Genomic DNA, 118110 nt, shown 5'->3' with positions numbered 1-118110 from the left:
ACTTCCATTTTTATTTACATCAAGTAAATAAATTGTTGAAACCTAGAAACAATAAATGTAAATTTGTACCTATAAATCAATTGCACTGAGTTAATTTTGGGGCCGGAGGTGAGGTGAGCTAAAATGTTTTTTTTGTTTTAATATCGCGTTCAAGTTATTTCAGTTATTTTGAGACGTGCTTGCACATGTGTGTCTGAGTGCTCTTGCTAGTCCGGACTCATGTCGATTTTTGGTACTAGTTTACTGAGATACCTTGCCGCAGTTTAACATGAATACCCCACTCAGACACAGTTTTCTGACTCCGAGCCGACCAGTCCTTGTTTTAGCCCCTTAATGCCGCGCACCAGGCACACTAACAACAAGTACCATATTTTAACGTCTTTTGGTATGTCGTGGCCGGGAATCGAACCCTGCACCTTCCGCTCTCCGGGTGGACGCTCTACCACTAGACCACGGAGACGGTCATTTTGAACTGGAGTCTTTATAGTGAATAAAATGGTTTAACATATAAAGGGTAGGCCGGATAAAGTAAATGGATAAAAACAATATCCCTTGGGGTCTTATGCGGATAGAGATGCAAATCACGTATCAATGGCGAAGTAGTGTTTCAATCATGGTGTCGCTCGTGTCATTCGCCGATCGAGTCAGAATTAACCATCGGGAATCTGGAAAAACTACTGGGATAATTGTTGTCATCATCAAAAGAATAGTCTACTGTGCTGAACATCTAACTGTGACGTAGCTGAAGCATTTTACAAGTTTTGGCAACTTTGGAGATATAAATTGTGAAAGAATTTAGTGAGGACACTCGAAATGCGGGATCAGTTTCCAACTTGTCGTTGTTATGATAACCTCTATTTATTACCCACGTGGTGAAGATACAGGTGGTAAGATACTAAATCCGTACGTCACACGTGCGTCGTACAAGGTTGACCTTGCTTTATTCGTTTTGATTGGATAACCGTGACCTCTGTCACACCGGGACTACTTTTTTCATTCATAAAAAATCGCGAGACGTCATTCATTTTGCGATTACAAGGCAGAACTGAAGAAATTCATGAGAACGAGAGATATTTACAAACACTTTATTAAACCAAACAAGATAGTCACACGCATCAAATTCGGTTTGCATTCTATATAAGTTATGCATAGAGCTCCTACAGACATATAATCGAGCTAGATCTATAAATCGATTTACAATGTACGACTGCCGATCGAGCGCGTCCCTTGAGCGTGACGCACCCGACCATTTTCGCAACTTTCAATTTGATTTAACGTAAAAGGATAAGCGTGGTGAAATGAAGTCTGTTTAAACTATCTGGACAGATATCTAGACTTACTTGGGATGAGCCGGTTGTGCCATCAGTGTCCCCTTTGAAGCGTATTTTATGGCGCTGTTTCGGGAGGTGTTGTTCATGAATGAACGAACACGGCAGCACGACCAGATCACTTACAGTTCACAGTTCCGATACAAATCACTGGAAAACTCCGTGGAAGTGTGCTTGACTTCAAATTTTGTGGCCCCAAACATCCCAAATGTGAACAGTAACATTCCCTATCTCTAGCGTAAAACGCTGTGAGTGGATCGCGGTTGTCTTTTCTTATTCCGCTGGCGACCTTGCCCTTCGATCGTTCGAAGCTGTCACTGACATGCAAGCAGATTTGAGTTTGTTGATTTTCACGTCTTCAGTATATAGGGTGGTACAGTTAACATGAATGACATGAACAGTCTGATTTCCCTCTTCCAAAATGGTACGGACATGAGATAAATTCAGCTGATAGATCAAGGAAACCGAACCATTTTGAATGCACAGACGGGACCCAGGCAGTGTGATGCGTGTGACTGTTGATCCGATATTCAAAGCGCGGCGCTAATGTTACATTTCAAATTTTCTTTTCGGTGTCCTGCGTTCTAACAACATGGCGCTTGAATTACCATAAGTTGAAGACTTTCTTCCAAAAGGATCATGAGCGTCGGTGCTGGTTTGTTTGCAAACAGAACAGCAGGCGCATGTTGTTAATGCGTATGCATAAACATGTCAACAATGCCCATATTTGGTCATATATCAATATTCATGCGCAACCAGATTTTGCAACCGGTTTCAGTTTGGTCTGTCAATGAACGAAAGTTGTTATGTATTTACACTTAAATATATATTTAACGTGGGTAATAAATAAAATACCACACTCATTCTCGTTAGATACCATTTTTACGAAACTCGTGAACTTTCTATGGTATCTGACCTCGCTTTCGCTCGGTCAGATACCATAGAAAGTCCACTCGTTTCGTAAAAATGGTATCTAACGAGAATGAGTGTAGTATTCTCTATATATCTGTTTGTTTACAGCCCCTACTTGGTCTTCTCAAGGTGTGCGAAAACATAACATTATATATCATAACAAAGAAGCATTGTGACGTCATTATAACACTTGTCACGTGCACATAGTCCCGACAAAATGAATCTGCTTGTATATCATCTAAATCTTTCACTCACTGGAAGATATACAGAGCAGTAAACTACGGTTATAACGAACTCAAAGGTACCACCAACGTTAGTTCGTTATAACCGTAGTTCGTAATAAGCGTATATACAATATTCAATGTATATACAATATTTGGCTGGGACAAAAAGCATTTCGTTATATCCGTCAGTTCGTTATAAGCGTGTTCGTTATAAACGAAGCTTACTGTATTAAAAAAATCACCTTTTTATTATTTACAATTTTCTTTTCAAACTCACAAGTCACGTAAATCTTATGGAACTACTCCCGGTGTGATTCCGGGTGATATAGGTCCCCCAGTCACCCCGTCTGTCGTAAGAGGCGAGGCTGATACATGTCATAGTATGCCATCGTATTCGTGTCAATCACTGGATTGTTTGGTCCAGACTCGGTTATATACAGACCGTCTTCAACCAGCTGCAGTATTGTTGAGTGTGGCGTTAAACAACTTACATACAAATTGAACATATGTGCAATAACAACCTTTAATTTGAATAGACGGTTACCGTCCCGGAACGCTCGGACACACACACACACACACACACACACACACGTACACACATACACGCACGCACGCACGCACGCGCAAAGATACACACACAAAGGCACACAGGCAAACAGACACAGACACAAACACGCAGACACACACACACACATAGAAAGACATGGTCACACACACGCAGACACACACATACACACACGCAAACACACTCACACATAGAAAGACATGGTCACACACACACGCACACACACACACATAGAAAGACATGGTCACACACACATACACACACACATAGAAAGACATGGTCACACACACACACACACACATAGAAAGACATGGTCACACACACGCAGACACACTCACATAGAGAAGACATGGTCACACACACACATAGAAAGACATGTTCACACACACACATACACACACACATAGAAAGACATGGTCACACACACACGCAGACACACACACACACATAGAAAGACATGGTCACACACACGCAGACACACACCCATAGAGAAGACATGGTCACACACACACACACACACACATAGAAAGACATGGTCACATGGTCACACACACACACACGCAGACACACACACACACACACATGCAGACACACACACATAGAAAGACATGGTCACACACACACACGCGCAGACACACACACATAGAAAGACATGGTCACACACACGCAGACACACACACATAGAGAAGACATGGTCACACACACACGCACGCACACACACACGTAGACACACACACACATAGAAAGACATTGTCACACACACATAGAAAGACATTGTCACACACACACACACACACACACTATACGAGTGCAATAACCTTGAACCCGACATTAAATCATATCGCACCTCACCTCATCTCACCTCACCTCACCTCACCTCACCTCACCTCACCTCACATCACCTCACCTCACCTCACCACACGTCATCTCGTCTGTATGTACTTGTAACGCTCATGAAAAACACTCGACACAGCGGCTCATAACACGTGTAACGGGACCCTGCGGTATATGTCACGTCGTCTCACGACCAATTTAATTATTTTCTATGATTACCTACCAAAACAGATAACATTTTACATTTGAAACAAGAATATACAACTAGAATTTCAACTTTTGTTCTGAAACCTTCAGAGAAAAATTTATAATGCATCCGAGGGATGGAGAATATTCTAATTTCTAGTTTTCTAGTACACCTGAACATGTTTAACTGCACGAGCCAATCCCGGACACATCGCTGAGTCTTTTGTAACCAGTTAATACTAAACAGCGTCACATGGGTTTATGAATACAGACGTGTTTTTTCCTCAATTGTCTATCAGGGAAGTCCTTCGTGTACTTGTATTCGCGCAGACAAGCTTGTCAACGGCTCACCCATTGCTATTCATGCTGAGAGCGTCACGACCATTAACACACAGAGACGGTGCAAGTTTGAAGTAATTTTTTATCCCAAGTAGGTTATGTATGCATGTTCTCTTGTATTGTCACGGATTAAACATGTTGCCAGTCTCTTCTGAAGGACATTTAGGAGTATGACAGGTGTTAGCTCACCTGGCCAGATTGCGAGTCCCTTAACTGATTTAATTCTCTGAACTGAGTGAGTGAATATGGTTTTATGCCGCTTTGAGCATTGTTCCAGTAATATCACAGTGTGGAACACCCTATATGAGCTTCACACATTGTACCCATTTTGGTATCCGAACCTGGGTCTTCGGCGTGACGAGCGAACGCTTGAACCACTAGACTACCCTACCACTCCCTTCTCTGAACTGAATGAAGGAATGGGCCTGGATCTTTATGCGTTTCAACACCACAGCTGTGCCCGTGGATTTCAACACCACATCTGTGCCTGTGGGATTCAACACCACAGCTGTGCCTGTAGGATTCAACACCACAGCTGTGCCTGTGGATTTCAACACCACATCTGTGCCTGTGGTTTTCAAGACAACAACTGTGCCTGTGGATTTCAGCACCACATCTGCCTGTGGATTTCAACACCACAGCTGTGCCTGTGGATTTCAACACCACATCTGTGCCTGTGGATTTCAACACCACATCTGTGCCTGTGGATTTCAACACCACATTTGTGCCTGTGGATTTCAACACCACATATGTGCGTGTGGGATTCAACACCACAGCTGTGCCTATGGATTTCAACACCACATCTGAGCCTGTGGTTTTCAAGACAATAACTGTGCCTGTGAGTTTCAACACCACATCTGTGCCTGTGGATTTCAACACCACATTTGTGCCTTCGGGTTTCAATACTATAGCTGTGGCTGTGGGTTCGAACACTATAGCTGTGCCTGTGGGTTTCAACACCACAGCTGTTCCTGTGGGATTCAACACCACAACTGTGCCTGTGGGTTTCAACACCACTGCTGTGCCTGTGGGATTCAACACCACATTTGTGCCTGTGGGTTTCAACACTATAGCTTTGCCTGTGGGTTTCAACACCACATCTTCGCCTGTGGATTTCAACACCACATTTGTGCCTGTGGGTTTCAACACTATAGCTGTGCCTGTTGATTTCAACACCACAGCTGTGCCTGTGGGTTTCAACACCACAGCTGTTCCTGTGGATTTCAACACCACATTTGTGCCTTTGGGTTTCAACACTATAGCTGTGCCTGTGGGTTTCAACACTATAGCTGTGCCTGTGGATTTCAACACCACATCTGTGCCTGTGGATTTCAACACCACAGCTGTGTCTGTGGGTTTCAACACTATAGCTGTGCCTGTGGGTTTCAACACCACAGCTGTGCGTGTGGGATTCAACACCACAGCTGTGCCTGTGGATTTCAACACCACAGCTGTGCCTGTGGATTTCAACACCACATCTGTGCCTGTGGATTTCAACACCACATCTATGCCTGTTGATTTCAACACCACAGCTGTCACTGTGGGATTCAACACTATAGCTTTGCAAGTGGATTTCAACACAATATCTGTGTTTCAGCAAAATGGTAAACGATTCAGACCTGCATTACTTTTCATCCTCTTCAGGATGACACACCGTGATGTAACAGAAGTACTTTTTAAAATGTGAAAACATTCACTCACTCACTCACTCACTCACACACCCACATATCCACTCAGTGAAAGGGCATTGATCTCAATAACTGTAGTCAGTGGAAAGTCTGGTCCATTATTGACAGACCGACGTCACAGAGCTGGAATATTGATGAGTGCGGTGATGAACAAACAAACAAACCAACAAACAATATACAATGAACCATTTACATCACTCCGAGCAGCAAATTTATGTGACAGATATATCCTGTTGATGTTGCAAGTTGACAATAGCACTAAGAGAAGATGAATAAGATATGTGACACTTCAGTTTTCTCAAGCGGATACCCCCGAGACAAGAGTCGGACTGCCCACTGCCCACTCATACACCGAGAGGCATTAATCACCAGCGAAGGGAATCACAACATCTGACGGATTTGAGAGCGATATTTTAATAACGGGATTAACAAAGGGGGATAACTGTCTCCCCAACAACAGGATGATGGATGGAGTTCCGTTTTATCATCGTGTCCAGTAATCTGTTAACGGCGACAGGTCACAGTGACATTGACGTTTGTTGCTCTCATATCTCTCTGCAAATATAACATACACACGTTGCACACCCAGCTCTCGTTCCAGTCATTGTGATAGGTCAGTTTGATATAATAATTTCAAGTACGCCGTCAGTACGTTGGGTATCTTGTATCTCATGAGTTGATAAAAGTGGAAAAACTCCGAGGCTTGCCGCGTCATACCAAAAGACGTTAAAAGATGGTACTTGTTGTCACTCTGTCTGTCGCTCGGCATTAAGGGGCTAAAACAAGGAGTGGTCGGCTCGGAGTCAGTATACTGTGTCTGAGTGAGGTATTCATGTTAAACTGCGGCATGGTATCTCAGTGGGCTAGCACTATACATCGGCATCAGTCCGGACTAGTACAAGCAGCCACACACACAGACACACACATGCATGCACGTCGCTATATAAATGTAATAATCTTGAACGCGACGTCTACCCCATTTCACCTCACCTCACTTAAAGAGTCAAACCAGCTCTAGTGCGTTATAAGCGAGGGCACAACCCAGCGGGCTACTTGTCATCAGCTGTGGTCACCTCCCTCTTAATACGTGACGTTGTGAAACACTGTACCCCGGCGTGACCAGTGGCTTAATCACCAGGGCATGTCAATGATGACAGACGAAACAACAGTTTAGCTTCCGGTAAATCCAATATGTTTGAATCTAACCGTATTGCCGTCTGGGAAAACATGTTTGCTTTACGCTTTACAAAAGTTAACAAATGCTTGTTGTTGCTCCTAGCATGAATTGAGCGATATATTTAAGTCGGAGAGATAGAGAGAGAGAGAGAGAGAGAGAGAGAGAGAGAGAGAGAGAGAGAGAGAGAGAGAGAGAGAGAGCAAAGGCTAGAGACAGAATGAGAGACAGATAGGGAGAGAAACAAAGATACAGAGTGAGAGACACGGAGAGACAGAGAGAGAGTGAGAGAAACGGGGAGAAACAGAGAGATTGAGAGACACGAAACCGGAGAGAGAGAGAGTGAGAGACGCGGAGAGGGAAAATGTTTGTATGCTGGAAACTGGACGATAATAACTCTCTGGTCTGTATGACAACGCCGTATGTTCAAGCAACACTGTGTTGCTCCTTGAATGAGTTGAGTGGAGATATATTCGAGTCGGTAAGAGAGAGAAAAAGAGAGACAGAGATAGAGACACAAAGTGAGAGACATACTGACTCAGAGAGACACGGTGAGAAACACAGGAGAGAAACAGAGACACACACAGAGAGAGTGATATAGAGTGAGAGACACACAGAGAGAGAGACACAAAGTGAGAGACACACTCACTCAGAGAGACACAGTGAGAAACACAGGGGAGAAACAGAGACACACACAGAGTGATATAGAGTGAGAGACAGAGAGATATTAAGTGAGTGACAGAAAGACAGAAGAGATAGTCAGAGACAGAACGTGAGACACACAGAGAGACAAAGAGAGTGAGAGATACGGAGAGACAGAGAGAGTGAGACACACACACACAGAGAGTGAGAGACAAGGAGAGAGACACGGGGAGAGAGTGAGACACAGAGACACAGAGACAGTAAGAACGAGAGAGAGGACCGAGGGGTGAAGGGTGAAGAAGACGTTGAGCGGCATAAGATTCCTATGAGAGATAACGGCACATTTGTGCAAGATGATAACATTCCCAGTGGGGGAATGCGTGAGACAAGGTGACTGTGAGAGTAAAGGAGGAATACCTGCGATTGTCTTACGGCAATAACATTAAATTTTAAAGGCGGGGGACAAAGAGCGATAAAAAGGAAACAAAAATCCATGACAACTATTTAGTATACAGAGAGAAAGAGGAATGCGTGGTGCACACAGAGAGAGGGGAATGCGAGGTGCACTGAGAAGAGGAATACGAGATGCACAGAGAGGAAGAGGAATGCGAGGAGCACAGTGAGGAAGAGGAATGCTTGGTGCACTGAGAGGAAGAGGAATGCGAGGAGCAGAGAGGAAGAGGAATGCGAGTACCTCAAAGAGGGAGAGGAATGCGAGAATCACAAAGAGGAAATGGAATGCAGGTGCACTGAGGAGAAGAGGAATGCGAGGTGCACAGAGAGGAAGGGGAATGCGAAGAGCACAGAAAGGAAGAGGAATGCGAGGTGCACTGAGAAGAAGAGGAATGCGTGGTTTAATTGAGAAGAAGAGGAATGCGTGGTACACATAAAGGAAGAGGAATGCGAGAATCACAAGGGGGAAGAGGAATGCGAGAGCACAGTGAGGAAGAAGAATGCGAGGAGCACTGAGTAGAAAAGGATTACTGGTGCACAGTGAGGAAGAGGAATGCGAGGTGCACAGAGAGGAAGAGGAATGCGAGGTGCACAGAGAGGAAGAGGATTGCCTTGTGCACTGAGAAGAAAAGGAATGCGTGGTATACTGAGAAGAAGAGGAATGCGTAGTACACAGGAAGGAAGAGGAATGCGAGAATCACAAGGAGGAAGGGGAATGCGAGAGCACAGAGAGGAAGAAGAATGCGAGAGGTACTGAGGAGAAGAGGAATGCGTGGTGCACAGTGAGGAAGAAGAATGCGAGGTGCACAGAAAGGAAGAGGAATGCGAGATGGAGACAGAGGAAGAGGAATGCGAGGAGCACTGAGAAGAAGAATGCGTTGTGCACAGAGCGGAAGAGGAATGCGAGGAGCACAGAGAGGAAGAGGCTGCAATCCCCGGCAAGTGGTTGGGATCGTGCTGAGGAGGGCGATATGGCAGAACGAGGTCTGCACACTTTCATATTAACCCCTCCGCGCATCGTTTCTCGCTAAATTTTCCAAATTGAGTGAATAATTTGTTTCGCATGTTCCCGTCAGGACTCCGGGGGTCACCGCGGGCTGTCCGGCCTCCTGGGGGTGTCATGTGACATGCGACCTCGCCGCGCTACACCTGGCTGACGGCTCCCAGGTGAGCATTCACCAGTTGTCTCACAGCGAGACGGATCATCTCCCAAAGCACGTCCTGGATGACTCGTTAACTCTCGCTGCCCCGCGACTGTCATAAACAAGCACTAACATCTTTAACACCTGTACGGAGGAACAGAGACGCGCTTTGGAACTAAGTGGTAATAGTGCGAAGTGAGGGCGTTACTGATCGCCCGTCCATTGCGAGAAGTGTAACGGTACCATGGCGAATGGGGTAGAACGCATGGACTTTTCTGACATGCAAAAGTACAACAGTGAAACCAATTTGACAAATGGAAAGAAAAACAAAAGCGGAGGATGTTACGTCAGCACGGCAGTTGGGTTTTTGATGGTGCTGTTGGTCATCGCGATCGCCGTAGGAGTGGGGTTGATTGTTCATTTTGCGGGGGGTCAGAAGACAGTTGTGTGTAGCTGCCCCGCCTCTAACGGGGGACAGCAGGGACAGCAGGGACAACAGGGGAACAAGGGGACGACGACCCCCAGCCCGGATTATGTGAAGACCCAGTGCAAGAAGATGGCCATGGATGGGGACATGGAAATATGTAAGTATCATATTCATAAAATATAGGTATTGATAATTAATAAATAATAATTAATCAGCGGAATTACTGGGTTACGGTGTAAAAGATTTGTCGTCAAAGGAAAATTCCCCAGTGTAATATAAGTAAATTTTGATTAATGTAGGGGCGTGGCGTCCTCGTGGAATATACGTATATATCCCGTACGTCCAACACGCATTGCAAAGAGCAGTTAAAGAAAGTATTGAAGTTCACTTTGTCAAACATATGGACTTGTATGCGTTTTGTTGCACTGGAGGTCTAGGGACTACGGTTACAGATTGTCATACCAGACGCTGCGTGTTGAATGAGGCCCCTCTGGGCCGACAATTGTCGCCTTCTGTACTCACGAATATTCACAATGGTTGTTTAACGTCCTTAGCCATGTTCCGAATAGCATGTACGTCATGTTTTCATTTAAAGCGAACGATCGTGTATAAAGCATGTGTATTGAGCGTAGATGTGCTCAAGCATTGTCAGTGTCAGTTTTGTTTGTAGCGAACTCAAGGGGAAAGATGAAATCATTTCGTTATAACGTAATGATGCTGCCGTATATAGGTCACTGTTACAAATGCTCATGTGTGTCTTCCGAAAATATGTTTCAAAATGTGTTCTTATTTTGACCTGTTTGTTGTTTGACGGGGGCGGTTGGGTAGCCTAGTGGTTAAAGCGTTCCGTCGTCAGGCTGAAGACCCACAATGGTATGATGTGTGAAGCCTTCTAGTGTCCCCCATTGTGATAATGCTGGAATATTGCTAAAAGCGGCATAAAACCATACTCACTCACTCAATTATTGTTTAACGCCACACTCAGCAATATTCCAGCTACATGACGGCTGTCTGTAAATAATTAAGTTTGGACCTGACAATCCTGTGATTGTGAACCTTCCAGCGCCTCACAGGCAGCTTGGATTGTATACTCCCCAGGGAGCTGAGAATGAAAATCACTGATCCATTGACCGGGGTAATAATAGTGTAGCGCTATGAGCATCCACTTGTTGAATGGAATCTGACGCATTATAAATGCACTTTATTATTATTATTATTATTATTAAACAACGTCCCCCAATGCTGAGGTAAGCTTACACACAATCAACCAAGTCACCGAGGCTGACCAGCTTCTGGGTCTCTGTTCTGACCAGCAATACCCACGTTTTGTTTTCTCGTTAAGAATGGAATCATCCTGTTTATTTTAAAAACAGAAATATTAACTGGAAACGACCACAACATTTTGCCGCGGAGTGCTGTTGTGCCATTTCCTACATTCCTGGGTGTCCGCGTGTGTGCTCGTTCCGGGCAACTTCTGTGTGCTTACTGTCAACACCCTTCCAGTCACCAGACCTTGCTCAGCGCTAGCTGTGTTGGTTTGATCTGGCTGGATTTCCTCACGATATCAACCACTGGTTGCACGCGGCCCTGTGTATAACGCGCAGGTCACAAAACACGTGAAGTTCAGAAACGTCGGTCGCGGAAAGTAGTTGGTGGGTACCCGGTAGGATGAGATGGTGATGTTACTGTCAACATTCGAGCGCCTCACAGGCTATTGGAGATCTTTACGTATTTTCTCAGTATTTCACACGAACTTGATGGTTCTTCGAGGGCAACAACAACTAGAACCTGTTGCCCCCGACCCGTCATTCTTTACAACGAAATTGCTTAAGGGATGCATGTATTTTATCTTGTACAATGTACAATATTCCACATGCATGTACATAACCACCTTAGCCTACCTGCGTATACTTACACTTTATGCGTTCGTCCTAAGGCTAATGCTTCTATTTTCTGAATATTTGATTCAATTATCTCTCACCCAATCAGACAAAAATTGAGGTTGTTAGAGCGCGTACTGTGTGAACTTTCACCAGAAGGTGCTTCATGGTTGTAGTTGGGCAACGCACTGCAGGTCACATTTGGATAGTACAATGTGGATGGAGCCACAACCCAGGGCAGCAAGGATTAGGAAGGGGTGCGTGGGGTTGGTTTCAGGTGGTGGGGGTGCGGATACGGGTGGGTTTGTGTTAGGCGGGATGAGTTTGTATGAGGCGGGATGAGTTGGTGTGAGGCCGGGTGAGTTGTTGTGAGGCGGGGTGAGTTGGTGTGAGGCGGGTGAGTTGGTGTGAGGCGGGGTGAGTTGGTGTGAGGCGGGTGAGTTGGTGTGAGGCTGGATGAGTTGGTGTTAGGCGGGGTGAGTTGGTGTTAGGCGGGGTGAGTTGGTGTGAGGCCGGGTGAGTTGTTGTGAGGCGGTGTGAGGTGGTTTGAGGCGGGATGAGTTGGTGTTAGGCGGGGTGAGTTGGTGTTAGGCGGGGTGAGTTGGTGTGAGGCCGGGTGAGTTGTTGTGAGGCGGTGTGAGGTGGTTTGAGGCGGGATGAGTTGGTGTTAGGCGGGGCGAGTTGGTGTGAGGCGGGATGAGTTGGTGTGAGGTGGTGAGTTTGTGTGTGGCGGGGTGAGTTGGTGTGTGGCGGGGTGAGTTGGTGTTAGGCGGGGTGAGTTGGTGTTAGGCGGGGTGAGTTGGTGTGAGGCGGGGTGAGTTGGTGTGAGGTGGGTGAGTTGGTTTGAGGCGGGGTGAGTTGGTGTTAGGCGGGGTGAGTTGGTGTGAGGCGGGGTGAGTTGGTGTGTGGCGGAGTGAGTTGGTGTGAGGAGGAGTGAGTTGGTTTGAGGCGGGGTGAGTTGGTGTGAGGCGGGGTGAGTTGGTGTGTGGCGGAGTGAGTTGGTGTGAGGAGGAGTGAGTTGGTGTGAGGCGGGGTGAGTGGGTGTGAGGCGGGGTGAGTTGGTGTGAGGCGGGGTGAGTTGGTGTGAGGCCGGGTGAGTTGGTGTGAGGTGGGTGAGTTGGTGTGAGGTGGGAGAGTTGGTGTGAGGCGGGGTGAGTTGGTGTGTGGCGGGGTGAGTTGGTGTGAGGCGGGGTGAGTTGGTGTGAGGCAACCTATTCTACCCTCGGGATGAGGTGATGAGTGGGTGGGTTAGTGTGAGGTGGGGGTTTATATTTTCCGCTCTTTTCTTGGTTTGTGTTACACGAAACTTAAGGAATGAAGTATTTTTATCCTAAGCGACCTGATGAAAGGTGCATTGCATTATCGCTCATTGCAACCACACCCCTGATGTCACTTGAAAGTAAGACAGACAGCTTGTTATATCAAGTGGTTCAGGACACAGGTGTAGACGTCAGCACCACGTCAACACGTGGTGAAAGTAACAGGATATATAAGTTTTTTCATAGTTATTACGTACGTGTGCTTGGAGTGAGTGAGTGAGTGAGTTGGGTTTCACAGGTCGCCCCGATTATGTTTCTAGGTTTGTCAGCACCATACCCGTGCTCATGGGTTTCACCGAAGTGGTAAACGTCTGAGACCTGCATCACTTCGGGCTGTCCTCCCACATTAAGTTGACACGCCGTGATATTACTTATATACTGTTCAAAGCGGCGTTAAACTATGTTCACTCGCTCATTTATTTGACTTATTTTAAGTATATATACCTTTGCGGCATGTCGTAAAAAAGCGTGATATTTTTACCTATCTCAACTATAAACTTATGCCAACAAGTGAATGCCCTATCGCCTGGTTATAGCCATAAGACAGTAGACATAAAAGTCATCAATAATTTCCAAAAATGCCGAAAATGAAATCCAAGTTCTTTTTCGGGTTGTCGTAAAGGGGAATCGCGGTTACGAAATGGCACTTATCAGAGACCATATATCGGTATATGGTCTCTGCACATATGTTTCAGATTTACGATCAGACATTACCGAAACGGATCTTCAACTACAAACACTGCGACTCTAACGAGGTGTTGAGATTCACGGCTCGATGCATACAATCTGCAGTAGCCAGAGTTTCCCCAACGACGAAGACAGCCCGCTTTGATCGTCCGCTCAGGCGGCGGATTTACTCCTGTTAATAACACATAGTAGCAGATCTGCACGCGGTTAACATCAGTTCCTGTTAACGTGGGGAATATGTTTACACCAACCACGTGTGCCTCCTTTGACGTCATGTGGAAGACATGGGGAAGTACAGCAATTTGGAACGGGTCAAATATATATAGGCACTGAGTCGGAATAAATTGACCTTAAGTAAATACGTTTAATTAGCAGTGAGCTCGTTAGTCGTGCTCTAACGCTAGAATTGCCAATTTGTATATACGAATATGACTGTTTTTGTTTGACGTTTCAAACGGTTATGAGGTAACTGCGGCTTATGCAACCTGTAACCCCACTTCTGTTGAAAATGTGTTCACGGCGTTTATACGTCAGTGTATATTGGGTTAAAGCTAGGTAGCTCCAGTGTCGGTTGTCTACCATGGAGATGTTAGGGTACTCTTTTCAATTTCTTACATGGAGTGTAGTTGCCATGGAGACCGCTAACAGTCCCAGGAAGAGAGTTATCTTGTTTAAAAATATATATTTAAAAATAAAGTTTAAAAATCCAATGGAGACCAAAAGAATGCCTAATTTCAGGGACTTTCAGAGCTGAGCCACTTTAGACTTGCCAAATATTATTAGATTTGAGTTGGATTCGTGTTTTAATTTATTCTTTAGGTCTTTGAGACAGACTAGTTGGCTTTGAAATCATGTAGATGTTTAAGTGTACACTTCTTCAGCAACTCATGCTTGTCGTAAAAGGCGACTAACGGGATCGGGTGGTCAGGCTCGCTGACTTGGTTGATGCATGTCATCGTATCCAAATTGCGTGGATAAATGCTCGTGATGTCAATCACTGGATTGTCTTGTCCAGACTCGATTATTTACAGTTCGCCGTCATATAGCTGGAATATTGCTGAGTGCGGCGTTAAACAACAAACAAAACAAAACTTTTTACCTATCTTTCACCTAAAAATTGGGGATGTGGGTGTGACGCGTTGCACGTGGAGTTCATGTTCCACGTCATATCGTCACCTCTGCATTTGGAATTATGCATATCTGCGGGGTCAATTGTCAGATTATGATGTAGAGGGAGAGGCTCATTATTTTTAAGGAATGGAGAATCGAGAATTACGAGGATATCTCCCTACTTCAACATATCCCTACAAAACATTCTCTTGTGCGAAATATTTGAAAAATATACCAGAACTCTTTGTAGAGTGTATTTATGCTGCGTGAGTCGCCCCTGCGTGATGCACGAGGAATACGTTTTCTGCCGCTGTTGCACGTGCACAAAGCTCCGTCGCCAGCTGATATTTACAATGCACGGTACAAGTCTCTTTTCATGACAATCCGCCATATACGATTCAAATTCACGTCTTTTCGTTATTCACAGGTGGCAACTAAGTCTCTTTGTTAATTCAGACCGATTCCTTGCAAGCTCAGTCAATAGTGTTCACAACAGTCGACAACCGGTGACACACTGGAATTGAAGATGGCGCAATTCCGAGGTCACCTTGAACTTCGGTCGTTTTGTTATGACGAGCGTTTGATTGTCGGCTCACAATGAAGTATGAATATCATTGCTTATGCACGGAAGCCGTTTACTTGAAATTTCAAGATAAAGATCTTGAACTTAAGTTGATAATAAGTTAAAATATATTAAAATTTCAACTTATTATCTTGAAATTTAAACTTACTAAGTATCTTGAAATTTCAAGAAAAAGAAAAGAAAAAAGAAATGGCCCTAAAAGGATTCCGTACTTGTTAGAGGGCTTAACCAGATGGTAGGGAATCTTTTCATGATCTTCCTGCCTGATTGTTCACGTTATACGGGTGCCTATTGGTGTTTTGACGTGTATAATAGATTCCGCTCGTGTCAACAGGGTTTGAATTGTGTACGCCATTCAGGCACACACAGATAACCAACTTTAGAAAATAAAGTTTGTCCATGGCTTGTGAAATGTTTCTGTGAAGCTCAGTATTTCATAGTGAGACAGATCCGTGAAGATTCCGGGGTAGAATAGGTCTTAAGCAACCCATGCTTGCCGTAAAAGACGACTGCTTGTCGTAAGAGGCGACTAACGGGATCCTGTGGTCGGGCTCGCTGACTTGGTTGATGCGTCATCGTATCCGAATTGCGCGGATTGATGCTCATGATGTCAATCACTGGATTGTCTGGTCCAGACTCGATTATCTACAGACCGCGTCTTATAACTGGAATATTGCAGAGTGCGGCGTTAAACAACGAACAAACATAGTGGACAAAACTACATCGGCTGTTTGGGGCGAAGGGTAGCCAAGTGGTTAAAGCGTTAGCTCGTCACGCCGTTGGTCCCTGTTCTATTCTCCACATTGTTATAATGTGTGAAGTAGTTTTTTGTGTTGTGTCCCGTGATAGTGAGTGAGTGAGCGAGTTGGGTTTAACGCCGCTTTTAACAGCATTCCAGTTATATCGCGGCGTGTCAGCTTAATGTGGGAGGAAATCCCGAAGTGATCCAGGTCTCGGACATTTACCACTTCGGTGAAACCCACGAGCATGGGTATGGTGCTGACAAACCTAGAAACATAATCGGGGCGAACCGGGATTCGAACCCACAATCATAGGTTTCTGGCGTGCCCAAGGGACGCAACTGTGCACAGCGAATCGCGGCGCCTTAGACGACTGGGCCACCAAAAGACGTTAAAAGATGGTACTTGTTGTTACCCTTCCTAGCGCTCGGCATTAAGGGGCTAAAACAAGGACTGGTTGGCTCGGAGTCAGTATACTGTGTCTGAGTGGGGTATTCATGTTAAACTGCGGCATGGTATCTCAGTGAGCTAGCACTATAAATCGGCATCAGTTCGGACTAGTACAAGCAGCCACACAAACACACACACGTACATGCACGTCGCTATATAAGTGCAATAATCTTGGACGCGACGTTAAACCCCATTTCACCCCATCTCTTCCCGAGTCCTAACCGAGTTAGGCTCGGGAGAGCTCGGCAACCACCTCGGCAAAGTGTGAGAGCTGCTTCACAATGAATGGCGTCTTCACGGTTGGTTTTAAACGAGAATATGTGAGGTTCAGTCATCTGAACGTGCTCGACAGCTAAGCCGCACCGCCAGTTTCAGAAAACGTTGCATAGTGGGTTTCGCTTGACACGGGAATCTAGAGCTCGTTGAGTTTGTCAACATATTCACAATTAAGCGTTTAGGGCTGTGACGTAACGTAGCGCTCCCACGGATGTGTCTTGATGGTTTGTGCTGTGTAACGATAAAAACTGAAAACGCAATCGTAAACGTTAGCAACGAGTCAAATTATTATCGTAAAAAATGCGTATAATGTCCATACACATACTTGGCGTAAATTTAAACTTCACTGTTTATCCCAACCGTGCTAAAGTCTCGTAAAATTCGTTTATAAGTAGATCTAACAACGCAACCGAACCAATCAGGGTTTGGTATTTGCAAAACACGAATTACAGTAATGAAACGAATGTAAAACTAGCTGACGCAATGTTTTCCCAGACAGGCGGTATTCGCAGAGAGGTGATTTCGCATTTTGGAATCAACTTGCAGCTTGTAAGCTATTCGCGTGTTCTGTTTTCATTCGTCACCACTCGCCTCTTTCCGTAACCCGCTATTCGGCTTGTCCCGGAATAACACGAGTTGGTCACGAATGGTTCTGTTTTCTGAGTAAGCCAAAAAATACTCCCAGGACTCGTAGAGTTGCTGGTTTGCCAAGGATCTCTGTCGCGGAGATGTTCACATTAAAGAAGAAAAAAGATGTCTATGTATATTTGTAACTATTTATTGTTTATAACTACTCTATTGTAAACGTTTATTGTAAACTATTATTCCTTGTTTTCGCAAGCAATGTTATTATGGTGTCAGGACGAATTCTTGATTCGCTGGGCAAGTGAGCTTAAATACTCGTGGATAAATAAATAAATAGATAAATAAAAAAATAAATAGATAAATAAATAAAAAGATATTAAAATAAATAAATAAATAAATAAATAGATAAAGAAAAAAATAAATAGATAAATAAATAAAAAGATATTAAAATAAATAAATAAATAAATAAATAAATAAATAAATAAATAAATAAAAAGATATTAAAGTAAATAAATAAATATATAAAAATATATTAAAATAAATAAATAAATAAATAATATAGAGCAACTAATGATTGATATTATGAGCAACGTCCCATTGTGTCAGGGTACGACGACATACAATCACCGAGAAGAATCACCCGGTTCCGAAAGTCGCCTCTCATAACCAACATGCCACGTACGACATAAATAAGCAGGCGATTGAGATTATCGGCTACACAAATCACCATGATAGAATTCAAACGTATGTATGCATGTCAGATCGCTGAGGCAAGAAAGAGCATGCGACGACCAGGTTTCTTTGAAGAAAAAATCAAGCTGAGAGCTGGAATGTAGGTCATGTCTCAGCGGTATAATACGATCACCGTTCCTGCTAATTATCCTGCTAATCCTGTGGGTTGGAACCCTGCTGGCCGACTGACGAACGTAGAACCATCGTGGACCAGGGTGTCGTAAGTCTATGTTAAGGTATGGGAGTTACGATCACCTCATCGCTAAGATCGCTTTGTAGGACGGCGGCCAGGTCAGGCGTCAGGCTGAGAAAGTCTGATTGCCAGATCTTTCGCTGGATGATTTTTGTTGAAGTCTCTTCAATGGAGCTGGTAATATTTGCTTTGGTCCAGACAGTGTTTACACTCAAGGTCCAGTGAGGTTAGCTGAAATGGGATTTAACGATGTGTTCAAAATTATTGCACGTATATAGCGACGTCCACGTGTGTGTGCGTGTAAGTGTGTGTGTGTGTGTGTGTGTGTGTGTGTGTGTGTGTGTGTGTGTGTGTGGTGTCTGTGTGTGTGTGTGTGGAGGGTGGGCAGCGTGTACCACCCTCAGACCATATATGATACCGACTATGTGACTACCACCTCTTGTTTTCTCCCTTTTAATGCCGAGCTCCAAACGAACAGTTCCTGCTTCCAGTAACACGAGTAATTTATTTATGATTAAAAAAATAAAAAAATAAAAAAATAATAATCGATAAAAATGGGGGATCCGGTTGCCAGTACCGGTCGTGGGCAACCTGAGCTAGTGAGAGGCGGATCAATTGATCGGGTGGTCAGACTCGTCGACATGTCGTCGTATCACAATTGCGTAAATCGGTGTTCATGATGTCAACCACTGAATACAGGATTATTTACAGACCATGATATAGATGGACAAAAGCTGCGTGGCGTTGAACAAAAACACAAACAGTTAATCAATCAAGTCTAACAAATGATTGACATTTGTCACGTGACAACCAGAAACATCAAGAATGCAGAACCCGTGAGGATCCGGGGTAGATTAGGTCTTCAGCAACCCACCATTGCCGTAAAGGGGGACTATGCTTGTCGTAAGAGGCGACTAACGGGATCGGGTGGTCAGGCTCGCTGACTTGGTTGATGCATATCATTAATCATGATGTCAATGACTGGATTGTCTTGTCCAGACTGGATTACTTACAGACCGCCGTCATGAAGCTGGAATATTTCTGAGTGCGGCAGCAAACAAACATAAACACGTGACTGTCCGTTTTTTTAACTGACATAGTGATTCCAGATGCACGGGTCCGGTGCTGACAAACCAAATTAAGGGGCACATGGTTGTCCTCGTCGTCTAAGAGCAGAGCAGAGTTGTGTCCCTTAGTCGTGCTAGAATCCGATACTCATGGGTTTAAATACCGGATTCGCCCTGATAATCGAAATCGGAAATGTGCATCTAGATCCACAGTGGCAGTCAGCACCGTACCCGTGCATCTAGATCCACAGTGGCATTCAGCACCGTACCCGTGCATCTGGATCCCAGTGTCAGCACCGTACCCGTGCATCTGGATCCCAGTGTTAGCACTGTTCCCGTGCATTTGGATCCACAGTGTCGGCACCGTACCCGTGCATTTGGATCCCAGTGTCAGCACTGTACCCGTTCATCTGGATCCCAGTGTTACCACCGTACCCGTGCATCTGGATCCCAGTGTTACCACCGTACCCGTGCATCTGCATCCACAGTGTCAGTCAGCACCGTACCCGTGCATCTGGATCCCAGTGTTAGCACTGTACCCGTGCATTTGGATCCACAGTGTCGGCACCGTACCCGTGCATCTGGATCCCAGTGTCAGCACTGTACCCGTGCATCTGGATCCCAGTGTTACCACCGTACCCGTGCATCTGCATCCACAGTGTCAGTCAGCACCGTACCCGTGCATCTAGATCCACAGCGTCAGTCATCGCCGTACCCGTGCATCTAGATCCACAGTGTTAGCACCGTACCCGTGCATCTAGATCCACAGTGTCATCACCGTACCCGTGCATCTAGATCCACAGTGTTAGCACCGTACCCGTGCATCTAGATCCACAGTGTTTGCACCGTACCCGTGCATCTAGATCCACAGTGTCATCACCGTACCCGTGCATCTAGATCCACAGTGTTAGCACCGTACCCGTGCATCTAGATCCACAGTGTCATCACCGTACCCGTGCATCTAGATCCACAGTGTTAGCACCGTACCCGTGCATCTAGATCCACAGTGTTAGCACCGTACCCGTGCATCTAGATCCACAGTGTTAGCACCGTACCCGTGCATCTGGATCCACAGTGTCTGTCAGCACCGTACCCGTGCATCTAGATCCACAGTGTTAGCACCGTACCCGTGCATCTAGATCCACAGTGTTAGAACCGTACCCGTGCATCTGGATCCACAGTGTCTGTCAGCACCGTTCCCGTGTGTCAGGTCATTGTACACGAAACGTTTACAACGCGGTTATGTTGCATTTATTATAGCGAATAGCGTCTTGAAAGCCGGAAAGTAGGCCAACCAACAACGTCTGTCAAACTGCTGCGTTCATTATTTCATTCTGCACGGATTCATCATTCATGCAGCATGTATTATCATAAAAGGAAACAGTGTCGACATGTTTACTGTTGGTTTGTCCTGGACGTGGCAGTTAAACGTCGTCCCGACATCGGGAGATGTTAATGTCGACATTAAGAGCAAGCCTTTAGGTATCCTTGTCAAAATGTGCTAGTAACATGTTTTAATGTCAGAAAACAAGTTATTCAGCAACACCGCGTCCACTTTCTGTACTTCCTGGAAAGGGCTCCCAGCTCTTGTAAACTTTTAAATATCACCGTGTTTTTTAAATAGGACATTCTACTGCAGTCTTTGTGAATGAAGTCTCGTTATCTCGAAGTCTCGTTATCTCGAAGCCTGCCATGTCGTCGGAATATGTCATGGTGTCCGTCGTTCCACGAGATCGGAAATCCGATTATGGCGTGTTACTTGTAGTAAGAGTAAAGCGGTAGTCAGATAGTGTGGAATCATTCGCCGTTCGAGTTAACGGGGATCCGAGGATGTCGTGTTATCCGTCGTTGAATCGCAGATTTTATGTCTAGTTATTCGTTATTCGAGGAGAACGGGGGTCTCATTATGCGGAATCATCCCTTGTTAGAGTAAATCGACGAGTATAAGACGGTTGCAATCCTAAAAACAATAATGATGATAAAAATACACCCGTGAAGATCCGGGGTAGAATAGGTCTTCAGCAACCCATACTTGCCGTAATAGCCGACTATGTTTGTCGTAAGAGGCAACAAACGGGATCGGGTCAGGCTCGCTGACTTGGTTGTTGCATGTCATCGTATCCCACTTGCGTAGATCGATGCTCATGATGTCAATCGCTGGATTGTCTTGTCCAGACTCGATTATTTACAGACAACGGTCATAAAGTTGGAATATTGCTGAGTGCGGCGTTAAACAACAAACAAACACTGCGTGTCAACTTGATGTGGGAGGAAAACCCGAGGTGATGCTGACTTCCGTTTCACAAAGCAGTTGTAAGTCCTATGTATGTGCATGTAAAACTGGCGTAACTTGAAAAATACTGAACCAAGGGCGTTTCACAAAACTAGTGTAATATTAAGTCCTTGTAAAATTGGAAACCTGGGGCTGACGACCACAATCACCGATGAGGTCGATTCACGCTCAGTCATCGGATCCTGGCACGATAAAGAGAGGCGGCACTTTGAAATGTTGCGCATGCGCGAATACTAATAATTTTTGCATTTTGTGATTTTGCAAATGATGTTCCTTTTTACATGGTGTGTGTGTGTGGGGGGGGGGGGGGGGGGGGGGGGCGGGAGTGGGTGGGTGTAGAATAGGTCTTCAGCAGCCCATGCTTATCGTAAGAGGCGACTCGGTTGATGCATGTCATCGTGTTCCATTTGGGTGGATCGATGCTCGTGATATCAATCACTTGATTGTCTGGTCCAGAATGTATTAGTAACAGACAGGTGTCTATATATAGAGTTCGGTGTTAAGCAACAAACAAACAAACATAATCTTTCATTGGCAGCTGATGGTGCATAAAACAATACTCACTTACTCAATTAAATGTGGTATATGCCACCAGCAGTGTTTCTTTAAAACGCACACATGTTGTGAAACTTACATATTCGAGAAGGTATCTGGCACATGAATTCACAGTGGATTGTCCTTGAACACAACTCCAATTTCACGTAGTTTTTCTCCGGCAACTTTCTTCACTTGAAGAACATTTGCTATGCCAGTGTGTTTTTCATGTGTAATGCTAGAAGCCATAGACGTGCATATTTGGTAAGTGAAACACTTGGAAATATTCACTGACGAAAGGTCAACGTGTTGTCAAAAATGTCGCCTTACAAAACAAAGACGGTGCCCGGGTTTCAAAGGAGATGGTTGGGCGGGACAGGTATTATTATCAAAGGTCACGGAGTTGCTGAGAGTGGCGAGCGTTTATTGGTCTGTTTAGTCAACGCTAGGGGTCGTGACCTCAGATCTCCTCACAGTGCAATGTCAATTTGTATGTGAATTCCTCACACCGCGTGTGTGTTTTGGGAGGAAGGGCTATTTGATGTGTTTTATACGTGTATATCGTATGTTTTGACACATGTAAAAAATGATCGACTGATTGACTGCACTGACTGGCCGTAGGGGAAGCAACATTTGGTTGACCTTTTTGATGAAATAAATTCAATATAGGTAATAGGGGAGGGAAGAGCGGGAGTGAGTATGGTTTTAAGCAAACCTTATGAACATACAAACAATATCATGGCGAGGGACACGAAAGCTAACCATTAAAGCTGACCATTTGGCATAAGTAGACACTCAGGGCTGACATTATTAGCCATTACCCAATGGAGGAGACGATAAGGGACGTCTCGGGGTGGGTACACACGACATAAGTAGCAGGCTTAGTACCGTAGGACGTAAGATGGCCTCACAAGCCCACACCTGTGTTAGGAACACGTTAAGCCAAGGTCAAGGTCATATTTTCTTATGAAGTGAAAGCTCGAGTACATCTGAAACTGATACCACGAGCGAAATGTGCAGATGGGTTGTGTGTTTGAGATTGTTATATGTGACATGCCATAAACAGTGAAATCCCGCTAATCAGAACCCCATTATTCTGGAAACCCCGTTAGTCTGAACTCCATTATGTTGGAAACCCCCTTTAATCTGGACCCCTTTTTTAAAACCCGTTAATCTGGACCCCATTATTCCTTAAACCCCACTAATTTGGTCTCTATTTTTCTGAAACCCCGTTAAGCTGAACCCCGTTATTCTGGAAAACCCGTTAAGCTGGACTCCATTATTCTGGAAACCCCGCTAATCTAGACTTCATTATTCTGGAAACATTGTTAATCTGGACACCATTATTCTGGAAACCCCGTTAATCTGGACTCTATTATTCTGGAAACCCCGTTTATCTGGACAGCTAAGGGCTTTATTGTATTCATGGATACATTTTCTAACGATTTGCTATGAGAGGCGTCATATATTTTCATCAGCATATTTAATTTAAGCTCTGCTCTCAGTAGGTCAATTAAGCGTTCGATTTTGATGGAACGGAAACGCAGGAAGCGATGGATTATCTGTCGCGCACGTATTAATATTGTTCCTATTTTTTATCTTTACAAAACACGTATTGCTATTTCACTGGAAAAGTAATACTTGTTGTTTCCCTGCCTGCATTACGGGGATAAAACAAGGACTGGTCGTCTCGGAGTCAGTATACTGTGTCTGTTGGGGTAACGATGTTAAACTGAGGCATGATATTTCAGTGGGCTAGCACTACAAAACTGTCATTCGTCTGGACTAGTACAAGCAGCCACACACACTTGTGCATGCACGTCACTCTATAAATGGACTGAACGCGACAATGAACCCCTTTTCCCCTCCCTTGTTCATTATATCACTCTCTTCGTTTAATGGCTTATAAACACATCAACTCATCATCAAACTTTAAACATAAGTATGCGAAACAGACATTAAGTCAGCCATTAGGTGTCAAAATCCACCCCCTGCGAACTGCGCAGTTAGGAATATTCCGCACTCAAACAGATGCACATTATCAGTGAGGCATTGTCAAGCAGTGTTTGAGCTGCTGATGCTGGTTTAAACATTACCCCACTTCTGCATCCGAACATAAATAACGGACAGACTTGTCCCATATTGGAGACAGTCGGCGGTTGAGGCCTGCGATGTCTGGTTGTTACCGGAACTCTAGTGAAGAATGCGATCACCGACCTGTATCTGGAAACAGAGACTTTTTTGTTAGGATTAATGCTGGTTTTAATAGGCGTGTGTTTATTTCTTTATTTTCACATTACTCGATTTGTAGCGGCAATGAAGTTGCGCAGATATTTTACTACCAAACTTAAAGAGTTTTAGTTAAATATGTTACGTGACAGAGAGGAGATGTTTACAGTTCTAAATTGACGTACATATCTATTTAGTTTGTTTAGGGGGTGGGGGGGCGCAGGTGGTCAAGCTGAGCTGAGGTGAAATGTTGAAACGTCGCGTTCAAGATTATTGCACTTATATAGCGACGTGCAATGTTATAGTGCTAGCCCACTGAGATACCATGCCGCAGTTTAACATGAATACCCCTCGCAGACACAGTATACTGACTCCGAGCCGAGTTTTAGCCCTGTAATGCCTAGCCAGACAGGGTAACAACAATTACCATCTTTTAACGTCTTTTGGTATGACGCGGCCGGGGATCGAACCCCGGACCTTCCGCTCTCTGGGCTGATGCTCTGCCACTAGACCACGGAGGCGGTCATATGGCCAAGGAGGTGACTTCACAGATCGAGTGGCCAGGCTCTGTGTCTTGGGTGATTGGATGTCTTCTTCTCGATGGATGGATCGCTGCTCATAATTCCTGTGATTGGTTTGCCTGGTCCATAAGTACTCACAGGCTACATAGATAGCTACGATATGATGGATTGCGGAAATAAATGAAAAAGTAGCATGTAGCGTTATAAGATATTAATTAATTGTGTCAGTCAATCGCTACATCGTTGTGGGCAGCATGTCCATGTGTACGACAATATGGTTTCTTCGAATGGGTATTAGGGACCAAAACGGTTGGAATACCACGAAGAGTTGTTTGTTTGTTGTTAAACGCCGTTCTCAGCAATATCCCAGCTATAAGCCGCGGTCTGGAAATGATCGAGTCTGGAGCAGACAATCCAGTGACTGACAACATGCGCATCGATCCACACAATTAGGATAGATGACATGCATCAACCAAGTCAGCGAGCCTGACCACCCGATCCCTTTTGTCGCCTCTTACGACAACCAGACGCCTTTTTACGGCAAGAATGGGCTGCTGAAGACCTAGTCTACCCTGGATCTTCATGGGTATGATGATGATAAGGATGGTGGCTGTTTATATTATACTTAAGTGTGAAAGACTGAGTTTCCAGAAGTCAAGAAAACAGATATTTTCATTGCAGTGAACATAAGACTTGATATTTCACTTCTGTGGAACATGACACTTTGACGGAACTATTTTCATGCAAGTGTAACCTACCCTCAAATTGTCTCCCTTTATCGTCTATATTACCCCAGCTCGGAAATTAAGGATTGTTCTGGACTCCATTTGGATTTAAAGTTATTGTTTTGTAGTTACATATTTTTATATAAGATAACTATATTTCTGGGACTAAATGTCAGTGTAGCCTCACAGTTTTAATCTTTTATCTACTTGTGATTATATATTTGATAAACACAACAACAAAAACACTCGGATGAGATTCTCTATGTCTGGAGATGTACTGGTGATGAATGGTAAGGTGAAATGGAGTTTAACGTCGCGTCCAAGATTATTGCATTTATTGTGTGTGTGTGTGTGTGTGTGTGTGTGGCTGCTTGTACTAATCCGGACTAAGATACCATGCCGCAAGCTAACATGAATACCCCACTCAGACACGGTATACTGACTCCGAGACGACCAGTCCTTGTTTAGCTCCTTAATGACAAGCGCCAGACAGGGTAACAACAAGTACCATTTTTTAACGTCTTTTGGTATAACGCGGCCGGGGATCGAACCCCGGACCTTCCGCTCTCCAGACTGATGCTCTACTACTAGACCACGGAGGCTGTCGTTGATGAATGGAAATGATGGGTTGATTTGAGGAACGAATTAATGACTGCACATGGATTGATTTTTTGTATGAAGATGAAGTGATGATGGACTGGTATCGAACGATAGTGGATTGATGTGGATTGATGAATATATAGATGCATTGATGGTGGATCAATGATTGATGCAGATGGATTGGTGATTGATGGTGCTCATTTATGGCTGATGTAACAGTGAGTGAGTGAGTATGGTTTTATGCCGCTTTTAGCAATATTCCAGCAATATCACGGCGGGGGACACCAGAAATGGGCTTCACACATTATACCCATATCGGGAATCGAACCCGGGTCTTCGGCGTGACCAGCGAACGCTTTAACCACTAGGCTACCCGACCGCCCCACTGATGAAACATTCCCTGTGTAGCTGTGGTTTGATATCCATACAGACGGTATGACACATTTAAAATATCAAATATTCCTCCGGACAAAGACGTCCCTGGTGTGACAAGTCCGCCATGTTGTTTCATGTGCTATGCATTCTCACCCTCGCCCATGCTCTCGGAAAGTTTCGGTAATTTACGACACATGTCTGTTCACCAAAACCGCTGTATCATTCCGTGCAGAGGTCAGAGGTGACGACAACTCCGCCCCCTTCCGACAGCATTCCGTGCATCATACACAAAAGGTTCACACAAGACGTAACGTCCTCGGGTCACATGGCAAACCAGGCACTGTTTGGGATGGCCATGTGAAACGCTTAGACGCATTACTGTAAAATATATCAAATATTGCGTTATTTAGCTGATATTCGTCGCCGTTATATTTGTTTCGTTAGGAAAGAGCCTGGTAAAAGGCAGACACGTCGTTTGTTGAGTAGCAAGCACTATTCAAGGGAGGACCGTATTTGTACCATCATGGGCTTATACCCTCCAAACACTCGCACAACCACACCCACAACCACACCCACAACCACTCGCACAACCACACCCATAACCACCCCCACAACCACACCCACAACCACTCGCACAACCACTCGCACAACCACACCCACACCCACAACCACTCGTACAACCACACCCACAACCACTCGCACACCCACAACCACACCCACAACCATCGGCACAACCATCCAAAAACCACAACCAAACCCACAACAACACCCACAACCACAACCACACCCACAACAACAACCACAACCACACCTACAACAACACCCACAACCACAACCACACCTACAACAACACCCACAACCACAACCACACCCACACCCACTCACACAACCACACCCACAACAACATCCACAACCACAACCACACCTACAACCACAACCACAACCACACCTACAACAACACCCACAACCACAACCACAACCACACCCACACCCACTCACACAACCACACCTACAACCACAACCACAACCACAACAACATCCACAACAACACCCACAACCACAACCACACCCACACCCACTCACACAACCACACCTACAACCACAACCACAACCACAACAACATCCACAACAACACCCACAACCACAACCACAACCACACCCACACCCACTCACACAACCACACCTACAACCACAACCACACCCACAACAACATCCACAACCACAACCACACCTACAACCTCAACCACAACCACACCTACAACAACACCCACAACCACAACCACACCCACACCCACTCACACAACCACACCCACAACAACATCCACAACCACAACCACACCTACAACCACAACCACAACCACAACCACACCTACAACAACACCCACAACCACAACCACAACCACACCCACACCCACTCACACAACCACACCCACAACAACATCCACAACCACAACCACACCTACAACCACAACCACAACCACACCTACAACAACACCCACAACCACAACAACAACCACAACCACACCTACAACAACACCCACAACCACAACCACACCTACAACAACACCCACAACCACAACCACAACCACAACAACATCCACAACCACAACAACACCCACAACCACTGGCACAACAACACCCACAACCACACCCACAACTTTAGGCTCCAAATAAGCTACGCATTTATCTCGAAGACGATTTATATATTGTGCTGATGTGTAATAGTCGCATTTTTAAATGTCCTCATACTAGTATCAACCGATACATTGCTTGCCGGGGGCACGGGTGACCCAGTCGTCTAAGAGTTGCGTCCCTTGGGCACGCCAGAAACCAAAGATTGTGGGTTTGAATCCCGGTTCGCCGCGATTAAGTTTCTAGGTTTGTCAGCACCATACCCGTGCTCGTGGGTTTCAACGAAGTGGTAAACGTCTGAGACCTGCATCACTTCGGGCTTTCCTCCCACATTAAGCTGACACGCTGTGATATAACTGGAATACTGTTAAAAGCGGCGTTAAACCTAACTCACTCACTCTCTCACTCATTGCTTGCCATTTTACTGTAGCGTGATTACAAGTTCTTTATATCATATCAATGTACAATGTGTTCAAGTCACTACATCGCTGACATGGTATAGACTTTACAAAAATTCTTACCTCACTCGCTTACTCGAAGGCAGAACCAGCTTCTTTGAATCTATGAGTGTCAGTTTCAACATATGGCCGAAATTCGATACAACCGAAGTGTCGAGATAGAACGAGTGTTGTCAGTCTAGGAGTGTTAACATCGCGGCCTGTGTCAGTTTCAACATATGGCTGAAATTCGATACAACCGAAGTCTCGAGATACAGCGAGTGTTGTCAGTCTAGGAGTGTTAACATGGCGGTCTGTGTCAGTATCAACATATGGCTGAAATTCGATACAACCGAAGTCTCGAGATAGAGCGAATATTGTGAGTCTATAAGTGCTTACATGGAGACTTGTGTCAGGTTCAACAAATAGCTGACACTTTGAAACAAGAGAAGTGTCGAGATAGAGCGACTATTGGAAATAAACTTATAAACCGTAATTGGCGACCTCCTGTAAACTAAAATATACAATTTCGATCAATCAACCTGCGTTTGGGTGCAGCTCTTATGGATCTGTGAACGTGTTCTTGGCGACCTTCGTCTGTTTCAACAAATGAGGTGAGGTGAAATGGGGTTTAACGTCGCGTCCAAGATTATTGAACTTATATAGCGACGTGCATGAACGTGAGTGTGTTTGTGTGGCTGCTTGTACTAGTCCGGACTGATGCCGATTTATAGTGCTAGCTCACTGAGATACCATGCCGCAGTTTAACATGAATACCCCACTCAGACACAGTATACTGACTCCGAGCCGACCAGTCCTTGTTTTAGCCCCTTAATGCCGAGCGCCAGACAGGGTAACAACAAGTACCATCTTTTAACGTCTTTTGGTATGACGCGGTCGCGGATCGAACCCAGGACCTTCCGCAATCCGGGCGGACGCTCTACCACTAGACCACGGAGGCGGTCCTTTCAACATATGAATGAACTTCAATACAATATAGTGGACAGAGCGTCCGCCCGGGGAGCGGAAGGTGGATGTTTCGATGCCCGGACCCGCTATACCAAAAGACGTTTCAAAAGATTATACTTGTTGTTACCCTGCCTGGAGCTCGGCATTATGGGGATAAAACAAGGACTCGTCGGCTCGAAGACGATAATCGGATTCAATGTTGAAAATTCCAAGGAAACTCAACATGGATATAATAAAGCACGCTGCACCCGAGGTCTGGTGCTGGTTGATCGTTTGAGACAAACGGGATAGATCCCCGTGGTTTGTATGAGAGAACAATTGCTTCAATATCAGCTTGTTATATGGTATCCCATTACCGTGTCTCGATGTGACAAAAGACAAACATCTTCAAGGCGACTTTCTTATGACCGTGCACGACATAGTGTTGGTATTGTCTCGGTGTTTGTTTGTTGGGCGAGTTTATATTATAAACACACATATATGTACACACGGAGACCAGTTACTGTCACCTCGCTGTATACATTACCTGGTGTTGGAGCGCATCGACGCAGGTGGTGGGTTTACAGAGCTCTTTGGGCGCGGCGTTTCATTGTTAACGGGTGCTTGGAATAACAGAGTGGTGCTGTGTTATCGTGAAGGTTAATATTTGGTCGATGTATATAATTCTCTTTGCCTATGCAGCATACATAATGTTCATGTGTTAAGGTTTACCAATAAATATTATACTGTCCCTATAGAGAAAATCTTGGAGATATTACGACCATATATCATAAAGATTGTGTTTCTACTGAATTTCTGTCGATGACATCTTGAGTCGTGGTCATTGCTTGGTACTATATTCCAAAGACATTAATAGGGAGGAGTTCGGAAACACAATGAACGGGACTTTGTGGGTGGTAACAGGGACTTTGTGGGTGGGGAAAGAACTTGACGGTGGGGAAAGGGACTTTGTGGGTGGTGAAAAGGACTTTGTAGGTGTGATAAAGGACTTTGTGGTGTGATAAAGGACTTTGTGGATGGGGAAAGGACTTTGTGTGTGTGGGGGGGGGGGGAGAACTTGACGGTGGGAAAAGGGACTTTGTGGGTGGGGAAAGGAACTTTGTGGGTGGGGGAAAAGGACTTTGTGGGTGGGGAAAAGGACTTTGTGGGTGGGGGAAAGGGACTTTGTGGGTGGGGAAAAGGACTTTGTGGGTGGGGAAAAGGACTTTGTGGGTGGGGAAAGGGACTTTGTGGGTGGGGAAAGGAACTTTGTGGGTGGGGAAAAGGACTTTGTGGGTGGGGAAAGGGACTTTGTGGATGGGGGAAAAGGACTTTGTGGGTGGGGAAAGGGACTTTGTGGGTGGGGAAAAGGACTTTGTGGGTGGAGAGAGGGACTTGGAAGAGATAGAAAGGGATTTGAGGATGATAAATGTGTGTGTAAGTGTTTATGTGGGAGGGGGGTGGGATAAGATGGGGACGGGGGTGAGGGAAGAGGGGACAGGTTTGCGAGATATACTGTTGTTGATTGTAGCTTCCACTGACAATAAACCTTTGTATACGACATTCAGATATAACATAAAATGAGAAAAGAAACATCACTGGTCACTCTTCATTGATTTGTGATCGAGGATAATCTTTTCTCCCCAAACATAAAAGACAATTCATAGAAGAAATATTCCTTACGCAGACATCACAAAGTCTGCTTATCTTTCAGGTAGACATACGATTTATAGGAAGACCTAAAAATGTATTTAATGTAAACATATGTCAAGAGATGCAACTTCTTGCACATCTCAGTTGTTGAATGCAGACAGCGTCCGCGTATTTATAGGATAACGAAATAAAAAGGGTTCTGTGTTAGTTGTATCAACTGAAATGACCTCTTTATCTGCACGGAATTAAGTAAAAACAAACACAATAACCTAATTTTAAACCCCTAAGAGATCAAAGGAGTGCTGACCGACTTTAATCTAAGGGGGGGGAACGAAAAATCAGATAATTAATCCTTGGTTCTATCCAGTTACATCCAATTGAATACTTGGATGTAAATCCACGCCTCCTCATGGGGACCGTGTCAGCGCCGATTCCTCGCCACCTCTATTACAATTTATTATGATAAATAAATGATTACTTCAGGATCTTCCAATCTAGTTGAAGTTTGTCCATTTAGTTCATCACAGTAACAAAATAACTTCCACACACATGTTACTTATTTCCTCCAAAGATATTACAAAAATACTATATATTTTCCTTGATACGACCCCTCCAAAGTGAAGCTGTTGAGTGTGGAAGGTGAGCTGACTTGTGATTAGTCACGTGATTGATATCGCGTCTTGTCTGTGGGGGTGTTTTCAATTAATTCTTTCTTCTGGCCGAATTCTTACACAATGAAATCAGTTTTAAACTAAGACACGTGTTTGAGGTCAGTCTCACCATGCAGAGGAAGTATAGTCTTCCTCAGCCTCTAGCAGATCCGGTGGGCTGGGGTGATGGACTGATTGTTCGGGATGAGGCTGCGGCTGGGGGTGGGGCTGGGGGTGGGGGGTGGTGGTGGGGGTGGGGGTGTCGGTGGGGTCGGCAAGGGCGTGGTTTTACATAACGATATCCAGGAAACGCCCTCCTTATGGGTATCATTGTTCATACCACTACAAGGGGATAAAACAAGGACTGGTCGGCTCGGAGTGTGTGAGCTGTGTATCCATGTTAGACTGCGGCATAACGTTTCATTGGGTTTCTGACAATAAAACCAGCATAAGTCTGGACAAATACAAGCGAGCACCGACACACACACACTCACCCATACACTGATACACACTCACGCATACACACACACACACACACATACATACATACACTAACACATACAAGCACTTGCACACACACACATATACGCACACGCACACACACATATACCCACACACATATACACACTTACATTCACACACTCACTACGCACACACTCAAACACATACGTCTTGAACGCAACGTTGCCTCACACACCATCCACAATCCTGCAGCATCGGTTAACAAAACTGCTGCTATAAAACTAACACAATGGGTTTTAATTATTGAGTGAGTGAGTGAGTGTGTTTTCACGCCGTGAATCGTAAATTACGCAATCTCTGACTAACTGACTGACTGACTGACTGACTGACTGACTCACCGACTGACTGACTGACTGACTGACTGACTGACTGACTGACTGACTGACTGACTGACTGACTGACTGACTGACTGACTGACTGACTCACTCAGGCCTATCAATCATTTATTTCCAGGCATGGCGTGTCCCTCCGGTACGACGGGTATGACGACACCCTCCCCCACGTCTAAGCCGCTAGTGAAGGATGTTAGGATACCCCTGGCCTTGTACCCGCTGTATTACGACATAGAAATCAGGCCCAACATGTACGAAGGTGCAGCCGAAAACTTCACCTTCAATGGCTTCACAAGAATCCAGCTCCGCTGCGACACGCCCACGAGAAACGTGACCCTGCACACCAACAAACTCCAGATCACTCCCGGAAGTTTGGAATTCGGGGCGGAACCTGGGACAGCCGCAGCGCCCTCTATCTTGAACTGGGAATGGGACAAGGACCGACAATTCATGGTCATTCATCTTGACGGGCTGCTTGTGAAAGATGGCCTTTACTATGTGAAGATGAATTATACCGGACCTCTGGCTGACGACCTGCATGGACTCTATCTGTCTAAATACGAACAGAATAATGATACGATGTAAGTTTATTTATCACATAACAGATAGCGTTGTCGATGCGAAAAACCAATCCGATAAGCGTGGTATCACGATCCAATAAATACACGTTTAAACTCCATGAATCAATAAGTTTAAATAGATGTTTTCTATCATTCCTAATGAATGATGTTTACAATACACTCAGCTAACAATGTTTATTTTGAAATACCGCCTCCGTTGTGGGTTTCCTCGGATCGGTAAAAATATGGTACTTGTTGTTACCCTGTCTGGCGCTCGGCATAAAGGGGCTAAAACAAGGGCTAGGAGTCACTATATACTGTGTCTGAGTGGGATATTCATGTCAAATTGCGGCATGGTGTCTCAGTGGGCTAGCACTATAAATCGGCATCAGTCCGGACTAGTACAAGCAGCCACACACACACACGCACGCACGGATGAACGCACGAACGCACGCACGCACACGTCACAGTATAAGTACGGTAATTTTAAACCCGACCCCATTTCACCTCACCTTACACAGTAATCTTTGTTTCATTTAGCTACGTCGCCGCGACCCAGTTCCAGCCCACGGACGCCCGGAAGACATTTCCCTGTTTTGACGAACCCGCCATCAAGTCTAACTTCAATATCACCTTGGTCAGGAAGAACCATCTCAAGTCTCTGTCCAACATGCCAATCATAGACTCTCAGGACAGGTAAGCTACAGCACCTCATCCACTGCAGTAAGTTGTACTAGCTGGCATCGCTTAAGTTTTCTTATTTGCAAAAAGTAGGCCTTTTCTGTCAAGTTCCATGATTGTGTATTGTGTACATACCAAAAGATATGTAAATGCAAGGCTAAATACGAAAATACCAGGCTAAATATTATATACACTTCTAAAACAGAAACGCAAAACGGCTATTTTTGGCCATAAATGCAAAATTAACGGACCAAAAGGTGCAAAATGAAGAGGTTGAATGTTTTATAGTGCAAGTGACAAATGTTCCGGATCAAAATGATCACAATAAGGACATGCAAACCGTTAGTCGGGAAACAAGTACGATTCGGAAAGACGCACCCAGTGCAATAACAAAAGGGCCATGGAGCTGCACGCACTGCACGTGTAGCAGCACTATGAACGGTGTTAAAGTGCAGGGTTTTTGATTGCCTGGCATCTGTGTCAATCGAACAGTGACAGTTCAACAACATGCGAAGATTAACACAAGTGCAGAGAAACAACGTCATAGGCCGCTTGCAGGCAGGGGAATCCCGATCAGCTGAAGCAAGGGTTTCCAATGTAGCGCCCAGCACCATAACAAGGCTATGGGATCGGTTTCAACAGCATGGCTCAAGGTCGGGACGACCAAGAGTAACACCTCCAAGAGTAACCAAGATCGCTACATCCGACTGCGCCACCTACGTGGAGGACGACCACAGCCACCTCAGCCGCATACCAAATACCCGGACTGCGCAGAATCTCCGACCAGACCGTACGTAACCGTTCAAGGAAATCATGTCTACGAGCAAAGACGTCCTGTTCAACGCGTCATACTGAGTCGACAACATCGTCGACAACGGCTGCATTGGTGTCGTCAACACAGGGTATAGTCTCAAGTGCGATGGAGAGATGTCTGGTTCAGCGACGAACCAAGATTTCTCCTCCGTCGAGGGGATGGAAGAGCACGGGTCTACAGACGTCGGTGAGAACGTTACGCCGGAAACTGCGTACAGGAGGTTTGGTGGGTGTAGCGTTATGATGTTGGCGGCTATTTCTCATCATGGCAGGACAGGTTTGTCCATATCCATGGCAATCTTACGGTTCAACAATACACCAACGAAATTCTCCTACCACACGTCCTCGCAATTGCAGACAACGGCAACGGTGTATTCCAGCAGGGCAACGCTCGACCGCATACCGCGGGAATCACAAGAGCCTGTGTACACAACAACGGCGTTGATGTTCTCCCCCGGCCCTCCAGATCCCTGATTTGAACCCGATAGAGCACCTTTTGGATATATTGGATAGATGGCTACGCCGACGTCAACCACAACCCAAGACGTTGCAGTAGTTGGCTTTTGCGTTGCAGGCCGAGTGGGCTACCATTCCCCAGGATGTGATTCGCATACTCGTCTCTACCATAAGCAGGAGATGTCAGGCCGCTATCGATTCCAACGAGGGACATACGCGTTATTGATGGTAGCTGACCTTCACCTTTGACTTTTCCTATGTACCGATAAATGAGATGACTACATTCAACCGGCGTTCTCTCCAAAACATAATGACTCAATGCCTCGTTCGGTTCCTCGAATAAATGTATTTTCCAACCTCATACTAATCTGGCTTTGCGTTTCTTTTTCTGAAGAGTATATGTCAATACCAGGTAAGACATTTAAATACCAGCCGAAATATGTACATACCAGGCCAAATATGTAAATACCAGAATAAATATCTAAATGTCATACCAAATATGTTGATGCCAGGCCAAATATAAAAGCAATATGTGTGTCATATATGTAAAAATCAGTCCAATTATGTAAATGCCATGTAATATATTTTAATACCAGGTCAAACATTTAAATACCAGGCCAAATATGTTAACGTTGGGTAAAACAGTTGGTTTGTTTGGATAAATAAAGTAAGTTGTCATTGTTTCTCTATATTGTATTCTGGCTGTGCTGTATTGCTCTTTTTAAGTCACACCAGTGTACAAGCATTTGCCTTCCTGAAAATCCGGGTCCCAATTGGTCTTCAGTAGCCCATATTTTTAACTTTTGAGACGATCCCCTATTCAACCGATTGAATGGTGTTACATGTTTTTCAGGGGAGACAACTGGGTGGCCGATGTTTATCAGACAACTCCGAAGATGCCGACATACCTGCTTGCTTTTATCGTGTGCAACTTTGAATATACCAATGAAACTACGAGTAACAATATACTGGTGAGTTAACGAAAGTACGAGTTATAAGGAGAACCCTTTGTGGTTCACACCATATTCATGTTTAACTAAACCAGCTTATGATCAGAGGTTGAGAGTGTGTGAGTATTGTTTTACGCCGCTTTAAGCAAAATTCCAGCAATATCGAGGCTGGGGACACCGGAACCCGGGCCTTTGGCGTGAAGAGCGAACGCTTTAACCATTAGGCTACCCGACCGCCCCTCAGAGGTTGAGAGACCGCCTCCGTGGTCTTGTGGTAGAGCGTCCGCCCTGAGAGCGGAAGGTCCGGGGTTCGATCCCCGGCCGCGTCACTCCAAAAGACGTTAAAAGATGGTACCTGTTGTTACCCTGTCTTGCGCTCGGCATTAAGGAGCTTAAACAAGGACTGGTCGGCTCGGAGTCAGTATACTGTGTCTGAGTGGGATATTCATGTTAAACTGCGGCATGGTATCTCAGTGTGCTAGCACTATAAATCGGCATCAGTCCGGTCTAGTACAAGCAGCCACACACACACACACACACACACACACACACACGTGCATGCACATCGCTACATAAGTGCAATAATCTTTGACGCGACGTTAAACCCAATTTCACCTCACCTCACCTCGCTGTTTAACATGAATACCCCACCCAGACACAGTATACTGACTCCGAGCCGATCAGCCATTCTTTATCCTCTGAATGCTGAGCGCCAGATAGGGTAAAAAACAAGTACCATCCTTTTAGTTGTTTTGGCGTAACCGATCTTCCGCTTCAGGACAGACACTCTATCCAATAGATAACAGATGCGGCCATTTTATTGTTTGTTTAGAAATGAAGTGTATTTTACATGAAATAGTATAACAGCTATCGTCCTTGTCACTTGAAATTGAATCACGACATAGAAGATAGCTGCATGTGTGCGAATACTTAAGTGAAAACAAGCAATTGCGCCAATAAGAACTATTACTTAAAGGAATGGCAAATATTGCAACGTGAACTTTTCAAGAAAAATCCATTGTGCCAGCGATAAACATCATCATGGCGTATTGATCTCATGGTTACAATCCGAGTAAGAATCGACCATCTGTACGAACGCTTTGCCCACTAGGCTATCGTACCATTCCTTAGGCAGACTAGACAGGTATATACAAAGTCGGGGCGAGGCGTGACAGTCATGTGGACACAAAACAACTTATGTCTCTTATGAGACGACCAATAACGCGGAAACACGACGACATAACTTCAGGCGTTTTCGAAGCGTTTCCTCGTCGTTTTCTGTTTTCATGAAAGCGTTCGCCCTTGTTTAACCCGGGTTTGTTTCCGACACAGTACAATGTTGAAGACCATTCGCGTGTCTACCGTCAAGATATGACTGGTACTGCTACTCCCTCACTCATTCACGGACACTTTAAGTGACATGCTGCGTTGTGTTTGCAGTACAGGGCGTGGTCCAGGCCGGAGTCGGTGGACCAGACCCCCTACGCCCTTGATGTGGGGGTGAAAGTCTTGACCCATTTTGAGAAGTACTTTAATGTCAAGTTCCCTCTCCCAAAACAAGGTGAGTGGATGAGTGAAGAAATCAGTGAGTGAGTGAGTGAGTTGGGTTTAACGCCGCTTTTAACAGTATTCCAGTTATATCGCGGCGTGTCAGCTTAATGTGGGAGGAAAGCCCGAAAACCACGAGCACGGGTATGGTGCTGACAAACCTAGAAATAACAATCGTGTTGAACCGGGATTCTAACCCACAATAACAGGTTTCTGGCGTGTCCAGGGGAGGCAACTCTGCACAGCGAATCGCGGCGCCTTAGACGACTGGACCACCCGTGCCCCCCATCAGTGAGTGAGTGGGTGCGTAGGGACTAACACCCATCTGATTATTTGTTAGCTGTTTAACGCCGCAATAATCCAGCTATATGACGGCGATCTGTAAATAATCGAGTCCAGACAATCCAGTGATTGATATCACGAGCTTCAATCTACGCAAATGGGATATGATGACATGCATCAACCAAGTCAGCAAGCCTGACCACCCGATCCCGTTAGTCGCCTCTTATGACAAGCATAGTCGCCTCTTATGACAAGCATAGTCGCCTGTTACGGGTTGCTGAAGGGTTGCTGAAATTAACAGTATTTCAGTCACGCCACTGTGTGTCAGCGTAGTGTGGGTGGAGTTAGTGAGTGAGTTGGGTTAATATGGATTGAGTGAGTGAGCGAGTGAATTTTGGCGCCGCTTTTAACAATAATCTATATATGTCTCTACGTGTCAGCTTTATGTTGGAGGAATGCACACAGTCAAGCAGGATGTTTACCGTTTGGGGTGAAACCCACAAGCATTATGTTTGAGTATTGTAAAAGTGTGCTTAATATTCTTTCCAGACATGATAGCCATTCCTGATTTTGCTGCTGGAGCCATGGAGAACTGGGGGCTGATCACATACAGGGAGACGGCTATGTTGTATGAACCGGGAGTGTCTTCAGAGGGCAACAAGCAGAGAGTCGCGGTGGTCGTGTCTCATGAACTGGCGCATCAGGTGTGTTCTGTGAACACTTGTATGAACCGTTGTATAAACACTTGTATGGACCGTTGTGTGAAAACTTGTATGAACCGTTGTGGGAACACTTGTATGAACCGTTGTGTGAACACTTATATGAACCGTTATATAAACACTTGTATAAACAGTTGTGTGAACACTTGTATGAACCGTTGTATAAACACTTGTATGAACCGTTTTTGTGAACACTTGTATGAACCGTTGTGTGAACACTTGTATGAACCGTTGTGTGAACACTTGTCTGAACCGTTATGTGAACACTTGTATGAACCGTTGTGTAAACACTTGTATGAACCGTTGTGTGAACACTTGTGTGAACCGTTGCATAAACACTTGTATGAACCGTTGTGTGAAAACTTGTATGAACCGTTGTGTGAACACTTGTATGAACCGTTGTGTGAACACTTATATGAACCGTTATATAAACACTTGTATAAACAGTTGTGTGAACACTTGTATGAACCGTTGTATAAACACTTGTATGAACCGTTTTTGTGAACACTTGTATGAACCGTTGTGTGAACACTTGTATAAACCGTTGTGTGAACACTTGTATGAACCGTTGTATAAACACTTGTATGGACCGTTGTGTGAAAACTTGTATGAACCGTTGTGGGAACACTTGTATGAACCGTTGTGTGAACACTTATATGAACCGTTATATAAACACTTGTATAAACAGTTGTGTGAACACTTGTATGAACCGTTGTATAAACACTTGTATGAACCGTTTTTGTGAACACTTGTATGAACCGTTGTGTGAACACTTGTATGAACCGTTGTGTGAACACTTGTCTGAACCGTTATGTGAACACTTGTATGAACCGTTGTGTAAACACTTGTATGAACCGTTGTGTGAACACTTGTGTGAACCGTTGCATAAACACTTGTATGAACCGTTGTGTGAAAACTTGTATGAACCGTTGTGTGAACACTTGTATGAACCGTTGTGTGAACACTTATATGAACCGTTATATAAACACTTGTATAAACAGTTGTGTGAACACTTGTATGAACCGTTGTATAAACACTTGTATGAACCGTTTTTGTGAACACTTGTATGAACCGTTGTGTGAACACTTGTATAAACCGTTGTGTGAACACTTGTATGAACCGTTGTGTGAACACTTGTATGAACCGTTGTGTGAACACTTGTCTGAACCGTTGTGTGAACACTTGTATGAACCGTTGTGTAAACACTTGTATGAACCGTTGTGTGAACACTTGTGTGAACCGTTGCATAAACACTTGTATGAACCGTTGTATAAACACTTGTAGGAACCGTTGTATCAACACTTGTAGGAACCGTTGTTTGAAGACTTGTATGAACCGTTGTGTGAAGTCATGTATGAACTGTTGTGTGAACACTTGTATGAACCGTTGTGTGAACACTTGTATGAACCGTTGTGTGAAGACTTGTATGAACCGTTGTGTGAACACTTGTATGAACCGTTGTGTGAACACTTGTATGAACCGTTGTGTGAACACTTGTATGAACCGTTGTATAAACACTTGTATGAACCGTTGTATAAACACTTGTAGGAACCGTTGTATCAACACTTGTAGGAACCGTTGTTTGAAGACTTGTATGAACCGTTGTGTGAAGACTTGTATGAACTGTTGTGTGAACACTTGTATGAACCGTTGTGTGAACACTTGTATGAACCGTTGTGTGAAGACTTGTATGAACCGTTGTGTGAACACTTGTATGAACCGTTGTGTGAACACATGTATGAACCGTTGTGTGAACGCTTATATGAACCGTTGTGTGAACACTTGTATGAACCGGGGGCACGGGTGGCCCAGTCGTCTAAGGCGCGATTCGCTGTGCAGGGTTGCGTCCCTTGGGCATCCCAGAAACCCATGATTGCAGGTTCGAATCCCGGTTCGCCCCAATTATGTTTCTAGGTTTGTCAAGACCATACCCGTGCTCCTTGGTTTCACCGAAGTGGTAAACGTCTGAGACCTGCATCACTTCGGGCTTTCCTCCCACATTAAGCTGACACGCCGTGATATAACTGGAATACTGTTAAAAGCGGCGTTAAACCCAACTCACTCACTCACTCGTATGAACCGTTGTGTGAACACTTGTATGAACCGTTGTGTGGACACGTGTATGAACCGTTGTGTGAACACTTGTATGAACCGTTGTGTGAACACTTGTATGAACCGTTGTTTGAACACTTGTATGAAACGTTGGGTGAACTCTTGTGTACAACTGGGGCGATGTGGCTAAACAAGTGCTCTTCATCTACAGTGGTTTGGTGACCTTGTGACGCCGTCATGGTGGGACGACCTCTGGTTAAACGAGGGCTTCGCCAGCTTCGTGGAATACATGGGAGTGGACTTCGTTCATCCAGACTGGAAGATGGTAAGTTATGCCCTGATGAAATATATTATCTTTTCCTCGCAACTGTGTATGTAAACTCTACTTTTTGGTAGGTGGAGTTCTAGGTTCGAGATGGCGGAATGTATGTGTGTATGTATTTATGCCTTGTGTTGGACAGTTTTAGCAGTTTGTGTTGGAGGATCTCAGGGATGTGTGTATGTATTTATGCCTTGTGTTGGGCAGTTTGAGCAGTTTGTGGTGGAGGATCTCAGGGACGTGTGTATGTAGTAATGCCTTGTGTTGGGCAGTTTGAGCAGTGTGTGGTGGAGGATCTCAGGGACGTGTGTTTGTAGTTATGCCTTGTGTTTTACAGTTTGAGCAGTTTGTGGTGGAGGATCTCCAGGACGTCTTCGACTTCGACAGCCTCATCTCTTCACATCCCGTGTACGTCCCCGTCGCCCACCCTGACGAGATCAATGAGATATTTGACAGGATCTCATACGCAAAGGTAGGATCATCCTCGGCGCACAGGGATACAATATAACATATGATTACCACCTTCCAATCATAAATGAACTAACTACTGACAATGACTACTGACTCTTATCGAATATTATTGTAATATATAATGACAGATATGATAAATAACATTATCATTATATCGTACCTCTAAGAATTGACTTCAATGTATTTTGCGTTTATACACAAAGCATACACCCCGATTTTTTAAGTTTATAACTCCATAACGTCAAAACAAAGAAATACTGTTTAGATGAGTGTTAGAATAGGTTTTCAGCAACCCATGTAAAAGGCAACTATGCTTGTCGTAAGAGGCGACTAACGGGATCGTGTGGTCAGACTCGATGACTTCGTTATGCATGCCATCATTGTTGCGGCGTTTAACAGAAAACAAAAACAATAACGAAAGTCAATTCTTATAAATAAATAAACAAATAAAGTACACAACAATACGAAATCGCAATAATACAACCCCGCCCATCCTATTATCAGTCAATCACGAAACAGTTGTCCGTTCGTGGGCGTGGCCTATTTTCTATTTTACAATAGATACTTCTTTAGCCAATCAAATGTAACGGAATCACTTACAATTTACTTATAGGAATCTACCGTGTGGCTATTATTTTATTGCTTATTGCTATTGTGTATGTTTTATCTTCTGGTAGATTTTGTACGCAGATCCATAATGCTCACTGCGTAATAAGTCTTTTTCTCTATCACAGTGTACATGTGTTTACTTGTAACTGAACAAACAAGACTCATGTTGCAGGGTGCCTCCATTATCAGGATGATGCGGTTCTTCCTCGGGGAGGAGACGTTCCGGCTCGGTCTATCTGTAAGTATCTATATGTTCCTTGTTTGCCTTAAGGTGATATAAATGAGAGAGTGAATGTTGTTTAACACCGTCATCTTCCTCGGGGAGGAGGTTCCAGCTCGGTCTATCTGTAAGTATCTATATGTTCCTTGTTTGCCTTAAGGTGATATAAATGAGAGAGTGAATGTTGTTTAACACCGTCATCTTCCTCGGGGAGGAGGTTCCAGCTCGGTCTATCTGTAAGTATCTATATGTTCCTTGTTTGCCTTAAGGTGATATAAATGAGAGAGTGACTGTTGTTTAACACCGTCATCTTCCTCGGGGAGGAGGTTCCAGCTCGGTCTATCTGTAAGTATCTATATGTTCCTTGTTTGCCTTAAGGTGATATAAATGAGAGAGTGACTGTTGTTAAACACCGCGGTCTTCCTCGGGGAGTAGGTTCCAGCTCGGTCTATCTGTAAGTATCTATATGTTCCTTGTTTGCCTTAAGGTGATATAAATGAGAGAGTGAATGTTGTTTAACACCGCGATCTTCCTCCGGGAGGAGGTTCCAGCTCGGTCTATCTGTAAGTATCTGCATATTCCTTGTTTGCCTTAAGGTGATATAAATGAGAGAGTGAATGTTGTTTAACGCCGCGATCTTCCCCGGGGAGGAGACGTTCCGGCTCGGTCTATCTGTAAGTATCTATATGTTCCTTGTTTGCCTTAAGGTGGTATAAATGAGAGAGTGAATGGTGTTTAACACCGTGATCTTCCTCGGGGAGGAGGTTCCAGCTCGGTCTATCTGTAAGTATCTATATGTTCCTTGTTTGCCTTAAGGTGATATAAATGAGAGAGTGAATGTTGTTTAACGCCGCGATCTTCCTCGGGGAGGAGGTTCCAGCTCGGTCTATCTGTAAGTATCTATATGTTCCTTGTTTGCCTTAAGGGGATATAAATGAGAGAGTGAATGTTGTTTAACACCGCGGTCTTCCTCGGGGAGTAGGTTCCAGCTCGGTCTATCTGTAAGTATCTATATGTTCCTTGTTTGCCTTAAGGTGATATAAATGAGAGAGTGAATGTTGTTTAACGCCGCGATCTTCCTCGTGGGGGAGGTTCCGGCTCGGTCTATCTGCATATTCCTTGTTTGCCTTAAGGTGATATAAATGAGAGAATGAATGTTGGTTAACGCCGCGATCTTCCTCGAGGAGGAGACGTTACGTTCTCTCTCTCTCTCTCTCTCTCTCTCTCTCTCTCTCTCTCTCTCTCTCTCTCTCTCTCTCTCTCTCATATATATATATATATATATATATCTTTATATCTCTCTCTATATATATATACCTCTCTCTCTATATATATATCTCTATATATATATATCTATATGTCACTCTCGCATCTGTCTCTCTCTCTCTCTTACTCTCTCTCTCTCTGTGTCTCTCTCTCTCTGTCTCTCTCTCTCTCTCTCTCTTCCTCCTCCTGTCTCCCTCCTTCCCCTTTCCCCTTTTCTGTCTCTTTTTCAAAATTTGTCTCTCTTTCTCTCTCACTTAGTCATGCTCTCCATCTCGTCTCTGTTACAGCACTACCTCAAGAGTAAGGCCTATGGTGCTGCGTTTCACGACGATCTGTGGACAGCCCTCACCAATGTGAGTCCGACATCTGCATGTCGCCGGCAGTTGGCAGCTTTTCAAAAGCTATAATCCCCGTAATATACTACTCAAAAGAAGTTAAGGATCACCCGATTCTTTCATAATGGTAAAGTTAAACTGTCATGACATGAGAGATTAACTATAGTAATATGAAAGAATCAGGTGATCCTTAACTTCTTTTGAGTAGTATATTTGACAGACCATAAGTGTTCACATAATTTATATTTTCATTATATTTCAGTTTTTCTATTTAAATGATACAAAACGAAACATACCTTACTTATTCTCGCACTTGCGACGTTGACATATGTAACACCTTTGTGAGAAGTCGTGGGGAAATACTCTCCAAACTTTAAGTATCAAATTTAATGACAAATTCCCACATCCCCATATAAACCAAAGCAAGTTCATATTAGGAGGAACAACAAATTCCTCTATAGTGCCTCAGGTTAATGTATCAAACTGCCCACTCTGCCGTGTCTGTTTGTTTGTTGTTGTTGTTGTTGTTGTTGTTGTTGTTGTTGTTTAACGCCACACTCAGCAATATTCCAGCTATATCATGGCGGTCTGTCATTAATCAAGTCAGGACTAGACGATCCAGTGATTGACATCATTAGCATTGGTCCACACAAATGGGTTACGATGACATGAATCAACCAAGTCAACGAAACTGACCACCCAATCCCGTTAGTTGCCTCATACGACAAGCAAAGTCGGCATTTCATTTACGGCAAGCATGGGTTGCTGAAGACCTATTCTATAACCCGGATCTTCACAGGTCCTCAAATTATGCATGTCGAAAGAAAATGTAATGGCCTATGAAAAGGTTTATGTGGATTTGGTATGTTGGTTGGTTATTTAACGCCACACTCTGCAATATTCCAGCTATATTCCAGCCCGTATCTTCATGGGTCGATTTGGTATGTAAGATATTTTTTAGAGAGTAAGAAGGGGACTTTGGGGCGATTAGCGAGGCAGTTCAATGGTCAGCATGGCCATGAGCATCGATCCACGTAATAAGGATACGATGGTATCCCGTTAGTCGCCTCCTACGACAAGCATTGGTTGATGAAGACCAATTCTAACCAGGATCTTCAGGGGTTCGAATCTTGTTTCAAGTTATTTTTCAGTAAAGTTCCTTCACGCTGCATCATAATTCTCGCAGCTATTCGAGGCGAAACTACTTCTAGATATGTCCTGCTTCTGATGAAGCTATTTTCCTAATCTACGTTTCGTATGTTTACTTTGAATTACATACACAAGTCTGTGTACACATTTTGTGCCTGTGTTTTTTACCGAAGTTTTGATATTCACCATTTGTTATGGATACACATCCAAAAATGTCTATATTGAATGTGATAGAAATGATCAAGATATATTTCGTCACGAAACTGTTAAATAGCATTGGTTTGATTTCGGTTGAAGTAGTATGGAAAAGTGGAAAAAGGAAATGCGTTATAACGAGTTGGCCCTCGCTTTTACAGCAATCCGCTGCGGAGGGGAAAAATATCAACGTGAAGAAAGTGATGGACACGTGGACACTGCAGATGAACTACCCGGTTGTCATGGTGATTCGTGAAGGCACGCACATAAGGGTATCCCAGCAACGCTTCCTCACTGACCCTAACGCAAAGGACCCGGGCAAATACACGTCCAGCTTCGGGTAGGTGCACATATCCCTTCGGGTGCTGCAAACTCCTAGCGAGGAATTACTTAGTGTTCACTCTCTGACGTGTACAGGTCATTAATACATGGCTTCGACTCGATTCTTCCTAACTTCGAACAATAAGTCCGATGCTGTTTGTTTCACTGGCATCACAAGCTCCATCAGAGCTATATAATATCCACACTGTGTAATATCGCTGGATTTGTCTGTACCCGTTTATTCACAAACCATTTATCTTTACGTACACCAAACATTTTGATTGTTAATGTATATTTTTCAGAAGTTTTGAACATGCAAACTGGACCCCTCCGTGTTTTTATACAGACATACAAACAGACAAACAAGGTGGAATAATATTAATTAAATGTACATTTAACTCATATGTCGGACAGTAACATCTTCCCGAGGCAAGGGAGTTAACCGACTTTAAAAGTCCAGTTTCCACCCTTGCCGAACTAGGCTGGAATTCCTTGGCTTGATCATAGCGGCACCAGTGGCTATTACGAGTTACGTCCCTTCTAAGCCTCTCCAATGGACCAATCAGATTCCACCACTCGTATCACTTGCATTTGCTTCAAACAAAATGGCGGCGCCCAGTTATGACGATGTTATCCATAATCAAGATCTATATTGTGATAAAAAGAGTCTGACATTGCGAAATGCTTCAAATCACGTGAGCACCTTGATTAAAAACATGAAAAGATTTGAAAAATATCTTTTGACATCGAGTTGGCGATGCAAATGCTTTGCAAATCCTGTAATCAACCGAAATCTGCATGACAGTTTACGATCCGGATTTCGATTTCTTTGCGCGATTTTGATTGGACTATGCATAGAATCGTTAGTCCAGGAAAAATGTAACTCCATCATATCAGCCTAGTTCGGCAAGGGTGGAAACTGGACAGTCATAGTCAGTTAAGTCTCTTATTAAACGAGTTATGTCCCTTGTATGTCCCTCCTATTGACCAATCAGATTCCGCATCTCATATCACTTGCATTTGCTTCAAACAAAATGGCGGCGCACAGTCAAGCCGATCTGATCGATAACCAATTAATTCTATATTGTGATAAGGGGTTCTTTCTTTGCGAAGAGCTCATTGATAAAAAGCATGAAAAGATTCAATATCTGTTGACGCCGAGTTAGCGGTAGAAGTGCATTGCAAATGCTGCAATCGACCGAAATTTGCATGGCAGTTTCCGAACCGCGTGTCAATGTCGTAACACAATTTTGATTGGACTATGCATAGACTCGTTAGTCCATCCAAAATATAATTCCATTCCAGCCTTATTCGGCAAGGGTGGAAACTGGACTTTTATAGTCAGTGAACTCCCTTGCCTCGGGAATATTGGGCTTCACCTACGTGGTGAATATCAACGACCTGCGTCGCTTCCTCCCTCATTCAGCAGGATGTGGAACTGAAATACGTAACAAAGCGGCGTCAAACAAACTCACTCACTCACTCGCTGACTCGAGTTCCGACTGCGTATGTTTTCCAGGTACAAGTGGGAGATCCCGTTCGTTTACACCAGCAGCGTCGAGAACAACTTCAACAAGACGGACGCCGACATCAGCTGGATCAAGCCAGACAGCAACGAGCGTAAGTTTTATTCCACCATTTGAACTACTTTCAACAGTTCCACACCCCGAGAGTCCTGACAATGTGTTAGAGACAGTATTGTTGTCCGTCTCTGTTTCCTGACCCGATGATGAATTTAATTTTTCAGCGTTTGATGGAACAATATTCTTTTGAATCATAGCGCCAGGAAGAATGTCAAATGGCCCCAAGTGTATAAAACCTCATCTGTAAGATTTGTTTGTTTGTTTGTTTGTTGCTTAACACCGCACTCGGCAATATTCCAGCTATATGACAGCGGTCTGAAAATAATCGAGTCTTGACCTAACCAGACAATTGACATCATGAGCATCGTTCCACGCATTTGGAATACGATGACATGCATCAACCAAGTCAGCGAGCCTGACCACCCGATCCCGTTAGTCGCCTCTCAAAAGCATGGGCTGCTGGAGACCAATTGTAACCCGGATTTTCAGGAAGGCAAATGCTAGTACACTGAATTGACATAACGACATCACCTCTCCTTTCTTCACTCATTCATTCACTCAAATGTCGCTTGCAGTGATATTTGACAACCCCTCCGTGATCCCCCCCAGGTCGGACAACGTGAGCTGGGTGCTAGGCAACCCCATGCAGTACGGCTTCTACAGGGTCAACTACGACACCGCCAACTGGATGGCCCTCGTCAACCAGCTGAAGACGGATCACACGGTGAGAACCAGTTTGACTTTGTTAATTGTTTGGTTTACACCCCAACCAGGAATATTCCACATATACCGCAGCGTTCTGTAAACAATCTGGGTCACACAAACCAGTGATTGATAGTATGACCGACGCCACACGCCGTCGTTCTTCGATGACACGCATCACTGTCAGCCATCTTGCTCAGATTTGTAAGACCATCAACAGAGGTTAGGTTGTCTGCAGGAGAGGATGTCAACGGGAGATGTGTTCAGGACAAAGAAATGCTATGATTTGGATATCATCGTCTTCAGAAACCAGAGTTGGAAAGTTTAAAAAAGATCGATTTGAGTTTTCCAATCTTGAATAATTAAGGAGAGAGGCTGTTTTAGTTGAGGTTGTACTGTGGTGAACTCCAGTACCGTAGTGCCATTTTCAAGAATAAGATAATATCTGTAAGATTTGATTTGATCTCTATACATATTTTCTTGGTTGTCTTGATGCTGGAGATTAGAATAGAAAACAGAAAAAGAGCGCTGTCATGTTTGGCTAGCGGTTTTCGAAGAAATGGAAAGCTCGAAAACTCAACTTCTTTCTCATATTTTAATTTTTGTTTATAAGAACGAGAAGCTCAAAAGTTCAGTCCACTGTCGTAATTAACTTTCCAACTCTGATTTTAGACAATGAAAAGCTCCAAACCACACTATTAGCTACAATGTTGATGTTTTCTTTGATAGGCATTACCTAGAAGTTGACGGATGACAAAGTAGACACAATTTATGGAAAACAATTTCTTCAATTGCTGTAAAGGCGACGTTTCGGTCCATCATGTCGTTACAGTATTATCTTCTGTTCTCATTACTACTCACGTTATCCCACTCATGTATGCAATTGTTGTTACTGTTAATCCTCCATCTACTATATATATATATTCTGTACCATGCTCTTTATTCAGGGGCAGTCGGGTAGCCTAGTGGTTAAAGCGTTCGCTCGTCACGCCGAAGACCCGGTTTCGAATCCCGACATGGGTACAATGTGTGAAGCCCATTTCTGGTGTCCCCCGCCGTCATATTGCTGGAATATTGCTAAAAGCGGCGTAAAACCAAACTCACTCACTCTTTATTGAGTCTTGCTTGACAATGGTACTTAAGGATATTTTCCGAAATGTCGCCTTTTCAGAAATTTAAGAAGTTGTTATCCATAAATTGTGTCTACTTTGTAATATTGATGTTGTAATACAGACCTACAAGTAATCAAAGCTAACTGACCTCATTGGGGGATACTATTTTTTTTAAATGGCTATTGTTCTTCTGTATTTCAAGAATGTGGTAAGACCAGATTGCTGTAATATATATTTTATGCAAACCACATCAGAGACAGCGCTCGTTTGATCTTTTCTTCATTTAAAAGACACAGGAAGCCGCTGGCATTGCCAGGTATTGTTGGGCGAGTTTAATTAACGACATTAAAATAAATGTTTACGTTTAGTCGATATTCTTTTCTCTTTCAGCAAATCCACACGATCAACAGGGCGCAAATAATTAACGATGCCTGGAGTTTGGCTAAGTGAGTATACTACATGTATTCAATGTCTGCTACCAGTCATAGAAGGGTCAGCAGGAGCGAAATCCTGTCGCAAGACCCGACTGATGAGGGCAGAGTATATTACATGTAATCAATATCTGCTACCAGTGATAGAAGGGTCAGCAGGAGCCGAATCCTGTCGCAAGACCCGACTGATGAGGGTAGAGTATATTACATGTAATCAATATCTGCTACCAGTGATAGAAGGGTCAGCAGGAGCCGAATCCTGTCGCAAGACCCAACTGATGAGGGTAGAGTATATTACATGTATTCAATATCTGCTACCAGTCATAGAAGGGTCAGCAGGAGCCGAATCATGTCGCAAGACCCGACTAATGAGGGTAGAGTGTATTACAAGTATTCAATATCTGCTACCAGTGATAGAAGGGTCAGCAGGACCCCAATCCTATCACAAGACCCGACTGATGAGGGCAGAGTGTATTACAAGTATTCAATATCTGCTACCAGTCATAGAAGGGTAAGCAGCAATCCCGTCGCAAGACTCGACTAATGAGGATCAAGTAGTCACAATGTGCGACCTTGCTGATGGCGTCATGTCCCTACGACTCGTTGCTCATGCTATCAACCACTGGTTTATCACCCCCAGATATATATTGTATGAGTCTTGTATACAGACCGCTAACGCAGTCGGTTTCAAGTGAAATTTCAGGGCATGAAATTTTCAATGCCTTCAAAACTGAATACACGTATACTGAATATCGCATTCGCAGTACTTCCCCACTCGCCCACTAAAAAACTGACTATTTAAGATGGAAAGTTAAAACCGGTAGCGGTTTCATGGCGACCGCCATCTTGTTTTCCAAATCTCGTATCGGTTTTTGAATCCTTATTTCAAGTTCACTGATGAGGAACACATGTAAACGTATGAGGAGGTAAGAGAGAAGGGGGGAGGAGGGGGGGGGGGGGGGGGGGGGGGAGAGAGAGATTGGTACGAGGGCTGGCTGAGGTCCTAAGCCTAATTGGGATATCTCAATCGGATTGAAACAAATTTTTGCCACCAACAAGTACAATCATTTAATGAATCATAGACATAAGAACTGCAACTGTAGTGTTATTATTGTCTTTGTACCAGACCATCTTGTGAACCTACCCATTGAAATCACCAGAAATGGACAAAACTGGCTATAGGGCAGTCATCAAATACCTGCAACTGAAAGGGCTAACCTGTTTCCCAAAATGGAAAAGGAAATAGCCGGTCGCCATTTTCCTAGTAATGATGACGTCATTTCCGCTGTGAATGACTTTTTTAGGGTGGCTGAAGAAAATTTCTTCTTGATCGGCATCCAGGCCTTGCAGCATCGCTGTCAAAAGTGTGTAAACCTGGAAGGGGACTATGTGGAGAAATAAATGAAAAACATGGACTTGGTACGGGTCTTTCACAGTTAGGCTTAGAACTTTTCAGCCAGCCCTCGTATATGCACTTTAAAATGATTTGTAGTTTAGCGAAGATGTAGAGGTGCCCGAGAACTCCTATACCGCAGAGTGGCCCACTTCCGTGGATGTTCAATCCGAACACACACACGCACTATTAAATAGCTCCAGGATAAAACTCCTTAGCAGCCTGTCATATAACTGGAATATTGCTGAGTACAGCGTTATACAACAAAGAGGCTGCCAACCCCCTTTTGATACGCGGGGTTCGGGGGTCTATTTAGAGGATATTCGTGGGGTACACGAGACGCAATTACAATCGTATTTGGTACTAAGATTCAACAACCCGTTAAAACACCAAGAAACAAATGATATTAAACGATGAAGGGGGGAGAGGATAGGGTCCCTGTGACTAAACCAGTGTGTCTGACTCAGAGCAGGGATGCTGCCCCAGGACATGGCCCTGCAGACAGTGGAGTACCTCGACAGTGAGTTAGAGTATGTCCCTTGGGCCGCGGCCATTCGACAGCTAGGATACGTCGACACCATGCTGACCAAGACAGGACTATATGGGGCATTCGAGGTAAGTCTGTATCATCTATCCGAGGCAAGGGAGTTACGTGACTATATAAGTCAAGTTGCCGCCTTTGCCGAACTAGGCTGGAGTTTCTGGGCTCGACCGTAACGCCACCGGTGACTATTACGAATTATTCCCGTTCTAGGTCCCTCCTATTGACCAATCCGATTCCACCTCTCGTATCACTTGCATTTGCTTCAGATAAATTTGGTTGCCCAGTGAAGACGATCTGATCTATATTGTAATAAAAAAAAGGGTTTAACCTGCAAAGTGCATCATATTACGTGAGCGCCTTGAAAAGATTTGGAAATGATGCTGAGTTGACGGTACACATGCTTTGCAAATCTTTGTTACGCGGTTTTGATTGGACTATGCATAGGCTCGTTAGTCCAGCCAAAATATTACTCCATAATTCCAGCTTGGTTCGGCAAGGGTGGAAGCTGGACTTTTACAGTCAACTCCTTTGCCTCAGGAAGAGTGAGTGAGTGAGTGAGTGTTTCGTCTCACGCAGCTTTAAACAGTAGTTACGTAATATCAAGGCGTGTCAGTTTGATGTGGTGGAGGCCGAATTGGTCAGATTTTAGACCTCATCTATTCATGCAGCCTGACAAGGTGAATTTTTGAAATTGCGCGAAAGTGTGCAACGCGCTCGTAAAATATGTTCCATTGTGTTGACTCAACACATAACGGCGACAACCGATTCTGGTAATTTGCAGTTCTGTGGCAGACAATCCTGAAAGACGTTGTCTCATCACCAATGCAGTAAGATGGTCAAATTAGCATTTATGACAAATTGTAGCCATTATAAGTTGCAGCAGGATCACGAGAGGTACATGTGGCTTTATGCGTCCACGTCAGGTTTCATACCGCGAAACCGAGACGAGTGGTATAAAACCTAACTAGGGACGCATAAAACCGCATACACCCCGAGAGATCCTGTTACAACGAATTTATCTTACCGACATGATATACAATATGCTATTATGAAAGAATTAAAAAAATTCAAAATTTACAGAAAACACTTGTTCGATTGCTGTGAGGTTGACTTGTGCTATGTTTCATTGATCGGAAAAAGCGTGCGGATTTATGCTTCAAAATGGGGTTTAAGGGATTTATCCTTCCGCTGAGATATCCACGTGCGGTCTGTTTTCTTCGTGGCGGGGTATAAGGGATTTATTCTCCCTCTCAGAAATGTATTCCCCTCGCAGGAGGGATACATCGTAATTTATCAAGATCACGTGAACCAAACAGATTTCGACATTCTGCCTTGGAGGTGTAATAAACTTAATTATTCACAAATATAAGACATACAACTAATTGTTCAACAGAAAAGGAAACAGCAGAGGCGGGACAAAGGGGATTGGCGTCACATTTTGAATACAAACTGTTTAGTTTGGTGTGTGTATGCACGCCCGTAAGTGTGCCTTCGTGCATGTGTGTGCGTGTTGCGTGTTGGTGTGTGCGTGTGTGTGTTGGAGTGTGTGTTGGTGTGTGCGTGTGTGTGTTAGAGTGTGTACGTGTGTATGTTGGAGTGTCTGTTGGTGTGTGCGTGTGTGTGTTGGAGTGTGTACGTGTGTTTTTTGGTGTGTGTGTGTGTGTTGAAGTGTGTGTTGGTATGTGCGTGTGTGTGTTGGTGTGTGCGTGTGTGTGTTGGTATGTGCGTGTGTGTGTTGGTGTGTGCGTATGTCCACCACTTAAACCCAACCCCGTATGGTAGTTTTAAGTTATTTGAAAACTTCCGATAATTTGAGGAAAAGAGTGTCATCTTACATTCATATAGCGACGTTAAACCCAATTCCACTCCACCTCACCTCATATGCAATGTTTGATAGCTACGCTTTTTAGATAGACAGGCAGTCATAACATCGTTAGTCACACCAAAGACGTATACAGATCTCCTGGCTAGGTCACACTGAAAACACGGGTTCGATTCCTTTCAGTCATGTACTTCTAATCCTGGTCCCTGAGTCTGCGCGACCGCCTCCGTGGTCTAGTGGTAGAGCGTCCGCCCGGAGAGCGGAAGGTCCGGGGTTCGATCCCCGACCGCGTCATACCAAAAGACGTTAAAAGATGGTACTTGTTGTTACCCTGTCTGGCGCTCGGCATTAAAAAAGGGCTAAAACAAGGACTGGCCGGCTCGGAGTCAGTATACTGTGTCTGAGTGGGGTATTCATGTTAAAATTGTGGCATGGTATCTCAGTGAGCTAGCACTATAAATCGGCATCAGTCCGGACTAGTACAAGCAGCCACACAAACACACACACGTACATGCCCGTCGCTATATAAGTGCAATAATCTTGGACGCGACGTTAAACACCATTTCACCTCACCTCACACCCTGAGTTCTCGCAGAGAAGTGGAATTTTTTTTAAACGGCATAAACCGAATCCACTCAGATGTCAGACGATGACATACAACATATAAGCGTTGTGACATCGTTCAGCGAATCCATGCAACATAAGCTCCGCCCACCCTACTATCAGCCAATCAGGAAACAGTGGTCCTCTGGTGATCTTGCCCTATATTTTCGGTTTATGGGAACGTAAAAATCATTGTTTATTTAACCAATTAAATGCCTTGGAATCACCTACAATATATTTACTTAATTATATACAATACTTGTTTGTTGTCAGGCTTTCATGAAGGCGAAGGTTCAGAGGCCATTTAATACACTGACCATGAACAACACTGGGGCATCGCATCTGAAATCGTAAGTTGGACATTGAACTTAGTCGACATATTCAAGAAGCACCTGCGAGAGCGCGGGCGCTGGCTTAGGGCTCAGTCGATTAAAATTCCCGTCAAAAGTCTGATCAAGATCCTGTGATTCGTGGCGGGAAATTCACAAACAATCAGATATTGTTCAGAAAGCGTGACGATTCTGCCGTTTCCAGCCGAATTCGTCCCGATTCTCCCGTTCTCAATCCGAATCTGATCCGATTTGTGTCTTCCGCATGGTAAATAACGACCGAATATGTCCCAACAGCGTCCCGATTCTCCCGAATGCCATCCGACAGAGATCAGACAGTGACCGGACAGTGAACCGACAAGGACGGTTCGCATTCGGCAAAATCTGGACGCAATCTGGACTCAATCGACAAGAATCGGCAATGAACACTTCATGACCGTTCATCACGACAGCGTCCCGATCCACAGGACACCATACAGACAACACAGGACATTGTTACGATTTTGATCCGATACAGCAGAATCTGTCACAACAGAGTCACGATTGTAATCCGACTAGACAAAAATCTGCTGAGTTCCCCGAATGTTACAGGACGCACCATACTGTCGGGAGTGCTTGGCCGACCTCTCTGGACCTTTCCCGATCCGTAGGACTCTGTTAAGAACATAAACGACCGCTGTCAGACAATGATAGGACATTCCAGATCAATGAGGATAGTAATCCGACTTTTTTCACTTTTCGTGTCGTAGCGCTGTCTGATCTCAAACGGGAACCATAATCGGCACTGTGTGAACCTGGCCTTATTGAACACGTCCCAGTTCCCTGGTGCACCAACGACAGAGTGGGGCTTACTGAACACGGCACAGTTCCCCTGGTAAACCTAAGACAGAGTGGGGCTTACTGAACACGGCCATGTTCCCCTGGTAAACCTAAGACAGAGTGGGGCTTACTGAACACGGCCATGTTCCCCTGGTAAACCTAAGACAGAGTGGGGCTTACTGAACACGGCCATGTTCCCCTGGTAAACCTAAGACAGAGTGGGGCTTACTGAAGACGGCCATGTTCCCCTGGTGCACCAACGACAGAGTGGGGCTTACTGAACACGGCCCAGTTCCCCTGGTAAACCTAAGACAGAGTGGGGCTTACTGAACATGGCCATGTTCCCCTGGTGCACCAACGACAGAGTGGGGCTTACAGAACACGGCCCAGTTCCCCTGGTGCACCAACGACAGAGTGGGGCTTACTGAACACGGCATAGTTCCCCTGGTAAACCTAAGACAGAGTGGGGCTTACTGAACACGGCCCAGTTCCCCTGGTGCACCAACGACAGAGTGGGGCTTACTGAACACGGCCAGTTCCCCTGGTGCACCAACGACAGAGTGGGGTTACTGAACACGGCCCAGTTCCCCTGGTAAACCTAAGACAGAGTGGGGCTTACTGAACACGGCCCAGTTCCCCTGGTAAACCTAAGACAGAGTGGGGCTTATGTCTATCGTAAGTCTATGTTAAGGTATGGGAGTTACGATCACCTTAAGATCGGTTTGTACAACGGCACCCTGGTGCACATGCGCCTCGGACAGAGTGGGGCTTACTGAACACGGCCAGATCCCCGATGCACCTACGCTTCGGACAGCGTGGCCCGGGGCTTACTGAAAACGGCCATGTTCCCCCAGGAACAAATATGTGATCTCGACAAACAGTTGTCGGACTTTCATTATTGTGGAAGCCTCGGTGGCTGAGTGGGTTAGATCGTTGACTTTGTGCACTGGCGATTTGCTGTCTCACTCTGGCAGTGTGGGTTCGAATTCCGGATGGGACTCAACCCCCCAAAATATTAGAATTTGTACTTTACTGAGTAAGTGTTATCCCAAATTCAACATTTGTTAGACTGACGCCAGTCGTATCGATGAAATCACTTAACGGCGCAGGGTCGGTCGGGTAGCCTAGTGGTTAAAGCGTTCGCTCGTCACGCCGAAGACCCGGGTTCGATTCCCGACATGGGTACAATGTGTGAAGCCCATTTCTGGTGTCCCCCGCCGTGATATTGCTGGAATATTGCTAAAAGCGGCGTAAAACCATACTCACTCACTCACTCACTTTATGATGCAGGGTCCTGGCGTTTATTGGAGACTCGGTGTGTGTTGGTTACGTGCATCGGTTAACTCTGTTTTCGTTGCGACTCTATTTTGTCCAATATGTTAATATACGCTTCCGGGAGTGTTGTATGGTTTACATCTGTGTGAAACCCGTAAAGGTGTAAAGGAACAAATCCAATTTGTCAACAGTTCTTTCACTTTTCAATTACATAAAAAACGAGACCCGTGAAGATTCCGGGGTAGAATAGGTCTTCAGCAACCCATGCTTGCCGTAAAAGGCGACTATGCTTGTCGTAAGAGGCGACTAACGGGATCGGGTGGTCCGGCTCGCTGACTTGGTTGAAGCATGTCATCTATCCCAATTGCGTGGATCGATGCTCATGATGTCAATCACTGGATTGTCTGGTTAGGTCCAGACTCGATTATTTTCAGACCGCCGCCATATAGCTGGAATATTGCTAGGTGCGGCGTTACAAATCACACTAGCAAACAAACAACAACAAAAAAAAGAACATGTGTGTGTGATTCTATGTTGACATTTCTATGTACATCGATATCTTCCCGAGGCAAGAGAGTTAACTGACTGTAAAAGTCCAGTTTCCTCTAGACTTTTATAGTCAGTTAACTCACTTGCCTCGGGAAGATGTTCTATGTAAGGTTTGGCAGCGAAATTGGCTGATTTAAAGAATCAATAATTTATTGTTATTTTCATGAAAATTAACTGCTAACATAAGTTTTCAGTTTTCAATGATGACGTACACGTGCTTCTGCTTCAGGTATATCCGGTCCTTGATATCGAGTTCGGCGTGTTCATACGGCATAACAGCCTGTACAGATGAATCGTTGAGGCTCTTCCGAGAATGGATGGCCACCCCATCAAACAACCCGTAAGTTCAGCTACATTTATTTATTTACTAATGTGCAGCTACTTTCAATCAAGCGTCTACGAATAAACACGAGATCAGCATGAGGTCCTGTGCATAGCTCACAGTGCACATCAGGTGTAGTAAAGCAGCGCGGGTGGCGGATAGAAGTTGCATGGGTGACCGTGGGTTTTGGCCCAGCCCGGATTGAAACACAAGTGACTTTGGTCTGAATATGCTCCTGTTCACACAACGTCCAATGGGTACCTGGTAGGATGAGATAACAATTTGAATGCAAACTCTCAAGTGTCTAGGGTTATATTCTCCCCAGGGTGCTGAGAATGTATTTTGAGTGTACGTGATTATGTGGGCACACGAGCATGCTACACTAAAGCATGATATTTTTAGAAGTATTGTTGAACAGCTTTTGTGATATAAGAAGAAAGTGATTTAAAACGGTCTTTATATACTCGGCGGCACATGTTAGACACCACGATTTAGCTTCCCAAATTAACAACATCTTAGGCAATACATTTGAGTTTAATGAATGATTAATTCTCGTGTTCATGATATCAATCACTGGATTGTCTGGTCTAGACTCGATTATTTACAGACCGCCGTCATGTAGCTGGAATATTGCTGAGTTCGGCGTCAATCAACAAACAAACATAATTCTAGTTGAAAATTTCGCAGTGCCTGACAGTGCCAATGTCATTGAAGCTATCAGAATAGGGACAAAATAGTATTAGTGATTACGTGATTGGTAGATACCTTGATGACTACAGCCACAGTGACGACGAATCGAGTGCAGCCTCCATGCCCCAGTGTCAACTTTCCCCCTATTCTCTCATTATTGGGACGGCGGGGTAGCCTAGCGGTTAAAGTGTTCGCTTGTTACGCCGGATACAATGTGTGAAGCCCATTTCTTGTGTCCCCTGCCGTGATATTGCTGAAATAGTGCTAACAGCGGCGTAAAACCATGCTCACTCGGTCTCTCACTCTCTCCCAACTCTTTAGTCGGTAGTGTGGCATTCAGCATGTTGAGTGAGTCGGGTTCAACGCTACTTTGAACGGTGCTTCTCGTCTGTTTTATGTGTTACTTTGTCCAGCACGGGGGCACGGGTGGCTCAGTCGTCCAAGGCGCCGCGATTCCCTGTGCAGAGTTGCGTCCCTTGGGCACGCCAGAAACCTATGATTGTGGGTTCGAATCCCGTTTCGCCCCCATTATGTTTCTAGGTTTGTCGTGGTTTACCCGTGCTCGTGGGTTTCACCGAAGTGGTAAACGTCTGTGACCTGCATCGCTTCGGGCTTTCCCCCGACATTAAGCTGACACACCGCGATATAACTGGAATACTGTTAAAAGCGGCGTTTAACCCAACTCACTCACTCACTCACTCATTGTTGAGCACAATTCCCTAGTGTCTCAGGCACGGCACAATTAACTCTGTGACTCTCCTCTCCAGCATCGACCCTGGTCTGAAGAGCACTGTCTACTGCACCGCCATCAAGTACGGCGGAGTGATGGAGTGGGACTTCGCCTTCACACAATACAAGACGGCGACTGTGGCGGCAGAATCTGCACGGCTGTTGTCGTCCATGGGATGCTCAAGAGAACCGTGGATCCTGAGCCGGTAGGACTTCCTTAATTAACAACTGTGCTGGCAAAGGGATTGTCACATCTACTGTAACGCTGACCATATTGCACCATCCTCTGTTACGTTGGCCACACTGACCCTTCCACAATACCTCATACCATATGGAACCGTCCACAATCACACCGACCATATTGCCCATTCCACAATAACACCGACAATATTGCCCCTTCCACAATAACACCGACCATATTGCCCAATCCACAATAACACCGACCATATTGCCCCTTCAACAATACCACCGACCATATTGCTCCTTTCACTGTAGCAACTTCAAACAAACAAAATACATTCACTGCCGCTGCAACACCGACATCACGTCCCACCCACCGCACTGCCACACCCACTACATTGCCACCCACCATACTGCACCACCCACTACACTGTCCCACCCACCATACTGCACCACCTACTACACTGTCCCACCCACCATACTGCACCACCTACTACACTGTCCCACCCACCATACTGCACCACCTACTACACTGTCCCACCCACCATACTGCACCACCTACTACACTGTCCCACCCACCATACTGCACCACCTACTACACTGTCCCACCCACCATACTGCACCACCTACTACACTGTCCCACCCACCATACTGCACCACCTACTACACTGTCCCACCCACCATACTGCACCACCTACTACACTGTCCCACCCACCATACTGCACCACCTACTACACTGTCCCACCCACCATACTGCACCACCTACTACACTGTCCCACCCACCATACTGCACCACCTACTACACTGTCCCACCCACCATACTGCACCACCTACTACACTGTCCCACCCACCATACTGCACCACCTACTACACTGTCCCACCCACCATACTGCACCACCTACTACACTGTCCCACCAACCATACTGCACGACCTACAATACTGTCCCACCCACCATACTTCCACACCCATTACACTGCCACACCCATCATACTACCACACCCATCATACTACCACTACACTGTCCCACCCACCATACTGCCACACCCAGTACACTGTCCCACCCACCATACTGCCACACCCATCATACTACCACGATACTGTCCCACCCACCATACTGCAACACCCATCATACTACCACTATACTGCCACACCCACCATACGGCCACATCCCATCATACTACCACTATACTGCCACACCCACCATACTGCCACACCCATCATACTACCACTATACTGTCCCACCCACCATACTGCCACACCCACCATACTGCCACACCCATCATACTACCACTATACTGTCACACCCACCATACTGCCACACCCATCATACTACCACTATACTGCCACACCCACCATACTGCCACACCCACCATACTGCCACACCCATCATACTACCACTATACTGTCCCACCCACCATACTGCCACACCCATCATACTACCACTATACTGTCCCACCCACCATACTGCCACACCCACCATACTGCCACACCCATCATACTACCACTATACTGCCACACCCACCATACTGCCACACCCATCATACTACCACTATACTGTCCCACCCACCATACTGCCACACCCATCATACTGCCACATCCCATCATACTACCACTATACTGCCACACCCACAATACTGCCACACCCATCATACTACCACTATACTGTCCCACCCACCATACTGCCACACCCACCATACTGCCACACCCATCATGCGACCACTATACTGTCCCACCCACCACACTGCCACACCCATCATACTACCTCAACACGGTCCCACCCACCATACTGCCACACCCATCATACTACCACTATACTGCCACACCCACAATACTGCCACACCCATCATACTACCACTATACTGTCCCACCCACCATACTGCCACACCCACCATACTGCCACACCCATCATGCGACCACTATACTGTCCCACCCACCACACTGCCACACCCATCATACTACCTCAACACTGTCCCACCCACCATACTGCCACACCCATCATACTATCACTATACTGCCACACCCTCCATACTGCCACACCCATCACACTACAACTATACTGTCCCACCCACCATACTGCCACACCTATCATACTACCACTATACTGCCACACCCACCATACTGCCACACCCATCATACTACCACTATACTGCCACACCCACCATACTGCCACACCCATCATACTACCACAACACTGTCCCACCCACCATACTGCCACACCCATCATACTACCACTATACTGCCACACCCACCATACTGCCACACCCATCATACTACCACAACACTGTCCCACCCACCATACTGCAACACCCATCATACTACCACAACACTGTCCCACCCACCATACTGCCACACCCATCATACTACCACTATACTGTCCCACCCACCATACCACACCCTCTCCAACATCAACCTTTGCCATCAAACCACTCTGTGTGATCAGTCCCTGTATTACTGACTTTTTTGTTAAATTTTTTTTCTCATCCTTGTACATCTCACGAAGATATGTATAATCTTATTTCAGATTCCTAAACAGAGCTTTAATGACAGAACAAGTCCGCAAGCAGGACGCCCTGAACATACTTGTGTATGTGTCTAGAAATTCCATAGGACAAGGCCTGGCCTGGGACTTCTTCAGGAACAGATGGGAAACCATTAGGAACGAGTGAGTACATCTTCCCGAAGCAACTGACTGTAAAAGTCCAGTTCCCGCCCTTGCCGAACTAGGCTGGAATTATGGAGTTATATTTTGGCTGGACTAACGAGTCGATGCATAGTCCAATCAAAATCGCGTAACGACATCAACATCCGGTTTGTAAACTGCTGTGCAGATTTCGGTCGATGGCCGGATTTGCAAAGCATGTGTACCGCAAACTCGTCATTAACATATATTTTCAAAATCTTTTCATGTTTTTAATGAAGGTTCGCAGGTAATTTGATGCACTTCGCGAATTAAGACTATAGATGTAGCTTATCGATCAGATCGTCTTCACCGGGCGCCGCCATTCTGTTTGAAGTAAATGCAAGTGATATGAGAGGTGGAATTTGATTGGTCAATAGGATGTCCATAGCAAGGACATGACTAGTAATAGCCACTAGTGGTGCTACGATCGAGCTCAGAAATTCCAGCCCAGTTCGGCAAGAGTGGAAACTGGACATTTATAGTCACTTGACTCCCTTCCCTCGGAAAGTTGGAGTGAGTATTACATCTGCCTAAGAAAAAGAGAGTGTATGTTGAATTAGTAAATCCGTCCTATGAAATATTGAGCAAAAAGACATTTGTTCCCTACTTGTACCAATAATATAATTTGTAATAGACCAAAAGGGGCGAAAATCCAAACGCATCGTTTATAAATGACCCTCACTCACCTACCTGGGCGGCGGGATAGCCTATAGTGGATAAAGCGTTCACGCGTCACGCGAAGACCCGGGTTCCTTTCCCCAATATGGGTACATTGTATAAAGCCCATTTCTGGTGTTCCCCGCCGAGATATAGCTGGAATATTGCTAAAAGCAGCGTAAAATAGCTCACTCAGCCCATGGTTGATGCATGTCATCGTATCCCAATTGCGTGGATCGATGTTCATGATGTTAAACACTGGATTGTCTGGTCCAAACTCGATAACTTACAGATCGCCGTCATATAGCGGGAATATTGCTGAGTGCAGCGTTTAAAAACAAACAAACAAACACTCAGCCTAGCACTCACCCCGCCACTCGACCCGTGAAGATCCGGGGTGGAATAGGTCTTCAGCAACCCATGCTTGCCGTAAAAGGTGACTATGCATGTCGTAAAAGGCGACTAACGGGATCGGGTGGTCAGGCTCGCTGACTTGGTTAATGCATGTCATCGATCCCAATTGCGTGGATCGATGCTCATGATATCAATCCCTGGGTTGTCAGATTCAGACTCGCCTATTTACAGACCGCCGTCATATAGCTGGAATATTGCTGAGTGCAGCGTTAATCAACATACCAACCAACCAACGAAGCCACTCACTCACAACGCCAGCTTCTTACTATATTTCTTTTTTTACAGTTATGGTACAGCATTCTTCGCCTTCACACGTCTAATTGGAGGAATTACGGCATCCTTTAACACACCGTTCCAGTTGAAACAGGTCAGTAAAATTAACTTGGATTTCTCATGTTTTAATCAGCTTTTATAGTTCGGCGTGTGTGACTCCTGGAATCAACTCCATGTATTAAAGTTCCTGTCGTGTTCAATGCCATCAGAGAGTAGCCATACCATTGTTTGTCGGCGGCTATAGGGAGCTCGTTTTCCTGTTTATCTTATATTCAAGGGAGGCTACTCTAAATCAACACCTATCGTCATAGAGGGTTCCATCGAGAAGATGGCGCCTTTATCTGGTAATGGCTCAAGTATTGACAGGCCACCGTTCTATAGCTTACATATTGCTGATTGCGGCAACAAACACTATTCCGTCTATCACCGCAGTCAAATTGCTGAAAACTGAAATTCTTGTAACTTTGTTTCAGCTTCAGACTTTCGTGGACACACACCCCGATCAGGGGTCAGGGAAGCGGGCATTCGAGCAGGCTATGGAGAAGACGAACGCCAACATTAAGTGGATGGACGCGAACGTTCAGAGCGTGCAGACGTGGTTAAAAAACCAGGGTTACTATACTGAGTAGCGAGTAATACATATATAAAATGGATTTCTTTGTCTGATCCGGTGTATAACATAATCTCGGCTGGGAACAAATCCTTAATGTGAAATTACGCTAAAATGATGATTAAATCAATGAAATGTATATTTATCGAAAATTAGTCGCAGAAATAGTCTCCGATATATCTTTACCTGCGACTTGAATTGGACTTCAAACTGTCGCAACATGTAATTTCTTCAAATCATTGTTTGCGAGGCATTTCTCAGAAGTTGACGGATGACAAAGTGGATAAAGGTTTATGGATAACAACTTCTTGATTTTACTCTAATGTGGCGGCGTTTCGGAATAGATTCTTATTCCGTTGTCAGTGTTGCTTGGCAACTGTATTGGTATCTGTACTGAAACGTCGCTATTACAGGTTAATAAAGAAGTTGTATTACATAAACATTTGTCAGCTTTGTTCTTCAAATCGGTTTCTTAAAAATAGTTTGAATATTGACAAAGCTGGTGAAAATACAACATTATTGTCGACGCTAAAAGAGGATACCCATTTGTATTTTGATTTTCAAAGACAAATTTGAGATGTATTTTCAAATAATTTGGGAAATTTCACAGCTCTACGCAAAGACATGTATCGGAGTTAAAGTTCTTAATGTAATGTTAATACCCACAGGGTTAGAAATAACCAAGTTTTAAGAAGTCGTATTAGCACTGGCGCACATATCACTTAAAACCAGTGTATTATTTACGTCATCCGGACGGCATTCGAATCTTATTGTGACGTAAGGTCGTAATGAAGTCAAACTAGAACCGACGTGATGGCTGAAGATTGTTAACATCATTCAACAATTGTGTTTTTCTAAGAAGGCAGTCGTGATCAGTGTATTTTTCTAAAGGGAAGCTAATAATGATTAAGAAATAATGGGTAATAAAGAAATTATTACACTCGCATGTGCTTCACACAGATTTTACGAAACTCGTATAAGAATTAAGAAAACGTACAGCGGTACGTGTAAAAAATCATCTTTTTCACTCGCTCTCGTATAACAATCTCTATAGATTGAATGTGCATTTTTGTACGTCGTGTATATTCAAGGCAAGAGGTAGTGTATGTCCAAAATGTGCATACATCATTGTAAAGAGACCACATGATACCCCTCGAAAGACACTTTACTTGTGACGAAAGCGGTAATAAAAGATAGGAGCGGGGTTTTACGCATTCTTGGACATCCAGGGTGTTATCTTCCCAAACGTATGTGATAAGCATATACATGTATCATATTAAAATTGAGATTAATGAAATTCACTGGATCTTCGACAGTGGGGTTTAATATACGGGTAATGACATATTAACGGTAATTGAATATGTTTTCAAACGTCTCCAATTTGAAGATTGTATAGAGTATAAGATTTTTGTTTCGTTATGTTTTGTGTAGAACTATACTTTCTATGTGAACGGTTTTGCTCAGGATGTGTCGAAAATTACAAGATGTGTCTTAACAGGTGTGAGTCATACAAAAACATCCGTTACTGATGGAGATCCAGGTAGACGCGTACTGCTGATGCTGGGGGCGTGAATACCTGAACGGGCATCTATAGCATAATGAAAATAAGTAATTGAAAACCATCGTCAGTACTTCACGAGCGAGAGAGTACTTCCTGGTTCTCGTCCGTGAAGACGTACGACCGTCATGCAGTGTAATGATGTGAAAGATATTCAGCACATGGATTCGATCTTAAGACACGTCTTGGTCATCATGAGATGAGAACTGTTATACCTATATGTCTTGTCGAAGTGGAGAGGTGTACCGGCAGTGAACGTACCATTAATACAATAGAAAAGTATTATCCGGCTCCTAAACTTGACCATCTTCCCGAGGCAAGTGAGTTAACTGACTATAAAAGTCCAATTTCCACCCTTGCCGAACCTGGCTGGTATTATGGAGTTACATTTTGGCTGAACCAACGAGTCTATGCATAGTCAAATCAAAATCGCGCACCGAAATCGAAATCCGGTTCGAAAACTGTCTTGCAGATTTCGGTCGATTGCAGGATTTGCAAACCATGTGCACCACCAACTCGTTGTCAGCAGATATTTTCCTAATCTTTTCATGTTTTTAATCAAGGTGCTCACGTTAATTGATGCATTTCGCGATGTAAGACCCGTTTTATCACAATAAAGATCTTGATTATCGATCAGATCGTCCTGACTCGGCGCCACCATTTTGTGTGAAGCAAACGCAAGTGATGCGAGAGGTGGCATCTGATTGGTCTAGAGGAGAGGCTTAGAAGAGACATAACTGGTAACAGCCACTGGTGACGCTACGATCAAGCCCAGTAATTCCAGTCTAGTTCGGCAAGGGTGGAAACTAGACTTTTAAAGTCAGTTAACTCCTTGCCTCGGGAAGATGAAACTTGACTAAACCTACTTATAACTATCATCGTCTTGTCACTACACGTCCCTTCATCTTTACAACGAAACCTTATATCAATGTTCTGAATGAGTGAGTGGGTGGTTTTTGTTATACGTCGCTTTTAGCAATATTTCAGCAATTTCACGGCAGGGGGCACCAGAAATGGACTTCACACATTGTACCCATGGTTTTCGGAATGACAAGAGATCGTTTTAACCTCCAGGCTACCCCAGGTCCTTCAAAGAATTATCACAGTTTTAAATGTTTGTTTGAGTTTGTGAAAGGTTATTTACGTGTAACATATTAAAAATATCCTCCGTTGTCCGTTGTATTAGATCTCCACACACCCAGGATCAGTTCGCCACCACATCGGAAGGGACCAGTACCCTTCTACAACAGAGCACAGACGTTCTCTCGTCCAGGGAGGCATTTTGACTGGGTGGGTGTAGCTAGCGTCATTTGAATCGTTAAAGGTTGGGTCAAAATGGGTCCAGGTCCTCGTTCCTCAAAGCTATCTTAGCGCTAAGGTAATCGTAAGACCCATGTTTTAATATAGGCTTACGATCATCGTAGCGCTAAGATCGCTTTGAGGTACGGCCCTGTGTATTTATCATGTTAGAAAGGAGACATAATACACTGGATAATCGCGGATGGTTCAAACATATCAACAGCATTTCACCATCGACATTATTAATCTCGTGATATACGGCAATCTGGACCGCTGATTAAACCCTCACGGGAAATTGTCAAACTTTGTGTCAGGGAAATGGTTATAAATGGCATCAAAGTATATAAGGGTTTCTTCGCAATATTATTAAACTTTTTATGTAATGAAATGTTGCATATGTTAATGTTATTTTTTAAATTAATTTATATCGCTGACAGACGAACGATTTAATATTTGAAACAAGGTGAAATTGTCATTAAGGCTTTCGTGCTTTACAATTCTTAGATCAGATCCCGACCTCGGGATTCTTCATCGTATACTACCCATGACACGGCTATAGGCGAAATTTTCAGATTTTCTCACTGAGCATCACAACTATTGTTCAATTGTTTTCAATGTGCAAAGAGGCCCATAGCAACGTGACGTCATGTGAACGCAAATAATTGAAGATGACGTCATCCATTGTTCATGATGCCACAAACGATTACATGTGAGGTCGTTCCAACAATTGAGTAATGGAGCCGACGTCTCCATTTGAGATCAGGAAAACCACATTTTTCTTCATGTACTTAAAAAATTAGCTGGATAATATAAAAAACCTATAGCCAAGGTTGCTGTAGATTACTATCTAAATCATCCATATATCAGGCTGTTGAATGCTTCTTGTTATATTTTAATTATTCCATGTATTACAAAGCAGTGTACTACACATTGCGGCTTGAACAAAGTGCCTTGTAGGTCCAGTAGAATAAGCTATATTTTCAGTCTTCTTTGTATGTGTAGTATCTCTCTGTCTCCAATAGTCAAGGGTGATCACAAACTGCTTCTTTCCGTCATGTAGCATCTGTAGAAAATGTCATGTATACCTTCTGTTGATATACTTGGAAACTTGTGAATCAAAGGAAATAGATTTTGTAACTTTTAGAATATCTATGCACATATGTATTCATATTTTGAAATAAAAGGATAAAATCAGAATAAACTGTTTCATGTGGTCAATAGTGTGATTCGGAGCCTGGTTCCACAGAGCGATCTCAACACAAAGGAAACTCCCATACCTTAACATAGGTTGGTTGGTTTGTTGTTTAACGCCTCACTCAGCAATATTCCAGCTATATGCCGGCGGTCTGTAAATAATCAAGTCTGGACCAGAAAATCCAGTGATTAATATCATGAGCATCGATCAACGCAATTGGGATCGATGACATGCATCAACCAAGTCAGCTAGCCCGACCACCCGATCCCGTCAGTCGCCTTTTACGACAAGCATGGGTTGCTGAAGATCCATTCTACCCTAGATCTTAACGGATCCCTTAACATAGGCTTATGACTCATTGCGCTAAGCTGTGTGTACCAGGCCCTAGGTGCGGTTGTACAAAACAACCTTCCCACTAAGACTGTCGTATGTCTATGTTAAGGTGTGGGAGTTATGATCACCTTAGCGCTGAGTTCGCTTTGTGCAATGGCAAGAGGTCTACGTAGGCTGTTTCAGTGGCACACAGCAATGAGGTGTGTTTCAGTCAGAAAATAGTATTTCAGGGTTTCAGCTCAGGGAGAGGAAAGCCCAGTCTCAGTGTTGAGCTACAGCAGTCATCGCTGAGGTGGCGGACTGATTTACCCACCTGAGCTAGAAATAAGAGACAATGAAACAGCCTCATTTATTTCGTATTTCACAACTTTGAAAGTACAATCGAGCATGCTCTTTCTTCGAAGATCTTAAAGAGCATCATACGACGGTTGCCTCCAAAAGACACAACATCAATGATACAAAAAAGATGATTTTAATGACGATATGAAAATGGTAAAATAGGAAATAAAACATGCTTGCAATGTACAACATCCACATTTCGATTGAGGATATCCAGAGTCATCTCTGTGTCACAGGTAGTGTGTGTGTGAGTGTGTGTGTGTGTGTGTTTGTTAAACTACCACACTCAGCAATGTTACAGCTATATGACAGCGGCTTGTAATAATCAAATCTGGATCAGACAATCCAGTGACCAACAGACGAGCCATTGCACATCTGGGTAACAACCCCTGCTGCATCAGTGAGTGAGTTTGGTTTACGCCACTCTTAGCAATATTCCAGTTCCCATATGGGGAATCGAACCCGGGCATTCAGGGAGACGAGGAAACGCTTTAATCACTAGGCTACCCCACCGCCCCAGTGCTGTATGAATTCTGTACAACACACGCCAGAAGACTGACCGACTGACCTGGGCTCATCAAGTTGTTCATCAAATAAAGAAGTTTTGCAACCATTTAACTAAGGTGCATCTCATTTTGTTTGAAAATAACTCTACACTGGTGTTAAATTGGTCTGAAGACAAACAGGCCTCAATCTAAACATTTCATCTGCCAGTTTTGCAAAACTATGTAGGTGTTCATGTAATCATCAAATGGCTGGTTATTCAATAACACCTAAAAGACGTGTTTTTAAAATCATATCCAGTAGCCTAGTCTAACTTGACCAGTGGTCTGTCTGTACACTGAAAATTTACCAGTCTGTAGAGCCATTAGTCCTTATCGCAATTATCCATTTTCAATAATACAATGACATGACAGTCTTGTTGTTGAGTGCACTTGTCCCACTGCTTGTGCAGGGCCCAGTGCCTGCCTTACACTGACACAGAACTGCAAGGGCCATCAGATTAAGAAAAGAGCGGCATTTATGGCATAGACATGATGTGATTGGAATAATGTATGAGTTTGACCATGATACTAAATGCACACATTTCTATACAAATAGACCTCAAAAAGCCCTTGTCTTGGGCAAAATAGCTGATCTATTTACAAGCCTTATTATACATATGACCCCACACAAGCGATGGGATGTGGCAATCAGTAGGCCTGTCAGTCCATCTGAAATCATTTAATGGTCTGGATAGAACTAAACAGCCCTCTTTACACAAACAGGTCACGTTGCCCAAAACAGAAATATTTTTTATGACAACATGATTTCCTTCTAGTCAGAACAATTTTGTGTTCCTTGTTTCTGTTTTTAATGTTGTAAATGGCCAAATGTCAATGCCTCTATCTTGTCTGAGCAGCTGGAATCTGGAAAAAAAAGAGGTTTTCATTCAGGATCAGATGAGAGAGATTGAATGTTGTTTTCAATCTACTTTAAATCCGGCCTTTTACTTCTATACCTCTATATGTGAAGATCTGACAACCCCTTCACAGGAGGTCACAGCAGGTGGACTTGGAAATCAGTAAAGCAGTGTCAAGGCTTCTAAATTCTCGGTACCATCATACCATTTGTCTGTATCTTGAAAATGAACTTAAATAGTCATTTCAGAATGTAAATAATAAAGGATGTGTCATCATATTGTTCAGAATATTTAACGATCACACCATAACTGACGCTACTAGAGATCGGGGCTTACTCTCCAAACATTGTACCCATGTGGAGAATCAAACACGGGCCTTCATCTTGATGAGCGAACACATTACCCACAATGCTACTCATCACTACTGGCCCTCTTTCGTATCAGGGTTCACTCAAACTCTTTACACATTGTACTCATGTGGGTAATCAAAACCTGGGTTTTCTTCTTGATAAGCGAACACATTAACCACAATGCAACTCACCCCTACTGGCCCTCCTGAGTGTCCATGCCTTCATCGTCTCCTCCTTCTTCCTCTTCTTCCTCTCCCTCCTTCCTCTCGATCTTCTCGTAGGCCTTGTCTGATGGGGTGACCACCACGCCCTCCCACACGCTCATCTCTGTGGCAATACCTGACACACAAACGCAATGGAGTGAGCTGCATGCTGTATTCAACAGTATTTCTGTTGTATCAAAGTGTAAGATTATCGTGGGAGGAAGCACTAAGAAATGTGGGTCCTTGATGTTGTTTTGTTTGTTTGTTGTTTAACGCCGTACTCAGCAATATTCACGCTATATGACGGCAGTCTGGAAATAATCGAGTCTGGACCAGACAATCCAGTGATTCACATCATGAGCATCGATCCACACAATTGGGATACGATGACATGCATCAACCAAGTCAGCGAGCCTGACAACCCCATCCTGTTAGTCGCCACTTACGACAAGCATAGTTGCCTCTTACGACAACCATGAGTTGCTGAAAACCTATTCTACCCTGGATCTTCACAGGTCCAGTGTGAGACTTACTTGAGTTGCCCTCCATGCCCAAGATCTGTTTGAAACCACCGTGACTGAGCACTCGGAGCAACGTCTGAGCCGTGAAACACACCTGGTCCTGCAAACCGATGTCATGATTGATGGAATGATGGACTGACGGACTGAAGGACTGACTGACTGGTGAATGATTAACTGATTGATGGACTGATTGAATAAAGGACCGACTTCAATGGACTGAAGGATCGGTTGACTGATTGAACGAAGGGCTGATTGAACGAAGGGCTGATTGATTGATTGAGTGATTGATTGATTGATTGATTGATTGATTGATTCAGCATGTACCTGACAAACATGCAAAGTTTCATGAAAAAATATTGAACGGTTTATGAGTTATGCTCCGGAAACGAACCCTACCGTCACAGAACCTAATTCCATCTTGTTGCCATGGCAACATAAAAATTAAAATTTCTAAAATTTCTAAATTTCATTTCACAACAATGTATTTAATGTTTACAGTTAATTTACCTCTTGCATTGAAGTAAAACTAGAATGTTTAGGTAATTCAGGGAATAGCATAATGGCCTGACCATCGGGATGTGTATCTTTTCAAAACTGACCATCCATCAGCAAAATAGTCTGTCTCGGACTGTCGGGTATTTTAACACTGTCATTACTGATGCTAGGGCTGAGGAGATTTAATCTTTTTCCTGCGCGTGAATATTTACCATAGCAAGCAATGCTATCACTGACATGACCCGTATTGACCCATGACAGTCAGAAGTTCCATCTGGTCTATTGCATGACACAATGCACATCTTAACACTACCTGTTGTTCAAGGGTCATGACTGTGTGGACGCGGACTGTCCCCTGCTCACATGGGTCTGTGATGCCCACCGACCCAGGTAGGAAGAAGCCGGCCGCTAGCAGCTGCAGACATCGCCTGAAAGGAAGATAGTGAGTGATTGAGTGATTGAGTGAGTGAGTGAGTGTTTTTGAACAGTATTCCAGTCATATCACAGCATGTTAGCTTTAAAAGCCCCAAGTGATGCAGGTCTCAGACGTTTACCACTTCGGTGAAATTGATTAGCATGGGTATGGTGCTGAGAAACCTAGAAACATAATCGAGGCAAACTGGGATTTGAACCCAGGAGGACTTCATATCCACTGCCAGGTTAATAGTCCATATAAATATATTGCAAGCAATTCCATGGTTAGTCAAGCAATTTTTTTGTGTTTCCTTAAACCCCAATAATTAGGCCCCGCCCACCAACGGACTATTGTTTCCTGATTGGCTGATATTAGAATAGGTAGGGCTTGTGTTGCATTCTTGCGCTGAATGGTGTCACTGATTTCTGATTTCGAATTGTCTACATTTTGTCTGTGTTAAAGATTAAAGCTATTATTGTGGCATATTTATTTATATAAGGACTGACTTTCTGTATTTTGCATCTTTGGAGTTGTTTTTTATATGTAAATGCAAAATATTGAAGTCAATTCTTAAGAGAATCAAATAATAGGCAAGAAGAATTCATCGTTCATCATGTTTATGGGACGGCCATCATTTCTGAAACAATCATATTTGCGACACAAAAGTCTTCCTGATTTTGAACTGGAATCATTTTAAGAAAAAACATTGCAGAAAATGGCAAAAAAATTCATCATTGACAAATTCTAGACTGGGCTCCTGTCTACTTAAACACCAGTAGACATGCAGCAGCTGATTTGTTGAGGGCTGTGACTGGACAACGCTAACATAGCATTCATTGTTTCTCAGTATCATATGAAAACAAATAGCGAACTACGTGCCGAGCGCCAGTCAGGGTAAATCAAGTACCATCTTTAAATGTCTTTTGGTATGATGAGGCTGGGGATCAAACCCCGGACCTTCCACTCTCTCGGCGGATGCTCTCCACTAGACCACGGAGGCGGTTGGATGTTAGTTAAGCTTGCTTCACATTCAATCAGGGGAACAAATTCAGACAGATTCATGAGTTGTGTGTCAATTCTCTGATGAGTATTTCTACTTACTTAAAAGCAACGTTGATGGGTAGGGGCTGGCGCGAGGGGTTGTTCATCACAGCATAGTGGCCCTGCAACAGAAACATCAGCATCACATACTCCCCTCATCACCAACCTGAAGGAACTTAATAATTGGATACATTAACAGCAAAGTTTTGGTTTTACACAAACAATAAACCAACTGTGACATGGGCCTCCTTAAAAGGATTCACCCCCAATAAAGGAACACTTTCTGGGATTTTACCAGATGCACAGGATTGTTTGTTTGTTTGTTGTTTAACACCGCTTTCAGCAAGATTCCAACTATAAGAAGGTGGTCTGTAAATAATCCAGTCTGGACCAGACAATCCCGTGATTGACATCATGAGCATTGATCTACGCAATTGAGATACAAAGACATGCATCAACCAAGTCAGCGAGCCTGACCACCTGATACCCTCAGTCGTTTAGTTGCCTCTTACGGCAAGCATTTCATTGGTCGATTTCATTGCTCGATCAAAGTTCGCAAAAGGTCATTCGGACGTGACTTGTAATGGGATGTCCTCGTATCTTTCTGTAGCCGTAGAGAGCACTAAGATCTGATTTTAATGACATTGTGGGGCAAGCAAAAATGGATCATTAATTCAAAAGGTAGAGAGCATGTAACATATTACAGACATCTCTTTCTGCTAAGAAATATTAGTTCAGGGTGCAAATGGTAAAGGTTCTTTTATGGAACATTAAAGAACTCATCAATAAGTGACCCTCAACAAATGGATTCTGGCACGTCTGAGGAACAACTGATGTGGCACACAAGATGAGTGTCCCAGGGGGCAGTGAGTCTCACCATCAGGTCAATTATCCACGGTGTGAGGGGCTGCAAGCCTTCAAACCTGTTCTTCAGATCTCGCAGGAGTCGAATCAGCACCTTGATGCTGGAGAGAGACAAACACTATTGTAAAACAAACTGTGGGCTGGAATTTGACTGAAAAACATTGCTAACTGCCAACTCAAGATGCTATGAATTATTTGGTCAATGCATGAAATAGGTTTATTAACACCAAACAGATAGTCTTTTTCAAACCTTGGTGATATTAAGGGGAGACAATTTGAAAAAAATTGAAGTTATCTCCCTTGAAAATATTTTGAAGTCCCATCATGTGACAGCTCAACCAAGAAGAGAATGTTTCACCAATCATCTCATCAATCTACCAACAACTGAAACCTTTGAAAGACTTAAGTCAACCGACAACATCCATCATTAAATGTCAGACTAAATTTGTTGTCAAGTACTAAAGATAAGGAATAAAAAGGCATGATTAAAATAAGTTCCCAGCGCCTAAGGGTGAGTGAGTGAGTGAGTATGGTTTTACGCTGCTTTTAGCAATATTCCAGCAATATCACGGCGGGGGACACCAGAAATGGGCATCACACATTGTACCCATGTCGGGAATCGAACCTGGGTCTTCGGCGTGACGAGCGAACGCTTTAACCACTGGGCTACCCGACCGCCCCCAGCGCATTAGGGAACACTTATAAAAAATAAATAACACAGCCTTGTGACAATGGTTGTTACATGATGCCAGTGATAAATGTTCTCTCGCACAAGTAAACATGATAAACATATGGATAATGATAAACATGTGAACATGCCTAATGCACAAAATAATGTTGGGCATTAGCAATCTCAATGAAGAGGAAGGGAACTTTTCTAAAATAGGAGTGAGTTGGGATTAACGCCGCTTTTAACAGTATTCCAGTCATATCACGGCGTGTCAACTTAATGTGGGAGGAAAGCCCGAAGTGATGCAGGTCTCAGATGTTTACCACTTCGGTGAAACCCACGAGCACGGGTATGGTGCTGAAAAACCTAGAAACATAATTGGAGCGAACCCGGATTCGAACCCACAATCATAGGTTTCTGGCGTGCCCAACGTTCGCAACTCTGCACAGCGAATCTGCACAATTACTTGGATCGATGCTCAGGATATTAATTACTGGATTGTCTGGTCCAGACTCGATTATTTACAAACCGTCGCCATATAGCTGGAATATTGCTGAGTGTGGCGTTAAACAACAAATCAACCAACCAACATTCCAACACTGAAACATCTTTATGAATGCCCTGTGGGACACTTGAAAAAATAGGCATTTCTATCTTTGAAATATCTTTTCCAACTTGATTGTATTATGGGCTGTCTGTCTCTCTGTCTGTCTGTCTGCCTGCTGGGACTTATCTCGGATTCTTAACAAATTGGGAAAAACATTTCTTTTGTTCAAAATGGGGATTTGTTAAAAGTTCATAACTTCATAAATTCAGAGGTATTTGGAGATTGCACTGAATGCAATAATATAAAACAAAGCATTAAAACCTGTTCTATTTATTGGCCGTGTAATATCTGTGAATACAGGCTACTTCTAAGCCAAAATATTAGTTGTTATATATATCAGTACATTGTAACATGACTTGAGAGATATTTAGTTCCAAAAATGGGAAATTTTAATGACATTTGCAGCAGCCTTGGGGTTGAATATCGGCCTTTGAGCAAATGTAGTTAAATCCCTGGTCTGTCTGATAATAAACCTTGTATCATACCTTGAGTGCACAGCGTTCTCTTCAAACCACCTTGCATGTCTGACAGCTGCTAGATGACCCTGCATCACCTTACCATCCACTGAAAGAACACACACAAACATAGCAGCCACACAATCTTAATCATGAAGGCTCACAGAATGTTTGCTTACTATTTAGCTTGGGAAGGTTCGTTTGTGTCGTTCATTATTATATATTACATTTTTTTGGGTGGGACAAATTCTGTTTAAAGTGCAGGTCGTTTATAATAATTACAGTAATATGACTGTATAGAGATAGAGAACCTCTTGCTTTCTTTATAGGGTATTTTTTAAGGGATGCTGCAGCGAGAGTCTGATAGAGAGAGAGAGAGAGAGAGAGAGAGAGAGAGAGAGAGGAGAGAGAGAGAGAGAGAGAGAGAGAGGGAGGGATGGGTGAATGTTGAGGAAGAGAGAGGGGAGGAGATAGGGAAGAGAACGGGTGGGCGGAAAGTCTGATGCTGCAGCGAGAGTCTGATAAAAGAGAGACAGAGAGAGACAGAGAGAGAGAGAGAGAGAGAGAGAGAGAGAGAGAGAGAGAGAGAGAGAGAGAGAGAGAGAGGGAGGGATGGGTGAATGTTGAGGAAGAGAGAGGGGAGGAGATAGGGAAGAGAACGCGTGGGCGGAAAGTCTGATGCTGCAGCGAGAGTCTGATAAAGAGAAAGAGAGAGAGAGAGAGAGAGAGAGAGAGAGAGAGAAAGAGAGAGAGAGAGAGAGATGGATGGGTGAATGTTGAGGAAGAGAGAGGGGAGGAGATAGGGAAGAGAATGCGTGGGCGGAGAGTCTGATGCTGCAGAGAGAGAGAGAGAGAGAGAGAGAGAGAGAGAGAGAGAGAGAGAGAGAGAGAGAGAGAGAGAGAGATATGGATGGGTGAATGTTGTTGTGAAAGAGAGAGGTGAGGAGAAACGGAAGAGAACATGTGGGCGGACATGCCACATGCTGCAGTGGGTGTACGTACAATGTAGTTCTGGGTCCAGCTTCTTCAGGTTTGGTGGGATGGTGGTGATCAGGCCCTTCACGCTGGCATCGGCCGAACTGATCTCAAACCCCGAGTCATTTGTCAGCATACTCAGCACTGAAATATAGAACACTTAACCTCAACACGACGACGACAGAATCCGGGATAATTGGGATCTTTCCTTTTGTCGATCATCCCAAACTGGCTGCAACAGGAGATGTTGCTCCAGTGAAATACATGGCTCACTTTAAGGACATAACCAGGTGGCACCCTGGTCCTATAAATGTATCAAAGTTGATACAAAGACGCATAAACTGGTCTAATACTAGTGGTGAAATGATACACTGATTCATCGGTGAATCGCAATTTTTTACTTCTCGATACAAGTATTGATCACAGTCGCACACTAAGTAAAAAATAAACACTAATCAGTACTGCAAGTTAATAGTGAAAACATACATATTTTCATTTGTTGTGTCATACTTGACACTGCCAACTGTAAATCATCAGTGTGCCAGGTATTTGGGCATTCTCTCTATGAAAAAGATGGCTTACGCGCCACAGGTAAGAGCACATGCATGTATCGTGATACATATCTGATTGTAAGGTATTATGATACGCAGCGGATCGCACAGTTGGTGTATAGCCCCAACACTATCTAATACCACTTATGACTGTGTCATAAAATACATATAACACAGCTATTAGTGATGTAGTATGATAAATAAAGCATAGAGGTATTGCATGCATTCAAAGATTGCCGTTGTGTGGACAAGTAATGGTTCGTCAGACACAAACTTGAAAAGATATACATGCAGACAGACATACAGACATAAATATTAGGTTACATTTTTCAATAGGGTGCACTGGTGCCTGTTTTCTATAGCTAAATTGAACCCTGAAATAACATTTGCAGACCATTGTGATATCATATATTACCACTGGGCGTCATTGACGACCCTCGTGACTCTCACCTTCATTGGGTTCCTGCACCTTAAGTTCTTCCAATACTTTGTTGCCTAGCGACGCCACTGCTTCCTCTGAAGAAAAACAACCAATATATCTATAATATGGATACTGGTATACAGCCCTATCTCAAGTTAAGTAGCAAACAAAGGGAGTGAGCCAATACATCTACCAAACTGTTTTGCACTTAAAGGCAATTGAAGAATATGTGTGTGTTGTAATCTGTTTGATTGAAATTAGTTTTAAATGTGATTGAAATCTAGATATTTTTACCCAAATACATTCTTATTTCTAAATCCCAAATTTGACATTGTGACACAGTAACAGTGAAGCCATGAGGAAAAGACAGATCAGGTGAACTTTCACCAACAGCTTCAACTCTTGAACAATTTACCATTTAAACAAAGGCTTTTGTTCAAATTTGCATAATTTATGGTTGGTTGTTTAAAGCCGCGCTCAGCAATATTCCAGCTATATGACGGCGGTCTGTAAATAATCGAGTCTTAACCAGACAATCCAGTGATTGATATCATGAGCATCAATCCACGCAATTGAGATCGACGACATTCATCAACCAAGTCAGCGAGCCTGACCACCGGATCCCGTTAGTCGCCTTTTATGACAATCATAGTCACCGTTTACAGCAAGCCTGGGTTGCTGAAGACCTATTCTATCCCGGAATCTTCACAGGTCGCATAATTTATGAATAGAATAATAATGTAGTACAATAGATCTTACACGGCAACATATGATGGCTAATCTGCAAAAGTTTCAGTTGAATCAAAACTGTGTTTTTTGGTATTTTTAGGCGCCTTAAAAATTACCACAGAGAGAGAGCTTCAGAAAATTACTGGTAACTTTTGTACTTTACAATGTTGATAGCATTGTTGATTCTCCCAGGCATAGAAGACTGTTTGTTTGTTTGTTGTTTAACACCGCACTAAGCAATATTCCAGCTATATGACGGCGGTGTGTAAATAATCAAGTCTGGACCAGACAATCCAGTGACTGACATCATGAGCATCGATCCACGTAATTTGGACCGATGACATGCACCAACCAAGTCAGTGAGCTTGATCACCCGATCCCGTTTGTCGCCTCTTACGACAAACGTTGTCGCCTTTTACGGCAAGCATGGGTTGCTGAAGACCTATTCAACTCCGGATCTTCACAGGTATTATAGAAGACTGAAAAGCAGCAATATATCAATGATTCAGGGAAGATTCTCTGTCTTGTTTGTGGGTATGCCTATGTATATCTAGATGGTCTTTAAAAGACCTGAGTAGTTCATTCAATATTATACAAATCATACAATGGAAACATCCAAAAATGCCTGAAATTTGAAACAGTACAAGCCTTGAAGTAGTTGAAGGGGGACAACTCTTGTTGGGCAAGAAGGGGGGTAACTCTTGTTGTATAGTTGTTGTAACTCAATTTCAAAGAGAGGAGTAATGTTCACTTTCTACTTAGGGACAATATTTATGAGAAAGTCAATTGACATTATGACAATTATTTCATTAAGAGGTTTTTACCCAAACCCTAAACATTGTATCCTTTTGGAGTGTGGTTGGCGGGGTTTTATTCCACTTTGAATTTGAAAAGTATTTCAGTTATATCCCAGTGTGTCAGCGTAAAGAGGGAGGAAAGACTACCACTAAAACAATGAACACACACATGTTGTGAAGCTGTGGTTCAAACCCACAATCATCAGATCCTGGCACAAATAAGGGATGCAACAGAACGCAATAAACTGCAGCACCATGACATGCGGCAACCCTCATTCCTACATTACCCATAAGAAAAGTTAAAATAAGACTAATGTGGGCCCCAAAATACCACTATCTTAAACCTTACACCCATAATCTGTCATTCGGTGTTCGTTCAACGTGTCCCTGGGGACCTGTTCTAACCCAGAATCCCCACGAGGGGTCCAGCTATATGGCAAATCATTGAGGCTTGGCAAGACCAATCTCATGGCCATTATTATGAGCAATGATCCACGGCATTGGGGTACAGTTCCATGTCATCACATAAGTCAATGAGTGATCACCCAATCCATTAAGGGGGCACGGGTGGTCCAGTCGTCTAAGGCGCCGCAATTTGCTGTGCAGAGTTGCGTCCCTTTGGCACGCCAGAAACCTGTGATTGTGGGTTCGAATCCTGGTTTGCCCCAATTATGTTTCTAGGTTTGTCAGCACCATACCCGTGCTCGTGGGTTTCACCGAAGTGGTAACGTCTTCGTCTTAGACCTGCATCACTTCGGGCTTTCCTCCCACATTAAGCTGACACGCCGTGATATAACTGGAATAATGTTAAAAGCGGCGTTAAACCCAACTCACTCACCAATCCATAAGTACCCTCTTACGCCAAGCACGGCTTGCTGGGCCCCGTTTAACAAAGTGATCATATCGCGAAGATGATTGTAACTCACATACTCTTAACACAGAATTACAGCCTGCATAGCCCTATGATCCTTTGTGGAAAGTGGGGCCCTTAGGAACGATTCTTGGTGAGGTAAGATGAAATGTGCATGCATGTGTGTGGGGCTGCTTGTACTAGTCAGGAGTGATGCTAGCCCACTGAGAAACCACACAGCAGTTTAAACATGAATATCCCACTCAGACACAGTATACTGACTCTGAGCCGACCAGTCCTTGTTTTAGCCCATTAATGCTGAGCCCCAGACAAGGTAACAACAAGTACCATCTTTTAATGTATTTTGGTACGATGTGGCCTGGGGATCCAATCCCAGACCTTCTGCACTCTGGACGGACACTCTACCACTAGACCATGGAGGCAGACTTCTAACCTGGAATCCCCTGTGGGGAAAACAATGATTAAGTGTGACAGGTGCGTTATATTGACTGACTTACTTGTAGGTAGAGTTTTCAGCATGACAACAATATCTGCAACATTGTGACCACCCATCATGGTGCCTTTCTTGAAAGATCCAACTTGTCGCACCTCCTCCACTTGCTGCAACACGAACAAGATGGGATTGCTTGCATGTGCATATGTTAGAGTGTGTAGTTTGTTTGACTCTGCACTCAGCCATATTCCAGCTATATGACACAGGCAGTATATAATCGAGTCTGGACCAGACAATCCAGTGATTTATATCAAGCTCATTGATCCAAGCAAAAGGGATACAATGACATGCATCTACTTACAGCGGCATCAAATGTGCCGGGTGCGATGACCAGGTTGTCCAGGATGCCCTGAATCTTGGTGACGAGGGCCAGGATGGAGGCTTGCTCCTGAGCTGTAGGGGTTAGGTCTGTGTTTCTCTTTAACAGGGACTGCAACACAAACAGCCATCAACATCTCCCTTGGACTCCATCTTCAAAACTCTTTTAATTTAGCAGTCATTTGTTCAGGCTTAAGGTGATTAAGAAAAAAAAGCAGTAAAATGCTCGATCTAGATGACATGGGTATGACAAGGAAACATTTTATTGGTTTGTTTGTTGCTTAATGCCGCACTCAGCAATATTCCAGCTTTATGACAGTGGTCTGTAAATATTCAAGTTTGGACCAGGCAATCAGCGATCGACATCACAAGCCTCAATCTACGCAATTGATATATTTTGTAGATGTTGCTTCTTACGACAAGCTTGGTTGCTATTACTTGCTAAAGACCAAATTCTAACCTGGATCTTACAAAGAACAAAAGGGTTTAGGACGACACCAATTACACTTTCCAGGACTGCCATTTGCCCCAAGTCTAGTGTCTCTTGAAACTCCTTGGTTCTGAATATTTGCACCAACAATATACGAAAATGCATGAACTCGGGATTACCTCGGTGAGAGCCTTCTCCTCCGGGGCTGTCTTGGCACGGGGAAACGTTGACTCGCACTGAAATTTACAAAAATATAATGGCATCTACAGTTCCTTGATCAGAATAATTACACACGTGACCTCAATCATACACATTATTGACCGGGGGACACGGGTGACCCAGTTGTCTAAGGCCCGTGATTCGCTGTGCAGAGTTGCGTCCCTTGTGCATGCCAGAAACATATGATGGTGGGTTCGTATCCCGGTTCGCCCCGATTATGTTTCTAGGTTTGTCAGCACCATACCGGTGCTTGTCGGTTTCACCGAAGTGGTAAACGTCTGAGACCTGCATCACTTCGGGCTTTGCTCCCACATTAAGCTGACACGCCGTGATATAACTGGAATACTGTTAAAAGCGGCGTTAAACCCAACTCACTCACTCACTCATTATTGACCGGTTATTCTAAGACGTGACTGACATGATGTACTCTTTAAATAATGAAATAGCAATCAAATATATTGAGAACATGGGGAGAAACGCACATAAGAAGTCGGCGACCACAGTCACTGGTCTGCCTGCCATAGGCTCTAGTAACATAGATCTCCATTTGGTTGAATAAGAGTTTTTTTTTTTTTTTTTGCTTGTTGTTTAACGCCGCACTCAGCAATATTCCAGCTATATGACAGAGGTTTGTAAATAATCGAGTCTGGACCAGACAATCCAGTGATTGACATCGTGAGCATCCATCCACGCATTTGGGATGCAATGACATATATAAACCAAGTCAGAGAGTCTGACCATCCGATCCCGTTAGCCGCCTCTTACAAAAGCATAGTTACTTTTTACAGCAAGCATGGGTTGCTGTAGACCTATTCTACCCGGAATCTTCATGGGTCGGTTTTGTAAGATCACTACTCAGTAACCAGAGTCTGGTGAAATGATCTACACTTGGTCTGGTAAGATCAACTGATACTACATCAAATACTGAGAATGTACTAAGGCTGGGACGTTACACCAACTATGTGATCCGATACGCATCATGACATCTTGCTCATGATCCGATACATATGAAGATACTTGCATGTGCACTTATCTGTGGTGAGTAAACCATATTTTTGAAAGATAGGAAGGATGGCTAAATACCCGGCACACTGACGATTTACAGTTGGCAGTGTCAAGTATGGTACAATGGATGGAAACATTTACATTTTCATTACTAATAAGGGATTGTTTGGTGTAACAGTTATAAAGCGAACATTTAAGGTGAGAGTCAACATAAGTTACTTAGTGTGTCACTGATCGATACGTGTTTCAGAAAGTGAAAAATCGCAATCCACCAATGCATCGGTGTATCATTCGACAACTAAAAGATCTGAGGACATCCCATTACGGGTCACATCAGAACGACCTTTCGCGAACTATGACTGACCACTGAAATGACAAACAAGAAGTCGACATCAGCCAATTAGAATCAGCTTCTCGAGCTTTTCGGCACTCGTTTCAACCTGGCGACTTCCATTTCAGACTATGCTTGAAAAATATGTTGACACAGATCTTGATTAAAATTTTGAAAACTGAACACACAAACATTCCAGAATGCCTAATATATGTTTGAGATTGTATGGCAGTGCTTCCAACATACTGTTCAAATGTTTATCCCACGGAAGCAAGAGACAGACGATAATTTTGACGGAATCAGTCGTACGGGCCGTAACTGTTGTTCGGAATACACCATGTTAACGTTTTGGAGTTTGCATGATTAGAAAACACATTCCGACTGTCACTTTCATGATCTGGTAAGTGACATTTTGATTGGTCGGATGAAAGGTCGTTCTGACGCCACTTTTAGCAATATTCCAGCAATATCACAGCGAGGAACAACAGAAAAGGGCTTCACACATTTTAACCATGAGGGGAATTTAACCCGGGTCTTCGGAACACTTTAACCACTAGACTACACCACTGCCCGCCCTTGAGTTTACCAGTGTTAACCAATCAGAATCCTGTAAATACCAGAGAGCAGCTTAACATAATGAGACAGCCACAAGCTAATTTGTATATCATGTGACCAGGTGAGGTGAGGTGAACTTGGGTTTAACGTCGCGTCCAAGATTATTGCACTTATATCATGTATGTATATAGCGATGTGCATGCATGTGTGTGTGGCTACTTGTACTAGTCCAGACTGATGCCGATTTATAGTGCTAGCACACTGAGATACCATGCCGCAGTTTAATATGAATACCCCACTCAGACACAGTATACTGACTCCGAGGCGGACCAGTCCTTGTTTTAGCCCCTTAATGCCGAGCGCCAGACAGGGTAACAACAAGTACCCTCTTTTAACGTATTTTGGAATGACGCGGCCGGCGATCTAACCCCGTACCTTCCGCTCTCCGGGCGGACGCTCTACCACTAGACCATGGAGGCGGTCTCATGCAACTAGACCCTGATCATGTTTGTAAACCCTTATCACCATGATCATGTACATCATTGCTTATTTTGATATCAGAACAGTTTGAAATACTGTTAAACATGTTAAAGCAGAATAAAATCCAACTCACTCATTCAGAATTAAGTATCAAATAATGTGATGAAAATGGCAGTTCTTACCTGTACCAAGTCAAATGGTATATGGGGGATAAATGCTCTGAATCTGAAATGGAGGAAATACTGATTAAACTCCTGTACTAACAGACAGTCTCTCAGTTTCCTATGCAATTGTTGATCACAGTGAATCATACAAAACAACAATGGCATACCATATTCGACATAATAAGCGCCCCCGGAAATATTTGCTAATATATTGGCCAGTGAACAATCCCAATTAGGACCCTTTCTGATTGATCAATGTACACAAGACTTATTTATTCGTGTTTAATATGCACTCATGTGTTATATGCACCCTTAATTATTGGCAATTAAATTCTCAAAAATATATCTGTTGTGTAAAATAAACACAGATTCTTCTTTAATATCATTTCAGGCTGTCAGCATAAACCACAAAATTTACAATCTTTCATCTCTGTTTGTTATCTCACCAAAATTATATTCTAATAAGAGCCCCCTATTTCTAATTTTGAGACCGTCATGGGTGCTTATTACGTCGAATACGGTATTTAGACTAACGTCTGAGCAACAGGAATAATATGTTCCGAATGAACTTAACGTTTACAGTCTCGAGCCTTGTTGAGGTCAGTGTTAATGTCACGAGAGCACAATCAAATTACAAAATAATAACTTACAAAACTTGCTAGAAAGTGATATTATACTTTTTTTTGCTATCATGAACATTGCGATTATGTAATATTAATGATATAAATGTATCCTAACTTGCTAACTAAGCTTACAACTGTGGAATTAACCTGAAACATGTTTTAATAGCCTGTATATACAATCATGGTGTCAGGATATCATTGTATAGGACACACCCATAAAGGTCTGGAATTCCACTAGCATTAAACAAATGCTGAAGATACCCTTAACATTTGATGAATGGACTCAACATGCTCAAGCTATTTCATGCAACAAAACATATACATTAAGTATCAATATATCTTGCTATATGTACTGTATCAGACCTCAAAGTTTAATTTTTTTCCAGGTAGCCAGAGGTAAAATGAAGAAGTCAAGCCAATATTGTAGGTTGCCAAAACTTTTGAAATTCTCTTTTATCAAATAACTATTACATGTACAAGTCATAGCACTACTCTTGGAATTGTGTATTAGTGGAAACTGTACTTGAGTTTTGTTATTTGTGACTCGAACAATGATGCAATTTATGTTACTAGATTACATAGGTATGTCCTTTCTTATCCAATAAACTATCAACCAAACTAAAATACTAATTACATTAATATTTATGTACTTCGATTCATTGCTGACGTTAGGAGGAATTATTTGGTAGTACAATTAGTAGCACACATTAATATTTTTGTGTCTACCTATGTGTAGCAACAGAAGTTAGTCGCCACAAGATATTTTCAAGGTAGTCATTTGGCGACCTCTGAATTTTAGACAGTAGACAAACTGAAATTTAGGTCACATTGGCGACCATTTTAGTCTTAACTTTAAGGCCTGTGCATCATGAAATAAGTATAGGTTGTGACACCCCTAAATCCTAGCATCTACATACGGAGGTCCAGGTTTGAATGGGGGATGCGATGGTCTCATCCCTCCCCTCATTGGAGGTCCCCCACGTCCTCGGAGATTCCTGGAACAGAGCATTGTCAGGGTTAGAACTAAACTCAATACCTTCCCTAACAAGGGTGTTTGTTGTTTATTCATCACATTCAGGACATAAAATACATAACACAAATAAATACATGTTAAAATATCTTTCTGATACGAGTCTTTGAAAGGCATTAAGAAGTAATACTCACAAGGGAGGGAACTTATGGATGTCAACCTCATAAAAAAGAAGTTGACATCCATAAATACTCTTTCTTACTGGTACGGTTTCATTGACATACAGACACAAAAGATTTCCGCTTGCGAGATGTGTCTGCCATTGTAACTTTATCAATACTGAATATCCCCACTCTAGATGTCAAATTTTGAAGACATCTCATGTATCCACTCCAAGGCCAAAAACTAATCACTGTTTTAATATTGTTGATTGTGGGTGTAAATTGAGCACAAAGTGTCAGTAATTAAAATCACTTGCCTTCTATTGTTTATTGCCGATTTGATAGGCTGATTGGCGACGCATGAGCAGTTCAAACATTAACAGTTTGTTACAAACATAAACTTTGTCGTCGACAGAGTAGACACCGGACCACACAGTGACTTCGCTTTATCCATAATTTCGTTCTTAGCATGTTCATTATATCCATCAATTTTATATGATAAAATACACAGCATATGACCAGGACTAAAAAGAAAATTTTGTTATATCTGTGTTTGTTATAAACATTTCGCAGCCCCAAATGAATGGTCTGTTTTGTTTAACAATAACGTAATATGTTCACCAGTACTTCCCTTCAAGGATCCAAGTGTTAACTTAATGATACAGTTGGGGGTAACATACCGAAACACACCTAACCCTAATCATGCTAATGACCGATTAGGCTCGCGAGATTGGTGAAGCATTTCTAAATAGGAGTAGTTGTTGGTTGGTTTGTTGTTTAACGGCGCACTCAGAAATATTCCAGCTATATGACGGCGGTCTGTAAATAATCAAGTCTGGACCAGACAATCCAGTGATTAATATCATGAGCATCGATCCACTCAGTTGGGATCGATGACATGCATCAACCAAGTCAGTGAGTCTGACCATCCGATCCCGTTAGTCGCCTTTTATGACAAGCATAGTCACCTTTTACGGCAAGCATGGGTTGATGAAGGCCTATTCTACCCTGGAATCTTCACGGGTCAAATAGGAGTAGTGCACTTTACTGGATTTTCAGGTTTCAATTAGCACTGGGTGGAGGATCGAACTCATGTTGCCAGTTTGAAGCTAAGCTATTGGGTTAATCTAACTAACCAACATTTTACCATGGGATCACAACGCTATCACAAATAATTAGTGCTCGTTTAACATCAGCACCCGATTGTTTACCTTTGGGCCACAGGCGCAGTAGCCATTTTCTCAATGACACTCGAAACTTGATAAAACTTGTTCGGACATTCCTCAAATTAAATTGGATTAATTTGTTAAAAGAGATAGCTGACCTGAATATGTGACCCTAACTTGAGATGGTTAGCACACCCTACCTCACAACTGACCCTAAGGATCATAACACTATGCCTAACACTAACCTAAAGACAGCGGTAGAAACTAACAGTTTCAGTCCACTAGTCCTTATAATGATAACAAATAGCAAAACCCCTAAAAATGGCAAATGTCTACTAGTCCTTATGATACCTTTACTATTGGGCAGTTTGGCAAGGACTATAGGAATAGTGCCAATTTCTAACGCTGAAAGGGTTATTTGATTGGCCCAACCCTAAGGATCATGAAGCGGTGTCCGATCGTAAAGGGGTACCTAATCCAAATGATTGTAAAGGGTGCAAGGGCAGTTTGTCATACAGACCCTGATACAAATATATCCAATGCAAGTCTATAATGTTTGGAAAGTCTAGATTATGAAGAGAGTATCCATGGTATGGTATGGTATCCGGGATCCTTCTTATAAATATAATATATTAATTAAGATAATTTAACAACTGTTTTTGTCTGTAAGATATGTTCATTTCAGAGAGTAGATGTTAATCTAGGGCCAAGGACTAAGGATTGAGTTGTAAGGGCTACTAGGGATAGGGAATAACCTACCCTAACCCAAGCACTGCTAACCCATTTAGGATCGAAGAGGCACACGCGATTTGTGAAGAGAGAGCGGCAGCTTAGGCAATAGAGCTATATAAGCTGCGCCCGGTAAACTGCATTGTTGCCAATTATGCTTCTTGTGGTCTAGACTTTATGATACTAGCCTAGTCCTAGGGTAACATTCTCGCAACACAATAACACGTTTAGCGTTTTGACAATTCCGACTGTATCTTGCAGATCGTATTGCACTTCCTTCAGTTCCGTACAATCTCTCCCTTGAAATACAACACCGAGTGCATGCAGCAGCTCTCAAACCCAATTAAAGCAATAATGTTGACATATTTACCTCATATTTGTGATATTTTGATTCACGTGTATGGCGTCCGGATATTGTGTACCGGTTGACGAATGCGCATGCGTAAATAACACGTACTCGATGCAATGGATAGCGGTGTCGGTTCAGTCAATGAAAATGTGGGCACACGATGTGCAGAGCTTTGTGGCTAGGTTTTAATCATTCGCTACTTTTCGGGTCTTTCCGCTAGAAAGGTTCGGTTACATTCGTCAATATCCGTTACTGATTCGGGTTTGCTGTCCAGTCATGTTCCCACATTTAGGAGATTGTGTTTGGAAATTTGACGTAGTCCTACTGTAGAGTAGATACCTCTTATTTCAATTTGGAACCGAATGCTTTTTCGAGCACAGCGTTCGTTTTCACACCTAACTTGTTTTGCTTGATTTCATCTATCCACTTCGTATTGGTGACAATTAAAGACCATTGGTCATTTGATTCTAAAATGTATGAGGAATTCAAGGATGTGTGTATCGCAGCTAAGTTTGAAATATACGTGATGTTACAGGTGCCTCATAACCGGTGTACCTGAAACGTGATTTGGTGAACACTATCCAATATGGCGGAAAGTTCCCTTCGGCGTTCGTGTTTGCGTATTTTCCAAAACATTCTAAACGATTCTAGGGTTATCGGAGACATTTTGGAATGATCATTGGTGATTTGCTAAAAGTCAGATACCCGTGATCACTAGTATGCTTCTAAATCCATTTCTCCGAGTAAATATCCGAACTTTAGATTTCAAAACATCATGTAAATAACGCCGTGAGTGGTGATTTAGTAATGTGTAAAAAATGGCGACATTTACGATGTACCTAATTTTCAGAGGTCATTTTCAGTAGTTTTGCTTGACCTAAAATGCCAGTGGATGATATCACAGAACAGGGAATTTCCCACCGTATTCAAAACTGTGAAGTGTATTAGTGTGCATGATGTATTTTGAATTTTATTCGACTTCAAAATGAGGGTTTTAGAGGAGGGACATATATATCCCTGTGGCATTACGAATCAGATGTCTCCCGACACCGTAGGGTTTCTTAACAGTTATCACAACGAACAGAAGCTTCCTGTGTAAATAGGCACATCTGGTAGCCTTGATAGTATATCTGCTATTATGTTACTTATATGCTATATTTGCTACTTTTCTACTGTATATATGTTACCTCTATACTATATCTCCGGGATAGGATAGGTCTTCAGCAACCCATGCTTGCCGTAAAAGGCGACTATACTTGTCGTAAGAGACGACAGACGGGATCGGGTGGTCAGGCTCGCTAACTTGGTTGATGCATGTCATCGATCCCAATTGTGTGGATCGAGGCTCATATGATATTAATCACTGGATTGTCTGGTCCAGATTCGATTACTTACACACCGCCGTCATATAGCTGGAATATTTCTGAGTGCGGCGTTAAACAACAAACCAACTACATACTATATCTGCTACTTGTATACTGTATATATGTTGCTTCTATATATTATATCTGCCTCTTATAAACTGTATATATGTGTTACTTCTATATACTTTATCTGCTACTTATATACTGTATATATGTTACTTCTAAATACTATATCTGCTTCTTATGTACTGTATATATATGGTCCTTCTATATACTATATCTGCTACTTATATACTGTATATATGTTACTTCTAAATACTATACCTGCTTCTTATATACTGTATATATATAGTCCTTCTATATACTATATCTGCTACTTATATACTGTATATATGTTACTTCTAAATACTATATCTGCTTCTTATATACTGTATATATATATGGTCCTTCTATATACTATATCGGCTAATTATATACTGTATATATGTTACTTCTAAATAGCCCATTTCTGGTGTCCCCCGCCGTGATATTGCTGGAATATTGCTAAAAGCGGCGTAAAACCATACTGACTGACTCACTCACTCACTTCTAAATACTATATCTGCTACTTATATGCTGTATATATATGGTACTTCTATTCACTATATCTGGTACGTATATACTTTATATATATGGTACTTCTAAATACTATCCATCCAGAGTGGACTCCATGAGATACAAGGTATGTACCTCCATCCAGAGTGGGCTCCATGACAAACAAGGTATGTACCTCCATCCAGAGTGGACTCCATGAGATACAAAGTATGTACCTCCATCCAGATAGGGTTCCATGAGATACACAGTATTTTCCTCCATCCAGAGTGGGCTCCATAAGATCCAAGGTATGTACCTCCATCCAGAGTGGACTCCATCAGATACAAGGTATGTACCTCCATCCAGAGTGGACTCCATCAGATACAAGGTATGTACCTCCATCCAGAGTGGACTCCATGAGATACAAGGTATGTACATCCACCCAGAGTGGGCTCAATGAGATACAAGGTATGTACCTCCATCCAGAGTGGGCTCCATGAGAGACAAGGTATGTACCTCCATTCAGAGTGGGCTCCATGAGATACAATGTATGTACCTCCATCCTGTGTGGGCTCCATGAGATACAAGGCATGTACCTCCATCCAGATTGGGCTCCATGAGATACAAGGTATGTACCTCCATCCAGAGTGGACTCCATCAGATACAAGGTATGTACCTCCACCCCGAATGGGATCCTCGAGATACAAGGTATGTACCTCCACCCAGAGTGGGCTACATGAGATACAAGGTATGTACCTCCACCCAGAGTGGGCTCCAGGAGATACCAGGTATGTACCTCCACCCCGAATGGGATCCACGAGATGAAACATGTGGTGTCTCCTTCTCTTCCTTGTCCTTTTCTTGCGAATCTACTTCGCCACGGTTCCTTTTGCCCAAAGCCAAAAATCCGTGTGGAACAACAAAATCTACATCTCTAAACGCTTTGTCCACTCGCATAATTGCTTTAACACTGCTTTTGTGTCCTACCCAGGGTTTCTGTGCTGTCATCCTGAGCTTGATGAAACTTGGACTGTACAACGTCTCCACTCACCAGCTGCTTGCTGACGATGCTCAACCCTTCACATGGGTATGTAGCCAATGACAATTGCAACTTTATCATACCATTTATGGATGCACTTGCATCATATTTAAACACATGATTTTGATAAGCTTATAACATAATGAGATGGGTATTTAAGGCATTTCTATTGTACCATAAAAAAGGTAAGTGATTACAAATGACACATACGCACAGGCATTGGTTTGACTTGCCTTAGCATGTGTTTGTGAAGGGTGCCGCCCTTTCGGCAGGATACGTTCATCTTTTCCAGGACAACTTTTAGTAGTACTCATGCTCATTAGATATTAACAATTGTACAATGGCAGAGATTTTTTTAATGATTATGGCAATATTTTTGTCGCTTCTATTAACACACGTAAACCTGTAACTCGCAGAATAGTGAATATAAAGGGTTTTTTTTAAATATTTTTTATTCAGTTCAGTATATGACGTTACAGAGTAATACATAGAGTAGAACGTCTTGTGGCATACTTGTTAGGTATAGGTTACCTATACAGCAGACAGCAGGTCAACAAGTTTAAGTTCGCTACAGGTGTCCATCAAAGTTTACACATGGTGAAAACGGGCAAATATTTGACATATTTATTAAGTAAGTGTGGAGCTGAATACGTACAAATTGGTTGTGTAAAAAAATATATTAAAAAAAAAAGAAATGAATAGAAAAAAAAGAAAAGAAAAATAATAATAATTAAAAATGAATAAGTAAAAAAATAGAGACATATTGAATACATTTGTTGAGCAGGCGTTTCTACCTCCATGCCAAAGTGCAAACCTGTGGTTACGTCACTGAAATAAAAAAACGGCCTTTGCAATGTTTCGACCTACCTGTTGACTTTGGACTGTATTCAATACATATTACTGAATGAAGGGGCGGTCGGGTAGCCTAGTGTTAAAGCTTTCGCTCGTCACGCCGAAAACGCGGGTTCGATTCCCGACATGGGTACAATGTGTAAAGCCCAATTCTGGTGTCCTCCGCCGTGATATTGCTGGAATATTGCTAAAAGCGGCGTAAAACCAAACTCACTCACTCACTCTTTGCATCGCGTTCACTCGTCACACCGAAGACCCTGGTTCGGTTCTCGACATGGGTACAATGTGTGAAGCCCATTTCTGGTGTCCTCCGCCGTGATATTGCTGGAATATTGCTAAAAGCGGCCTAAAACCGAACTCCCTCACTCCCTCAGTCACTGTTACTGAGTGGGGAGGATGCTTGCTCCGATATGGGGTATTCCTTAAGCTTTGACTTAAAGCAATCATTACACGTTCGTAACAAGACACAAGAGAGTTGTATGCCAGTACTGTTAACTAGTTATCTTCATTATTGATTGGGATTCGTGTATGTTTGCATAACACAGAGAAACTACATGTGTTGCGAGCTTGGACTGACTGATAATGTCACAGATGAAGTCCTGGAGTCAAAGGCCAAGGACAGAACAGGAAGGTCAGGTCAAATAGAGGCCATCAGAAGGTGTGTCTGCACGTAACGACTTCATATTTAATTCAAAGGTCTTTCTGAATCATGACGAACTCAGCAATATTCCAGTTATATGACGGCGGTCTGTTATGGACTTCAAATCAAATATGACCCGTGAAGATCCGGGTTACAATAGGTCTTCAGCAACCCATGCTTGCCGTAAAAGGCGACTTTGCTTGTCGTAAAGGCGACTAACGGGATTGGATGGTCAGGCTCGCTGACTTGTTTGATGCATGTCATCGTATCCCATTTGCGTGGATCGATGCTGGTGATGTCAATCACTGGATTGTCTGGTTCAGACTCGATTATTTTCAGACCACCGTCATATAGCTGGAATATTTCTGATTGCGGCGTTAAACAACAAACAAACAAACAAACACATTACTAACGATAGGCACACACACGTTGCCTTCTTTGTACACCTGCATCACGTGATGTACATGCATGGTGTAAAATTTCATTGTGATTAGATGTTGGTTGGTTGGTTTGTTGTGTAACGCCGCGCTCAGCAATATTCCAGCTATATGAGGGCGGTCTGTAAATAATCGGTCTTGCCTTTATTTGTAGAAAGCTCTCATTTCAAAATATCTATCTTGTAGGTTTGGTTTGCTGGGATCTGAAGAAGTCGAAAAGAAAGAGACCATATTTGATACCTTGGTCTGTCTCATTCATAAACGACCTGAGTTCTTCTATGGTGAGTTGTGGAATTGACAATGTTATGAGTGAGTGAGTATGGTTTTATGCTGCTTTTAGCAATATTCCAGCAATATCACAGCAGGGGCACAAGAAATGGGCTTCGAACATTGTAACCATGTGGGGAGCGAACGACTTCACCACTAGGCTACCCCACCGCCCCGCGGCAAGTATGACCATTTATGAAATGTTTTTTGTGAGGTTTAAATTTCACCCTGATGTTTCACATGTACACTTAGATAATACATTCACACTCAAGTTTTACATTCACAATGAGGTTTTACATGTACACTAAGATAATACATTCAAACGGAAGTTTTACATTCACAATGAGGTTTTACATGTACCCTAAGATAATACATTCACACTGAAGTTTTACATTCACTCTGAGGTTTTACATGTACACTGAGATAATACATTCACACTGAAGTTTTACGTTCACAATGAGGTTTTACATGTACACTTAGATAATACATTCACACTGAAGTTTTACATTCACTCTGAGGGTTTACATGTACACTAAGATAATACATTCACATTGAAGTTTTACATCCACAATGAGGTTTTACATGTACACTAAGATAATACATTCACACTGAAGTTTTACATTCACTCTGAGAGTTTACATGTACACTAAGATAATAAATTCACATTGAAGTTTTACATTCACTCTGAGTGTTTACATGTACACTAAGATAATACATTCACATTGAAGTTTTACATTCACAATGAGGTTTTACATGTTCACTAAGATAATACATTCACACTGAAGTTTTACATTCACAATGAGGTTTTACATGTACACTAAGATAATACATTCACACTCAAGTTTTACATTCACTCTGAGAGTTTACATGTACACTAAGATTATACATTCACAGTGAAGTTTTACATTCACCATGAGGTTTTACATGTACACTAAGATAATACATTCACACTGAAGTTTTACATTCACAGTGAGGTTTTTCCTTTAATTTCACACTTTGGTTCCACATTCTCAGTAAAGTTTCGCATTCACAAGAGGTTTGTCATTGAAACTGAAGTTTTACCCGTGCACTGAGGTTTTACATTCACAATGAGGGGTTTAATATAATTGGGTCGAATTAGTACCTCTAAGAACTATTTGCTTGGTTTTCAAATAATCGAACAGAGAGACACGTCGCCACAGGACTTGATCTGTTACACTGGTACACTGGTACATTGGTACACTGGTACATTGCCTGCAGTTAGTGTTACAAACAGGTGAGGTGAGGTGAAATTGTGTTTAACGTCTCGTCAAAGATCATTGCACTTATATAGCGACGTGCATGTACGTGTGTGTGTGTGGCTGCTTGTACTAGACCGGACTGATGCCGATTTATAGTGCTAGCTCACTGAGATACCATGCCGCAGTTTAACATGAATACCCAACTCAGACACAGTATACTGACTCCGAGCCGACCAGTCCTTGCTTTAACCCCTTAATGCCGAGCGCCAGACAGGTTAACAACAAGTTCCATCTTTTAACGTCTTTTGGTATGACGCGGCCGGGGATCGAACCCCGGACCTTCCGCTCTCCGGGCGGACGCTCTACCACTAGACCACAGACATCTCAATAAGTGGGTTGTCTTTATGCCTAGTGCAGGTCCCAATGAACGAGACATGAACCTGATGGACGTCACAGTAACCGCAGCTTTCCATGATGGGTCCAGCGAAACCCAGAAGTTGGAGCTGACTGTGTTTGGGGACGCTGGGGGTCACACTGCCATGGCTAAATGCGTGGGACGATGCGCCGCAACAGCAGCAATAATAATACTGAATGGTAGGCGGGCGATGCGGCACTAAACATTACTTCTCATAAAAAGTTAAAGATCACCTGAATCTTTTATTTTGATATAATTAATCTATCATGCCATGATCCTTAACTGTTTAGAGTAGTATATAATGGATACTTACGGTTTTAATAGCATGGTTGGACAAGAGTTTTACATTCGTTTTGATCTTGCAACATTACTGCGTGTGTCAGTAACGTAACACGATTGACACATATTTGATTCTTACAGACAGAAATGGTATCTCACACTGTCTCTCTCTCAAGGGAGATAACTGAGATATATAACAGGGGAGATAACTGCGAGAGATGACGTCATGCCTATATTACTTTATCGTAAACCCTTCCTCTCACTATTTCAGGAGAGATAACTGAGAGAGGTGAAGTGATGCCTATATAACTTTATCGTAAACCCCTCCTTCACTGTTTCAGGGGAGATAACGGAGAGAGATGACGTCATGCCTATATTACTTTATCGTAAACCCTTCCTTCACTGTTTGAGGGAAGATAACTGGGAGATGTGTCGTCATTCCTATATTAATTTATCGTAAACCCTTCCTCTTACTATTTCAGGGGAGATAACTGATAGGGGTGAAGTGATGCCTATATAACTTTATCGTAAACCCTTCCTTCACTGTTTCAGGGGAGATAACTGGGAGATGTGTCGTCATGCCTATATTACTTTATCGTAGAATATTTACATGATAAGCAACAATCCTTAGAAAATAACATTCATGACTCTAAACTATTTTGGTCAGAACTGAAAAGTCTAAGCAAACATCAAAAGACAAATAATATCAACATTAAGGATTGGTACATTTACTTTAAAGAATTATTTACTTTCACAGATACTGATCAGAGCCCTGAAAATCAGTTCCAGGAGTCACAAGATAATACTCAGACTCAAACAGATACTCAGTTTGCAAATGATATACTGGATTCCCCTATTACCAGAGATGAGATTTTAGAGAGTATACACCATCTTAAATGCAACAAATCACCAGGAATGGATCAGATTATTCCCGAGTTTTTTAAACATTCCTCAGATATCATTGTACCTTACCTCGAACTTATATTTAATGTTATATTAGAAAATGGAACATTTCCAGATGCATGGTCAATAGGGATAATTGTGCCAATACATAAACAAGGTGATCTAAATAATATAAACAATTACAGAGGTATTTCACTGCTAAGTATTTTTGGTAAACTATTCACAAACATAATAAATAAAAGGTTAGTATTTTTGGCAGATGCCCTCAACAAAATCAATGAAGAACAAGCTGGATTTAGAGAGGGCTAATCAACTATTGACAACATTTTTATCCTCCAAGTTTTAGTTAACAAATACCTCAGTGTCAAGGGTGGGAAACTTTATGTGCTCTTCGTTGACTTTGCCAAGGCATTTGACTCAGTGCAGAGACATAAACTATGGAACCTTTTAAGATCACATGGCCTCAGCTTTAAGATGAACAAACTATTGGGTAGCATTTACGAGAATATTAAGGTGTGTGTGCGAAACAATAATGAGATTTCAGAAACATTTATTAGTCAGTTCGGAGTAAGACAAGGATGCATCTTAAGCCCATTTCTCTTTACTTTTTTCATAAATGAACTGGCTGTGCAAATAAATACCAACTGTAATTATGGTGTTCAGCTCCATCCAGATATTACACAGATATTTTTACTTTTATTTGCAGATGATATTGCTCTCTTTTCATCAACAATCAAAGGACTGCAGTGTCAAATTAATGAACTTGAAAGTTACTGCAATAAATGGAAGCTAACAGTTAACATGAGTAAAACAAAAGTTTTGGTATTTAAGAATGGAGGTCATTTAGCAAGTAAAGAATATTGGTCCTTCAAAGGACAAAAAATAGAAACTACAGGATTTTATAAATATCTTGGTGTTTACTTCAGTAGAAACTTGTCATGGCATAAACATTTGTATCAAGCTGCTTTACAAGCAAGAAAGGTCTTTGTAAGTATCCATAAGAGTTTGAAAGTTTTAGAAACCATTTCTCATCAATCTTTTTTTAAAATATTTGATATAAAGATACTCCCCATTTTGTTGTATGGGGCAGAAGTCTGGGGTTTACAGCACTTTGATGCCATAGAAAGGATTCATTTATATGTTTGCAAAAAGTATTTAGGTGTTAAAATAAACACTTCAAGCATGGTGGTGTATGGAGAATGTGGAAGATTCCCTTTCTATGTATATTCAAATATAAAAGTTATTAAATACTGGCTGAGACTTATTGACATGCCCTCATATAGATTGCCAAAAAAGTGTTATAATATGATGATAGTTTATGATAATAATGGGAAAAGAAACTGGGTTACAGGTTTTTTTCGAGAATTACTTTTCAGTTGTGGCTTTGGTGATATTTGGCAAAACCAAAATGTGTATTCCAAACCAATGTTTATACTTTCATTAACCCAGAGATTAAAGGATATTTATTTACAATCTTGGACTGCATCATTGACTCTAACAAACAAATGCTTTTATTACAAAATGTTTAAATCAGAAATAATTATGGAAGATTATTTATCAAAAGTTAATGTTAAAAAATTTCGAACGGCTCTTTCACGTTTTAGATGTTCTTCTCACGACCTTTTAGTAGAAACAGGGCGCTATGTAAACATTCCTCGTGAAGAAAGAATCTGTAATCTATGTAGTTTAAACTCAGTAGAAGATGAATTTCATTTCTTACTTGTATGTCCAGTGTATTTACACCTTAGAGAAAAATACCTGCAAGCTTATTATTACAGGTTCCCTAATATTATTAAATTTGTTACATTGCTGTCAAACACAAAAAGAAGTATCTTAGAAAATGTGTCCATGTTCATATATTATGCCTCTTTATACCGACAGAACCTTATGAAAGAATAATCTTAGCTGCTTGGTACTAGGAAGCTATTGTGTATATACATTAAGTACATATTTGTAGATATTTGCCATCTGAATAAACTACAAACAAAAGAGTTAGAAATGGTATTAAACTACTAGGCTGTCATATGATATTGTGGGACGTGATATTACAAATGGTTAAGTATAGTTATATGTATATGAAATGATATGATGTGACATGACATGATGTGATATGATATGAAGTGATGTGGTGTGATATGATGCATGAAGGGATATGATGCAATATATTATGTGTATTATAGAAATTTTTTTTTTTTTTTTTTTTAGTGTACATATTATATGGCTTGCGGTCTTCCAGTGTTGAATAAATATTGATTGATTGATATGAAATAAATTGGCATGGAATGACATAGCATTATATGGTATGATATGATCAGATAAGATGGGACAAGCTATGACATTGCTAATGTGTTGTGTGATATGACATGTTTAAATGTGATACAATATAGTTGTGATATATGGTACGATGGTATGTATAGTATGTTATGATAATGTTATATGAAATAATACTATATAATATGATCTTATAATAATGATACAATATGATATGATGTTATAGAATATGCTGTATGATATAACAAGATGTGATATGGTGATATAGAAATTATGAAATTACAGGGCATGGTATTGTACTGAATGTGCGAAATTATGTGACTGCGTTGAAATGCGAGGTGGAATGACGTGAGGTGATCTGGTGAGATATGTACATAAATTGTATAAAACTGTATATTCTTCAACTTGTACTATAGGCCTGTGGCCTCTTCAGTATGTGAAATAAAGAAATTCGACTACTTTATCGTAAACCCTTCCTCTCACTATTTCAGGGGAGATAACTGAGAGAGGTGAAGTCATGCCCCTATAACTTTATCGTAAACCCTTCCTTCACTGTTTCAGGGGAGATAACTGAGAGAGGTGTCATCCTGCCTATCCTACCAGAAATCTACAAGCCCATACTGGAAAGACTAGAGCGCAAGGGTATAAAGTTTGTTGCAAGAAAGTAAAGGGCCATAGCAATATATTTCATTACAGAAATCATAAAAGACATAAAAGATCGGCACGATTGTCCTGATTCATTAACGGATTACAAAGGTACTATTATCCTGACGCCTATCTTACAAAGATACTATTATCCTGACGCCTTTCTTGCACGACTGTATTACTTCTTCAACAATTGAGTAAGCACAAGCGTCGAACCACTTTTCTTTTATTTTGATGAGAGTGTTCCTCGATCGTCGCAATTTATTCCATTTTGAAATGCATGCAAATAATATTTTTTGTATCTCATCTGCTGCAAATATGTTGTGAATCGACCTCACCTTAATTTACTTGTGAGATATATCATTTGGTAAAATGAATACTTTGTGAACAGTGACAACCATTTATAGAAACGGAAGTGGAATGCTGGCTGCACACAACACCAGCATATATAAAGATATATATTACGTATCACACCTCCATGCCAGAATTACGAGATCTGATTGGTCCACGTGATCTTGATAAAATACAATGTAACCGTCTTGGAGGGTAATACATTTCTCAGCGGGGGAATAAATCTCTTATACCCCGCCACAAGCACTACAGGCTGCACGTGGATTTCTGAGAGGCAGAATAAATCCCTTATGTTACACCAAACACTAATAACCAGTGAAAATGAGTAGCGAAAACGAAAATATTTTCATTCCTTACGCCATACTTGACACTGCGAATTGTCATTCATCATTTTGCCAGGTATCTGGCAATCCTGTCCATGAAAAAGATAACAGTTAAGTGCACATGTACGTATCGCGATACATATAGGATCGTGAGCAAGGTATCGTGATACGTATCGGATGGCACAATGGGTGTATCGTCCCAGCCATAATAAGAACACAGACCTGTACACGTCAGAATATCAATTTGTGTGTGGCACAATGACCTTTGGAGTAATATATCTACATGCCTACATATACACATTAATATATTCCGTTTTAATAAAGTCATACTCAAATGTCCATGGGTTTGTAGTTGAATGTTTTGAGGTTTGAGTGATTTATTGGGTTTTTGAGTGAGTTCATGAGTGAGTGTTTTGTTTGTTTGTTGTGTGACGCCGCACTTAGCACTAGTCCAGCTATATGCATGCGGTCTGGAAATACTGGAGTCTGGACCAGACAATCCAGTGATTGACATCGCCAGCATCGATCCACGCAATTGGGATACGACCAATTCAGCGAGCCTGACCACCCGATCCCGTAAGTCGCCTCTTACGACAAGTGTAGTCGCCTGTTATGGCAAACGTGGGTTGCTGAAGACCTATTCTACACCGGATCTTCACGAATCGAGTGCATGAGTGAGTGAGTGAGTACGAGGACGCGTAAGTCCATGCCACCTTTGCTTGTATGAGGAAACCACATGACGGATCTCGTCGTCAGGCTCTGTGACTTGCCTGGCTGCATCCGATCTTCCCTCCTTTCTCTGGATCGTCCCTCCATTGCGTTGATTGTCCCTCCATTCTGTGGATCGTCCCTCATTTCTGTGGATCGTGCCACCATTGTGTGGCATGGGTGGCCCAGTCGTCTAAGGCGCCGCTATTCGCTGTGCAGAGTTGCGTCCCTTGGACACGCCAAAAACCTATGATTGTGGGTTCGAATCCCGGTTCTTCCCGATTATAGACCCGCGATATAACTTTGATAATGTTAAAAGTGGCATTAAACCCAACTCACTCACTCTAACCGTGCATAATTGCCATATATATCACCCTCGGTGTGTGTTTTCCTGCAAATGAAAGTGACTTTTTGAAAAAAAAACTATTCACCTCAGGTGTCACGATTTTCAACAGACGCTGCAGGACCAGGTGGCTGGTCTATCGGGTCGTAGTCGCAGGCTTAGAAGACATTACTTGGGCAGAGATTCTGATATTCGCTCTATGATTACATGGTCCATTTCCTGATGTTTATGATCTGATCCGCCTACATCGGCATTATTCCAGACAAGTACAAGGTATCAATTTCGATGATCGATGATCCCTGGATTATCCGATCCAGACTCCATTATTTACAGACAACCGGCATATTACTGGAATATTCCTGAGTACGGCGTAAAGAACAACCCCGTCACCCCCCCCCCCCCCAAAAAAAAATCCCACAAAAAGAACAAAAAAAACCAAAACCACTAAAAAACAAACAAAAAGCAAACAAAAAACAACAAAAGAATAGCAAACAAACAAAAAACCCATAAAAACAACAACAAAAACAAAAAATACAAACAAAAACAGAGCAGCAAAATCTTTCAAGGGGTGGTTGAAAAACATGTTACGTTTGAAATATATACACATTTTTTGTTTGTTTTGTTGTGTTTTATTTATAACAATCACGATTTTGAACAATGCGTCCGCTACCATTGCGATAGAGTGTATAAAGTTACAAGTTTCCAATTTCTTGAATAGAGGAATCGTACACATTCATGATTATACAGCGTAACATGTTTGACCCTCCTCGACAATCCATCGGATCATATGTTCCTGCTGACAACAATACCCTGGCTTCATCGCATAAGCCTCACCCCTCTTATAGCCAAACGTTTGTCACAAGGTGATTACCAAATGATACCAGAGAGGTTACCCAAGAAATCGGTTCGTACACAACAAGGCTGTGAAATCAGTATATGAATATAATAATTATAATTTATATTGAAACATGTAGTTTCAGGTTTACAATACATAAAGGCAATGGGTCAAATGAGTGACAACATCAACAAGTATCAGGCGCTAGAACTAATGTAAGTGCACCTAGGCATGTTCAGAATATTGTCAATGTCCCATGCTTTGAAAGAGCATCGTCTTCGTTCTTGTTCGTTCCAGAAAAGTGGGTTCGAATACCGGTTCGCCCCGATTATGTTTCTAGGTTTGTCATCACCATACCCGTGCTCCTGGGTTTCACCGAAGTGGTAGACGTCCGAGACCTGAATCACTTCGAGCTTTCCTCCCACATTAAGCTGACACGCTGCATAACTGGAATACTGTAAGAGCGACGTTAAATCCAACTCACCCACTCACTCCAGAAAAGTGGTGAAAGCTAGCAGGAAATTAGTGTTTTCAGGTTGGTGTCCGATTCGCACAAACAGATAAGTCGCGGATTGGGTCGCAAAATGCCTCACCGAAAAAGCACCCCCTCGTCGCAATTATATAGATACGCCAGCCTTATAAACGGTCCCATTCCGAAACTTCTCGAACGTTCAAGCCTGTAGTTTTCAGGTTTCCGTATATCCTGAAGTACTCTCGCTTTCGCTTTCGGCGATTGCACTCGTCATTCTACAAGCGCTCCAGCCATGTGCCGCAACTTACACAAATACTACATTAAATTTACAAGTCTTTTGTAGCACAGCATCTTTCTTTTAAGATAGTTATATCACTGGAGAGTGTTGGGCTTATAACGAAACGGGTCCCAGGCATTTATCATAATATGATGGACATATATTACACAGGGTAATCGAACATGATTTGGTTGGTTGGTTGGTTTGTTGTTTAACGCCGCACTCAGCAATATTCCAGCTGTATGACGGCGGTCTCTAAATAATCGAGTCTGGACCAGACAATCCTGTGATTGATATCTTGAACATCGATCCACGCATTAGGGATCGATGACATGCATCAACCAAGTCAGCGAGCCTGACAAACCGATCCCGTTAGTTGCCTTTTACGACAAGCATAGTCACCTTTTACGGCAAGCATGGGTTGCTGAAGAACATGAACTGTACATTAAAATGTATCAGAGTTATCAGTTGCCTCGTGTTCACTCTGAGACGAGGTGGCTTGCAATAGATGCGCACCTTCACACGAATTGCTTTCTAGAAAGTATCTTCCTATAGTGTAGATGCAGCAAAACAGAATAAACAGAATCGTCACAATGCTCAGCACCACGTACAGAAACGCATCTGAACTGTACGTCCCCATCAGGAGACCTCCAACGTAGGGGCCTAGTATTGCTCCCACATTTTCCCCGACAATACCTACCGCTATAACAAATCCCGTTAACTGAATACGTTCCCTGGCCAAAGAAAAACACGCTGCCGAAGAGGGAGCGCAGAAAAAGCCGAAAACAGCAGATAAAATTGCAAGGGACCATTGAGATTCATTTGCAAAGAACACAAGCGATATGGATGCTGAAAACAAACCAATACTACAAACAATAATTATCCAAATTTGTCGAATGAAGATTGATGCTATTGTCATGACAATTCGCCCAGTCACAAAGGCTCCCCAGAAAAGTGCTGTTATTAAAGCCATGTACCTTTGTCTGATGTGTAAGTTACTATTCACTCCAAACGTCGTGAGCAAGTCCCCGTATGTTATGAATACGCCACCTGCCGGCATACAGAGAAGAAAAAAGAAGACAAGAAACAGGTTGTAACCCCGTCGACTGTTGGCGCCTGTGGAGCGAGCTTCGAACAACGTTGAATACAGTGGATCTGTTTGCCGGGCGTACATGTATAGAACAAACATACCGACTGACACTGGGACACCACAGCTTGCGAGGAGGAGGTACAGGTACTGAACACGAACGGCCTGGTGGCGACACCCCTGATTGCCTTCCGGGTCGGTTGTTATATTGTGTGGCAATTCTTCCAGGAATGGTTCCGACACCACTGATGCTATTATAGACCCCAATCCAAATCCTACTATGACCAGATGAACCGCAAATGGTTGATTGGGCCATATTTTATCTGCTCCAAAAATCCGACCTGCAAATGGATGTTGAACATGGATATTTTTAGTGTGTAATAGATTTGGTTTCATCTCATTTCATACCAGAATGTTCTCAATACATTCGGGAATATTTAAGATTTGTTTGTTTGTTTGTTGTTTAACGCCGCACTCGGCAAAATTCCAGCTTTTTGACGGCAGTCTGTAAATAATTGAGTCTGGACCAGACAATCCAGGGGTTAGCATCAGGAGCATCGATCTACGCAATTGGGATACGATGACATGCATCAACCAAGTTGCCTGACCACCCGATCCCGTTAGTCGCCTCTTACCACATGCATAGTCGCCTTTTACGGCAAGCATGGGTTGCTGAAGACCTATTCTCTCCCGGATCTTCAAGGGTCTTTCAGACGGTAATGGACCTATTCTCCCATTACTTCGGCTTCATAATATCTTTATGCAGCAGTGTTCGAAATAGACATCGGCTGGCCCGTAGGCCCGAGGACTACAGATTTGTTCTCGGGCTGATAGTTTTGAGTTTTACCAGGCACTCCCGGCCTGCAGTTTATTTTTAACTGTAAAAATGATAAATGAATCATCACACTGAAATTGTCAAACTTATATCTAAGTTACTATTTCCATTTTTTCGTGCGATATGTTTTGTATGACATATCAGCGGTTTAGAAGCTGGAAAATTGTTTGGGGATCGTTTCCACACCATATGGTAGTAGAAGAAGCATGTATCGAGATAATAATTGTTTTCAGCTGCAGCAACAAAACCTACGAACCTGGATTTTCTTTAAGAAAATAACCTTACAACAATGTAAGTTGTGTGGCAGGCAATTTATTTTCTTATCAACAGTCTGAAGCCTAATTAATTTTTCAAAGAATTCGAGAACATTTGATTTTTTTTATGTAGCCCGCTCATGTACCCCGCTGAGAAAACAATCGGAACACACATAAGTTAACTTGCTTATCTCGCATAAGTGACACTATCCCAATAACAGTAAATCAACAGATGGTTAGACGCCGCGGGTATGTATGTTTGACGTAAAAGGCAAGATGACTTGGTTCACTGTGAGTCATCGTGCCCGGACGGCGTGGGTTGTTGCTCATTATATCAATCTCTGGATATCTCCGTCTGCATATAGTTGGAACCCCGTGACGATCCGGGGTAGAATAGGTCTTCAGCAACCCATGCTTGCCCTAAAAGGCGACTATACTTGTCAAAAAAGGTGACTTCCGGTAGGGGTGGTAAGGCTCGCTGACTTGGTTGATGCGCGTCATCGATCCCATTTGCGTGGATCGATGCTCATGATGTCAATCACTAGATTGTCTAGTCCAGAGTATTTACAGACCGCAGTCATTTACCTGGAATAATGCTGAATGCGGTGTTAAATTACAAAGAAAAGATGGCTTACAAGTACCATGTACAGTAAACTACGGTTATAACGAACTCAAAGGGACTACTATTTTTAGTTCGTTATAACCGTAGTTCGTTATAAGCATATATACAGCATAACTACAGCAAATAGCCGGACTAAAAAGTTAGTTCGTTATATCCGTCAGTTCGTTATAAGCGTGTTCGTTATAACCGTAGTTTACTGTACTTACTGTTACACAGCACTCCCAGGCAGAAGGCCGTTATAGATGATATCACCATTGCTGTATAAACGTTGTGTACAAACGGAAACGCACAATGTGACACAATGGCTATTGTTGTGGCAGTCGCGATGAGGAGATGCAGCTCCACGTGCGCCAGCAGGACACTGCCAATCACGGCACCGACGGCGTTCATGATTCCGACCACGAGGAAAATGGCTGATATTGTTTGTAAGTTTGTACTGAAGAGGCATTGTAGCTGCGGTAATGTTGGTCCCAAAACGCCCGACAGACAGCCCTGAAAAGTACTGATGAATGAGTATTGTTTTACGCCGCTTCAGGAATATCCCGGCAATGTCAATGCGGGGAACATCAGAAAAATGAACTTTAAACATGGTACCTACGAGGAGAATAAAAGTTGAAAAAGTCTGAAGACACAATAAGGTCTACATTGCAATATATACATTACTTATTGTTTATATTTTTAGTACATACTGATACAGACATTGAGTTTGTACATGTGTGTGTGTGTCTGCTTGGATAATGTGTGAGTGCGTGTGTGTGTGTCAGTGTCTGTAAAATGTGCGTTTTGTGTCTACGTTGATAATGTGTGTTTGAGTGTCTGCGTGGATAATTTGTGTCTGTGTGTACATATATATGTACAAACGGAAACGTGTGCGTGTGTGTGTTTGTGTGCCTTCGTGGATAATGTCTGGAAGTATGTATCTGTGTGTGTTTGTGTGTCTGCGTGGATAATGTGTGTGTGTGTGTGTGTGTGTGTGTAAAATGTGTGAGTGTGTGAAAAATGTGTGAGTGTGTGCAAAATGTGTGTATGTGTTTATGTGCCTGCGCGGATAAAGCGGAACGTTATCCCACACGTTTTGGTGGATACGATGCATATGACGTACTAAGCATGATGGACAGAGAACACATGATGACGAAGCCAATACGACAGGAAGCCAATCAAACAGGATTAAGTATACATAGGTGTATCATGTTGTGGCAGTAGTATCCTTCTGTTGTCATTATTTAACCTACTCATGTTAATATCTCCCATGTATGCAGTTGTTGTAACTGTTAATCCTCCACATACTATATATATTCTGTGCCATGTTCATTCTTCAGCCATGCTTGACAACGGTACAGTGATCTCTACCGAAACATCGCATTTACAGTAAATAAAGAAGTTGTTATCTATAAATTGAGTCTACTTTCCGCTCCCTTACTTCAATAAAAACACAAAGGTCTGCGAGTGAGCGTGAAAGGATGGCTTCGTGCCATCCTCGCGAATAGTTCCACCATATCAACCGTTCAAAAGCATGATTTTCTTGTTGAGAATCGTAACCGGGTCTTCGAGTTTGTAGCTTTAACGTGTATGTCTATGTGACCAGGATGTTAGACAACATTACTCTTTGCCCCTTAACCCCACCAAGATATCATAATAATAATATTAATAATGATGATGATGATGATGATGGTGATAACAATAATAACACTGGATGAGTGTGCACTCAACTATCACAGCTCTAGGCGCTAGAAGGATAACAACCACATTGTCATCTCATCCTACCGCGTACCCATTCACTGCTGGTTGAACAGAGGCACATTTCGAACAAAGCAACATGCCCAAGGAGACATCACATGTGTTACGTGTGCTTCAGTGTGGAGCTAGAAACTATCAGGAGCCAAAGTGTGGAAACACGGACATTATATTTATACAGAGTATTGAGGTTGAGTCTTTCTCTGATTACACGATTACCTCCAGTGAACCCGTGTACACAAGCAGTCCCGTCAGCGCCATCTTCCGGCAGGTCGACATCACCATTCTGAAATCTGATGCAAGAGATTGGGTATGGGTTAACGCCTCGTTAACAGTATTGGACTTATATCCCCAGCAGTCCCGTCAGCGCCAACTTCCGGCAGGTCGACATCACCATTCTGAAATCTGATACAAGAGATTGGGTATGGGTTAACGCCTCGTTAACAGTATAAGACTTAAATCCCCAGCAGTCCCGTCAGCGCCATCTTCCGGGAGGTCGACATCACCATTCTGAAATCTGATACAAGAGACTGGGTTTGGGTTAACGCCTCCTTAACAATATTGGACTTAAATCCCCAGCAGTCCCGTCAGCGCCATCTTCCGGCAGGTCGACATTACCATTCTGAAATCTGATACAAGAGATTGGGTATGGGTTAACGCCTCCTTAACAGTATAAGACTTATATCTCCAGCAGTCCCGTCAGCGCCATCTTCCGGGAGGTCGACATCACCATTCTGAAATCTGATACAAGAGATTAGGTATGGATTAACGCCTCGTATTGGACTTATATCGTTTGTCTGTTTCTTTGTTGTTTAACGCCACACGCAGCAATATTCCAGCTATATGACGGCGCTCTGTAAATAATCGAGTCTAGACCAGGCAATTCCGTGCTTGACATCATGATCATCGATCCACACAATTGGGATTGATGACACGCATCAATCAAGTCAGCGAGTCTGACCACCCGATCCCGTTAGTCGCTCTTGCGACAAGCATAGTCGCTTTATACGGAAAGTATGGGTTGGTGAAGACCTATTCTACCCCGGATGTTCCCGGGTCTGGACTTATATCACGGCGTGTCAGCTTGTGCGGGAGGAACAGTTTAAACGTTTACCACTTTGGTCGATCCCACGAGCATGGTGCTGACAAACCAAGGATTATAATAAGGTTGAATCTGGGATTCGAACCCACGAGAATAGCTATCTGTCACGCCTGGAAGACGCAGCATAGCCCATGGAATAGGGGAGACCCAGAGAGCTGGCACACTCGTGACACCAGCAACTGAGGAATCGGAATTCGTGAGTATCTCACAAGTCCATTTATTTGCCCGAAATTCCACCTGAAATGAATTTCGAGACTTAAGGGCCAGACAAAAAAGGATTCTGCAATCAGCATCTTGTGTCGTCAGCAAGGTGAGCCCCAGGGGATGTCGTAAGGGATTATGGCACTCTGAATGCAACTACTTGAAATATTGAGCTTGCACCAGAAGAGTGTATTGCCATGTCGTATGGGGTTATGGCACACTGAATGCAACTACTTGAAATAATGAGCTTGCACCAAGAGAGTGTAATAGCCATGTCGTATGGGATTATGGCACACTGAATGCAACCATTTGAAATATTGAGCTTGCACCAGAAGAGTGTATTGCTATGTCGTATGGGATTATGGCACACTGAATGCAACCATTTGAAATAATGAGCTTGCACCAGAAGAGTGTATTGCCATGTCGTATGGGGTTATGGCACACTGAATGCAACTACTTGAAATATTGAGCTTGCACCAGAAGAGTGTATTGCTATGTCGTATGGGATTATGGCACACTGAATGCAACCATTTGAAATATTGAGCTTGCACCAGAAGAGTGTATTGCTATGTCGTATGGGATTATGGCACACTGAATGCAACCATTTGAAATATTGAGCTTGCACCAGAAGAGTGAATTGCCATGTCGTATGGGGTTATGGCACACTGAATGCAACTACTTGAAATATTGAGCTTGCACCAGAAGAGTGTATTGCTATGTCGTATGGGATTATGGCACACTGAATGCAACCATTTGAAATAATGAGCTTGCACCAGAAGAGTGTATTGCCATGTCGTATGGGATTATGGCACACTGAATGCAACTACTTGAAATAATGAGCTTGCACCAAGAGAGTGTAATAGCCATGTCGTATGGGATTATGGCACACTGAATGCAACCATTTGAAATAATGAGCTTGCACCAGGAGGGCGTAAACACCTAAACTAGTAACAGTTTTTGTTGACACAAATCCATTAATTCGCAAGCCACGAATTGCTTGAAGTAAGCAATTAATAGTTCACCCCGTGTTCTGCAACAGTTCGAAGCGCTTGCGCACTCTTCCAAAATGGCGTCGCAATTTTAACTTGGGTGCCTTGCCGTAATGAAGAACGTAATAGTAGATGCTACTTTGAAGATGTGGAGCAGACTGAGGATGATGTGGTGTTGGCTGCCTTGCTCATTTCCAAATTGATCCAGTCAATGATCTCTTGTTCCGCTAGCGAACTCAGTCGCCATTTTGATTTGAGAACGAAGAGACCTCTGTTAGCGATTGGTATGATTGCAAGCGGTGAAAGTTAGCGCCCCTTTGTAAGTCAAATCGCTGTACATAGCTTGCAAGCCATTGGCGCTTTGCAACGCACCCCAATTCTAACCAAAGCAACAGATATTTTACGCTCGTTTCCTAAGGTTGAGGGGGCACGAGTGACACAGTCGTCTAAGACGCCGCGATTCGCTTTGCAGAGTTGCGTCCCTTGGGCACGCCAGAATTCTATGGTTGTGGGTTCAAATCCTTGCTCGCCTCGATTATGTTTCTAGATTTGTCAGCACCATACCCGTGCTCGTGGGTCTCACCGAAATGGTAAACGTCTCAGACCTGCATCACTTCGGGCTTCCCTCCAACATTAAGCTGACACGCCGTGATATGACTGGAATACTGTTAAAAGCGGCGTTAAACCCCTCACTCACTCACTCCTAAGGTTCATGAAAAGTATGTTTGAAACATAAAAATGTTGATAAATGTTGTATTAAGTTTCTTCTTTCAAAACACTTACCCTGTTTTTTATTGGATTCGGGTTTTAAATCTCATAAAAACCCTCGGACGTGTTTTATTCTACACATAACCACGGGCAGGGAGGTAAAACAACGAATGGGCTCAATAAATTTTACCAATCATCTCCGGGCAGACGCTCTACCCACTAGACCACGGAGGCGGCCCTTTTTCACATGAACATGTTCCTCGTGTAACTGTGGATACTGATTCCTGTGTTTGTGTAAGGGAACCAAAGAACCAAGATGGTACTTGTTGTTACCCTGCCAGGTGCTCGGGTGAATCTGAGAGGGGTATTCATGTTCAACTGCGGCATGTTGTCTCAGTGAGCTGGGGCGGTCAGGTAGCCTAGTGGTTAAAGCGTTCGCTCTTCATGCCGAAGACCCGGTTTCGATTCCCGACATGGGTACAATGTGTGAAGGCCATTTCTGGTGTCCCCCGCCGTGATATTGCTGAAATATTGCTAAAAGCGGCCTAAAATCTCACTCACTCATAATCTCAGTGAGCTAGCACTATAAAACCGGTACAAGTCAAGACTAGTACACTGAGCTGCACACACGTGACATAATTAAATCTAAACAAACCCTAACCTTTTTTAACCAAGGTGGAACTTGTCATGGAAATTGTAAAAAGAGTTTGGAACCTAAGTCCATCTTGTTGCCATGGAAACGTAAAAAAATAACAATTTCTCAAATTTCTAAATAGCAAAAGGCACCAGTTCAGCATGTATTTGACAGACCTGCAAAGTGTCATGAAAAAATATTGAACGGTTTCTGAGTTATGCTCCGGAAACGAAACGTGACGGACGGACGTAATAATCGATATCTTGAACGTGACGCTAAACGTCATTCCACCGGACATTACATCACGTGTCAACGTTCGGCATTGTATATCATGTGCGATTTGGTTTTGATTTTTTTATAAGGGCACACTGCTTCACAAGACTTACATCGTAAGCTCCGGTGATGCGAAGGGACACCCAAGGGAAGAACTGACTTAGTCACGCAACGTGTGTGACGTCATGGAGCAGTAACTTTATATTTACAGATACAAGTTCTATTATCGTTTGCCACAGCTGTTACATATGAAAGTGAAACATTGGCATTATTAATGTCTAACATAGACTATAACCACTTGTTTATTCAGCTCCAGTGGCGGTCGGGTAGCCCAGTGGTTAAAGCGGTAGCTCGTCACGCCGAAGACCCGGGTTCGATTCCCGACATGGGTACAATGTGTGAAGCCCATTTCTGGTGTCCCCCGCCGTGATATTGCTGGAATATTGCTAAAAGCGGCGTAAAACCGAACTCACTCATTATTTAGCTCCAATCAAAGGTTTGTCTCACCTGGGGCAGTGGGGTAGCCTAGTGGTTAAAGCGTTCGCTCGTCACGTAGAAGACCCAGTTTTATTCCCGACATGGGTACAATGTGTGAAGCCCGTTTATGGTGTCCCTTGCTGTGATATTGCTGGAATATGAGTAGAGCGACGTAAAACAAAGTTAAGTCATTTACTCACCAGAACTAAACGTTGACGTCACCCGTTGGACCCGGGGCACGTGCCCCCAGCACTGATAGTAGGAGTCGACTATATTGGGAAACTATGGGGATTCTGGGTTAGAATTGATAGATTTGATACCTTGCAACCTACGCTTGGTCGGGTCGTCGGACTTAGATGACTTGGTTGACGGTGCGTCAAGGTCAATGTCAAAGTACCCGACGGGGAAGATCATTGCTCGTGCTATTGTCTATCACTGGATTGTCTGGTCCAGATTATTTACAGTTGGTTGGTTTGTTGTTTAACGCCGCACTCGGCAATATTCCAGCTATATGACGGCGGTCGGGTCTGGACAAGACAATCCAGTGATTAATATCATGCGCATCGATCCACGCAATTGGGATCGATGACATGCATCAACCAAGTCAGCGAGCCTGACCACCCGATCCGTTAGTCGCCTTTTACGACAAGCTTAGTCACCTTTTACAGAATATTTTAAGCCGTGGAACAGCGATGCTGAATCATTAAAATGTGACCCATGAAGATTCTTTCGAACTACAGCCACACATGCTTGTCGTACGAGGCGACTAAAAGGGATTGCTGACTTGGTTGATGCGTGTCATCGTATCCAAATTGCGTAGATCGATTCTCGTGATATCAATCGCAAGATTGTCTGCTACAGACTCGATTATTTGCAGATCGACGTCATGTTGCTGAAATATTGCTGAGTGTCACGTTAAGCAAGTAACAAACAAGCAAAATATAAAAAATATCAACACTCCAGCAAGTTTATTTATAGTTTATTCCTTGACATATAGGTATGCAGTAATACATAGCTATATCACGGCGGCCTGGACCCGTGAAGATCCGGGGTAGAATAGGTCTTCAGCAACCCATGCTTGCCGTAAAAGGCGACTATGTTTGACGTATGAGGCGACTAACGGGATCGGGTGTTCAGGCTCGCTGACAGTATTCCCAAATTGTTTACTATCGTGTGATACCCGTGAAGGTCCAGGGTAGAAAAAGTTTTCAGCAACCCATACTTCCCGTAAAAGGCGACTATGCTTATTGTAAGAGGCGAATGACGGGATCGGGTGGTCAGGCTCGCTGACTTGGTTTGATGCATGTCATCGTATTCCAGTTGCTTGGATCGATGATTATAATGTCAATCACTGGATTGTCTGGTCCAGACGCGATTATTTACAGACCGCAGTCTTATAGCTGGGATATTGCTGAGTGAGGCGATTTTATTATTTTTTTCAAATAGACTATATCTGCTGTCCACCTTTGTTTCAACTCGATGCATCTGAGCTCAAATGAGGGATTTTGAGCTTACCAGGAACTAACCGGTGCACTGTACACCCAAATGACACAGAGGTTCTAGGACCCACTATGGACTAAAGGGTGCAATCTTGTATCCATCAATAAGTGATAAATATGTTAATTGTTTGAATTGAAAACCAACATCGAATTTGTTATATTTTTTTTCTTGTGATACTTACCCCGACGGCATAGATAATTGCTCCGAAGATCAAGCACTGGATTGTCTGGTCCAGACTCGGTTATTTACAGACCACCCTCTTGTAACTGCAGTTCGGCGTTCCACAACATACACTCTCGCCCAAACACTTGAAGTATTATGTATATATTCTTGAAATTACGGGCTTGTAAATGATTGACATACCTTCCACAGTGACAGCTGTTCCAGTGAGTTGCTTTCTTTCTGTAAGCTATGTGGAGATTACACACAGGTTAAACGGACACAATGCAAGCTGATTAGGCCAAAGGTACCCAGTGTGCATACCCTGCAGCTGTCAAACATAAACATAATCATATTCAAGCCACTTGCATCTGCAATGCGAAATCCATAAATATTCAGGCAAAAACTATTTTATTCCACTTTATATGCAAATGACAAGGGATCATTTCAGTGTACATTCATGTTTATTCCGCTGACGTCTGTTATGTCATTTTGTTCGGCGGGTTGTAAAACGTGAGAGATCAACCATTTGATATTCGGGGGATTAGGGGACATCTGAAGCAATACATTGACCCCGCAAATTCTTGGAAGAAAAAAGTTAGCTATGCTTCAGGCATGCAACTTCCCGAGGCAAGAAATCCAGTTTCCACCCTTGCCGAACTAGGCTGGAATTCCTGGGCTCGATCGTAGCGCCAACAGTGCCTATTACGAGTTATGTCCATTCTTTACCTCTCCCATATGGACCAATCCGATTCCATCTTTCGTATCACATGCATTTGCTTCAAACAAAATAGTGGCGCCCAGTCAAGACGATGTGATCTACCATCAAGATCTATTTGTTGATAAAACGGTTATTACTTCGCGAAGTACATCAAATCACGTGAGCACCTTGATTAAAACCATGAAAAGATTCGAAAATATCTGTTGACAATCCTGCAATCGACCGAACTCTGCATGACAGTTTACGAACCGGATTTCGATTTCGGTGCGCGATTTTGATTGGACTATGCATAGACTCGTCAGTCAACCTAAAATCTAACTCCATAATCCCAGCCTAGTTCGGCAAGGGTGGAAACTGGACTTTTACAGTCAGTTAACTCTCTTGCCTCGGGAAGATGCAGACATGAAGAAAAAGGATGTCTGCCACAAAAACTGCATTGTTGCAGCAAAAGCTGAAAATTGACCAAAAAAATCCTAAATACCACCCACAACAGGTGTAGCAGAGAGCGGAGTAATCCAACAGATGACGGCCCACTGAGATGCCATGCCGCAAATTAACATGAATACCCCACTCAGACACAGTATACTGACTCCGAGCCGACCAGTCCTTAGGGCCCTTAATGCCGTGCTCCAGGCATGGTAACAACACGTACCATATTTTTGGTATGACGAGGCCGGGGATAGAACCCCTGTCCTTCCGCACTCCGGGCGGCCGCTCTACCACTCGACCACGGAGGCGGTCTCGCCCTTGAGCAGGACGAGGCCGGGGATCGAACCCCGGCCCTTCAGCTCTCCGGGGGGCCGCTCTACCACTAGACCACGGAGGCGGTCTCGCCCTTGAGGAGGACACCAATAGGTATTGTGGTATTAGACGAGGACAGCGTATGTTGTTTGCACACAGAGGACTTCTACAGCGTCGCTACATATGTTAGTCAAAGCAGTTCACATTAAAACATGTACAGAAACGAAACATAATCAATGTTGTCATTATCATAATATAGATGTTCGAGAATGATTTCATTCAATCAACTATACTTTCCCAAAAAGAAAGGCCTAGGTGATTTTCTTTTTACAAAAATCTGTATATATCTCCTAACATGTTTGATAAAGTTACTTATTTCATAAATGCAACTTTACAGAGTTTTCTGATTGGATTACATCGCCCAAACGCACCTTTTGGTAATTTATTTGACATGTAAAAATTGTTTTCAAACCTGTCACGAAAAAAGCCTGGCATAAAATCTGCATGCGCTTCGCACGTGATACCAACGCCATGGGTCCGCAAGGGATCGCCCAGGATCTGGCAGTCCAAGGTTCATCCGGGTCTTCCATCTACGTCATCGGACCATCGCGGCGACATACACCGCATCCAATGTGCCTGGGACCCGTTCCACAAAGCGATCTTAGCGCTACGACTGTCGTAAGTCAGTGTTAAAGAATGGGAGTTACGACCGACTTAGCGCTAAGATCGCTTTGTGGAACGGGGCCCTGGTCCGTGTAGCGTATCACCTTAGACAATACGTGATCGTGTCCGTGAGTTTGGACTTCGAGGCCGGAGGCCGCATTGCGCTGCACTTCTACGTCGTCATCTCTCGTTTCTCACTACAACGGGACCGCGAAGGGGAGGAATACCACAGGATCGAATTCAGCCACTCATCAGGTAATGGGTAGGCGTCGCAGAACTGGTAACGCTGCCATATCACGCTGTGTGAACGTTTGTGTGACATTTATGTGAGATGTGACAACAGACACTTGACTTTCATCATGTGAAGTTTGACAATCATAGATATGTGCTTCGGTTCAGAAATATCATTTGAAAGGAAGACACCGTGTTTAAATATTTTTCCCTGTTCCTTTTTTTTGGGGGGTGGGGTGTGTGGGGGGGGTGGGGGGTTGGGGTGGGGGGTGGGGTGGGGGGGTGAGTATGTTTATTGTAAACAACTTGACAGTAGATGGTGAAAACATAAGTAGGCGAAATAAAGATATATCACCCTTTTTATCATTCAAATAATAATAAACCCGTGAAGATCCGGGGTAGAATAGGTCTTCTGCAACCCATGCTTGTCGTAAAAGGCGACTGTGCTTGTCGTAAAAGGCGACTAACGGGGTCGGGTGGTCAGGCTCGCTGACTTGGTTGATGCATGTCATCGATCCCAATTGCGTGGATCGATGTTCATGATGTATATCACTGGATTGTCTGGTCCAGACTCGATTATTTACAGACCGCAGTCATATAGCTGGAATATTGCAATGGAATTGGAACAACTTTACTTAGCGTAAGTGTGAAGAATATACCCGCAACTGGGTCACTGATTAATTTTAACATCACAAACAATATGGTAATCAATCAGAATGAAATTACAAGGAAATTTTAAAAAAATACATCGCATTTCTATGTTTTAAATTTCCAACCCCTATTTTGAATTACCTCAGCATTATTTGATAGTAATTATTCAACACATGCTTATGACAGAACTCTTGTTGACTCACCTGTACAACCACATAACCTATTATGTGTTCCGTAATAAACGTTTGATTCGTAGTAGGTAATTTGTAAAAGGATATTCATCAGAATTAATATATCGCACAAAATGTTAGGGATACCCTTTAGCAAACAGTTTCAATTAATTTGGATGGTATCCATTTCATGATTTTAGCATATTTACTATTTGTTGCAAGGATGATGATTGTGCGTCACACGGACCGCCTCCGTGGTCTAATGGTAGAGCGTCCGCCCGGAGAGTGGAAAGTCCGGGTTTCGATCTCCGGCCGCGTCATACCAAAAGACGTTAAAAGATGGTACTTGTTGTTACCCTGTCTGGCGCTCGGCGTTAAGGGGCTAAAACAAGGACTGGTCGGCCCGGAGTCAGTATACTGTGTATGAGTGGGGTATTCATGTTAAACTGCGCCATGGTATATCAGTGAGCTAGCACTATAAATCGGCATCGGTTCGGACTAGTACCAGCACCTCGTCTTTAATATTTTCATTTACATAATTATTATTTAGGTCAAGTTCATTAAACAACTTAAAAACGTGTTTCCTTATGCTTAGCATTGACAATATTTACAATGTGAATTACTAACTGATTGACAGTTTTCACAAATTGTTTACTATCGTGTGATACCCGTGAAGGTCCAGGGTAGAAAAGGTTTTCAGCAACCCATACTTGCCGTAAAAGGCGACTATGCTTATTGTAAGAGGCGACTGACGGGATCGGGTGGTCAGGCTCGCTGACTTAGTTGATGCATGTCATGGTATCCCAGTTGCGTGGATCGATGCTCATGATGTCAATCACTGGATTATCTGGCCCAGACTCGATTATTTACAGACCGCCGTCATATAGCTGGAATATTGCTGAGTTCGGCGTTAAACAACAAACCAACCAACCAACCAAGCACCAACCAACCAACCAACCAAGCACCAACCAACCAACCAACCAACCAACCAACCAACCAAGAGTTGTCCACCTGTGTGGAGGGCGACATGGGGTGTTCCCTGTACTTAGGTTCATGTTACCCGAACACAATGGTGGCCTGATTCCATGCGCCGGGGTCTTCCAAAGTATTATTCAGAATTACTTATATCACTTTCTAGGATGCTTAGCTAAAAGATCAGAGGCGCCGACTGTACTTTATCCTGCGAAACAGTACACGGTTTGAGTTACGCCATAATGGGATGACGTCATGACGCTGTCAATCAAGATGGTGCATCCAACGTCATACATACATACATACATACATACATGTTCATGATGTCAATCACTGGATTGTCTGGTCCACACTCGATTATTTACAGACCGCCGTCATATAGCTGGCATATTGATGTGTGCGACGTTAACCAACAAACATCATCATGATTTTTATTGTAACTCGCCGCTTTCGGCAATTATTGAAACCATCGAATCTGGACCAGATAATCCAATGACTGATATTACGAGCAACGATCCACGGATGTCTAGTTCACGTAATCAACGGGGGTACGGGTGGCCCAGTAGTCTGAGGTGCCGCGATTCGCTGTGCAGAGTTGCGTCCCTTTGGCACGCCAGAAACCTGTGATTGTGGGTTCGAATCCCGGTTCGCCCCGATTATGTTTCTAGGTTTGTCAGCACCATACCCGTGCTCGTGGGTTTCACCGAAGTGATAATCACTTTGGGCTTTCCTCCCACATTAAGCTGACACGCCGCGATATAACTGAAATACTGTTAAAAGCGGCGTTAAACCCAACTCACTCACTCACTCACGTAATCAACCATGTTGCCAAGTCGGAGCACTCCTTTCAGGAAGTTGTCTCAGCTTTTGTCCGCACGGGGATCACTGCAATGATGATAATACTTCAACTATGTATAAGTCAGCTGAAAGTTTTAAAAGTTTGAAATCATCACCCTAGGATATATTTGTGTAAGTCACAGTAACTTCACTTATCTTACCTGTTCAGTAAATGAGCCAGGTAAAATTGAACGTCGGCATTGTTTCAGCCATATAGCGATACGTGTTCAGTATCCTTGGGTATCCTTCAGTAAATATGTATATGTTAATACAAAACAATAAAATTATAAAAAGATAATTAAAATTATAAAAAATAATTAAAATTATAAAAAAGAAACAAACAGCAAATAATGTTATAAAGTTTTGTGCCTTGTTTATTATGGGTAATTAATGTTGTTTTAAGTACTTACTTGTTATAAAATCAATGTCAATCCATGTCAATGTCACGTTGCTGGTACTAAAAATAGAATGTATTGTTATAACCTAAAACGTGCCTTGTTTAAATACACAATGGTGACACCGTTGTCGTACGATGTGAATATATCATTTGAGGAAGATATGCACACTGCTCCCAGTGGCCCCTGTGGCGTCTACTACATC

At 43.1% G+C, this 118110-nt stretch overlaps 4 protein-coding genes across 5 annotated transcripts; 2 read left to right on the top strand and 2 right to left on the bottom strand.

The window, feature by feature from the left end:
• The first annotated feature begins 9389 nt into the window (after positions 1–9389).
• LOC139461192 (aminopeptidase N-like) lies at positions 9390–67697 on the top strand. Its single transcript, XM_071242786.1, has 21 exons — positions 9390–10071; positions 33109–33568; positions 34088–34243; positions 36351–36468; positions 37888–38008; positions 38827–38981; positions 41260–41373; positions 41705–41839; positions 42620–42685; positions 44221–44286; positions 45774–45952; positions 47453–47553; positions 48092–48240; positions 49721–49776; positions 51622–51769; positions 54397–54473; positions 57325–57435; positions 58875–59042; positions 61539–61679; positions 63054–63135; positions 63515–67697. Exons 1-21 carry the CDS (start codon positions 9732–9734, stop codon positions 63668–63670), a joined length of 3099 nt encoding a protein of 1032 aa, XP_071098887.1. The 5' UTR covers positions 9390–9731; the 3' UTR covers positions 63671–67697.
• Positions 67698–68487: 790 nt separating this feature from the next.
• LOC139460713 (interleukin enhancer-binding factor 2-like) lies at positions 68488–87816 on the bottom strand. Of its 2 annotated transcripts, XM_071242190.1 has the most exons (15): positions 87757–87816; positions 85278–85355; positions 83756–83798; positions 81163–81219; positions 80537–80665; positions 80240–80342; positions 77375–77440; positions 76401–76517; positions 75429–75507; positions 73680–73767; positions 72863–72924; positions 71660–71774; positions 70864–70951; positions 70319–70466; positions 68488–69784 (listed from the first exon to the last, which is right to left on the bottom strand). In XM_071242190.1, exons 1-14 carry the CDS (start codon positions 87759–87761, stop codon positions 70321–70323), a joined length of 1176 nt encoding a protein of 391 aa, XP_071098291.1. In that variant the 5' UTR covers positions 87762–87816; the 3' UTR covers positions 68488–69784; positions 70319–70320. The 2 variants fall into 2 exon arrangements, with proteins under 2 accessions (XP_071098291.1, XP_071098290.1); XM_071242189.1 differs by lacking the exon at positions 87757–87816 and having other exon boundaries at positions 85278–85369.
• Positions 87817–96070: 8254 nt separating this feature from the next.
• On the top strand, positions 96071–97623 carry LOC139460712 (uncharacterized). Its single transcript, XM_071242188.1, has one exon. It carries the CDS (start codon positions 96199–96201, stop codon positions 97621–97623), a length of 1425 nt encoding a protein of 474 aa, XP_071098289.1. The 5' UTR covers positions 96071–96198.
• Positions 97624–102394: 4771 nt separating this feature from the next.
• On the bottom strand, positions 102395–106766 carry LOC139460364 (sodium-dependent glucose transporter 1-like). Its single transcript, XM_071241855.1, has 3 exons — positions 106701–106766; positions 104954–105239; positions 102395–103377 (listed from the first exon to the last, which is right to left on the bottom strand). The coding sequence occupies exons 1-3, from the start codon at positions 106764–106766 to the stop codon at positions 102395–102397; spliced, it is 1335 nt and encodes a 444-aa protein (XP_071097956.1).
• Positions 106767–118110: the final 11344 nt, after the last annotated feature.

This window comes from Haliotis cracherodii, unplaced genomic scaffold (genome assembly GCF_022045235.1).
Source record: "Haliotis cracherodii isolate W230 unplaced genomic scaffold, xgHalCrac1.p SCAF_14, whole genome shotgun sequence".
Classification (NCBI taxonomy): domain Eukaryota; kingdom Metazoa; phylum Mollusca; class Gastropoda; order Lepetellida; family Haliotidae; genus Haliotis; species Haliotis cracherodii.
Note: the sequence above shows the minus strand (reverse complement) of the source record. Positions and strands in the feature narration are given on the sequence as shown.

Excerpts from the sequence above, each read along its gene's own strand:
- LOC139461192 (XM_071242786.1), top strand. The coding sequence starts at position 9,732 with ATGGCGAATGGGGTAGAACGCATGGACTTTTCTGACATGCAAAAGTAC. Across the intron at positions 38,009-38,826 it reads GTTCCCTCTCCCAAAACAAG|ACATGATAGCCATTCCTGAT; the intron begins GTGAGTGGATGA and ends TATTCTTTCCAG. Across the intron at positions 45,953-47,452 it reads AAATACACGTCCAGCTTCGG|GTACAAGTGGGAGATCCCGT; the intron begins GTAGGTGCACAT and ends TATGTTTTCCAG.
- LOC139460713 (XM_071242189.1), bottom strand. The coding sequence starts at position 85,369 with ATGCTCTGTTCCAGGAATCTCCGAGGACGTGGGGGACCTCCAATGAGG. Across the intron at positions 81,220-83,755 it reads TACCATTTGACTTGGTACAG|TGCGAGTCAACGTTTCCCCG; the intron begins GTAAGAACTGCC and ends TGTAAATTTCAG. Across the intron at positions 70,952-71,659 it reads TCATGACCCTTGAACAACAG|GACCAGGTGTGTTTCACGGC; the intron begins GTAGTGTTAAGA and ends ATCGGTTTGCAG.
- LOC139460712 (XM_071242188.1), top strand. The coding sequence starts at position 96,199 with ATGAACAAACTATTGGGTAGCATTTACGAGAATATTAAGGTGTGTGTG.
- LOC139460364 (XM_071241855.1), bottom strand. The coding sequence starts at position 106,766 with ATGGTGATGTCGACCTGCCGGAAGATGGCGCTGACGGGACTGCTTGTG. Across the intron at positions 105,240-106,700 it reads TGTACACGGGTTCACTGGAG|GGCTGTCTGTCGGGCGTTTT; the intron begins GTAATCGTGTAA and ends AGTACTTTTCAG. Across the intron at positions 103,378-104,953 it reads CCTGGGAGTGCTGTGTAACA|GTCGGATTTTTGGAGCAGAT; the intron begins GTAAGTACAGTA and ends ATCCATTTGCAG.